This window comes from Nycticebus coucang, chromosome 11 (genome assembly GCF_027406575.1).
Source record: "Nycticebus coucang isolate mNycCou1 chromosome 11, mNycCou1.pri, whole genome shotgun sequence".
NCBI lineage: Eukaryota > Metazoa > Chordata > Mammalia > Primates > Lorisidae > Nycticebus > Nycticebus coucang.
The window spans coordinates 100,564,627-100,708,805 of record NC_069790.1 but is presented as its reverse complement, the minus strand read 5'-3'; the positions used below and the strand labels follow the sequence as shown (position 1 = coordinate 100,708,805).

Here is a 144,179-nt window from a genome sequence, read left to right as displayed (position 1 = left end):
CTCAGGTATAGGGTATATAGGGCCTGCACCCTACGCACTGAACCATAGGTGCCACCTGCTGTAAGGAATTTTCAAGCGTGAACTTAAAGACAACTTTTTTTTTGCAGTTTTTGGCCGGGACTGCGTTTGAACCTGCCACCTTCGGCATATGGGGCTGGTGCCCTACTCCTTTGAGCCACAGGCGCCGCCCAACATTTTTTTTTTTTTTTGAAACAGAGTCTCACTATGTCATCCTAGGTAGAGTGCTGTAGTGTCATAGCTCACAGCAACCTCAAGCTCCTGGGCTTAAGTCATTCTCTTGCCTCAGCCTCTCAAGTAGCTGGGACTACAGGCTACTTTTTGGAGACGGGTTCTTGCCCTGGCTCAGGCTGGTCTCAAACCTGTGAGCTCAGGCAATCCACCCAACTTGGCCTCCCTAGTGTTGGGATTATAGGCGTGAGCCACCACGCCTGGCTAAAGACAACATTTTATTTATTTATTTATTTATTTATTGTAGAGACAGAGTCTCACTTTGTCTCCACCCTCAGTAGAGCACTGTGGCATCACAGCTCACAGCAACCTCCAGCTTTTGGGCTTAGGCGATTCTCTTGCCTCAGCCTCCCAAGTAGCAGGGACTACAGGCACCCACCACAACGTCTGGCTATTTTTTTGTTGCAGTTTGGCCGGGGCTGGGTTTGAACCTGCCACCCTCAGTATATGGGGCTGGCGCCCTACCCACTGAGCCACAGGTACCACCCTATTAGTATATCTTAATTAAAAGAGATAGGCGGGGCACGGTGGCTCATGCCTGTAATCCTAGGGCTTTAGGAGACTGAAATGGGTGGATTGCCTGAGCTCACAAGTTCAAGACCAGCCTTAGCCAAAGTAAGACCCCTCCCCCATCTCTAAAACTATCTGGGTGTTGTGGCGGGCACCTGTAGTCCCAGCTGCTTGGGAGGATGAGGCAAGAGAATCTGCTTAAGCCGAAGAGTTTGAGATTGCTGTGAGCTGTGATGCAACAGCACCACACTGAGGGGGACAATGTGAGACTCTGTTAAAAAAAAAAAAAATAATAATAATAATAAATAAAAGAGAGAGAGTACTTTCACTTTGGTATTTAATATTTTTGTGATCAGGCCTACTGTGATGCAGGAGCTGGATAATAAAACATGCAATCAGGTTGGGTTCTGTGGCTCACACCTGTAATCCCAGCACTTTGGGATACCACGGTAGAAGGATCACTTGAAGCCAGGAGTTTGAGACCATCCTGAGCAAGAGTGAGACTTGGCTCTATAAAAACTGGGAAAAATTATAAGGCATCCCGGCACATGCCAGTAGACCCAGCCTTTGGAGAGGCTAAAGCAAGAGAATCACTTGAGCCCAGGAGTTGGAGTTTGCAGTGAGCTGTGACTAGAAGGCAGTGGCAACAGAGACTCTGTCTCCAGAAGAAAAAAAGAAAAAAAACGAAAATGAAAACTTGCAATCTATTTGTAGCCTCCTTATCAATCGACCTTGTGCCATGTTTTTCTTACCTACAGAGTAGAAAAGATAAAAGTGTCCTTTTTATATAAATAAGAGTATAAACTGGGGTGGCACCTATGGTTCAGTGGGTAGGGCACCAGCCCCATATATGGAGGGTGGCGGGTTCAAACCCAGCCCCGGCCAAACTGCAACAAAAAAATAGCCGGGTATTGTGGTGGGCACCTGTTGTCCCAGCTACTCAGGAGGCTGAGGCAGGAGAATCGCCTAAGCCCAGGAGTTGGAGGTTGCTGTGAGCAGTGTGATGCCATAGCACTCTACCGAGGGTGATAAAATGAGACTGTCTCCCCCACCCCCGAAAAAGGAGTAAATCACTTGGAGGTACTTGGAATTTAAGATATATTATTATGCTATTTTTTTGAAAAGCTAAGTAAAGTATATTTTGTATTCGTATTAGACATATATTCACAGTGGCTAAGTATTTTAGAGATTGCCTTAAGTGCTGGGTAAATATTAAATTTAAATGTATTTATTTTTTATTTATTTTTTATTTTTTTTGTAGAGACAGAGTCTCACTTTATGGCCCTCGGTAGAGTGCCGTGGCCTCACACAGCTCACAGCAACCTCCAACTCCTGGGCTTAAGCGATTCTCTTGCCTCAGCCTCCCAAGCAGCTGGGACTACAGGCGCCCGCCACAACGCCCGGCTATTTTTTTTTTTGGTTGCATGTGTATTTTTAAATTATAGGGAAAGTGACTAAAACTCTGAATGAAAAAATTACTAAATTTAAGACCATTTAAATGTGAAGGAAGAAAAGAAACAATGTGAAGAAAGATTAGAAGAAAATGTATCAAAAAAAAGAAAATGTATCAAAATTATATAAAGCTATTTATTTAAAGGCAGAGTCTCTCTGTCACCCTGGGTAGAGTGATATGGCATCATCATAGCTCACAGCAACCTCAAACTCTGGGGCTTAAGCAATTCTCCTGCCTCATCCTCCAGAGAAGCTAAGATTACAGGCACCTGCCTTGACACCCAGCTAATTGTTCTATTTTTAGTAGAGATGGGGTCTCATTCTTGCTCAAGCTGGTCTCCAACTCCTGAGCTCAAGTGATCTACCCGCTTTAGCCTCTCAGAGTGCTAGGATTACAGGCATGAGCCACCCCACATGGCCATAATAGCAGATTTCATTAAAGAAAAACTACTCTAATATTCTGCTGTCCCCTTGTTTACATTTGAAATAATCTCTGTAGGAAAAGAAGACTTGAGAAACTACCATGCATAATTTTGTCAGCCACTGGATTATTAAACAGGGTCTCCTCGCTGATTTCAAAATATATATTTTTAATACATTTAAGTGACATTTAATATGTAAAGAAAAGTGCACGAATAAGCATAGAGCTCAGTGAAATTTGAGTCAACTCCCCTGTGTAACTACCACCCAGAAGGAGAACTACATCACCAGCACCCCAGAACCCCCACTCAGCCCCTCCCAGCCATCACCCAAAGGTAAGTGTCAGGCTCACTTCTAACATCATACATGATTGTTGTGAGCTATGATGATGCCACATCACTCTACTCAGTGTGACTGAGTGAGACTCTGCCTTTAAATAAATAAATGGCTCGGTGCCCGTAGCACTGTGCTTATGGTGCCAGCCACATACACAGAAGTTGGCGGGTTCAAACCCGACCTGGACCAGCTAATCAACAATGACAACTGCAACAACAGGCTCAGCACCTGTGGCTCAAGTGGCTAAGGCACCAGCCACATACACCTGAGCTGGCAGGTTGGAATCCAGCCTGGGCCCGCCAAACAACCATAGCTGCAACCAAAAATAGCCACGCGTTATGGCAGGCGCCTGTAGTCCCACCTACTTGGGAGGTTGAGGCAGGAGAATCGCTTGAGCCCAGGAGCTGGAGGTTGCTGTGAGCTGTGATGCCACAGCGCTCTACTCCGGGCGACAGCTTGAGGCTCTGTCTCAACGAAAAAAAAAAGACACTGCAACAACAACAAAAAATAGCCAGGTGTTGTGGCAGGCAAGAGAATTGCTTGAGCCTAAGAGTTTGAGGTTGCTGTGAGCTGTGATTGTACGGCACTCTACCGAGGGTGACATAGTGAGACTCTGTCACAAAAAAATAAATAAAATAAATAAATAAATATAAACACTAGCCAGGTGTTGTGGTGGGTGCCTGTAGTCTCAGCTACTTGGAAGGCTGAAGCAAGAAGATTCCTTGAGCCCAAGAGTTTGAGTTTTCTGTTACGGCGCCACGGTGACAGAGTGAGACTTTGTTTCAAAAAAAAAAAAAGAAAGAAAGAAAGAGAAAGAAATAAACCATAGAGGTGGTGCCTGTAGCTCAAGCAGCTAAAGCGCCAGCCACATACACCAGAGCTGGCGGGTTCGAATCCATCCAGGGCCTGCCAAACAACGACAATTACAACCAAAAAATAGCCAGGTATTGTGGTGGGTGCCTGTAGTCCCAGCTGCTTGGGAGGCTGGGGCAAGAGAATAGCTTAAACCCAGGAGTTTGAGGTTGCTGTGAGCTGTGATGCTGATGCAGACAAGGCAGCACCATGACCTGCTGCCTTAGCCCTGGAGGTGTTGATGTTCCTGCCAATGGAGGAACCAGCTTGTTGCAAGGACTGGACACCTGCGGGGGAGATGCTGGCTCCATGCTGTCTCCTCCACGTGGACTTCTGACTGGTCAGTTTCATGGATGGTGTCTTGCTGTCTCCTCCACTTGCCTGTCAGTTTCCAAGGCCTGAGAGTTCATTGGACAGCTGGCTGTAACTGACAGGACTCACACCCTAGCAGAACAACCCCCTGCCACTATATAAACCCCTGGGCAGAGAGCTCAAGGGCAGACCTGAAAGGGAGTTGGAGAGCTTGTTCTCCTCCTGGGTTCTCTCTGCCAGGAGGTTTGATTTTTTTTTTTTGCTTTTGCTTTTTTTTGGGGGGGAGGTTTGATTTTTGTACTTGTTGTAATTTTTGTTTCTGTAAATAAATCCTGACTTACCACTGATCCTGTGGTCTGTTGATTTATTCTTCAAATGGCCAATACCAAGAACCTGAAATTCCAGTATCAACGCCACAGCACTCTATCCAGGACAATAGCCTGAGGCTGTGTCTCAAAAAAAAAAAAGAAAGAAAAGAAAAAAAGAAATAAACAATACAAAACTGAGCAAAAGACTTAGCCATACAAACAATATATGCTGGGCATGGTGGCTCACACCTGTAATCTAGTTCTCTGGGAGGTTGAGGCGGGTGGATTGCCTGAGCTCACAGGTTCGAGACCAGCCTGAGCCAAAGCAAGACCAAATAGCTGGGGTGTGATGAAAATACGTCAAATGGTCTATAAAACCAGTGGATGGTGCCCCATGATCGCTTTAATGTACACAGCTATGATTTAATAATAAAATAAAAAGAAAAGAAAAATAGCCAGTGTTGCGTCGGGCGCCTATAGTCCCAGCTACTTGGGAGACTGAGATAAGAGAATCACTCGAGCCCAAGAGTTTGAGTTTGCTGTGAGCTATAATGCCATGGTATTCAACCCCAGGGCAACTGAGACTATGTCTCAAAAAAATTAAATTAAAAAATTAAATAAATAGATTTTTTTGAATATGTAATACATACTTGTGGTTTGGATATTAAAATGTATGTAAAGGTAAACAAAAAATCCCCCTCCACCTGTACTACATAGTTGTCTCACCTAACTAGTTTCCATACATCCAAGAGGTAACTATCACTATTATTTTCTTATTTTACTTCTAGTTTTTTTTTTTGTAGGGACAGAGTCTCACTCTATGGCCCTCGGGTAGAGTGCCGTGGCCTCACACAGCTCACAGCAACCTCCAACTCCTGGGCTTAAGCGATTCTCTTGCCTCAGCCTCCCGAGTAGCTGGGACTACAGGTGCCCGCCACAACGCCCGGCTATTTTTTGGTTGCAGTTTGGCCGGGGCTGGGTTTGAACCTGCCACCCTCGGTATATGGGGCTAGTGCCTTACTGACTGAGCCACAGGCGCCGCCCACTTCTAGTTTTTCTTTTCTTTCTTTTTTATTTTTTAAGAGACAGAGTCTTATTTTGTTGCCCTCGGTAGAGTGCCATGGCTTCACAGCTCACCTCCAACTCTTGGGCTTGGGGATTCTCTTGCCTCAGCCTCCCGAGTAGCTGAGACTACAGGTGCCTGCCACAACGCCCAGCTATTTTTTGGTTGCAGCCATCATTGTTTGGTGGGCCCAGGCTGGATTTGAACCCGCCAGCTCAGATGTATGTGGCTGGTGCCTTAGCTGCTTGAGCCACAGGCACTGAGCCTGCATCTTGCTTTTTAAGACTTAACATATTGGTGGCGCCTGTGGCTCAAGGAGTAGGGCACCAGCCCCATATACCAGAGATGGTAAGTTCAAACCCAGCCCTAGCCAAGAAACTGCAAAAAAAAAAAAAAAAAGACTTAATGTATCTTGGAAATTTTTCCTGTACTTAATACAAAGAGATTCCTCATTCTCCTATATGCTGCATCGTGTCCTATTATAGAAATTTTATTATTTAAAATATATCATAGTATAGTATAGTATTTTGTAAAAAAAAAAAAAAGTGTCATAATTTAATTACCCTTGTGAATGATATTTAGTTTGTTTTTAGTCACTTGCTGTTACAAATAATGCCATAAAGAAAATTCTTGGTGGGCGCAGTGGCTTACATCTATAGTTCTAGCACTCTGAGAGGCTGAGGCAGGAGGATCCTTGAGCTCAAAGAGTTCAAGATCAGCCTGAACAAGAGTGGAGACCCCCCCATCTCAACTAAAAATAGAAAAATTATCCAGGCATTGTTACCTAGATCCATGAAAGCTTTATAGAGCTTTGATTCTCAATAGTGTGTCTATTTGGTATGCAACCAGTATTTATTAAATTATGTCACTTCTAATTTCCATAATGCAAGAATGCTTTTTCTGTCTGATGTGTATACCTTCTTTTGAAGGTACCAGTGATCCCCCAATTTTGGTCTTTTGGTTCATGTGGGGCCAGCCCTAGCCCTCACCTCCTAGTTTTAGGATTGGGTGCATGACCCAAGCCTTTGCCAATCAGAGTCCTCCATCCCCTGACCACACTGATTAACTCAAGGAAGCTCTCATAAGCTGCATCAATGGAAAACTTTCTCCAGATTTTTGCTGAAGAGAGCAGAAAGTACTGTTATTCCTCTGGGATTGCAAGGTGTAAGACTAAAATAAGGCTAGAGTTGCAAGAGTCGCTGTCTCTGCTACCAGGAGAAATAGCTGCTTGGGCATGAGTCGATCCAGGGAAAGGAGAGAAGAAGCTATAGGGAGTTCCTGGAGACGACCTTGCCTAAATAAATGCTCTGTGTGTGTCAAGAATCACTTCATAGTTTTCTCCTTTTCCTTCTTTTCTTTTTCTTCCTTTCCCTCTCACTCCCCCTCTCTCCTCCTACCTCTTCCTTTGTTTTCTTCTGGTCCATTTATGCTCATTTTAATTTGGTTTCTACAACTTGCTACTCAAAGAGATTCAGTTGACACAATTTCCTTCTTCCAAGTTCTTTCAGTAATTTAACATTTTAGTTTACTGAATAAGATGCTCTGTGCCCTTCCCTCACCCTCAGCATCCTTTAACTCACCTTCAGTTCTGATATTCAAGCATCTAATTCTTGCTTTAATTAACAAGTCGCCCAACATTGAACAGAAATCTGCCAAGCCCCATGGAAGATCCTGTGAGGATACAGTCCTTTCCTTTAAGGCAGGCCTGGGAAGGGAGCCAGACATTTACACAGGGAAAGGTGACCAGCCACCACCAGTAGAACCTCTAAACATAGTAAACAGGAGGCCAGAGGCAAAAAGGTCTCATTCTTCCCTGGAGTGGTCAGTAAAGAATTCACAGAGAAGATAAACTATTATTTTAATGTTTTATTTTAGTAGATGGTACATAGATATGGTCCAACACTCAAATGGTATAAAAACATATAAGGTGAAAAGTCTCCCTTCCAGCCTATCCCCACCCCCAGCCTCTCATTTCAAGATTGAACTTCAGTGGATCTGCAGGATCTTCATAGGACAAAGGAAGAAACAAGGGTATATAAAAAGGGCACAGGAGAGGCCAGGAGAGATGGCTCGCACCTGTAATCCTAGCACTCTGGGAGGCTAAGGCAGGTGGATTGCTTAAGCTCATGAGTTTGAGACCAGCCTGAGCAAGAGTGAGTCCCGTCTCTACTAAAAATGAAAACTAAGGCAAGAGGATCACTTGAGCCCAAGAGTTTGAGGTTGCTGTAAGCTAGGATGCCACAACACTCTACCCAGGGAGACACAGTGAACTCTGTCTCAAAAAAAAAAAAAAAAGCACCAGAGGCTGGTCTTGGGGTGGTGGGGTAAGGGCTGGTGGCAAAGGTCTTTTAAGCCCAAGTTATGAGTGAGGATTTGGAAGGCCAGAATTAGGCCGATATGGTGCCAGAGAGGCCCAGACCAGGAGGATTTCCTGTGCAGCTGGGGGACCTGTTGGTTTCAGATACTCCCATTCTGGGTGGGCACAGGATCAGCGAACACCGCAAGGGGTCACCCTGTGTATGCACAGACCTCAGAGGAACAGTGCACTCTGGTCTAGTAAGAGTAGTATCTTTGGGGCTCAGCACCTGTGGCTCAAGCGGCTAAGGCGCCAGCCACATACATCTGAGCTGGGCCCGCCAAACAACAATGACGGCTGCAACCAAAAACTAGCCAGGCGTTGTGGTGGGCACCTATAGTCCTAGCTATTGGGGAGGTGGAGGCAAGAGAATCACTCGAGCCCAGGAATTGGAGGTTGCTGTGAGCTGTGATGCCAGGGCAATAGCTTGAGGCTCTGTCTCAAATAAATAAATAAATAAATAAATATTCTTAAAAAAAAAAAAAAAAAGAGTAATATCTTTGGACAGAGAACTTTGTTTTTAGATTACTTTTTTATTTAAATTTACTTATTTATTTATTTTTAATAAGTATTTTATTTTTAAAAAAATTATAAAATAAATATTGTATTTGTGAAGTTTTAGAGTTACAAAAAAATTACATAGATATGTAGGTCATTATGAAAGTTTTGAGATACATAAAAATTAAGAGACTAGAAGTGAATGCAGTTGGAAACAAATCAAGCCCTTGTAGCAACACTAATAAGCTGAGGAAGTTGAAACGCGCACGGGTGAATCAGAAAGGACGCTGTCGCCTGTGTTCTTGGATGTGAAATAATGGAGCTGCTCAAAACTTTCACAGTGACCCATTTAATACAGAGTTCCCAGATCTGCACCTAATTTCCCCTTTTATTTTATTTTATTTTATTTTTTTGAGACAGAGCCTCAAGCTGTCACCCTAGGTAGAGTGCTGTGGCATCACAGCTCACAGCAACCTCCAACTCCTGGCTTAAGCAATTCTCTTGCCTCAGCCTCCCCAGTAGCTGGGACTACAGGCGCCCGCCACAACGCCTGGCTATTTTTTGGGTGTTGTTGTCATTGTTGTTTGGCAGGCCCAGGCTGGATTCGAACCCACCAACTCTGGTGTATGTGCTGGCGCCTTAGCCACTTGAGCTACAGGCACCAAGCCCATTTAACATATGTCTTAACCAGTCCACATCAACATACAATTTTTTTGTGGTCTGAGAAACACCCCTTTGGGCTTCACATTCTACAAACTTTTTTTTTTTTTTTTTTTTGAGACAGAGTCTCACTTTGTTGCCCTTGGTAGAGCGCTGTGGCATCATGGCTCACAGCAACCTCAAACTCTTTGGGCTCAAGCAATCCTCTTGCAGACCCTGTAGCATCTGAACAGATGAAGCTGAGGGTGGTCACAGGGAGGGCTTGGGACCTTCAGCCTCCATTTTTTCTCTCTTCTCATTGCTCTTTCACTTTCTGGAAAAAACAAACAATTTACTGCCTGAAAGCACCCTTATTAGGAAATACACACTGAATATTTAGGGATAAAGAAGCACAATGTCTCCAGTTCACAAATGGTTCAGAAAAAGACACATCTATATAAATATATAATGGGAGGCCAGGTGCAGAGTCTCATGCCTGTAATCCCAGCATTCAGCACTCTGGGAGGCCAAAGTGGGTGGATTGTCTGACCTCACAGGTTCGAGACCAGCCTGAGCCAGAGTGAGACCTCATCTTTAAAAATAGCCAGGTGTTGGGTGGTGCCTGTAGCTCAGTGAGTAGGGTGCCGGCCCCATATACCAAGGGTGGCGGGTTCAAACTCAGCCCCAGCCAAACTGCACAAAAAAATAGCCAGGCGTTGTGGCAGGCGCCTGTAGTCCCAGCTACTTGGGAGGCTGAGGCAAGAGAATCGCCTAAGCCCAAGAGCTGGAGTTTGCTGTGAGCTATGACTCCACAGCACTCTACCGAGGGCGGCAAAATGAGACTCTGTCTCTTAAAAAAAAAAAAAAATAGCGAGGTATTGGGATGGGCAGCTATAGTCCCAGCTACTTGAGAGGCTGAGACAAGAGGATTGCTTTAGCCCAAGAGTTTGAGGTTGCTGTGAAGTATGATGCCCCAGCACTCTACCGAGGGTAATGGAGTGAGACTCTGTCCCTACCCCCCAAAAAAATGGGTATGAGAAAATGTAGTGATGGGACAGTGCCTGTGGCTCAGTGGGTAGGGCACCAGCCCCTTATACTGAGGGTGGCAGGTTCAAGCCCGGCCCTGGCCAAACTGCAACAAAGGAATGGCTGGGCATTGTGGCGGGCGCCTGTAGTCCCAGCTACTGAGAGGCTGAGGCAAGAGAATCGCCTAAGCCCAGGAGTTGGAGGTTGCTGTGAGCTGTGTGACGCCACCACACTCTATCGAGGGCGCTAAAGTGAGACTCTGTCTCTACAAAAAAAAAAGAAAGAAAATGTAGTGAGCCCAGTGAGAACCAGTCCTCCCCACACAGTTAGCCTACAGGGGCAGGAGTAGGGATAGCCTGGGAAATCTGCTTCTCTAGAACGAAATACACATAGGGCTTTTAGAATAGCACCTGGCACATAGTAAGTGCTATAGTAAATGCTCACTATCATGTTATAGCCCGCTCGGTACCTGTGGCTCAGCGGCTAGGGCGCCAGCCACATACACCAGAGCTGGTGGGTTCAAATCCAGCCCAGGGCCTGCCAAACAACAATGACAACTACAACCAAAAAGTAGCCGGGCATTGTGGCGGGTGCCTGTAGTCCCAGCTACTTGCAAGGCTGAGACAAGAGAATCGCTTAAGGCCAAGAGGTTGAGATTGCTGTGAGCTGTGCATAAGCTGTGCATAACCACTTAAGTTACCCAGGGCAACATAAGGGATTCTGTCTCAAAAAAAAAAAATTATAGTGTCATAGCCATCATTGCTCATGTTATCATTATCTGGGCAGCAAAAACAACTGCCCCATGGACCAGCAACTGTGAAACATTTCCTAGATTAGAAACTGGCTCTTGTCCCCAGATCTGGCCTTTGAGGCGCTCTGTGCTCAGAGGTGGGTCCTACCTTCTGAACTCCACCCAGTGAAATGATGGCCTCAAAAAGGGACACTAAATCTTATCAAGCTACATTTGAGGATAAATGTACAACTGTCCTTCTCACAAATGTCTAATGCTGGAGAAAGGCAGGCCTACATATACATGAGGGCCATCCAAGGTGTAGGAAGCCTCCCCCGGGTACAAGGTAGGGGTAATTGTTTCTGCAGCATAAATTAGACTGAGAAAGCCTAAATAACCTACCTAAGCTCACAGGGTAAGCTGTTCACCTGGCTTCCAAACCAAGAAGCCAGAGAATCGCTCAAGCCCAAGAGTTTGAGGTTGCTGTGAGCTATGGTGCCACGGCACTCTATCAAGGGTGACAAAGTGAGACTCTGTCTCACTTGAAGCTCTGTCAGCTTCAAGTTCTGCCTCTTTCTGACATCCAGCATCTCTGCATCCCCAATCCCTGCCATATTCTCTCACTTGGGTAACTTCTTCTGTTTCCCTCTTACCCTCCTCCTATCTATTTCCTAAACTCCAACCACAACCACAGTAGTCCTCTTTTTTTTTGACTGCTGCTCATCCTACCAGATCACACTGTCTTCCTCTGCACCAACCACACCTTCAGCTACTGAAAAAACTCACAATAAGGCTTAGGGCCTGTGGCTCAAGTGGCTAAGGCACCAGCCACATACACCTGAGCTGGCAGGTTCGAATCCAGCCTGGGTCCGCCAAACAACAATGTCGGCTGCAACCAAAAACTAGCCGGGCATTGTGGTGGGTGCCTGTAGTCCCAGCTACTTGAGAGGCAGAGGCAGAAGAATCACTTGAGCCCAGGAGTTGGAGGTTGTGAGCTGTGATGCCACAGCACTCTACCCAGGGAGACAGCTTGAGGCTGTGTCTCAAAAAAAATAAAATAAAATAACTCAGAATAATGACAAAGCCCCACAAAACCCAGCTAGGTCTCTGTAGGCAAATTCTCAGTCAACATGTAAGATTTCTTAGAATTACTTTAGAAGGGTTTTGATGCCAATTCACAGCTATTTGTATCAATCAAGTGCATTTTCTCATTCTCCTAGCAAAATGGGAGCATGATTAAATGCAATTTTCATTGCAGTGGCCAAGTAGGAGGCCACAACAGTATACTCACATCTCTCCTGGAAATTTCCCCGTGAGTACAGCTACCACAGACACCTGGACTTTTCCAGGACAGTCTCATTTTCAAATTCTGTCAGTTGCGTTACTTATCTTCCACATTAATTTTTAAAATACTTTCCTCATGAAGAAATGGAATTCAGGAAATATTTGTAGAGCAACTAGTAGGTAGCAGGTATTTTCCTAACTGCTATGGATGCCAAATTGAATAAGACAGTTCAATTTGGGGGAGACGAAAATGAAAAGTCACTGGGTGTCAGCTTCAAGTTCTGCCTCTTTCTGACATCCAGCATCTCTGCATCCCCAATCCCTGCCATATTCTCTCACTTGGGTAACTTCTGTTTCCCTCTTATCCCCCTCCAATCTATTTCCCAAACTCCAACCACAACCATAGCAGTCCTCTTTTTTTTTTTTCTTGAGATAGAGTCTCACTTTGTCACCCTTGGTAGAGAGCCATGGCACCATAGCTCACAGCAACCTCAAACTCTTGCCTCTCCCTTCCAAGTAGCTGAAACTACAGGTGCCGGCTGCAATGCCCTGTTATGTTTAGAGATGAGGTCTCACACTGGCTCAGGTTGGTCTCGAACCTGTGCACTCAGGCGATCCACCCGCTTCAGCCTCCCAGAGTGCTAGGATTACAGGCATGAGCCACCACCCCTGGCCCACAGTAGTCCTCTTTTAATGCCTCCAAAGTTCTCCTTTGCCCTGCAAGATCAACTCCCAACTCCCTAGCACGACCCAGTTTGCTCAGGCTTCTGCGAACCTCTCCAGTTTCACAACTAACCCTTTTAAATTCTAGAGGGATTTTGAAGTCCCACGAAGCACCTTCCTCTCTCCATTCTCAAGGTCTGCATAGAGTGTGCTTCCTGGAATGCCACCTCTTATACTCCTTCCCATCCCCAGCCTTCCTGGACTTGTAATGCACTACATTATAATTGCCAAATTATTTGTTTCCTTACTCCAGAGTGATGGGAAAGACAAGACCTTCAATCCCTGAGCCTAGTGTGATGTCTGGGGTCCCATGATCAACACTTGTTGGGTGAACATACTCAGCGATAAATACAGTGATGCTGGGGTATACAGAAGAGCAACCCAGGGTGAAATTAAGGAAAGAGGGAAAGTTCCCCAAAGTTGTGGCTTCTTGAAATGAGTCTGAAAAGACATTAGCCTTGGGGCAGCACCTGTGGCTCAGTGAGTAGGGCGCTGGCCTCTTATACCAAGGGTGGCAGCTTCCAACCCGGCCCCGGCCAAACTGCAACAAAAAATAGCCGGGTGTTGTGGCGGGCGCCTGTGTTCCCAGCTACTTGGGAGGCTGAGGCAAGAGAATCACCTAAGCCCAGGAACTGGAGGTTGCCGTGAGCTGTGACGCCACAGCACTCCACTGAAGGCAACAAAGTGAGACTCTGCCTCTAAAAAAAAAAAAGAAGGAAAAGAAAGACAATAGCCTTTAGGTAGGAGGAAGAATGGAGAGAACATTCCAACTGGAGGGAGTGACATCTGCCAAGGAATGCTGGCTTTTCTCAGAGAGGAACTGAGCATGGCTGATGCCCAGGGTGCTGAGTGAGGCAGGAGGGGAATGCAGAAGCTAGAGGTGCAGGGTAGGAAAGTGGTAGATGGTAAAAGGATGAATTTTCTTTTTTTTTTTTTTTTTGTAGAGACAGAGTCTCACTTTATGGCCCTCGGTAGAGTGCCGTGGCCTCACACAGCTCACAGCAAGCTCTAACTCTTGGGCTTAGGCGATTCTCTTGCCTCAGCCTCCCGAGTAGCTGGGACTACAGGCGCCCGCCACAACGCCCGGCTATTTTTTGGTTGCAGTTTGGCCGGGGCTGGGTTTGAACCCGCCACCCTTGGTATATGGGGCCGGCGCCCTACCGACTGAGCCACAGGCGCCGCCCCAAAAGGATGAATTTTCAATGTCTGGTGGAACATCCACACAAAAAAGTCCTGAAAGCAGATGATTAAATGGGTCCCAGGCTCAAGAAAAAGGTCTGGACTGGAGATATAATTTGGCTATAAGTAGAGATAGATCTCAAAGGATTGGATTATTCAAAAAGGGTGTGCAAAAAACTAAACAAAACAAAAATAAATAAATAAATAAATAAAAGGGTGTGCTTACTGATAAGAGAAGAATATAGGACAGAATCCTGAATAGAACTTATATTCAAGAGTGGGAAGGAGTTGACTAAAGACCCAGAAGTACCAAGAGAAAGAAGGAAAACAAATATATAGGCCACAATAGCCAAAAAAAAGAGACCAGAAATGGTATCAGATATAGCAGGTTGAAAAGCATAGCTGGGCACAGTGGCTCATACCTGTAATCCTGGCACTCTGGGAATCTGAGGCAGGTGGATTGCTTGAGCTCAGGAGTTTGAGACCAGCTCGAGCAAGATCAAGACCCCATCTCTACTAAAAATACAAAAACTAGCTGAATATTGTGATAGGCACCTGTAGTCCCAGCTACTTGGAAGGCTGAGGCAAAAGTTTGAGGTTGCTGTGAGCTGAGACCCCCACAGCACTCTACCTAGGGCAACAGAGTGAGACTCTGCCTCAAAAAAAAAAAGAAAAGAAAAGAAAAGGGCGGCGCCTGTGGCTCAAAAGAGTAGGGCGCCAGCCCCATATGCTGGAGGTGACAGGTTCAAACCCAAGCCTGGGCAAAAACTGCAAAAGAAAAAATAAATAAATAAATAAGAAAAAAAGAAAAGAAAAGAAAAAAAGCATCTATTGATATTCAGTGGCACGCGTTATTTCTGAGGCAACAAATCATCATAAAATTAATTGATCCTCTGGCCCCCATAGATTCATATACCTCATATATGCAAAACATATTTACCCATTCCAAAGGTCCCCAAAAGTCTCACCCCTTAATAGCATCAATTCAAATTCAAAATGTTGGGCAGCGCCTGTGGCTCAAAGGAGGAGGGCGCTGGCTCCATATACGGGAGGTCAGGTTCAAACCCAGTCCCAGGCAGGAAAAAAAAAAAAAGAAAGAAAAAAAAACAAATTCAAAATGTCATCTAGGTCTCATAAGCTCAAAAATCCTGAATCTCATCATCTATCATTTAAATCGAATATGGGTAAGGTCGTGGGTATAGTCCATCCTGGAGCAAAATTTCTCTCTATCTGTGGATGATATAGATACACAAGGTGTGACAGACATAAGGTAATAGTTTAGACATTTACAATCAAAAAGGGAGAAAATAGAAGGAAAAAAGGAAGCACCCAGGCCCTTGTAATTTCAGAACCTACGCAGTCAAACAACATTAGGTTGTAAGACCTGGTAATAATCCTCCATGGTTAAAGGCTCCACCCTCTGGTCTCAACCCTTGAACCTCTGAGTCACCCTTCCTTTCTCATGAAATGTAGCCAGTATTTGTAACTGTGTAGTTTTATCAGCCTTTTTCTTCCCAGGAGAATTTTGGGAATCCATTAGCCTTCTTACTTTTCATCCTTTCTCTCTCTCCCTTTTAGTTCAAGCTGGAAGTATTTCTGCTGGAATAAAATTCTCAAGAACCTAGTGGGTCTCCTGTGTATGTCATGGGGATTAATTCCATTACACAAGAGCTTGTCCACAGATCCTTGCAAGATAACTTTTTCTGTATGTTTTTTGTTGAAATGCAGGGGAATTAGGCGGCGCCTGTGGCTCAGCGAGTAGGGCGCCGGCCCCATATGCCAAGGGTGGCGGGTTCAAACCCAGCCCCGGCCAAACTGCAACAAAAAAATAGCTGGGCGTTGTGGCGGGCACCTGTAGTCCCAGCTGCTTGGGAGGCTGAGGCAAGAGAATCGCGTAGGCCCAGGAGTTAGAGGTTGCTGTGAGCCGTGTGACGCCACGGCACTCTACCCGAGGGTGGTACAGTGAGACTCTGTCTCTACAAAAAAAAGAAAAAAAATGAAATGCAGGGGAATTTATGAATCACACACTCTTTAAAGAGCATTTTGTATGACTACCTATGCTGACTTTTTTTTTAAAAAAAGCAAAATGTTGTCCAGCCACACCTTTGGGCATTATTTTGCAGCACATTTTTCCTTTTTTTTTTGAGACAGAGTCTCAAGCTGTCGCCCTGGGTAGAGTACTGTGGCATTATAGCTCACAGCAACCTCAAACTCTTGGGCTTAAGCGAATTCTCTTGCCTCAGCCTCCCAAGTAGCTGGGATTACAGGCACCTGCCACAATGACCAGCTAGTTTTTGGTTGTAGTTGTCGTTTGGCAGGCCTGGGCCAAAACCCACCAGCTCCGGTGTTATGTGGCTAGTGCCCTAGCAGCTTGAGCTGTAGGCGCTGAGCCACAGCACACTTTTCCTGACCATGAAACTCCTAATTTTAACATCTTTTGCAATCTGGATAGGCTGAGAAATTCCCAAATCCTCATTCCTCTCTCTCTCTCTTTTTTTTTTTTTTTGTAGAGACAGAGTTTCACTTTATTGCCCACAGTAGAGTGCTGTGGCATCACACAGCTCACAGCAACCTCCAATTCCTGGGCTTAGGCGATTCTCTTACCTCAGCCTCCCAAGTAGTTGGGACTACAGGCGCTTGCCACAACACCCAGCTATTTTTTTGTTGCAGTTTGGCGGGGCTGGGTTTAAACCTGCCACCCTCGGTATATGGGGCCAGTGCCCTACCCACTGAGCCACAGGCACTGCCCTGCATTTTACTATAAACAGAAAGAAACAAGACCATATCTTCAGAGGTTTGACTGGAATTCTCAGCTAAATGTCCAATCTCATACTTTACAAATTCTGCTCCCTATGTTACTATAGTACAGAATTCTGCTCAGCTTTTTGCCTACATAGCAAGAATTTCCTTATTTCCAGTTTGGAATAATATGTTCCTCATTTTCTTTTGAGCCCTGTTATGGTATGAATGTTCCTTCCTGCCATTGTGACAGTATTAAGAGGTGGGGGCTGGGTGTGGTGGCTCACTCCTATAATCCTAGCGCCTCTGGCCAAGGTGGGAAGATTGCTTAAGGTCAGGAGTTTGAGACCAGACTGAGCAAAAGTGAGACTCTGTCTCTACTAAAAATAGAAAAACTTAACTGGGTATTGGGGTGGATGCCTGTAGTCGCAGTTACTGGGGAGACTAAGGCAGGAGGATCACTTGAGTCTAGGAGTTTGAGATTGCTGTGAGCGAGGCTGCCACTGCAGCATTTTAGCCTCTGCAACAGAGTGGGACTTTATCTCAAAAAAAAAAAAAAAAAAGTAGGACTTTTAAGAGATGGTTAAGTCATAAGGTCATAAAGGGTCTTCCCTCATAAATGGATTGATGCTGTTATCTGGGAGTTGGTTAGTTATAATAGGAGTGAGCTCCTGATAACATGATGAAGTTTGGCCTCTAGCTGCTCTCTACCTCACATGCTCATTTACCATGTGATATGTCCCAGCCTCCAGAACTGTGAGCCAAATAAATGTCTATTCTTTATATAAATTACTCAAGTCTGTGGTATTCTGTTATACCAGCAGAAAATGGACCAAGACAAGCCCTTATAAGCAAGGTCTGTATTTATTTTGTTTTTGTGTTTGTTTTTTTTTTTGAGACAGAGTCTCTCACTTGGTCACCCTTGGTAGAGTGCCATGGTGCCTTAGCTCACAGCAACCTCAAACTCTTGGGTTCAAGTGATCCTCTTGCCTCAGCCTCCCAAGTAGCTGGGACTACAGGTGCCTGCCACAACGCCCAGCTATTTTTTGGTTGCAGCCATCATTTTTGTTTGGCAGGCTCAGGCTAGATTCGAACCCACCAGATCAGGTGTATGTGGCTGGCACCTTGGCCACTTGAGCCACAGGTGCCGAGCCACTAATTAAGTTTTATATAAATAAAATCATACAGTATATACACTTTTTTGTTTCTTCCCTTTTTTGTATTCTTTTTTTTTTTTTTTTTTTTTTTGTAGAGACAGAGTCTCACTGTACCGCCCTCCGGTAGAGTGCCGTGGCGTTACATGGCTCACAGCAACCTCTAACTCTCGGGCTTACGGGATTCTCTTGCCTCAGCCTCCCGAGTAGCTGGGACTACAGGCGCACGCCACAACGCCCGGCTATTTTTTTGTTGCAGTTTGGCCGGGGCCGGGTTTGAACCCGCCACCCTCGGCATATGGGGCCGGCGCCCTACTCACTGAGCCACAGGCGCCGCCCCCCTTTTTTGTATTATTTAAATATTTTTTAGAGTCCCATTTTAGTGTTTACATTGGTTTTTAGTGACATCTCTTTGATTGTATTTTCACTGGTCAGTCTAGGGATTAAAACATATATTCTTAAGATTTCTCAGGCTACTTAAGCATTATTGTAGAATTTAACAAAAAAAATATAGAAACTTTATAACCATTCAGGTCCATTCACCAACTAAATTTATGTCATGTACTATTGTTCTTTGCTATCCACAGGGTTTTGGTTTCAGAGCCTCCTATGGATACCAAAATCCATGGATGCTTAAGTTCCTTGCACGCTCAAGCATAGTATTTACACACATAACCTATGCACATCCTTTCAAATACTTTAAATTTCTCTAGATTACTTATAATACCTAATACAATGTAAATACTATGTAAAAAGTTGTTATACTATTGTTAAATTTGTATCATTTTTGTTATTGTATCTTTTTTTTTTTATTTAGACAGAGCCTCAAGCTGTTGCCCTGGGTAGAGTGCTGTAGTATCACAACTCACAGCAACCTCCAACTCCTGGGCTCAAGCGATTCTCCTGCCTCCACCTTCCAAGTAGCTGGGATTACAGGCACCTGCCACAATGCCTGGCTATTTTTTGGTTGCAGCCATCATTGTTGTTTGGCAGGCCCAGGCTAGATTAGAACCCTCTGGCTCAATTGTATGTGGCTGGCGCGTTAGTCACTTGAGCACAGGCTCTGAGGCTGTATCATTATTTTTTATTGTTAGTTTGCTCTGAACATTTTCCATCTGAGATTAGTTGAATCTGCTGATGTGGAACCCATGAATTTTTTTTTTTTTGTAGAAAAAGAGTCTCACTTTATTGCCCTTGGTAGAGTGTCGTGGCATCACAGCTCACAGCAACCTCCAGCTCCTGGGCTTAGCTGATTCTCTTGCCTCAGCCTCCCTAGTAGCTGGGACTATAGATGCCCGCCACAACACTTGGCTGTTTTTGTTGCAGTTTGGCCGGGGCCGGGTTTGAACCTGCCACCCTCGGTATATGGGGTCGGCACCCTACTCACTGAGCCACAGGTGCTGCCTGGAACCCATGAATTTTTTAAAATTAAAAGAAAAACAGTATTTGTGCTATGGCATCACAGCTCACAGCAACCTCCAACTCTTGGACTTAAGCAATTCTCTTGCCTCAGCCTCCCAAGTAGCTGGGACTACAGGTGCCTGCCACAGTGCCCGGCCATTTTTTGTTGTCGTTGTTCAGCTGGCCTGGGCTGGGTTCAAACCCGCCACCCTCTGTGTATGTGGTTGGAGCCTTAACCACTGTGCTATGGGTGCCAAGCTGATTTTGCCCTATTTCTTTTTTTTTTTGCGGTATATGATGTTTTTAAGAATCAGCAAAAGGGGGCAGCACCTGTGGCTCAAGGAGTAGGGTGCCGGTCCCATATGCCGGAGGTGGCGGGTTCAAACCCAGCCCCAGCCAAAAACCACAAAAAAAAGAAAAAAAAAAAAGAATCAGCAAAAGGGCTTAAGCACATGCTTCTGGGGCCTATTTACAGTTCACAGGTTTGTTAGTTCACATATTAGATTTTGCCCTATTTCTAAGACTTGTCCTCTGGGAACTTTTTATAGAATGTCCCTTGCAGCCATTGAGTTCTCACCACTCTGGAGGAACTTGAACAATTCTGAGCTCTAGGAACTTTTAATCTTATACATTCCTGGTAATTGCTCTCTCTTCATAAACTGTTCCAGTCTGGCTTTATCAAGTTTCACCCTATGCATATACAGATTGCTAATTAGCCCAAACTCAACCAAATCAATATGAGGTATCTAAACATAACCCACCCCCTTTGTGTAGCTCTTGTCTTTCAGGTAAGAATTAGAATATGCCCTGCACATTCTAATTGCCTCAGCCTCCCCAAACACCAATCTCTGTCTTCTCAACGCAGGGAGATTGCCAGACTTTTCTTGGAATCACTCTGTGTATGGTACAGTCTGGGAACTATCTCCATGCAAATAACTGGACTATGGTGGGGCCTATCTCATCTTTTCCCTTTTCCTCAGGGACTATATTCCTGCACTGCCTTTGTCTGACTGTGCTGTATTTGGTTCAGTTTTCTAGTTCTTTAGGGCAGGACAGGAATTCTGAACTGTCTTACTCTTTCACAGAGCAATACCCTCTCTCTTAAAAAAAAATTGTGGAAATCTTCCATTAAAGATACAATAAAAAGATTAAGAAATAGGTGGTGGGCGGTGCCTCTGGCTCAGTGAGTAGGGCGCCGGCTCCATATACCGAGGCTGGCAGTTTCAAACCCGGCCCCGGCCAAACTGCAACAAAAAATAGCCAGGCATTGTGGCAGGTGCCTGTGGTCCCAGCTACTTGGGAGGCTAAGGCAAGAGAATTGCCTAAGCCCAAGAGCTGGAGGTTCCTGTTAGCTGTGATGCCACAGCACTCTACCGAGGGCGATGAAGGGAGACTCTGTCTCAAAAAATAAATAAATAAAAAGAAATAGATGGTATGGAATAAAATAAAAAATTAGTGATAGAGACCAGGAGGTTCAACTTGTGACTAATAAGACTTGGGGGGTGGGTAGGAATAGAAGGAGGAAACTTTTATTTTTTAGCTTTTATTATTTATTTATTTATGTATTTAGAGATAGAGTCTCACTCTGTCACTCTATGTAGAGTGCTATGGCATCATCGTAGCTCACAGAAACCTTAAACTCCTGGGCTGAATCAATCCTCTTGCCTCAGCTTCCCAAGTAGCAGGGACTATAGGCAGATGCCACCACACCTGGCTTGTTTTTCTATTTTTAGTAGAGAGAGGAGTCTCATTCTTGCTTAGGCTGGGTTAAACTCCTGAGCTTAAGCAATCCACCCTCTTCAGCCTCCCAGAGTGCTAGGATTACAGGTGTGAGCCATTTCACCATGCCAGGAGGTGGGTTATTTGATGAAATAATGTAAGAAAACCTCCCAGTACTAAGGAACATGAGTTTCTAGAATAAAAACTCACCAATTGCCAGTACAATGAATGAATGAAAAATCAAAACAACCCCCCCAAAACAAAAAACCTCCCATTCAGACATATTTTCATGAAATTTTAGAACATTGGAAATAAATAAAAGATCCTGTGGTAAGCAGAATAAATGCACCCAACTCCCCCAAAATGTTTATGTTCTAATCCCTAGAACCTGTGAATATATCAGATTATGGCAAAGGGGAATTAAAGTTGCTGATGGAATTAAGGTTGCTAATCATTTGACTTTAAGAGAGATTATCCTGGGTAACCACAAGAGTCCTTAGAAGTAGAAGAGGGAGACAGAAAAGAAAACTCCAGGGAGGGGAGGACACCTGTGGCTCAAAGGTAGGGCGCTGGCCCCATATGCAGGAGGTGGTGGGTTCAAACCTAACCTCAGCCAAAAACTGCAAAAAAAAAAAAGAAAAATGAGGTCTTTGGAGGAGATGCTTTGGGCGGCGCCTGTGGCTCAAGGAAGTAGGGTGCGGGTCCCATATGCCGGAGGTGGAGGGTTCAAACCCAGCCCCGGCCAAAAAAAAAAAAAAAAAGAAAACTCCAGAAAAATGGCAGTTTCAGAAGGATTTGGCCTGAGGATGCTGGCTTTGAAGATGAAAGAAGGGGACCATGAGCCATGGAAAGTGGGCAGCTTCCAGAAGCTGGGAAAGGTAAGAAGACAGTCGCTTCCCTAGAGTTTCCAGGTAGGAATGCTTCCTGTCAATACTTAGATAGCCCCATAAGATCTGTGTGAAAATTTCTAATCTACTGTTAAACAATAAATTTGTGTTAAGTTACTAAATTCACTGGGCATGATGGCACATACCTGCAATCCCAGCTATTTGGAAGGCTGAGGGGAGAGGATCACTTGAGTGCAGAAGTTCCAGACCAGTGTGGCAACATAATGAAACCCCATCTCAAAAAAAAAACAAGTTTATAAATTTGCAGCAATCTGTTACCACAGAAATAAAAAACTAATGTAGTGCCTAAAATATTTCACAAAGAAAAGGCTGATCACACAAAAAGATCAAGGAATGAGAATGATACCAAACCCCTATGAGTAGAATGAAAGCTAAAACACAATGGAACAAAGCTTTCAAAATTATGAGGAGTGATAATTGCCAACACAGATTATATACCCAGACAAGCTGTTACTATGAGTGTGGATAAAGACATTTGCAGTCTACCAGGTATTGAAAACTTCAATGCCATGTACCCTTCCTTGGCAAGCTACTGGAGGCTGTACTCCACTAAATCGCGCCTTAGGAACTGAGGGATCAACATAGGAGGCAGGAAAGGAAATTCATAGGGTGACAACGAGGGAAAATCCCAGAACAATAGACAAGAGATGGCTTGGCGTGGTGGCTCATGCTTGTAATCCTAGCACTCTGGGAATCAGAGGCAGGTGGATCGTTTAAGCGCACGAGTTTGAGATCAGCCTGAGCAAAAAGTGAGACTCCCATCTCTACTAAAAATAGAAAAATTGATGCAAGAGGATCGCTTGAGCCCAAGAGCTGGAAGTTGCTGTGAGCTATGATGCCATAGCACTCTACCCAAGGCAACAGCAAAAAAAAAAAAAAAAAACAAAAAAAACCAATAGATTAGTTGGGTGTGGTGGCTCACGTCTGTAATCCCAGCACTTGGGAGGCTGAGATGGGTGGATTGCCTGAGCTCACAGGTTCAAGACCAGCCTGAGCCGGAGTGAGATCTCATCTCTAAAAATAGCTGGGCATTGTGGCGACAGCCTGTAGTCCCAGCTACTTGGGAGGCAGAGGCAAGAGAATCACTTGAGCCTAAGAGTTTGAGGTTGCTGTGAGCTCTGATACCATGCACTCTACTGAGGCTGACAAAGTGAGATGTGAGACTCTGTCTCCAAAAAAAAAAAAAAATAGACTAGAAAGTCACCCTTCCAAACTGTAGCAGGCAGATAGCTCCAACAGGTAGACATGAGGGAATAAAATGGAACCAGTAGAGGAGGAGAAAGCTTCCTCTCCCCCTTCCCTTTCTCTGATCTAGGCTACTAAATAGGCATTTCCAAAGATGAACTCAGGCCCTGCTTTCAGCCCATGTATCCACTCCCTCCCTCTTCCCTGAGGAAGAAGGTGACACTGATTGGTGATGCTGGAAAAGGACATCAGGGGCAGTGCCATAGCTCAGTGGGGAGGGCTCTGGCCACATACACCAAGGCTGGCAGGTTCGAACCAGCCGGGCCTGCTAAAACAATGACAACTGCAACAAAAACTAGCTGGGAGTTGTGGCAGGCACCTGTAGTCCCAGCTACTTGGCTATGACACCATGGCACTTTACTCAGGGTGACAGCTTGAGATTCTGTCTCAAAAAAAAAAAAGGACCTCAGTGTATCAGATGCATCCTTTGGCTCCATGTGGTCAGCTACCAGAGTGCACTCTGCACATGCGAAGGAGTGGCGTGCAAGTCTAACGTGGGGGGTGGGCTGTGGTCAAAGATATTTGGTTACAAATCTATAAATCTACGTTCTGTCCTCCAATCCCTATCATCTAATAATGCGGATATTGTATCTTTATTTCTCTGATTCCTGCATTGCTTTCACAGTCAGAGGAAAATTCTAAACACAAGGCAGTGCCGACAGCTCAGTGGGTAGGGTGCCAGCCACATACACCAAGGTTGGTGGGTTCAAACCCAGCCCAGGCCTGGTAAACAACAATGACAACTGCAACAAGAACAAAAATAGCCGGGCATTGTGGCAGGCGCCTCTAGTCCCAGCTACTTGGGAGGCTGAGGCAAGAGAATTGCTAAGAGTTTGAGGTTGCTGTGAGCTGTGATGCCACGACACTCTACCGAGAGCAACATATTAAGACTATGTCTCAAAATGTAAAATTCTAAACACAAAAGATTATCTGATATGTTTGTATGAAAAAATTGGATTGAAAGGCTGTTGGAAAGTATGCTACAAACAAATTAAATAAATGAAAAATTAAGATAAACATTAACTTTGGGGAGAGTGAAGTTCAGGAATTATACAAAGAATATAATTAAAGCACAGTAAATCGGGTGGCGCCTGTGGCTCAAGGAGTAGGGTGCGGGTCCCATATGCCGGAGGTGGTGGGTTCAAACCCAGCCCTGGCCAAAAACCACAAAAAAAAAAAAAAAGCACAGTAAATCAATAGACTCAAGACTACTTCACCACATGATGTTTGTTGACAGCTTTCCATGGGCCAGGCATGTTCCTAGGCCCTGAAAGACATGGCAGTAAACCAAGTCCCTGTTCTCAATAAATATATAATCAAGATTTAACTCAATACGTATATAAGATAATGCCAGGGGTGTGTGTGTGTGAGATAAATTTGTGAAGAAAAGTATAGCTAAGTCAATGGATGGAGAGGAGGGGATTATTTTAGACGAGATGGCCAGGAAAGACTTCTCTAAGCAGGTGACATTGAGCAAATTTGTGACTGAAATAAGGAAGCAGGCCAGACAAACATCAGGGAGGGGAGCATCCTGGGAAGGAAGAGCAAGTGCAAAGGCCCAGAGGTAGGAATATGTATATGTTTGAGGAGCAGGAGAAGGGAGCCTGGCCCAGGTCCCAAAGGGTTTTTTTTTTTGAGACAGAGTCTCACTTTGTCACCCTCAGTAGAGTGCTGTTGTGTCACAGCTCACAGCAACCTCCAGCTCTTGGGCTTAGGCGATTCTCTTGCCTCAGCCTCCCGAGTAGCTGGGACTATAGGCGCCCGCCATAATGCCTGGCTATTTTTTTGTTGCAGTTTGGCCGGGGCCGGGTTTGAACCCGCCACCCTCAGTATATGAGGCCGGCACCCTACTCACTGAGCCATGGTGCCGCTCCCAAAGGGTTTTTTAGGATAAGACAAAGACTCACTCAAATGATTCACGATAAAGTATACACTGAATACTTAATTGCACTAAACTTGTGATCAAAGGATGGATGTTATGGAAAAAATTCAAACCTTTATTTATATAATAGAAAGTCAGCAGACAGTTCCTAAAATTGATAAATCAAGAAGAATGTGGAGTTAAGCACCAAAAGAAATAGCTGAAAGAGTTAGTTGAAAGTAGTTGCTTCCAGAGAGGAGCCTGGCTGGGTAAAAAGCGGAGGAAGGAGACTAGTGTTTATTGATAAAAGCCTTTTAGTGTATTGAATTTTTAAACTACATGCCATGTTCCTTTGACTAAACCAAAACCTACACGGGAGACAAAAACCACCCAAAAATCCACTGAGTGACTTTCTTTTTTTTTTTTTTTTTTTGTAGAGACAGAGTCTCACTGTACCGCCCTCGGTAGAGTGCCGTGGCCTTACACGGCTCACAGCAACCTCCAACTCCTGGGCTTAGGCGATTCTCTTGCCTCAGCCTCCGGAGTAGCTGGGACTACAGGCGCCCACCACAACGCCCAGCTATTTTTTGGTTGCAGTTTGGCCGGGGCTGAGGTTTGAACCTGCCACCCTCGGCATAGGGGGCCGGCGCCCTACTCACTGAGCCACAGGCGCCGCCCCACTGAGTGACTTTCCACGCCTTAGGTTCATAGGCAATGACCAACATGACCTCTTTCTATTAAGTGAAAATCTGGCTGGAATTTTTACCCCTTGCCCTACTTCACCTGTTTGGAAAGACCCAGCGAGGCTGCTTCCTCCTCTAGGCGCCGCCATTGGGTGGCTGAAGGCAGATCTCTCAGGAAACAGATCTGAGACTGCCAGCTCCTTTGTTGCCTTGGCTGGAGACAAGGTTTCTACACAGAACTAACCCAGTGATAAGCAGCAACTGCAGACAGGGCAGGCTGGACCAAGATAAGGGACGGGACAAGGCTTTGAACTTAAACCCCAAGTTTAAGGCCTCTTTGCCCACCTTCACAGCACTGCTGGCCATGCTTAGCGGGAGAAATCATGAGAGAAGAGAATCTGTGTGCTCTAATTTATGTGCTGGAGACTTTATGTGTATTATTTCATTTAATCCTCAAAAACAACCAGGTGTGTTTAATGCCATGGAACTGTAATTAAGGAGGTACATATGTTATATGTATTTCGCCACAATTTAAAACAAAAACACAATCACGCATGGAAGTTGTTGTCCGCATTTTTCACAACAGGAAACAAAGGCTCAGAGAAGTTAAATAACTTGCCCAAACTACCCAGTTAGGAAGTAGGTGTCTGAACCAGGCGTAAACTTGGGTTTGTCTGGCTTCCAAGCTGTCTGCCCTGTCTTGACACCTCGGTGATAACGTACATGCCAAATGAAAGTGAAGGAATTGTGGTCTTTTTTTAGAGTCTCACATGCTGTCCCTGCCGGCGTGGCACTCCTCCCTGGAGTAGCACAACTTCTCCCAGCAAGGGGCCCACCAGCCTGTTTGTCACCCAGGAAGGCCACATCAATGAGGGCTGTAAATGTTGGAGGAGAAATCAAGCACAGGTGAACAAGTGCCTCTGAGACTTCTTAAATACTCCAAAGAAGGTTCCTGTCATCTGATTCAGGTTCTGAATTAGCTGAATTTTTAAATGATGCACATCCAATTCTTCCCCTGCAGGAGTTAGGGGAAATGACACTTGACAGAGGGCTGAGGGGTCATTAAAACCCAGCTGGGAGTGCAGGGTGGGGGTAGGGAGGCTGAGGAGGACAGGTGGAGGTGTGAGGAATAATTACAATAATAACAGCATCAAACACTTTTATAAAGTAGGCCAGGTGGCAGGCACTGTTGTAAGCACTTGAATATGTATTAATTCACTTAATTCTCATAACCACACTATGAGGTACATGACATTATCAGTTAGCTAAAGGGTACAAAGTTTAAAAAGATAATTTGTAGTACTAAATTATCCTATATACCAATTTCCATCTCAGAAAGTGGAAGAATGTTTATAATAAACCTAGAAACCACCTAAATGTCCCAACACTGGGGAATATTAGAGCCCTAGAACTTACGTAAGCAAACAGGATAAATAATTGTACCCATGAGTTATGGGGTGCTTACCGGGTCCAGGCATGCTTTACCCACATTAATTCCTTTCATCTTTACAATGACCCTATAAGGCAGGTCCTTGTCAGAGCTCATTTTATAGGTCTGGAGACAGAGACTCAGAAGCTTTACAGGGGTCCTCAAACTTTTTAAACAGGGGGCCAGTTCACTGTCCCTCAGACCATTGGAGGGGCGGGTGGACTATAGTTTAAAAAAAAAAAAACTATGAACAAATTCCTACGCACACTGCACATATCTTATTTTGAAGTAAAAAAACAAAACGGGAACAAATACAATCACACCGCCTCATGTGGCCCACGGGCCGTAGTTTGAAGACCTCTGCAGGTCAACTAGAGTAGATTTGAAGCCCAACCCCAACTAACTTCAGGGCCTAAGCTCTTCCTGCCTCTGAAGACTGGAGGACAAAAAAGTATTGCACAAAGCTGCTACTGACCAGGATTGCTGTCACATAAAACTTGAGGCTATGGGAAAATCCCAGTTGTGACTCTGATACGAGAACAAGGTAAGGGGGTGATTTGAGTACAAAGAATGGAAGTTGCTCTAAATACAATTGCTAAAGGAGGCCCAGAACAACGTTCTTTTCCTCAGGTGCACAAGTACATCATCCCCCCTTAGTTGTCATCACACTCTGTGCCACTTGGAGCATCTGGTCCTTTATATCCTGAATTCCAAAAGAGACAGGCAGTGGAAGGTAGGTAGTATTTGTCCTTTTCCAGGTTCCCCTGGGACCTGCAGGCCCGCACTGACACTTGCTGGGGGCAGACTACCATGGCCAGGCGGTCTCTGCCACCTGCATTTTGGTTGAGTTCCACACCTCCTGGGACCCCACTCACACGGCCGCCTCCATCTCCCGGGCTACTGTGTCTTTATATGCATTCCCTGGCAGCTCAGAGAGGAAACATGGCTTTTTATGTGACTTTTGCTCCTCAGAGCTTCTGTCAGAAAATAGAGTTTACTGGTCACTTCATAGTCCTAATAACTTTTAAAAAGTAACTAATAACCTACATGTCTAGCTATTTGGGATTTGATAAGTAAATAGCGGTATATCCATGCCAAAGAACACTGCATAGTTGCTAAAAACAAGGTTTGCTGAAGTGAAGTGGTAATCAGTATATATTCTTTTTTTGTTGTTTGATATAGAGCCTCAAGCTGTCTCCCTGGGTAGAGTGCTGTGGCATCACAGCTCACAGCAACCTCCAACTCCTGGGCTCAAGCGATTCTCCTGCCTCGGGATCCCAAGTAGCCAGGACTACAGGCGCCTGCCACAACTCCTGGCTATTTTTTGTTGTAGCCGTCATTGTTGTTTGGTGGACCTGGGCTGGATTTGAACCCACCAGATCAGGTGTATGTGGTTGGCACCTTAGCTGCTTGAGCCATAGGTGCCGAGCCAATATGTATTTTTTTTTTTTCCTGAGATAGAGTCTCACTCTATTGCCCCAGGCTAGAGTACCATGGCCTCAGCGTCACTCACAGCAACCTCCTGCGTCAGCCTCCCCAATAGCTGGGATTATAGGCACCTGACAGGGCACTCAACTAATTTTTTTATTTTTAGTAGAGTCTCACTCTTGCTCAGGCTGGTCTCAAACTCCTGAGCTTAGGCTATCCACCTGCCTCAGCTTCCCAGCGTGTTAGGATTACAGGTGTGAGCCACTCACTGCCCCTGGCCTATACATATTCTTTTTTTTTTTTTTTTGTAGAGACAGAGTCTCACTGTACCGCCCTCTGGTAGAGTGCCGTGGCGTCACACGGCTCACAGCAACCTCTAACTCTTGGGCTTACGTGATTCTCTTGCCTCAGCCTCCTGAGCAGCTGGGACTACAGGCGCCCGCCACAACGCCCGGCTATTTTTTTTTGTTGTTGCACTTTGGCCGGGGCTGGGTTTGAACCCGCCACCCTCGGCATATGGGGCCGGCGCCCTACTCACTGAGCCACAGGCGCCGCCCGGCCTATACATATTCTTGGGTGAAAAAAAAAAAAAAAAACGAAAAGTTGCAAAACAGTATTATTCTCATATTATCCCACTTTTATATTTTAAAAAAATATATATACAGGATAGACTAAAAATATTTAGTCTAAACTTTTAATACTGACTACCTCTGGGGAGAGAATTATGCAAAAAACAAACAATAAACGTTGCTTTTCCTTTTTTTTTTATTTTTGCAGTTTCTGGCCTGGGCTGGGCTTGAACCCACTATACCCAATATATGGGACTGGCGCCCTACTCCTTGAGCCACAGGTGCTACCCCAACGTTGCTTTTCTTATAATAATCTTTTTTTTGTAGAGACAGAGTCTCACTGGGTGCCCTACCCCCTGAGCCACAGGTGTCGCCCCTTTTTATAATAATCTTGAGAGTAAAACTTTTTTTTACATTAATTTCTGTTATTTGTTTTCCATAGTCAATGGCTTGAGTAAAATAAATTTAGAAATTACAATGAAAAACAAAGGTTTTTTTAAGAGACAGAGTCTCAGTTTGTCGCCCTCGGTAGAGTTCAGTGGCGTCACAGCTTACAGCAACCTTCAACTCCTGGGCTTAGGCGATTCTCTTGCCTCAGCCTCCCGAGTAGCTGGGACTACAGGCACCTACCACAACACCCAGCTATTTTTTTTGTGGTTGCAGTTTAGTGGGGCCGGGTTCAAACCCGCCACTCTCGGTATATAGGGCTGGCGCCCTACCCACAGACGCCACCCGACATTAGGTAATTTTCAATGCCTCCTCTCCCAAATGGATGAATTTCATGTCACTGATAAAGCTGTTGAGAGAGAGAGAGAGAGAATCAAAGTCCATAAAGATCCCAAGAGTTGCCCAAAGTCACAGTTAGAAAGTGGCAGGATAGGGCAGTGCCTGTGGCTCAAAGGGATAGGGCGCTGGCCTCATATGCCGGAGGTGGTGGGTTCAAACCTAGCCCCGGCAAAAAACTGCAAAAATAAATAAAATAAAATAAAATAATTAAAAAAAAGGAAGTGGCAGGATTTTGTTAGCAAGACAGAAGCAGGGGATGGATGCTGGATAATGTCTGTGGGCAGAACTTCCTGACAGCCTGCCACAGACCCTGGGCATGCTCAGGGTCACTGACAAGCTCAGCCCTTGGGGACAATGGAGGCTATGAGGTGGGGAAGCCCTTCGGGCTGTCACTTCCAGTGGGCTCCTTGGAGAGTGGCTCAATCAGTGCGGGGACAGAGATAAGGGGATGGTATGACAGGGAAGGAGGAAAATGGGAACACTCAGAACTGGAACACTTCCACCCCCCCCCACCCCGCCCTATTATGTCAATAGCTGCTGCCGATCAGCTTTGTTCCATGGCCCTGGGAGCCTGAGTCCAGCCAAGGGAGTGGATAATGGGGCCTGGGCAGGATGTGCTGGAGGGGCTGCGGCACGAATCTTCACTGGAATCTGTCTATGTGCCCCTTGTGCCTGTTGAGTGGTGTCCATACTGGCATTGTGGCATGGCTCCGTTGTTACATGCATGGGCCACCACCCAGAGGGCCAGCATTATCTTAAAATAAGAGATATGAAAAGGGTAATGGCTTTGAAATCCTTTGCCTTATCATAAGAAATTTCAATAAGAGCTCTTCAACTCAAAAGATAATTTCAAATGAAGTGAAATTTTGAAGGGTGGGAAAATGCTTTTAAATTTTTTAACTCTGTCTTGGGCCAAATTTCTCATTGATGGCAGTTACCAAGGACTCACATAGATTATCATTCAAAAATCTTCACTGGCAATTATTTATAGCCATTTCAAGCGTATAAAAAAAGAACTTTTAAGGAAGTGATGGCATCCTCAGTATAGAATCCGGCATCCAGGAGAGCATGGACATTTGGAATTCTATGCTGTAAGCTCCTACCAGTGAATAAACCCATTCTACTTATAAACATGATGTTGGGTTCTTTTTCTCTCCATTAGGCCTCATTTTTGGTTCCCTGACTGGGAAGGGAGACCACCCGAGGATAGAGCAAGCTCAGACGCACCTGGTAGTTGTTGCCAATCCTCTGGACACCCCCATGGGGGCCCCTGATCAGCCTGGGCGACATGAACCACTGAGCATGCCAGGGAGGCAGTTTGGACTTCCTGAGTGGATGCCTCGACTGGGCAGAGAAAGGACCCCCTCCATGGGTCTTCAAGGAGTCAAACACCAGGAAGAACTGGCATGCAGGACCAGGTACCTACACAGGGAGACATTTAAGGCAAGGATATGATGAAGGCACTGGTTATCTTACCAAGGCTTTGCCTGGAATAGCATTTCCAGAGGAGCCCAGGCTGCATTATGGAATTAAGGCTGACTTCATAAGGACAATAAAAAAAAGCCCTGTGGGGCTTGGCACCTGTGGCTCAAGTGGCTAAGGCACCAGCCACATACATCTGAGCTGGCTGGTTCGAATCCAGCCCTGGGCCTGCCAACCAACAATGACGGCTGCAACCAAAAAATAGCTGGGCGTTGATGGCAGGTGCCTGTAGTCCCAGCTACGTGGGAGGCTGCGGCAAAATAATCGCTTAGGCCCAGGAGTTGGAGGTGCTGTGAGCTGTGAGGCCACTGCACTCTACTCAGGGGGAATTGAGGCTCTGTCTCAAAAAAAAAAAAAAAGCCCTTTGGAAAAACTGAGAAATAACCATCAATAACATTTCCTGATCTGTGGTCACACAGCAGCACCATGTTTTTAGAATGCTCCGTCCTCTACATACCCTGAGATCATACGAAGGATCCCTTAACTGGTACCTGGCAGGGGCCTGATCCTGTGTAAATATGGGGAAGAGAACACGTTTGTGTCTTTCCTAGAACAGCTGACAGTCCTCATTAGCTTCCTGAATGGGAATTTACAGATTATGAAGTGGCATCACCTTCACCCACTGAAATACCTCCTGTGCTATACCTTCTGTCCACCATAAATCAGATCCTTGGATAAAATGTTACTAAAGCTCTACAGTTTACATCTCTATCAAAGGAGATGGTTCATCATAGACTATGGGACGGATCTAGAAGACTACCTGCCTCTTGTAACATTAATGATTGTGTCACTGCTGGAGAATGGATTCTAAATACTTGAACAACAGAATCAGGAGTTATTCAGAAAGATCTCTGACACCGTGCAGCAGCCCTTCAACCAGTGGAAGTCCTGGAGCCTCTCGAACTTTACCTTACATTATGTCTTGTGTTCCACCTCCCAGACGTTTTTTATTTGGTAATATTTCTATAACCAAAATTGAACATGGGTTCTCTTTAAATTGTTTAAATTGGGGCGGTGCCTGTGGCTCAGTGAGCAGGGCGCTGGCCCCATATACCGAGGGTGGCGGTTCAAACCCAGCCCCAGCCGGACTGCAACAACAAAAAATAAATAGCCAGGCGTTGTGGCGGGCACCTGTAGTCCCAGCTACTTGGGAGGCTGAGGCAAAAGAATCATGTAAGCCCGGGTGGCGTCTGTGGCTCAGTGAGTAGGGCGCCGGCCCCATATACCGAGGGTGGCGGGTTCGGACCCAGCCCCGGCCAAACTGAAACAGAAAAATAGCTGGGCGTTGTGGCGGGCACCTGTAGTCCCAGCTACTTGGGAGGCTGAGGCAAGAGAATCACCTAAGCCCAGGAACTGGAGGTTGCAGTGAGCTGTGTGATGCCACGGCACTCTACTGAGGGCGATAAAGTGAGATGCTATCTCTGCAAAAAAAAAAAAGGGCAGCGCCTGTGGCTCAAAGGGTTGAGCACTGACCCCATATGCCGGAGGTAGTGGGTTCAAGCCCAGCCCCGGCCAAAAACTGAAAAAAAAAAAAAAAAAAAAAAAAATTGTTTAAATTGTAATTTCTCTAATTGTGTTAATCATGTTAATCTTTTTGATGCCATTGCTACAATTGAATAACCTGCTTTTGTTATGCTACCTGTAAATTTAACTCAGCCATGGTATGATGAATCACGTATACAGACTTTAATTGAAATTAAGAAGTATTTAAACCTTGGTCTAACTCATAAGAAAAATGTCATAGGTATGATCATAGCAGGCATTACAACATTAGTTGCCACAGTAGCCAGTGCTGTTACTTCAGTAATGGCACTAATTCATTTACAAAAAATATGGTCCCATAATGAAAATAGCCTTAAAATTGTAAAACTTCATAAAAAAATTCAAACTATGCATAAAGCTCATCTAAATGTTTATGGTCCTGTTCAACTTGCTAAAGACATTTTTGCTGAAATACAGTCTTTACAGTCTTAATCATTTAGAAAAAAAAAAAGAACCCGGCGTCTAATCCAGCAGTGACAGGCCACATGCACCCTGGAGCACTTGAACTATGGCTGGCCTGAGCTGAGATGTACCATACATGTGAAGTACACACAAGATCCGAAAGACTTAGTAAGAAAACAAGCATGTAAAATATGTCATGAATAATTTTTATGTTGATGATATGTTGAAATCATAATAGTGCAGATATATTGGGTTAAATAAAATACATCATATGGGCAACGCCTGTGGTTCAGTGGGTAGGGCTTCAGCCCCACATAGCAAGGGTGGCGGGTTTGAACCTGGCCCCAGCCAGCTAAAACAGCAATGACAACCGCAACAAAAAAAAAAGAGCCGGGTTTTTGCAGTGGGAGCCTGTAGCCCCAGCTACTCAGGAAGCTGAGGTAAGAGAATGACTTAAGCCCAAGAGTTGGAGGTTGCTGTGAGCAACAGTAGAGTGTCACAGCATTCTACTGAGGGTGACAGAGTGAGACTCTGTCTCAAAAGTAAATAAATAAAAAAATAAAATATATCAGAAAACATTTTTTTTCATAAAACATTTTTTAAAAGCTATGTTCATGGACGCCTACTCAGGTTTCTCACTAAAAACTTGAAAATATTTTATTTGGAAAATTTCATACAAATTCAGTAGTTAGTATGTTCCCTACTTGTTTTCATTTTATAATTCTTCACTATAAAGAAGGTATAATTACTTTGTCCGTCAAACTCCATATAGATGTCCCCAAGTCCCCTCCAGTTTACTTGAGCATGCCATACAAGTATGGATGTTTCCTACTTCCGCAATGACATGAAATAGTTTCAAGGGAGAGCATCTTCAAGGTTTGGTAAAAGGGTTTTTGAGCATGTGTGCCAGATGACCTGCTGGAGTCTGAGGATGCAGAGTCAGGCATATTGTGTATCATATTGTGTATGTATCAATCATTATATAAGGAAACCTTTGTTATAGCAGTAAGGCACTCTCAGCAACCTGCTCAGTTGGGTGCAGAATTCTTGGGCATCTTAGAAAGTTCTGGCCCAGCCACAGAGGAGCAGTTTCAGCATGGTGACTTGAAGGAGAGGTGGGGTCCTTTGCTTTTTTGAGTTTATGTTTAAGTAGAGCCCTGGCATGGCTGCTTATTGAATGTTTCCACTACCCAAGACTTTTCTCTCTGTCCTGTAAACTCCTGAGCTTAGCTGCTAAGCATCTGTGTTAGGTTTCCTATAATCCATATGCCCGAGGTGAGGCATGTCCAGAAGGCATAGGCCAGGCTACCCGGGTGCTTGTAAAATCAGTTATTTTTTACATGTGTAGCTTGGCAACCTATTCAGTCCTCATTATGGGCTAGCCCAAGGCCAAGTCTGACTCCGTTTCCAGACTCACACCTCTGGGCTGAATCCTGCACACTCCTTAAATAGCCTCTGCCACCTGCATGCTACTACCTCACATAATTTAAGAGTTGCTGGCATTTTTTCAGCTCCTCTGAGGTCAGGAACATGGTCTTGTGGAGCCCAGGAGACTGTCCATTTGGAAGTCATCAGGGAGATCTGAAGAAGCAGGAAGTCAGGTCCCAGACTATCCAGCCTCCCTCTGAAAATGCAAAGAAACAATACGGGGTCTGTTCAGAGGAATATTGCCTTTTCAAATTCTGTGTGGCCTTGGGCCTGCTCTGTGATGTAATTTTCTCATAACTTTCTCCATCTTTGCCCCCAAATACTTGCAAATACTCTCCATCCTTCCCCCAAATCACTATAACACCATGTCTGTACACAGCCTGTAGTTCCACTGACTTGGGAGTCTGAGGCCAGAGGATCCTTTGAAACTGGGAGTTTGAGACCAGCTTGGGCAATATAGTAAGATCTCATCAAAAACAAAATAACACGGAGTGGCGCCTATGGCTCAGTGAGCAGGGCGCCGGCCCCATATACCAATGGTGGTGGGTTCAAACCCAGCCCTAGCCAAAACCACAAAAAAAAAAATAGCCGGGCGTTATGGCAGGCACTTGTAGTCCCAGCTAGTGGGGAGGCTGAGGCAAGAGAATCGCCTAAACCCAGGAGTTGGAGGTTGCTGTGAGCTGTGATTTCATAGCACTCTACCAAGGGTGATAAAGTGAGACTCTGTCTCTAAAAAAAGAAAAAAAAGAACAACACAACTGGCCGGGTGCATTGGCTCCCACCTATAATGTTAACACTCTGGGAGGCTGAGGTGGGTGGATTGCCTGAACTCACGGGTTTAAGACCACTCTGAGCCAGAGCGAGGCTCTAAAAATAGCCAGGCGTGTGGCAGGTGCCTGTAGTCCCAGCTACTTGGGAGGTTGAGGCAAGAGAATCACTTGAGCCCAAGAGTTTGAGGTTGTTGTGAGCTATGACGGTATAGCACTCTAGTGAGGCTGACAAAGTGAGAATCTGTCTCAAAAACAAAAACAGGGGAGAAGGAGAAAGGAAGGGTCCGAGGCTGCCTTTGGACGCCCTATGAATACACCTTTCTGAAATCTTTCTCCAGCCAACTGCTGCAGACAAAAAGATGACATTCTGGGAAGATGAGAACTTGTTTCCAGACCAGTTCCCCCAGTGGCCATTAGGTCCTGTGGCCCAAGGGCTGTGCTTGCCTCCAGCCAAGTGCCTGGCTGGGTCCTTTCTCTGTCTTCCCAAGGCTTGGGTGCAGGGCCTGCCTTCCTTACCACCTAGCTATAGTCTTGAACCTGTGAGGAAGGAGGTCTTCTCCCTGCCCTGGAAGAGGACAGATGCCTGGTTTCTGTTCTTTTGACTCTGTTTTAAAATTCTCTTTCTAAACATGAAACAAACAAACAAACACATAGACAATTATGTCTATGTTTGATAGTGAAAGGGGTGTAATAACTATAAAAACTATTATATTGAGATGACGGGATCATGGGTATTATTTACTATTAATTTGCTTAAATATCAAATAAATATTCAAACATTAAATACTATTCAGTTATTTTCAATATATGCTTAAAATGTTTAGAAGGATAAACTGATATAGCTCTTTGAAGAAAGTCTATTAAAAGAATTTTTGCCACTTAAATGTCCAACAGTAGGGAAATGATTGAGTAAATTACAATAATAATGAGTCAGCATTTACTGTACACTTACTTTGTATCAGGTACTAGGCTAAGTGCTTTAGATGAATTGTTCAAAAAAAATTTTTTTTTTGAGACAGTGTCTCACTATATCACCCTCAGTAGAGTGCTGTGGCATCACAGCTCACAAAAACCTCAAACTCTTGGGCTTATGCAAGTCTCTTGCCTCAGCCTCCCAAGTAGCTGGAACTATAGGTGTTTGCCCCAATGCCTGGATATTTTTTTTTTTAAGACAGAGCCTCAAGCTGTCGCCCTGGGTAGAGTGCCTTGGCATCACAGCTCACAGCAACTTCCAACTACTAGGCGCAAGTGAATCTCTTGCCTCTGCCTCCCAAGTAGCTGGGACTACAGGCGCCCACCACAACACCCAGCTATTTTTTGGTTGCAGCCGTCATTGTTGTTTGGCGGGCCCAGGCTGGATTCAAACCCACCAGCTCAGGTGTATGTGGCTGGCATCTTAGCCACTTGAGCCACAGGTGCCAAGCCGCCTGGCTATTTTTTGGTTGTAGTTGTCATTGTTGTTTGGCAGGCCCGGGCTGGGTTCAAACCCACCAGCCCCAATGTATGTGGCTGTACCCTAGCCGCTGAGCTACAGGCGCCGAGCCTATTTAATTTTTTTTAAATGCTCAACATAACCCAAAAGCATAGAGCTACTGTTATTGGGCCAGGTGAGGCAGCTCACACCTGTAATCCTAGCACTCTGGGAGGCTGAGGAGCTCACGAGTTAGAGACCAGCCTGAGCAAAAAGTGAGACCATTGTCTCTACTAAAAATAGAAAAACTGAGGCAAGAGAATTGCTTGCATCTAAGAATTGGAGGTTGCTGTGAGGTATGATGCCACAGCACTCTACCCAGGGCCAAAGCTTGAGACTCTGTCTCAAAAAAAAAAAAGAACTATTGTTATTATCTTCTTCATTTTTTTTTTTTTCTTGAGACAGAGTCTCAGTTTATAGCCCTCAGTAGAGTGCCATGGTGTCACACAGCTCACAGCACCCTCCAACTCCTGGGCTTAGGCGATTCTCTTGCCTCAGCCTCCCAAGTAGCTGGGACTACAGGCGCCTGCCACAACGCCCAGCTATTTTTTTGTTGCAGTTTGGCCAGGGCCGGGCTTGAACTTGCCACCCTCGGTACATGAGGATGGTGCCCTACCCACTGAGTCACAGGCGTAGATAAGAAAATCAGGGCATAGGCTCAGCACCTGTGGCTCAAGTGGCTAAGGCACCAGCCAAATACACCTGAACTGGCGGGTTCAAATTCAGCCCGGGCCGCCAAACAACAATGACTGCTGTAACCAAAAAATAGCCAGGCACTCTGGCAGGCGCCTGTAGTCCCAGCCTGTGGGAGGCAGAGGCGGGAGAATCGCTTGAGCCTAGGAGTTGGAGGTTGCTGTGAGCTGTGATGCCACGGCACTCTACCCAGGACGACAGTTTGAGGCTCTGTCTCAAAAAAAAAACAAAAGAAAGAAAATCAGGGCGTAGAGACGTTAAGTAACTCACCAAAGATCTCATAGCTGGCTACTGGCAGATTTGGGGATTTGAATTCAAGAGTGTCTGGGTCCTCACCCAGGTGTTAACCACTAGGTTACCAAGCCACACACTATCACACAACCATGGTAGGTTTTCATAGCCATGTACAATATTGATAAAGCTCTATTGGCTAGAACCTGTAAAGGAAGGACAGTTTTGCAACATCTATCACCATTTTAAGATGTACATGCTGGCCAGTTACGGTTGCCTACACCTGCAATCCTAACACTCTAGGAGGCAAGAGGATCATTTGAGCTCAGGAGTTCAAGACCAGCATAAGACTGGGGGGGGGGGGGGCGAGGTGGCTCACACCTATAACCTTAGCACTCTGGGAGGCCGGGGTGGGTGGATTGCCTGAGCTCATGGGTTTGAGACCAGACTGAGCCAGAGTGAGATCTGGTCTCTAAAATAAATAGCTGGCCTTGTGGTGGGCACCTGTAGTCCCAGCTACTTGGGTGGCTGAGGCAAGAGAATCTCTTAAGCCCAAGGTTTGAGGTTGCTGTGAGCTATGATGCCATGGCACTGAGGGCAACAAAGTGAGACTGTCTCAAAAAAAAAAAAAAAAAAAGAAGAAGAGTAAGACCGTATCTCCACTAAAAATAGAAAAGTTAGCCAGGTGTTGTGGCAGGCACTTGTAGTCCCAGCTATTCAGGAGGCTGAGGCAGGAGGATTGCTCGAGCCCAGGAATATGACATTGCTGTGAGGTAGACTGATGCCACAGCACTCTAACCCAGGCAACAGAGGGAGACTCTGTCTCAAACAAAATGAAGGAAGGAAGGAAGGAAGGAAGGAAGGAAGGAAGGAAGGAAGGAAGGAAGGAAGGAAGGAAGGAAGGAAGGAAGGAAGGAAGGAAGGAAGGAAGGAAAGAAAGAAAAAAGGAAAAAAGAAAGAAAGAGAAAAAGGCTCAGTGCCTGTGGCTCAAGCAGCTAAGGCACCAGCCACATACACCTGAGCTGGCGGGTTCAAATCCAGCCTGAGCCCACCAAACAACAATGACGGCTGCAACCAAAAAATAGCGGGGCATTGCGGCTGGCACCTGTAGTCCCAGGTACTTAGGAGGCAGAGGTAGAAGATTCCCTTGAGCCCAGGAGTTTGAGGTTGCTGTGAGCTGTGAAAGCACAGCACTCTACAGGGCGACAGCTTGAGGCTCTGTCTCAAAAAAAATGCACATACTATTTGTCACTCAATTCTACTTCTACGATACTATGATGGTTAATTTTATGTGTCAACTTGACTGGTTTAAGGGATGCCCAAAAAGCTGGTTAAACATTATTTCTGTGAGGATGAGGTGTTTCCACAAGAGATTAATATCTGAATCAGGAAAACAAGTAAAGAAAATCCACCCTCACCAATGTGGGTGGGCACCATCTAATCCATTGAGAGCTCAAATAGAAAAAGCAGGTGGAGCTTGGTGCCTGTTCTCAGTGGTTAGGGCACCAGCCACATACCCCTGGGGCTGGCAGGTTCAAACCCGGCCCAGGCCTGCTAAAAACAACTACAACAAAAAAATAGCAGGGTGTTGTGGCAGGCATCTGTAGTCCCAGCTACTTGGGGAGGCTGAGGCAAGAGAATCGCTTAAATCCATGAGGTTGAGGTTGCTATGAGCTGTGATGCCACTGCACTTTACCAAGGGTGACATAGTAAGACCCTGTCTCAAAAAAAAAAAAAAAGAAAGAAAGAAAGAAAGAAAAAAACAGGTGGAGGAAGGGTAAATGTACTCTTCTTTCTGAAGCTGAGACATCCATCTTCTCCTGCCCTTGGACATCTGAGTACCTGGTTCTTGGGCCATTGGGACTTACACCAGTGGGACCTCTCCCATTTCTTAGGCCTTTGGCCTTGGACTTTGAGTCCAAGCTGCCCTCGTTTTCATACTTTTGTACTTACATTGAATTTATACCACCTTCTTTCCTGGGTCTCTAGCCTGCAGACAGCAGATGGTGATACTGCCTGGCCTCCATAATCATGTGAGCCAATTCCCATAATAACTCTCCTCTTACATATCTGTATATCTGCCTGTATATCTGCATCTCCTATTGGCCCTGACTTAATCCAGACACCAAGAGAAATGCCCATAAATGGACATAAAGACAGATGTACAAGTAACTAGAAATATCTTAAATGTCCATTAACAGGAATGGTTAAATCTATAGATGGAATATTTGGCAGCTTTCTTAAAGTGCAGTGGATCCCTATGTACTGATAAGGAAATGTCTTCAAGACATATTGTGATATGCAAAAGCTAGTTGTAGAATTACTTAAAAAAATGGTTCTACAACTAGCTTTTGTATGTCACAATATGTCTTGGAGACTTTTGCAAAGATACTAGCTGTACACTGTTTTGGCAATAAAATTGGATGGGGGATTCTATAAAGGACCTTTAAAATGCCAATGGTTATTCAATGTACTGAAGTATCTTGTATATAGTACACTGTCCTAGCCCTTTGGTAGATGTTACAAAAGGAAAAACCCACATATATTGGCTTGAAAGAGCTTACTATTTAAAAAGAACATGGATTTTGCTGGGCGCAGTGGCTCATGCCTGTAATCCCAGCACTGTGGGAGGCTGAGGAGGCAGAATTGCTTGAGCTCTGGAGTTCGAGACTCACCTAAGCAAGAGTGAGACCCTGACTCATGAAAAAAAATGGAAAAACCCAGCCAGGTACTGCGGCAAGCGCCTGTAATCCTAGCAGCTTCCACAGGCTGAGGCAGCGGGATGCCCACAGCCAGAGTCTGAGGTTGCAGTGAGCTATGATGCCCCTGCAGTCTGCTCAGGGGCATAGGGTGGGACTCTGTCTCAACAAGAAAAGAAAAAAGAAAAGAACATGGTCTTAAAATACAAATAGCTATCATTTTATTTGTTGAACATATACTCTGTGTTAGGTAATGTGTCAAGTTATTTTTATATACTTTATATCAGGAGTTGGCAAACTACAGACAAAGGGCCAAGCCAGGCTGTATCTGTTTTACATATAAAGTTTTATTGAAACATTAAAAAAAATAAAAAGCCATTTTATACAAATATACAGAAAGGTCTGTAAGGATAAAAACTAAGCTGTTGGCTTGGTGCCTGTGGCTCAAGCGGCTAAGGCACTAGCCATATACACCTGAGCCGGTGGGTTCAAATCCAGCCCGGCCTGCTAAACAATGATGGCTACAACCAAAAAATAGCCGGGTGTTGTGGCAGATGCCTGTAATCCCAGCTTCTTGGGAGGCAGAGGCAGGAGAATAGCTTGAGCCCAGGAGTTGGACGTTGCTGTGAGCTGTAATGCCACAGCACTCTACCCAGGGCAACAGTTTGAGGCTCTGTCTAAAAAAAAAAAAAAAACTAAGCTGTTAAAAGGGGTTTCTCCTGAGCTGAGGCATGAGGGGGAAAAAGCAGAAGTAAAGGGAAACTTTTACTTTTTTCTAAGTTATTTGAATTCTTTACAGTGAGTGTGTATTATTTTTGTAATAAAAACTAATGTGGAAAAAAATTAATATTTTCAACCAATTTTAATGACATGGGAAAATACTTCATGTAACAAGTGAAAAAAATTAGGGCATGAAATTATGTATACGGTATGATCTCAGCTACAGAAAAATGCATTTAAAATCCAGGAAGGAACTATATCAAAATGTTAATAGGACTGCCTCTAGGTGGTAGAATTATAGGTGGGTATTTTCTTTTTACTTTTCCATATTTTCTAAATGTGCCTTATTATTTTTGTAATTATAAAAAACAATTAAACTGATCTGCCGAAGGTGATTGGTGGGTGGTAAAACACAAACAGCTGAGGCCAGCAAAGAGCTTCAACCCCAGGGCACTGCTACCTGCACTGGATGGTGTGATGGCCCAATATTGTTGACCACCAAAGGAAAATTCCCTAATTGCAAGAAGACAGGTGAGGAGAAAAGATGCTTTTTTTTTTTTTTTTTCATTTTGCTTTTCCGGCTAGATCGCAAGAAAAAGGAGAGAGAGGGATACCAAAGGAAAAGAATTCTGTCCGCAAAGAGGGGGGCCAAAATCAGGCTGTGAAGGTGAGAACACCACTCCACACGAAGGAGGGGTTCCCAGCTTGAAGGGTTTGGGATGAGCTTTCAGGGAAATTGGGGGGATCACTGTGACTGTAACAGGACCAGGAGGGCTGCAGCAGGGCCAAGGCAGCACTGCAGGGGTGGGAGGGAAGGCAGGTAGCACACAGCTCCAGGGGCAAGCTTCTGGCTGGAGGGCTCATGTGGTCCCCGGAGACTGGCTGTGATCCTGCTAGGACACAGTGCAGAGGTTGGAATCACAGCAGCTGTTACGTTGGGGTGTGGGGCTCATGTAATCCATTCTGGATAGCTCTTTCTTACCCTCTCCCTCCCTCCTCTTCCTCCTCCTCCTCTTTCTCTGCTGTTCTTTCTTTGCTTTCATTCTAGACAGGATCTCCCTCTGTTGCTCGGAGTAAGGGTAGGGCATCAGTCATCGCAGTTCACAGCAACCTCAAACTCCTGAGCTCAGGTGAGCCTCTGGCCTCAGTCTCCTGGGCACATGCCATCATGCCCAGCTAAGTTTTTTTCTATTCTTTATAGAGATGGGAGTCTCACTCTTGCTCAGCTTGGTCTCAAACTCCTGGCCTCAAGCAATCCTCCACCTCAAGCAACCCTTTTACCTTGGTTTATAGGTGAGTCTACTCCAGCCCTGCTTTTGCTTCAATTTTAATTTTTTATTAAATCATAACTTTATACATTGATGCATTTATGGGTTTCAGTGTACTGCTTTGATACACAATGTGAAATGCTTACATTGAACTAATTAACACATCCATCATGATTGTACTCTTTTTTTTTTGAGACAAGATCTCAAGCTATCACCCTCGGTAGAGTGCTATGGCATCACAGCTCACAGCAACCTCAAACTCTTGGGCTAAGCAATTCTCTTGCCTCAGCCTCCCAAGTAGCTGGGACTACAGGCGCCTGCCACAATCCCCAGATACTTTTTTGTTGCAGTTATCATTGTTTAGCTGGCCCAGGCCAGGTTCAAACCTGCCAGCTTGGGTGTATGTGGCTGGTGCTATAACCACTGTGCTACGGGTGTTGAGCCACCATTTTTTTTTTTTTTTTTTTTTGTAGAGACAGAGTGTCACTTTATCACCGTCAGTAGAGTGCTGTGGCATCACACAGCTCACAGCAACCTCCAACTCCTGGGCTTAGGTGATTCCCTGGCCTCAGCCTCCTGAGTAGCTGGGACTATCGGCACCCAACACAATGCCTGGCTATTTTTTTGTTGCAGTTTGGCCAGGGCTGGGCCTGAACCCACCACCCTCAGTATATGGGGCTGGCTCCCTACCCACTGAGCCGCAGGCACTGTCCAAGCCCCCATTTCTTAATAGTTTTGAAATGTACCATTGCATCATGCACATTAGGTAAGGTCCCCCCAAATACCCTTCCTCCTCCCATATCCCTCTCTTTTTCCCTTCTACTTTCTGGACTATAGTTATGTTTTGCCATTCATATGAATGTGTAGGTGATTATATATTGATTTCATAGTAGTGTTGAGTACATTGGATACTTTTTTTTCCATTCTTGAGATACTTATTATTTTGAAACAGAGCCTTAAGCTGTCACCCTGGATAGAGTGCAGTGGCATCACAGCAACCTCCAACTCCTGGCTTAAGTGATTCTCTTGCCTCCGTCTCCCAAGTAGCTGGGACTATAGGCACCTGCCAAAATGCCTGGCTATTTTTTGGTTGTAGTTGTCATTGTTGTTTGGCAGGCCCAGGCTGGATTTGAACCCACCAGCTCTGGTGTATGTGGCTGGTGCCTTAGCCACTTGAGCTATAGGCGTTGAACCCATTCTTGAGATACTTTGCTAAGAAGAATATATTCCAGCTCATCCAGGTAAACATAAAATTTTTTCTTGATGTAACAGTCAAGTAACAGTCTGGGTAACTGAGCATCCTCAAGCCCATTTTTCCAACATTTTTGGGAATTCTTGGAAATCATTCTTTACCTCTTCACTCACCTCTTTCATTTGGAGGCCTTTGCTGTCAACCTGCCCCTGAGCCTTCCTTACAGCTGAGCAGTCACTCTTCCCCTTTGGAGGGCATTCCTCCCTTGCTCAAAGACCAGGAATAACCTCTTTGAGAGTTATTTACTGCTATGGAGTGAATGGTTATATCCCCTCCCCCCAATTTATATATTGAAACCATAAACTAATTGTGATAGTAGTTGAATGTGGGCCTTTTGAGGGGATGACTAAATATCATGAGGGTGCAACCCTCATGAAAGGGATTAGTGCCCTTATGAGAAAGAGCCTTTGAAACTTCACACTACAGTAATCAAAACAGTGTACTACTGACATAAAGGCAGATATATAAAATGATGGAATAGAAGTGAGAGCTCAGGCGGCACCTGTGGCTCAGTGAGTAGGGCACCAGCCCCATATGCCGAGGGTGGCAGGTTCAAACCCAGCCCCGGCCAAACTGCAACAAAAAAATAGCCGGGCGTTGTGGCTGGCGCCTGTAGTCCCAGCTGCTTGGGAGGCTGAGGCAAGAGAATTGCTTAAGCCCAAGAGTTAGAGGTTGCTGTGAGCCGTGTGACGTCATGGCACTCTACCCAAGGGCAGTACAGTGAGACTCTGTCTCTACAAAAAAAAAAAAAAAAAAGAAGTGAGAGCTCAAAAATAAGCCATCACATATATGGTCAAATGGTTTTGAGAAGGGTACCAAGATCATTCAATGGGGAAAGGACAGTCTTTTTAACAAATGCTGCTGGGAAAACTGGATATCCACATGCAAAAGAATGGTTGGACCCTTACCTAACACCATATGCCAAAATTAGCTCAAAATAAATCAAAGACCTAAATGTAAGATCTAAAACTAAATAAAACTCTTAGAAGAAAACATAGGGGTAGGCGGCACCTGTGGCTCAAGGAGTAGGGTGCCGGCTCCATATGCTGGAGGTGGTGGGTTCAAACCCAGCCCTGGCCAAAAACTGCAACAACAACAAAAAAGGGGAGAAGCTTCACAGCATTGGATCTGGCAATGATTCCTTGGCTATGACACAGGGAGAAAAAAAGGCACGGGGGGAAAAAAAAGACAAATTGGTCTTTATGATATTAAATTTTTTTGTGTGCATCAAAAGACAATATCAATGGGGCGGTGCCTGTAGCTCAGTGGGTAGGGCGCTGGCCACATACACTGACGCTGGAGGGTTCAAACTTGGCCCGGACCAGCTAAAACAACATGACAATTGCAACCCAAAAAAAATAGCCGCCTGCGGAACCTGTTCGTGTTGACTGACCACAGTCTGCGAATTCTCTGCTCCGATCCCGTCCGAACTTCCCCCACCCCAGCTTTCTATTGTTTGAAAACTCTAAGAATAATGTCCCTGCACCAGTTTTTACTAGAGCCAATCACCTGTCATGCTTGGAACAGGGATCGTACCCAAATTGCCCTTAGCCCCAATCATCACGAAGTGCACATCTATAAGAAAAACGGGAGCCAGTGGATAAAAGCTCACGAACTCAAGGAGCACAACGGACACATCACATGTATTGACTGGGCTCCCAAAAGCGACCCCATCATCTCTTGTGGGTCAGACCGCAATGCCTATGTCTGGACTCAGAAAGATGGTATCTGGAAGCCAACCCTGGTGATCCTGAGAATTAATTGCGCAGCCCCTTTTGTGAAGCGGTCCCCCTTAGAGAACAAATTTGCTGTGGGAAGTGGAGCATGACTCATTTCTGTTTGTTACTTCGAGTCTGAAAATGACTGGTGGGTAAGCAAACACATTAAAAAGCTGATTCGCTCTATAGTCCTTAGCTTGGATTGGCATCCCAACAATGTTTTGCTGGCAGCAGGATCATGTGACTTCAAATGCAGAGTGTTTTCTGCCTATATTAAAGAAGTGGATGAAAAGCCAGCCAGTGCACCCTGGGGCAGCAAGATGCCTTTTGGTCAGCTGATGTCAGAGTTTGGGGGCAGTGGCACAGGTGGCTGGGTCCATGGGGTCAGCTTCTCCGCCAGTGGGAGCCGCCTGGCCTGGGTCAGTCATGACAGCACCGTGTCTGTTGCTGATGCTTCAAAAAGTGTACAGGTCTCAACTCTGAAAACAGAGTTCCTACCACTCCTGAGTGTGTCATTTGTCTTGGAGAATAGTGTTGTGGCTGCTGGTCATGACTGCTGCCCAATGCTCTTTAACTACGATGACCGCGGCTGCTTGACCTTTGTGTCCAAGTTAGACATTCCAAAACAGAGCATCCAGCCAGCATGTCTGCTATGGAACGTTTCCGCAACATGGACAAGAGGGCCACAACTGAGGACCGCAATACAGCTCTGGAGACGCTGCACCGGAATAGCATCACTCAAGTATCTATTTATGAGGTGGACAAGCAAGATTGTTGCAAATTTACACTATTGGCATTGATGGAGCCATGACAATTTGGGATTTCAAGACCTCCGAATCTTCTATCCAGGGCCTCCGGATAATGTGAAGCTGAGTGAGTCACTGACCACAGCTTTGCCGTTGGATGGAGAGGGAAGCCAGCCCCAAGGAAACACTGAAAACACATATCGTGCAAATATTGTGTGGTTTTGTTTGAGTATAAAATTGGTGAAAGATTAAAAAAAAAATACCAGGCATTGTGGCAGGCACCTGTAGTCCCAGCTACTTGGGAGGCTGAGGCAAGAGAATCGTTTGAGCCCAAGAGTTTGAGGTTGCTGTGAGTTGTGATGCCATGGGACTCTACCCATGGTGACAGCTTGAGACTCTGTCTCAAAAAATAAAATAAATAAATAAAAGACAATATCAATGGAGTAAAAAAAAGCAACCCACAGAATAGAAGAAAATATTTGCAAATCATTTATCTGATAAAGGGATTAATGTCCAGAAAATGCAGAGACCTCCTAAAACTCAACAACTAAAACGCAAACAAGGATAGAGGGAAGCGTGAGGGAGGAGGGGGAGCACGTTTGGCAGAAGGAGGGAGGGCAGGAGGCGGGATCTCACCTCATGTGCACATGGCAAGGGTGTATAACACGCCCCCGGGTGAGAGGCTGTTCTACAAATGGAACTTTACCCTGAAAGTGAGAACAACATAACCTAAAAATTATACCCTCATATTAATTGGAAAATAAAAAAAATACTCAAGGGCGGCACCTGTGGCTTAGTGGGTAGGGTGCTGGCCCCATATACCGAGGGGGGTGGGTTTGAACCTGGCCCCAGCCAAACTGCAACAAAAAAATAGCCGGGCATTGTGGCGGGCACTTGTAGTCCAAGCTACTCAGGAGGCTGAGGCAAGAGAATCGCCTAAGCCCAAGAGTTGAAGGTTGCTGTGAGCTGTGACACCACCGCACTCTACCAAGAGACATAAAGAGACATAAAGAGAGTTGTTTTGTCTCAAAAAAAAAACAACTCACAAATAAATAAATAAATAAATAAAACACAAACAAGTGGCTCACCCCTATAATCCCAGCACTCTGTGAGGCCGAGGTGGGTGGATTGTCTGAGCTCACAAGTTTGAGACCAGCCTGAGCAAAAGCGAGACCCCCTCTCTACTAAAAATAGAAAAACTGAGTTGAGAGTATCACTTGAGCCCAAGAGTTGGAGGTTGCTGTGAGCTTTGATGCCACTGGCATTCTATCCAGGGCAACAGCTTGAGACGCCATGTCATAAAAAAAAAAAAAAAAAAGGTCAGACACGGTGGCTCACGCCTGTAATCCCAGCACTGGGGCGGCTGAGGCAGGTAGATTGCCTGAGCTAACAAGTATGAGATCAGCCTGAGCAGGAGCAAGACCTGGTCTCTAAAAAATAGCCGGGCGTTGTTGGGAGGCTGAGGCAAGAGAATCGCTTAAGCCCAAGGGTTTGAGGTTGCTGTGAGCTGTGATGCCACAGCACTCTACTCAGAGCGACAAAGTAAGACTCTGTCTCAAAAAACACCACCACCACACAAACAACCCAATTCAAATATGGGCAAAGGACTTGAATAGACATGTCTCCAAGGAAGATATACAAATGGCTAAGAAGCACATGAAAAGAGGCTCAACCTCACTAAAGAATAGGAAAATGCAAATCAAATTACTGAAATCAATACCACCACTAGGATGGCTACTATCCAAAAAACAGAAAACAACAAGTGTTAGCGAGAATGTGGAAAAATTGAAAATTTGTGCACTGCTGTGCTGTGGGATTATAAAATGGTACAGCTTCTGTGGAAAACAGCATGGCAAGTCCTCAAAAAATTAAAAATAGGCTTACCGTATGATGTAACAAGTCCACTTCTTATACCCCAAGAACCGAGAGTAGGGTCTTAAAGAGGTGTTTGTATGTCCGTGTTCAAGCAGCATCATTCACAATAGCTCAAAGAGGAAAGCAACCCAGGTGTCCATCCACACATGGATGGATGAGTAAAATGTGCTGTGGAATATAAGAAAATATGCTTCAGCCATTCAAAGGGAGGAAATTCTGATGCATGTTACAACAGGGTTGAACCCTGGCAAAGCTTTGGAGAAGATATACAGAAATGCATTCTGAAAGTGGAATAGGGATGTAATTTTTTACCTTTTCTTTACTTTTTATTTTTAGAGACAGAATTTCACTTTGTCGCCTTCAGTAGAGTGCTGTGGCGTCACGGCTCACAGCAACCTCCAGCTCTTGGGCTTAGGCGATTCTCTTGCCTCAGCCTCCCGAGTAGCTGGGACTACAGGCACCCGCCACAACACCCGGCTATTTTATGTTGCAGTTTGGCCGGGGCTGGGTTTGAACCCATTACCGTCCATATGGGAGGCCGATGCCCTACTCACTGAGCCACAGGTGCCGTCCAGGATGTAATTTTAGACAAACCTATTTTACAGATCCTGGTGCCCTTCTCAGAGGTCTTGTACTTGGTATGCCAAGTGCGACACCTGCAGGTAGTGAATATCGCCTGCTCGCTGGTGGATTACAAGCAATGCTAAAGCAATGGTCTGTGCTAAATAAAGTTGAGAAACCGGGCGCCGGCCCCATATACTGAGGGTGGTAGGTTCAAGCCCAGCCCCGGCCAAACTGCAACAAAAAATAGCCGGGCGTTGTGGCGGGCGCCTGTAGTCCCAGCTGCTCGGGAGGCTGAGGCAAGAGAATCGCCTAAGCCCTTGAGTTGGAGGTTGCTGTGAGCCGTGTGATGCCATGGCACTCTACCGAGGGCCATAAAGTGAGACTCTGCCTCTACAAAAAAAAAAAAAAAAGTTGAGAAACCATCCCTTGTGCTCCTTGTGCTGATGTAGAGGGCATCAGAAGACTTACGGAGGCGGCACCCGTAACACAGTGGTTATGGCAAAGGCCACATACACTGAGGCTGGCAGGTTGGAACCCAGCCTGGGCCAGCTAAACAACAATGACAACTGCAACATAAAAAATAATCCGGCGTGTGGCAGGCACCTGTAGTCCCAGCTACTTGGGAGGCTGAGGCAAGAGAATCTCTTAAGCACAAGAGTTTGAAGTTGCTGCGAGCTGTGACATCACAGAACTCTACTGAGGGCGACATAATGAAACTTTGTCTAAAAAAAAAAAAAGAAGACATATGGAGACAGGAAAGTTGGAGAGGTTTTTTGTTTTTTTTTTAAGACAGAGTCTTACTTTATCGCCCTCGATAGAGTTCCGTGACCTCACAGCTCACAGCAACCTCCAACTCCGGGGCTCAGGTGATTCTCCTGCCTCAGCCTCCCGAGTAGCTGGGACTACAGGCGCCCACCACAACGCCCAGCTATCTTCTTGTTGCAATTTGGCCGGGCCGGGCTCAAATCCACCACCCTCGGTACATGGGGCCAGCGCTCTACCCACCGAGCCAGGGGCGCTGCCCTGGAGAGGATTTTTTTTTTTTTTTTTTGTAGAGACAGAGGCTCACCTTATTGCCCTCGGTAGAGTACTATGGCATCACACAGCTCACAGCAACCTCCAACTCCTGGGCTTTGGTGATTCTCCTGCCTCAGCCTCCCATCTAGCTGGGATTACAGGTGCCCGCCACAATGTCCAGCCATTTTTTTTGTTGTTGTTGTTGCAGTATGGCCGGGGCCGGGTTTGAACCCGCCATCCTCGGTATATGGGTCCGGCGCCCTACCCACTGAGCCACAGGCGCCACCCCTGGAGAGGATTTTTTTATAGGCAACACACTTCTAGAATCCAGCATCTAATCATGGCCCTCCAGCAGACAAACTCCCCTTCCCAAGACACTGCTGCATCCGTTGAAACAAGCTCCTTGACTTAATCGGCACACTGGGTTCCAAGGGTGTTGGGGCCGGGACTGGCCAGGTCTCCAACCCCCGGCTTAGGGCTTAACCATCCACCGCTGTGCTATCTCACTGGGGAACAATTACCCTTAGGTGCCTGAGGGCTATTCGCCTTAGCACAAGGGAGAGAAGCAGTCTTAGTAGAAGGGTAAATCTTAGCCACCTTTTTAGAAGGGCCTCGGGCAGAGGCCCTCCGAGCAGGAGGAAAAATCGAGTTAGAGTAAGTGAGTCCGTGAAAGAAGAGGGCCTTTTGACTGACTTCTCCTGCAGCTACTTATAGATGTGATCCTGGGGCTACTTACACCACAGGTGTAGAGACTGCCAATCACTGATGTTCTCCTCTCCCTCGGTCTTGTGTTGTGGAGAGCTGAATCCCTTCCCCTTGCCCTTATCACCAAGGTGTTTTATTACAGGTGTTTCTTCTAATTATAGAGTGTTTCCAGCTTAGCTCTTGCTTCTCCTTTCCATGAGCTATGTGGTCTGCTACACCAGGATGCAGAGACCAAATAGTGGCGCTTTACTACATTTAATACCTGGCAAGGTAAAAGTAGTTACCATCTGGGCAGCAGGAAATTGCAGGACCCACTCAGGTTCCTTCCATCTTTCTTTTTTCTTTTTTTTAGACAGAGTCTCACTTTGTCACCCTCAGTAGAGAGCTTGGGCATCACAGCTCACAGCAACCTCCAACTCCTGGGCTTAAGGGATTCTCTTGCCTCAGCCTCCTGAGTAGCTGGGACTACAGGCGCCCACCACAACGCCCAGCTATTTTTTGGTTGCAGTTCAGCCGGGGCCGGGTTTGAACCCACCACCCTCAGTATATGGGGCCGGCGCCTTACCAACTGAGCCGCAGGCGCTGCCCGTCCAGCTATTTTTTTTGTTGCAGTTTGGTCGGGGCCAGGTTCGAACCTGCCACGCTCGGTATATGGCGCTGGTGCACTACTCACTGAGCCACAGGCACCACCCTTTTTTTCTTTCTTTCTTTTTTCTTTTTTTTTTTTGAGACAGAGTGTCACTCTAGCTCCCTGCGAAGAGTGCCAGTGGCATCATAGCTCACAGCAACTTCAACTGAGGCAAGAGGATCACTTGTAAGAGGATCACCTCTTTCCTCAGTTTTTCTATTTTCAGCAAAGACAGGGTCTCACCATTGGTTAGTCTGGTCTCAGACTCCTGAGCTCAAGCAATCCATCTACCTCGGCCTCCCAGAGTGCTAGGATTACAGGCATGAGCCCCGTGCCCAGCCCAGGTTCTTTCTGTCTTTTCTTAGATCTTATATTTCAGTTTGGTCAGAGCAGAAGGCAAAAAGATGTGTCTTATTGACTAAAAATGGATTATCATAATGTAATCAGCAACAGTCACTCCCTCTTTCTTTTAATAAGGCCTACCTGTGTGCTTGCTTAAGAATTTCTGGAAGCTGGGCGCTGGCCCGAAGCTGGGCATTGGCCCCATATACCGTGGGTGGTGCGTTCAAACCCGGCCCCAGCCAAACTGCAACAAAAAAATAGCCGGGCGTTGTGGCGGGCGCCTGTAGTCTGAGCTACTCTGGAGGCTGAGGCAAGAGAATTGCCTGAGCCCAGAAGTTGGAAGTTGCTGTGAGCTGTGTGACACCATGGCACTCTACCGAGGGTGATAAAATAGGACTCTGTCTCTACGAAGAAAAAAGAATTTTGGGAAGTTAGCTATAGAACCAATATTGTGAGACTGCCCACCAACCCTGGAAGAAAATGCTGAGCAGTGAGCAGTTAACCTTGACTTCTGTTGTGATCTAGCCCATTCATTACTCAAGATAACCACTGGAACAAGACTGGTGACGTGCAGGTAGTCGGCCCTTCCCATGCTCACTTTCCCTTTAAAAACCCTTGGGTCAGCCTGAGGAACTTGAGATGGCCTTTCTGACATTAGTCGGCCCTTCTGCCCTCTTCTCAGAGTGCCAGATATTGAATTTGGATTTTGGGCAGTGAGTAGAAAATCCTGAGTTCGGTAACAATAATCAGAAAGTGGCGATTTCATTTAAGTTGCCATGTTAGGATCTGGTCTCTTTGCTGGACAAATAAACACCATCTTTGGCACTTATTTTGCAACTATCTATTTAGCCATTTTTTTCTCTAATCAGGTAAGCAGAGAACACTGAGAATTGTTTTCTTTTACACAGTATGAAAAGCCGTACATCTTCATGATCTAGATTAGGGTTATGTCAGCCTCCTGGCTCTGTGCTATGATGTCACTCTCAGGGCTTATTGTCTCATTAACTCAAAAAATGTTCTTCCCTTCTTCATTCATGACACAATGCTTAGCAGACCTAAAGGATAGGAAGTAGCAACTGCCCTAGCTATTCTGGTGAGACACCTCCATGCCAGAGAACAGAGATAAATTCCACAAAAATACAGGGGACTATAAACTCAATAAAATTTGGGGCATGTGAGCCAGTAGTCTGACACTATTCAGATAACTTTTCCAAAGCAAAAGACGAGTCGTGGTACTTTGCATTCCCTTTCACTAAGAAAGAAGCATGATGTGGGCAGTATGGTGGCTCACACTGGTAATCCTAGCACTCTGGGAGGCGAGACGGGACGATCACTTGAGCTCAGGAGTTCAAGACCAGCCTGAGCAAGACTAAGATCACATCTCTACAAAGAATAGAAAAATTAGCCTGGTGTAGTGGAGCAAGCCTATAGTCCCAGCTATTTGGAAGACTGAGGCAGTAGATCACTTGAGCCCAGGAGTTTGAGGTTGCAGAGAGGTATGATGAAACACAGAGCTCCTGTGGCAAAAGAGCAAGAGCCTGTCTCAAAAAACAAAACAAAACAAACAAACAAAAAGTCAAATGCAATGCTTGTTGAGCCTTTAAAATTTTTATTTTTATTTATTTATTTTTTTTAGACAGAGTCTCACTATGTTGCCCTTGGTAGAGTGCTACTATGGCATCACAGCTCATAGCAACCTCAAACTCTCGGGCTTAAGTGATTCTCTTGCCTCAGCCTCCCAAGTAGCTGGGACTACAGGCACCCACCACAACGCCCAGCTATTTTTTGTTGTTGTTGTTGTTGTTGCAGTTGTCATTGTTGCTTAGCTGGCCTGAGCTGGGTTTGAACCTGCCAGTCTCAGGGCACGTGGCTGGCACCCTAACCCCTGAGCTACGGGCACCAAGCCAGAGCCTTTTGAATTTTTAAAGAAATATATAGCAAATGTGAAAAAAAAAAAAAAAAGAAAGAAAGAAATATATAGCAAATGTGGGTGTTACCCTTATTTACTGATTGACCCAAATTTGCTAACTTAAGTGGGGCCCAGAGCATGAGAAACGTGCTAGCTCATCCAGGATGCAGGTAAGCAGCTCTGTCACTTGGCCCAGTTGACCTAGTGGTTCCGATACATGTCTGGGACTGCATGGGATACTCCGTGGAATCTGGCAATCACAGTGGTAGGCCCTAGGTTTCTGGAGAAAGTAAACCTCTTTCTTTCTTTCTTTCTTTTGCTGTTTTTGGCCCGGGCTGGGCTTGAACCTGCCACCTCTGGCATATGGGGCCAGCGCACTACTCCTTTGAGCCACAGGCACCGCCCAGTACACCTCTTTCAACCAGTAATTATTCTTCTTTTGAGAAATAGCTTTTGGCTTATATGTCAATTCTGGGCCTGCTTTTCTCAGATGCTTTTCTCATCCTTCTCTCTGCTCTAAAATACGGAAGGACTGATCCCCAAAGCTGTGTTTCCAAGGTTTCCTAGGCTGCGTCAGCTGAATTCTGTTTAGATTTAGCCAGTGCTGTTGAGAGGTTGGAAGACAGGAGTCAGGGAGAAATGGAGGCTTTCTCCTCCTTCCTCTCTGCCTCCAGCTGCAAAGGAGTCAAAGTCCCCTGGGTAATCTTGGGTTTCAGTAACCCCATCCTCTTCCTTTGTTCCTCCAGGCTAGTGGCTTCCTGTTACTACTTACAGATGGCTTGTTTGACTTCCCAACTCTTCCCTCACCTAAGTGATCAAGTCCCTGCATTGAATTCTCTCTAAAGAAAGTACCTTAAGTGGTTTCTGTTTTCCTGGTTAGATCTTGAACTGATATCTTCTTGGTCTTGGATAGTCTCAGGAAACCTCAAGATGGGAATAATGAAGATTTATTTTGTGCATTTTGCTGACATTCTTTCCTACTATGTCCCCCAGGAGTACCTTGTGCTTTTCTAAATATTAATTGACATATAGATAACCTGGGGATCTTATTAAAATGCAGGTTCAAATTTAGTAGGCTATGAGGTAGGGCCTGACAGTCTGCATTTCTTTTTTTCTTAAGATTATTTTAAATTGGCAAATCATAATTGAGTACAAGTTGATGTTTTGACATATATACACAAAATGAATGATTAAATCAAGCCAATTTATATATCTATGGCCTCACTTATTTTTTTGCGGTGAGACATTTGAAATTTACTTACTTAGCTATTTTGAAAAATATAATACGTAATTATTGACAATAGTCACTCTGCTGCACAAAAGGTCTCAAAAATTCATTCCTCTGTCAAACTGAAACCTATAATCACACTGAAATCAATACTGAAATCATGCAGTATTTGTCTCTCTATGCCCAGTTTATTTCACTTGCCATGATGTCCTTGGTCACAAATGAGAGGATTTCTTTCTTAAGGCTGAACAGTATTCCACATGTATATAGACACACTGGTGTCCTTTAATAGCTTAATGGCAGTTGTCCTCAGTAGCAACACTGGTAAGAAAGAAGCTGAACACTAGAACACTAAGTGAACCCCTGTGGCTCTTATAGGCGACATAATCTTACATTTTTTTTTTTGCAATTTTTGGCCGGGGCTGGGTTTGAACCACCACCTCCGGTATATGGGGCCGGCGCCCTACTCCTTTGAACCACAGGTGCCACCCCAACATAATCCTACGTTTGAGCACATTATTCTCATATGTTTATTGAGTGGGGATGAAGGGGAAAGTCAGCTACCTGGTGACAGGTTAATAGCATTCATGAGGTTCCAATCATCTGATACTTTTATTATAATGTTTAGAGTTGTTATACCTGAGAATTTTCTTATATAAATACATTTTATCTTTTTTTTTCCATTGAGGCATTTTATTTTTAAGTATGTATTACATCCCTAGAAAAAGAATCCCAGGATTTTCCCTCCTATGTGTTTTCTTTTTGTTTCTTCGTAGTCCATGATGCCAGCCAAAGTTGTCAGTACAATAAAACCAAACTGGTGGGATGGGAGCAGATTATTCTGCCATTTTTCTAAATCTTTGAGTTGCTTATCAAATCTGGGACTGATCACTGCACACTTGTTTAACCTTCCTGTGAGGTACACAACAATTTCCCCACTCTGTGATCATCGATGATTTTAAATTTGTCAATGTAACCATGGTTCATCATCACACGGCCTTATGGGAACCTGGGGTGGGCCTCTCTCTTTGGCATTGTTGATGCTCTTTAGAGTATCAGCCAGGACATTCATGCACGCCATTATGGTGCAATGAAAAGATATCTCTTTATTTTTTATAAATTTTTTCCCCTTTATTATTTCCCCTTTATTATACAGGAAGATACAGAAATGGATAGAAGCTAGATCTTGAAAACCATATATAAAGTTAGGATATTTTACCTCCAAAATGCATTGCTAGGGTAGCAAAGGAGATGTTACAAAATATTTGTTTTAGGCAGAGCCTTTGGAGGGAGGGGGTTGCAACCCACTGTGTTAGAGGATCTAAGCTGAGATCTAGAGGAAGGTGGGCACCAGCTGTCAGTCTCTGCAGACAGGAGCTGCGAGGCCCACGTGCCCAGAGCTGCTTCTCAACACTGCACAGGCAAATCCCATCACATGGACGCTCCTCAGAACCCTCAGGGTCAACACGTCCAAACAGAGTTCCTTACTTTTCTTGGCTGACCTTCCTCCTTCTCTTTTATCCTTCTGTCTAGGCCTCCACCTTCCTAGTTACCTGGGTTCAAAGTCAGAGATCAGGTATGACACCATCTTCCCATTTGCGTCTCAAAGCATTGCTAAATCCTGACAACACAGAAGGCCTTTGGGCACTCCCACGTTATTACATAGTCAAAGTTATGACTATTTTGAAAGTCCGTGACCTCCAGCCATTTGGAATGGGGTCACCACCTACCATGTCCTGTTGTTTTCAGGAGTGTGAGAGAAGGTGCTGACGAGCCCTGGTGGGAACCTGAGTGCAGCCACCCAGATTGCTGAATCATTTAGCACCAGGGAGCAGCAGCACTCAGCCCAATGAGGGATGCCACCCTTTTTGAGGATATTTTATAAAATTAATAATGAATGTCTTGTAAATAAAGGTGCATTTAGTTACATTTTCCCATTTTCTCTTTGTGTTGCTTATTTATGGGCAACATTTGGAGCATCCTATAGTTTATTACTCATGGTTCCCAAGAGAAAAGGGCACACCACACCATGCAGGGCCATGCTGGGAAGCACCAGGTTGGCAGAGGCAGGAGCAAGGGGAAACCAGGCCTTTCCTTTTTTTTTTTTGAGACAGAGTCTCCCTGGGTTGCCCTTGGTTGAGTGCTGTGATGTCTCAGCTCACAACAACCTCAAACACTTGGGCTTAAGTGATTCTCTTGCCTCAGCCTCCCAAGTAGCTGGGACTACAGGCACCCGCCACAACGCCCAGCTATCTTTTGGTTGTAGTTGTCATTGTTGTTTGGCAGGCCTGGGCTGGATTCGACCCCCCCAACTCCAGTGCACGTGGCCAGCACACTAGCCACTGAGCTACAGGCGCCAAGCCCAGCCTGATCCTTTATTGTAGTTTTTGTTGGGAGGAGAGATAAAGGCAGGGTGGGCAAGCTGAGCAGCACTGGCTTGGACGGTGTGAATAATTTTAGTGGGCTCTGGCTGTAGGGATGGTCTCTAGCTGTCTAGAACTGGGCCTGGGGTGACTTAGGGCAGGGGGGAGGCCTGGACTGCAGGAGCTTGATCAAAGGGGGCAGATGGGGAGTGTACACTCAGAATTGGCTGGTCTGCGTATGAATGGCTGCTCACAGGCAAATTGTTTCCTATCTCTCGGAATTAGCTAACCCTGGTGTAGGGCAGTCTCTCCTTGGGCCCACAAGGCCCCAACATGTCAAAGTATCATAAAATACAGAAAATAAAAAATATGCCAGAGCATCAGCAAATCTCTGTAGGGGCAGAACCTCTCTACAAGCCCCACCCAATGAGGTGGGCACAGGAGCCAAAGGGACAGGTCAGAGTAGGATGCTCTCGGGTTCTCCCACCAACCCTATTCTTTCTTTCTTTCTTTTTTTTTGAGACAGAGTTTCAAGCTGTTGCCCTCGGTAGAGTGCTGTGGCATCACAGCTCACAGCAACCTCAAACTCTTGGGGTTAAGCGATTCTCTTGCCTTAGCCTCCCAAGTAGCTGGGACTATAGGCACCCACCACAATGCCTGGCTATTTTTTTTTGTTACAGTTGTCATTGTTGTTTCAGCTTGCCCTGGGCTGGGTTTGGACCTCCCAGTGTCAGTGTATGTGGCCAGCACCCACTGAGCCCTACAGGTGCTTCCCCCCACCAACCCCAGTCTGATGTCAGCTGGTGGAAACTCACACTATCACTCTCTCCCAGGCTTGAGTTCACTCATCAGTTAGTGCTGTGTGACCTTAGGCAAGTTACCTCTCCCCTCTGAGCCTGGGAGGAGGGTTGGGAGAATTAAACAGATGGTGTAGGGAAGCTTCTCTACTCCCCCTTCCCACTCTGAGCTGCACAGCTCCTGCCTCTGAGAACCTCCTGGAGATGGCTGGAAAGCTCTACCCTATTCCTTCGTGTCACCTATGTCCTGGCCACACTCAGTAAATTGTAGATAGAGAAACCAAGAGAAGCGACTGCCATACGGAGACATATTAGATGACAGTAGGGAGACACTGGGGTGATGGCGAATCACTCCAGGCAGGTGGAAACCAATACCATGAACAAAGAGGACTGACCAGACAGTGGTGGCCCTCCTGGCTGGTGCACAGGCCTGCCATATCCCTAATACTGAGGTTAGGGGTATTCTGCAAACGTGCAACAAAAATAGTATCTGCAGCTCTATTGGGCTCAGAATTCACAGCCTCAGAGGAAAATGGACACATCATGTCCTTTCCAAGTACCGGTACATTCTATCTGGAAAACAGACTATTTATTTACTTAGGAATGGGCGATTTTTAAAGCAAGCTTGTTTTTCCTGGTCATCTTGTATTTACAAATTCCATGAAGGCTAAACACCTACAGTTCATCTTTCCTCCAATACTTACCTCTCAATCCCGCCTGCTCCTAATACAAAGAGGTCTTTGAATAACTTCTGATAAAAGAGCAACATTTCACTGAAGTGATTTCACAGAATTCTCTTGGCACAACACTCTCTTGTCACCCATCTCCCAGCCAGCACTGTGATTCATGAGCCCAGACCTCAGGCCCCACAGATAGCCCTGTTTTCTAAAACGCCTGACTCATTCTACCCAGGCTTTCTTGAAGAAAGTGAAATCAAACCCTCCCACAGTCCTTTAAAAATGTATACTTTAAATTCCAGTTGTCGTAGTAACATCTTCATGCTGTCTTGGTGACTTTTATATATTTTGGTGCTGATGGACCATCAGTTTCCATGAGAACAGAAGTGGATTTAAACAAAGAGAATTTTGTGGTGTTTTTCTTAATGTCTTGTGAAAAACAAAACCCACTTCCACAGGGACAGCCTCAGAAGAGCTCAGATAGTTTAACAATAGAATGACGAAAAATCGTGGGTTAGTAGGACCCAGAAACCAATGGGGTTTTATTTGTCCTTTGAATTTTATTTTAAGGAAAAGGAATGTGTTTGTTTGCTTGTTTGTTTTGGAAAGACTCAGTTACGTTATTAACTGTCACTCTTAAGTGCATATTCTTACCTTCAACTTTGAGGAAAAACTTATCACTCCTACCACAGAATTGTAATTTTTCCCAATCCATGCTTCACCACACCCTCCCCCTGAACCCTACCACCCACTTGTGACAGGGCGGTGCCAACCAACCTGACGTTCCCTGCTATTTCAGACTCAAGGTCTGTGAGTCCATTCTTTCTTTCAAAGCTGAATGAAAAGTGTAAGCTCTTGGAGTTCAAGGACATAGCACATGCTTCTTCAGAACTCTCTGCATAGTCCTGTTTGTTAGTTGGTTTCACTTGAAGCTTTCCGTTCTTCTTCTTCTTTTTTTTTTTTTTTTTTTTTTATTGTTGGGGATTCATTGAGGGTACAATAAGCCAGGTTACACTGATTGCAATTGTTAGGTAAAGTCCCTCTTGCAATCATGTCTTGCCCCCATAAAGTGTGACACACACCATTCTTCTTCTTTTTTTCCTATGCCTAGTTGATGTTCTAGGCAAAGCTTTCCATTGTGTTATACAGAATTAAGTTTGAGCTGAGAATTTTTTTTTATTGTTAAATCATAGCTGTGTACATTAGTGCAATCAAGAGGTACAATGTGCTGGTTTCATATACAATCTGAAATATTCTCATCAAACTGTTCAATGTAGCCTTCATGGCATTTTCTTAGTTATTGTATGTAGACATTCGTATTCTGCCTTTAGAAAGTTTCGCCTCTACCCATTCTAAGATGCACCATAGGTGTGGCCCCACCCATTACCCTACCTCCACCCTAACCTCCCCCCTCCCTTCCCCTTCCTTGGCCCTTTCCTCATAATCTTGTGCTAAAGTTGGGTTATAGCCTTCATGTGAAAGCTATAATTTAGCTTCATAGTAGGGCTGAGTACATTGGATACTTTTTCTTCCATTCCTGAGATACTTTGCTAAGAAGAATATGTTCCAGATCCATCCATGTAAACATGAAAGAGGTAAAGTCTCCATCTTTCTTTAAGGCTGCATAATATTCCATGGTATACATGTACCACAATTTGCTAGTCCATTCATGGGTCGATGGACACTTGGGCTTCTTCCATGACTTAGCAATTATGAATTGGGCTGCAATAAACATTCTGGTACAGATGTCTTTGTTATATTGTGATTTTTGGTCTTCTTGGTATAAACCCAATAAAGGAATTATAGGATCGAATGGCAGGTCTATTTTTAGGTCTCTAAGTAGTCTCCAAACATCATTCCAGAAGGAACGTATTAGTGTGCATGCCCACCAGCAGTGTAGAAGTGTGCCCTTTTCTCCACATCCACGCCAACATCTCTGGTTTTGGGATTTCGTTATGTGGGCTACTCTTACTGGGGTCAGGTGATATCTCAAAGTAGTTTTGATTTGCATTTCTCTGATGATTAAGGACAATGAGCTTTTTTTCATGTGTTTGTAGATCGTGCGTCTGTCTTCTTTAGAGAAGTTTCTCTTCAAGTCCCTTACCCACCCTGAAATGGGATCATGTGTTCTTTTCTTGCTAATATGTTTGAGTTCTCTGTGGATTCTGGTTATTAGACCTTTATTGGAGGTATAACCTGCAAAAATTTTCTCCCATTCTGAGGGCTGTCTGCTTGCTTTACTTACTATGTTCTTGGTTGTGCAGAAGCTTTTTAGTTTGATCAGGTCCCAGTAGTGTATTTTTGATACTGCTTCAATTGCCTGGGGAGACCTCCTCATAAAATATTCACCCAGGCCGATTCCTTCAAGAGTTTTCCCTGCACTTTCTTCAAGTATTTTTACAGTTTCATGTCTTAAGTTTAAATCTTTTATCCAGTGAGAGTCTATCTTAGTTAATGGTGAAAGGTGTGGGTCCAGTTTCAATCTTTTACAGGTTGCCAGCCAGTTCACCCAGCACCATTTGTTAAATAGGGAATCTTTTCCCCACTGAATGTTTTTAATTGGTTTGTCAAAGATCAAATAACGGTAAGTAGCTGGATTCATCTCTTGGTTCTCTATTCTGTTCCAGACATCTACTTCTGTGTTTTTGTGCCAGTATCATGCTGTTTGATCACTATTGATTTATAGTACAGGTCTGGTACCGTGATTCCTCCTGCTGTGTTTTTATTGCTGAGTAATGTTTTGGCTATTTGAGGTTTTTTCTGATTCCATATAAAATGAAGTATTATTTTTTCAAGATCTTTAAAATATGACAATGGAGCTTTAATAGAAATTGCATTAAAATTATATATTGCTTTGGATAGTATAGACATTTTAACAATGTTGATTCTTTCCAGCCATGAGCATGGTATGTTTTTCCATTTGTTAACATCTTCAGCTATTTCTTTTCTTAAAGTTTCATAGTTCTCTTTGTAGAGATCTTTCACGTCCTTTGTTAGGTATACTCTCAAATATTTCATCTTCTTTGGCACTACTGTGAAAGGAATAGAGTCCTTGACTGTTTTTTCGGCTTGGTTATTGTTGGTGTATATAAAGGGTACAGATTTATGGGTGTTGATTTTGTAGCCTGAGACATTGCTGTATTCCTTGATCACTTCTAAAAGTTTTGTAGTAGAATCCCTAGTGTTTTTCAGATATACAATCATATCATCTGCGAAGAGTGAAAGTTTGATCTCTTCTGACGCTATGTGGATACCCTGGATCGCCTTTTCTTCCCTAATGGCAATGGCTAAAACTTCCATTACAATGTTAAAGAGCAATGGAGACAATGGGCAACCTTGCCTGGTTCCTGATCTAAGTGGAATGATTTCATTTAACTCCATTCAATACGATATTGGCTGTGGGTTTGCTGTAGATGGCCTCTGTTAGTTTAAGAAATGTCCCTTCTATATCAATTTTCTTAAGTGTTCTGATCATGAAGAGATGCTGGACATTATCAAAAGCTTTTTCTGCATTAATTGAGGGAATCATACGGTCCTTATTTTTTAGTTTGTTTATGTGCTGAATTACATTTATAGATTTACGTATATTGAACCAGCCTTGAGACCCTGGGATAAATCCCACTTGGTCGTGGTGTATGATTTTTTTGATGTGTTGTTGGAGTCTGTTTGTTAGGATCTTATTGAGTATTTGAGCTGAGAATTTTAATAGTTAACTCCACAGGATTTTTGTGTGAGAACAAACTTGAAGGTAGGAAGAAGGCAACCCCAGTCTGCATAGCAGGCTGTGTCAGTGACATATGCTTTAATTAGTCCTTTTGATAGAACGAACCTGTCTCCTGCATTTGCCACATGCTAGGCACTGGGCTAAACTAAACTAAGCGTATTGTCTTAGTTTGTTTTCTGTTGCTATAACAGAACACCATACATTGGATAATTTATAAGGAAAAGAAATTTATTTCTTACAGGTCTGGAGCCTGGGAAGTCCAAGCACATAGCAAGCACCAGTTATCTAGTGAGGGCTTTCTTGCTGCTTCGTAACATGGCAGAGGCTATCACGTGGTAAGAGGGAAGAGGAGGTATGTGTGTCAGCTCAGGACTTGCTTTTCATAGTTACCAGTTCCATCCCTAATGATTTTTTTTCTTTCTTTTTTTTTTTTTGAGACAGAGTTTCATTCTGTTGGCCCAGGGTAGAATCATGAGATCATAGCTCACAGGAACCTCAAATTCCTGGGCTCAAGTGATCCTCTTGCCTCAGTTTCCCCAGTAGCTAGAACTATAGTTTCCTGCCACCACCCCTGGCTAATTTTTCTATTTTTAGTAGAGATGGCATCATACTTTTGCTCAGGCTGGTCTTAAACTCCTGAGGTCAAGCAATCCACCTAGCTTGGCCTCCCAGAGTGCTAGAATTACAGGTGTGAGCTACCATGCCTGGTCCATCCCTAATGACTTTATCCTATCCTAATTTCCTCCCAAAGGCCCCATTTTCAATCAATGTATGAATTTGGAGATTGAGTGTCCAACACATGAAATTTAGGGAACACGTTCAAACCATGTATGATCTTATCTAACCCTTACAATACTTTATAAGGTAAGTTCTATTTTTAATCTTCCATTTTATGAATGAGAAAACAGAGCTACAGAGAAATTGGCAACTTGCTCCAAGGGTTACACATCCATTTACCAAGTAGAACCTGGATTTGATTAAAAATATCTTGCTGTACAACCCATGGCTTAACCAATAAGCTAAGAAAACCTACATTTTATAAGAATATCCTAAACCCGAGGCCAGTGGGATGGGTTTTGTACATCTGCACAAACTTGACCACATGGTCATACAGGGACCCTGTGTACCTGGTCATTCCCCAAGTTCTGTCTTTCTGCATTACCACTTTGCCACACCTGCCTGGGCAGAAGTAAATGCCTACACTCAACCACAGGTATGAGACTAAGTCATTGCCAATGGTCCTGTAAATCAATTTCTGGTCCTTTGGAAAATAACATGCCCCATAAAAAAAAAAAACAAGAGGCTCCATAAAGGATTTTACTTTCTTTCTTCTTCTTTTTTTTGCAGTTTTTGTCTGGGGCCAGGTTTGAACCTGCCACCTCCAGTATATGGGGCCAGTGCCCTACTCCTTTGAGCCACAGATGCCACCCAGGATTTTACTTTCTGACCTGCTAATCCCATTCATGAGAATTTGTTCCAAGAAAATAATTTTGAAAAAAAAAAATATACACAAGAAGGCTTGAGTCCAGCATTATATGTAATAACAAAAATTGGAAGCAATATAATGTCTCACTATAATAGGTCTTCAGGTAAATTCCATCACATCAACTGAATGGAACTCCATATGGCTAGCTATGAAGAGGACACAGCCTCAAGTAAAAATGTTAATAATTTCATGAACATGTTCAGTTCACCATCTGAAAAATTACCCTTTACTTAAGCCCACAATAATGCTTTCTTTAAAAAAAAAAAAAGTTTAGGGCGGCGCCTGTAGCTCAAGGAGTAGGGCGCCAGTCCCATATGCCGGAGGTGCCGGGTTCAAACCCAGCCCCGGCCAAAAACCACAAAAAAAAAAAAAAAAAAGTTTATAATGCTAAGTGAAAAACAGAACATAATTTTTTGTGCTGTTACAATAATAAATATATATATATATTTTTGTAGTTTTTGGCCAAGTCTGGGTTTGAACCTGCCACCTCCGATATATGTGGCCGGCGCCCTACTCCTTTGAGCCACAGGCACTGCCCAATAATAAATATTTATAATTAATACTATATAATTTATATAGTAAATTGACTTTGCTTGAAAGTGGGTTGGAAGACTGGAAAAAATATGCAAAAGAACAGGGGTCAACTCTGATTCATCTCCGTCTCCCCAATACCTACTCACACAAAGCAAAGCTGGGCAAGGGATTCTTCTCTCTACCACTGCTCACTGGAAACTGCTTCTTCCTCCATGCCCTGTGGGCCCTCCCTTCATTGTTTCTCAAGGTCAATGTTACCCACTCCTTCAAACTCCTCTGTCCTGCGCAGTGCCCAGTTGGTGGCATTGTGTGTGTGCAACACACATAGACTGGCTCTCCAGCAGCAACAGGCTGCCGTGAGGGCCATGCTGAGTAGGGGTTCTTGGAGGCCTCAGCAGCCTGGATGGAGTTCAGTCATCTGGCAAAAGAACAGAAGCCCCCAGGCTGCATGCTCCTCACGCCACACTGCCAAAGAGGTCAAGGGTGAAGAACACACAGAGAAGGAGTCAGGTGGCACTGACCAACTCCCAAAGCCCAGGAGTGCACTCAGTTGGTTGGATGCTCTGTTTATTGCTGTCCTCGTGATGTACTTGTGGCAAATATGCCGGTGGTCAGTATGCCACTAACTGGTGTCCCAGAAGCTGGAGGCCCAAGAAGACAGTCTGGAGGATGCCTGAGCTCAGCCTGGAGCAGAGAAAAAACAAAAGGTCGGTGCCCTCTGTTGTTTTGTTCTGTTTTTTTTTTTTTTTTTCACCAGCTGACACATTTACTCTCAGCTATTTTATAGTGGAGGCTGAGACAAGCCTTGTCCCTGTCCCCATTTCCGCATCCTCCCTGACATCTCTGCAACAGGTGGCTCCACAGACCTCCCTTCCTTCCAGAAACTCCTGTTCTCAGTCCCGCACCCTTCTCAGCCCCTCCTGCATCTTGTCAGTTCCTTTGCTTCCTTCTGCCCTAAAGGAAACGCTGTTATTCCCAAGGTCCCAACTCCTTTCTCATCACACGGGTGTCCCACCTTTCCTTTTGTTTTTTCTCTGCTGCACCTTGGAAGAATAAGAGTTGTCTTGGGCACACATCAAATACTCAAACGCTAATGAAATCCGATTAGCAAAAACAAGCTCTGTGAATACTTTTCATACTATCCAACACCACAGATAAGCAAAAAGTCTTCACAAAATCAGTATGTGGCCCGTGGGCCACAAGTTGGACACCCCTGCTCTACACTGCAAGTTCCTGGTTCCAACCACGACCTATGATTAAATATCCCTGCATCTCTGCCCCTCAGAGACCCCTCTCTTCTGAACCCTAGTCCCAACTTCCTTTGTGCCTGTGAGGACATCTCCTGGAATTTCCCACAGCCATCTCATGTCTCCCAGGGAGAAAGTCTAGATTCATCCAGCTCCTGTTTCACAGCTAGCTCCCAATCTGGTCTGGGAGAAGAAAGAGGTACAGAGGCTGGCCAAGGTGGGGGTGCTGCAGAGAGACCAACACGGGGGGGGGGGCGGGGACCAAGGGACAAGGAGAAGCAGAAAGAACAGTCAGAGATGGGGGGAAAGCCAAAGAGAAGGTGTCAAAGAAACCAAGGGAGGGATTAGTTGCAACTCCTCCTGGGTGTCCTCACCATGGGCATCACTCAGACTCAGCTAGGAGGGCCGGCCAGAGGTGGAAGACCTTGGCAGCTCATCCACAGCTGCTCAGACACCCTGGCCCTGGAAGATCACAGGGCCCGTCAGAGTCTTTCCTGTGAAATCAGAGAACGAGGCACCAGGGAGAGGACTCTCAAGGCAGGCACAGGGAGAGCCCCCAGAGTGGAGGGGGTGTCACGGGCATCTGCTGCTACGGAAAAGCAGAAACCCGGAGCACAGAGGAAAGCCGCGCACAGCACATAGAGGGACTTCCTATCAGCAGCTAGAACCTGCCAACTCCTCCAGGGGCACAAGAGTGAAGGACAGCCACGCTGCAGCTAAGTTCCCTGGCCCCATTTTAGATCCTGGAGCCATGAGGCCTCAGCCCCAAGATGTTGGCTTGGAGTCCACAAGGTCCCCCCTGGCCTCTGCTCTCACCCAGGTCCCCCACTGCCGTGCTTCCTTCCGCCTTCCCACAGCTCAGACCTGCCTGACTTAGTCCAGGGAGAGCCCTGCTTTGTAGAGCCTAGAGCTCTGGGACCCTTCGTAAGGAAAAGAATGCAACGGCACAAATTCAGAATCACTAGGGCCCCACTAGCTCCACGGTAAATCCCTCCCTGACACCTCCTCTTCAGGTCTCAAGGCGATTCTCTTGCCTCAGCCTCCTAAGTAGCTAGGACTGCAGGCACCTACCACAATGCCCACCTGGCTACTTCTTTGTTATTGTTGTCCTTGTTGTTTAGCAGGCCAGGCCGGGTTCAAACCCAAAGCCCTGGTGCATATGGTCGGATATGAACAGAACCTTCTCTGACAAAGACAGATGAATGGCTAAGAAATATTTGAAAAAATGTTCATCGTCCCTAATCATCAGAGAAATGCAAATCACCTGAGATATCACCTAACCCCCGTGAGAATAGCCCACATCACAAAGTCTCAAAACACTTTTACACTGCTGGTGGGACTGCAAACTAATACAACCTTTTTGGAAGGAAGTATGGAGAATCCTCAAAGAACTCAAATTAGACCTCCCATTTGATCCTGCAATCCCATTACTAGGCATCTACCCATAAGAAAAAGATATCATTTTATCATAAGGACATTTGCACTAAGCCGTTTATCACAGCCAAATTTATAATCGGCAAACTGTGTGAACAACCTAAATGCCCACCAACCGAGGAATGGATTAACAAGCTGTGGCATATGTATACCATGGAATACTATTCAGCCATTTAAAAATGGAGACTTTACATCTTTTGTATTAACCTGGATTGAGTTGGAACACATTCACCTTAGTAAAGGATTATAAGAGTGGAGAAGCAAGAATCTGATGTACTTAATTCTAATGTGAAGGCAGATTATCTAATACATACCCTCATAAGAGAAAAACTCAAATCAATTCAAGGTTGGGGGCAGGGAAATGAGGGAGTGGGGGAGGGGGAGGGGGCTTACAGTGTATGGCACGCTTCTTGAGGGTGGGATAATTATAAGAGGCACTTCCCCTAACAAATGCAATAAGTGTAACCTAATTCTTTGTACCCTCAGTGAATCCTAAACAATAAAAACAAAAAACAAAAAACATCCTGAGTGTCAAAAGCTTTTAAAACATGAATTGGTTGACATCAAGAATCTTTAAAGGCAAAAATAAAAAAGAAGAAAAAACTAAAAAAAAAAGAATGTTTATAAGGCAAACAGAAAATTCCAATTTCTTTCCAATACTGTCATGAAATTAATAGCATCTGTGAAAAATTAAGGAAGCTTTTAGAGGATCCTTAGTTTAAAGAATTGAAAATATACATAACTATGTGCAACGAGTGGTAAGTTGATGATAAAGTTATACCCACCATCCCCGACAGCTCTCATATTTGTAATATTCCCCCACTGAAAGGTCTGAAATGAATCAAACAGTGAACAATGAAATCTGACTAGTGTCAGGCATACTAAAGCCAACTAACAAACAAAAAAACCAAAGTTGGTCCAGAAACGTAAGTGCTCTCTGTCATGATAGCATCTGGGCAGCAGCTTCCTCTACCAGATTGGAAGCTCCTTGATGATAAGGACTTTTTCTTGCTCTCCTCATGCCAAGCATAGTAGATGCTTAATGAATGTGTTGCAATGAAATAATTTTTGTTGAAAAAAAAGTTTTAAATATGGCATTTCACCAAAATAAAACAAATTCTCAAAAAGTACAATGTCCCCTGTTATATTGCTTGTGTGTGACTGTTTGTGTCATATATGGTATGACCACAGCATAGTTATTTGAACCCAAAATTCCTAACGGCTTTTTTTTTTTTTTTTTTTGAGACAGAGCCTCAAGCTGTCACCCTGGGTACAGTGCTGTGGCATCACAGCTCACAGCAACTTCCAACTCCTGGACTTAAGCGATTCTCTTGCCTCAACCTCCCAAGTAGCTGTGACTACAGGTGCCTGCCACAATGCCCGGCTATTTTTTGGTTGTAGTTGTTGTTGTTTGGCAGGCCCAGGCTGGATTTGACTTGCCAGCTCTGGTGTATGTGGCTGGTGCCTTAGCCGCTTAAGCTACAGGCACCGAGCCTACTTTTTGGCTATTATGAAGAGTACTATTAAAAACAGTAGCACACAAGTTTGTTTTGTATTGTTTTTTTTTTTTTGAAACAGAGTCCTGCTATTTGCCCCTGGCTTCAAGTGATCCTCCTGCCTCAGTAAGGGCAACTCTAATAAAACAGCCTTCAGCCAGTCTGCTAAACACTTGGTGTGAGCCCTGAGTACTTGGAGCCTATCCTATCACATTGGTGCTTCTTCTATCACAACACTCACAATCCTTTTGAATCGTCATTTCACCATCTCAAAAGAAAAAAGCATGCCCACTTCCAGGTGATCTTAGCCTGTAAATATCTGCTGACTGTATCTTGCTGCTGACAAGGTCAAAAGGAAGCTTTGCAAGTACCCTCTTCCCCAGGGTCTAATAACCATAACTGCTTGTAGATGAGCTCCTGCTCTCAAGCTAGGTAGGGAAGGAAATTATCCATCCTACAAGTTCAAAGACTCAGCAAGGCTTGTAGCATCTGGGTAGGCAGCATAACTGGAGCAGCGGTTCTCTAAGTGTGTGGCCCCACAATGACAGCATAACCTGGGAGCCTCCTGGAAATGCAAATTCTCCAACCCCACCTTCTTCCTGGAGAGGGTCAGGCCATCTGCACTTGGATAAGTCTCCTAGGTGACTGAGAGGCACGCTCAAGTTTGAGAACCACTGAACTAGAGTTAATGAATTCAAACAGACTTGTTAGGTCCATCCTAGCAGCCTCTACGCCGGTGGAAAGGTTCTCCCTGTTTCTGAAGCCAACGGAGAAGGCTTGCCCTCAGGTTCACCCACGTGAAGGCTCCTCTAGCAACTGCCCAACAGCTGACACTGAATCTGTACAGATGGTTCAGGCAAGTATCATTCCCAACAAACACGTGGGTTATGAGCACCCCATTTCCCAGTATAAAGATTCATGTAATTTCCATTTTTTCTCTGATATTTGTGAAATCCTGAGTCCTGGGTTGCAGCCTTACCAAACTTCATGAATCTTTGAGATCGTCACAGGGCAACAAGCAGCATAATCATGGTTCAGACAAACTAGAACATCCCTGAAAACGAGCTGCCTAGAATCATCTTTGAGCCCAGAGCTGCAAATGGAGACCTCGTGCAGGTGTCAGTGAAGGGCAGGAAGGGCCAGGAAGGCAGGGCTGGAGGCGGGAATAGTGTCTACACTTAAAAAACCTTTGTATTTGGGCAGCGCCTGTGGCTCAAAGGAGTAGGGCGGTGGCCCCATATGTCAGAGGTGGCGGATTCAAACCCAGCCCTGGCCAAAAACTGCAAAAAAAAAACAAAAAACAAAACCTTTGTATTTATGTTTCACATTTAGGGGATTAAGGCTTTTGAAACCAAGAAGAAAAAAGTAGTTTTCTCTTTTGTCTCCCCACAGGGCAAGGAGATCCCCAGATAGCAGCTCATGGCACGCTCATGGCACTACTTATAACACAGGGTCACCCAAGTTTAAGAGTCAGGAGAGGGTGGAAAGAAAAGTAAGTGTGGAGAAAAGGAGGAAGAAGAGTCAGGTGCAATAGAACAGAGGGGTGAGCACAGACTTCCTGTCCCCTTCTCTCTGTCCCCTGACTACTGTATGACTAAACACTCTCAGAATTCTTTTTTTTTTTTTCAGACAGAGTCTCCCTTTGTTGCCCTTGGTAGAATGCCATGGTGTCACAGCTCACAGCAACCTCAAACTTGGGCTGAAGTGATCCTTTTGCCTCAGTTTTTCATTTTTAGTAGAGATGGGGTCTCACTCTAGCTCAGGCTGGTCTCAAACTTGTGATCTCAAGCAATCTACCTGCTTCAGCCTCCTAGAATGCTCAGATAACAGGCATGAGCCACTGCACTCAGCCCGGTCTTCTCTTTTCTGACCTGGCAAAGTCAGAACAGTTAGTGACAAATTAGTCTCCCCTGGAGTCTGTGGTGAATTCAAATCAGACAGAGTCAGACTGCTGAGAAGAAAATTACAGAAACAAAATGTTTATTATTTTCCATGAAAAATAAAAAAACTAAAAAGGAAACAGTGCCTAAGAGAGGAATGTTCATAAGTATAAGCTATGCTTTTTGCCATGTCTTCTGTAAATAACAAACCCCTTTTGGCAACAGAAAATAGCTCATGCAAACTAGAACTGCCTTTTGAGAGCGAAGTTTAATTCTGACCCAGAATTACGATTATAATAATTTTTAACATACAATCAATTCCATCACACTTGGTAGGAACTACTCAGACTATTTCCCCCCCCCTTAACTTCTGAAAAATCAAAGTGTCTAACCATGCCTGGTCTACCTGAAGAAGTAAATTGCATTTCTTTATTATTAACTGCCACAGAAAAGCACCCTTGGCTTACATTTCAAGTTGTCTTCAGTAAAGTCTATTTTGATATAGTTGTATTATCCTGATTTCTCTTTCCCACATTCTGATCTCTGTAACAGAGATGTGTCATGAAATGCCATCACTTAAATCTTGCTTTTCCCTTTCTTCCCTTTGGGAGCACCTGGCCACCGGAAGCCACGCAGGTGCAGGCAGTCAGCGACATTGTGGGCAACGTAGTAGAGGTTCAGCATTGCAGCTGGGCTGAGGATGTCCACTTCTGGTTTCTTCTGCTTCTTCCCATGAGCCTTGCCCCGGCTTTTTCCTTTCTTCCCTTTACCTGGCTTTCAAAGAAAAGTATAAATACAGGGGTGAACGGGATTAGATTTTATACATGAGACATAATTTTGAACATTTCTATGTTGAACTTAAGGGGGAAAAAATCCTAGAAGGAAATCAATCAAAACAGTACAACAAAGAAAGTGTGTATGAAGTGTGTATGAAATGGCAGAAATCAGGGCGGCGCCTGTGGCTCAGTGAGCAGGGCACCAGCCCTATATACTGAGGGTGGCGGGTTCAAACCCAGCCCCAGCCAAACTGCAAGAAAAAAATAGCCGGGCGTTGTGGCCGGCGCCTGTAGCCCCAGCTACTCGGGAGGCTGAGGCAGGAGAATCGCCTAAGCCCAGGAGTTGGAGGTTGCTGTGAGCTGTGTGAGGCCACGGCACTCTACCGAGGGCCATAAAGTGAAACTCTGTCTCTACAAAAAAAAAAAAAAAGAAATGGCAGAAATCGCTTAAAATCTAATTTGACAAACATTTATTATATGCCCCAGATTAAAACAGACCCAACCCAATGCAAGGTATGGACCTTGTTTGCAGTCTGATTTGAACAAGCTGCAAAAAGACATTTTGGTGGTAATCAAGAAAACTGGATAATATCAAGGAATTATTATTTTTTTTGCTGACTTTAAAATGTTTATTCTTTAAAAAATGAGTTGCTTTTTAGACAGCTATACAAAGTTCTTAATGTTTCTTTGGCAATGGAATATAATGGAATTTTACAACTATATAAAAAAGTCGCCTTTGCCTAAGAAACAGTATTTACTGTGGGTACGTAATTGACTGACAAAATTCTCTACCATCTAGCAATATATCAAGGAATTATTATTTTTTTTTTTTTTGTAGAGACAGAGTTTCACTTTATGGCCCTCGGTAGAGTGCCGTGGCCTCACACAGCTCACAGCAGCCTCCAACTCCTGGGCTTAAGCAATTCTCTTGCCTCAGCCTCCCGAGCAGCTGGGACTACAGGCGCCCGCCACAACACCCAGCTATTTTTTGGTTGCAGTTTGGCCGGGGCCGGGTTTGAACCCGCCACCCTTGGTATATGGGGCCGGCACCTTACCGACTGAGCCACAGGCGCCGCCCTATATCAAGGAATTATTAATTGTTAGGTCTGATAATAGCATCGGTCCACAGTAAAAAAGGTTCACACGTTTCAGAGATGCACACTGACATCTGTAGGGATGACATGAAAGAAAGCCTGAGATGTGCTTTAAAACGCGGCTGTCCTCCCCAAAAGAAAGAAAAAGCAAATAATGCAAAATCCTGATAATTTCTGAATCTGAGAAGTGGGCATATGGAGACTCATTTTATAATTCAATTTTTGTGTATGTTTAGAAATGTTCCCCTATAACAAGGGCAGTGCCTGTGGCTCAGTGAGTAGGGCGCCGGCCCCATATACAGAGGGTGGCGGGTTTGAACTTGGCCCTGGCCAAACTGTAATAAAAAAATAGCCGGTGTTGTGGTGGGTGCCTGTAGTCCCAGCTACTCGGGAGGCTGAGGCAAGAGAATCACCTAAGCCCAAGAGCTGGAGGTTGCTGTGAGCTATGATGCTATGGCACTCTACCTAGGGCGATAAAGTGAGACTCTGTCTCAAAAAAAAAAAAAAAGAAAGAAAGAAATTTTCACAACAAAAGTTAAAAACAAACTAGATAATCAGGATTCAAATATATATTTTGGGACTTCTTTTGCAAGTAGTCGCTAGCTTATTAAGCAGTCATGAGGCTTAAGTGAGATACAAATGTAAGATGCTCAGCCCAGGATCTCACATGCAGCAAGCATTCAGTGACAGCAGGGACAGCAAGCACTACCATCTTTGTTACCACTAATCCTCAGAGCTGTATTCAAGTTAGGTCGGTATTATTCCTCTCTCTGCAACGTTACTCAGCAAGTGCAAACTGACATCCACCAGGCTCCACACCTGTGCTCTTTCTGTGACTACCCGATAAAGTCAACGTCCTCTGGGAACAATGAATAGATACTACCCTAATCTGGAAAAAAGCCTATTTCCAACGTTTTGCTAGAACTGCACAAAACTGAGTGGAACTTCTCTTTGTCCTCTGATTCACACATACAAAAATAACAGATGGAAGGGTATTATTAATAAGTGTCTCTTTGGGCTCCACGCCTATGACTCAAGCGGCTAAGGCACTAGCCACATACACCTGAGCTGGCAGGTTCGAATCCAGCCCAGGCCCACCAAACAATGACGGCTGCAACCAGAAAAAACAAAACAAACAAAAAAAAAAACAGCTGGGTGTTGTGGACAGCGCCTGTAGTCCCAGCTAGTTGGGAGGCGGAGGCAGGAGAATCGCTTGAGCTCAGGAGTTGGAGGTTGCTGTGAGCTGTGATGTCACAGTGCTCTACCCAGGGCGACAGCTTGAGGCTCTGTCTCTGAAAAAAAAAGTGTCTCTTTGGCCAGGCATGGTGGCTCACGCCTGGAATCCTAGTATTCTGGGGGGCTGAGGTGGGTGGATTGCCTGAGCTCAGGAGTTCAAGACCAGGAACAATGACACCTACAACAAAAAAGTAGCCAGGCGTTGGGGCTGGCGCCTATAGTCCCAGCTACTTGGAAGGCTGAGGCAAGAGGCTTAACCCCAGAGTTGGAGGTTGCTGTGAGCTGTGACACCTACCCACCTATCCTCAGCACTCTACCAAGGGCGACAAAATGAGACTCTGCCTCAAAAATAAATAAATAAAACCCTCTAAACTCCTTAAGGAAGACCACTTGGCCCCAGCCACATAGGATTCTATTCTGGTTCCCAGCTCTCCAAGCTCCTCTCTGTGTAGCTCTTGCTCTTCCTGCAATCCATTAAAAACAAGTTGATAGGGTGGTGCCTGTGGCTCAGTGGGTAGGGCACCGGCCCCATATACCGAGAGTGGCAGGTTTGAACTAGCCCCAGACAAACTGCAAAAAAGAAAAAAAATAGTCGGGCGTTGTGGTAGGCACCTGTAGACCCAGCTACTTGGGAGGCTGAGGCAAGAGAATTGCCTAAGCCTAGGAATTGAGGTTGCTGTGAGCTGTGACACCACAGCACTCTATAGAGGATGATAAAGTGAGACTGTCTCTAAAAAAAAAACAAAACAAGTTGATAAACTCAGCGTGAAAATTTAAAACTTCTGCTCTTCAAAAGTAACAGTTAAAAGAATGAAAAGCCAAACCACAGACTGGGAGAAAATATTTGGAAATCATATATCTGATAAAGGCTCATATTAAGAATAAAGAACCAGCCAGGTAGGGTGGCTCATGTTTGTAATCATAGCACTCGTGGAGTCCGAGACGGGTGGATTACTCGAGCTCAGGAATTCAAGACTGGCCTGAGCAAGCGTAAGACACTATCTCTACTAAAAATAGAAAAACTAGCCTGATGTTGTGATGAGCACCTGTAGTACCAGCTACCTGGGAGGCTGAAGTAAGAGGATGTCTTGAGCCCAGGTGTTTGAAGTTGCTGTGAGCTATGATGCCATAGCATTCTAACCATAGACTCTGTCTCAAAAAAAAAAAAAAGAATTAAGAACTCTCAAAATGCTGGGTGTGGTGGCTCAACCTGTAATCCCAGCGCTGTGGGAGGCTGAGGGAGAATTGCTTGAGCTCAGGAGTTCGAGACTTGCCTGAGAGTGAGACCCTGACTCATAAAAAAATAAGCACCTGTAATCCCAGTGGCTTCCAGAGGCTGAGGCATCAGGATGCCCATAGCCTGAGTCTGAGATTGCAGTGAGCTAGGACACCATTGCACTGTGCTCAGGGGCATAGGGTGGGACTCTGTCACAACAAAAACAAAACAAAATAAAAAAAGCAAAGAAATAAAAATAGAAAATAAGCAAGGAAATAAAAGAAAAAGAACTCTCAAAACCCAAGAGTAAGAAAGCCACCCAATAAACAATGGTCAAAAGATATGAAAAGATATCTCACTGAAGGGGCACAATTTGTTTCTTTTTATGCTGGCCTCTGCTAAAATATCACCTGTTTAGAGAAACCTCACTGACACTGTGTCTATACTCAGCCTATAACTAGGTGACCATATAATTTATTGCCCAAACTAAGACAATTCAAGAAACATAAAGGAACATAAACTGGGACTGTCTCAAGCAAGGGGAGTACAGATAACCTTATTTGTAAGACTCAACAACACCCAGCAGTGTCATCTTCTATCTCCTTCCATCAGCACTTTTCACTATTTAATAGTAATTGTTTATGTGTTTATTGCTAGTTTCCCTAAGTAGCAGCTCTAGGAGTTCATAACTGAATTCCCTGGCATAGACAAATATCTAGTACATTGTTGGGAAGAATACAATTTCTGCTGAGTGAATGGATAAATAGCAATGGAGATGCAATGCAGAACAGAATTCAGAAGGCAAGTGAATTCTGCTTTTCTGAATTTTAAGGTATTTCCTTCCTTCACTCATTCAACAAATACTTTAAAAATCCCAACTGTGCACCTGGTCCTCCTTATTAGACAACAAGCAAAGCAGACAGGGTTACTGCCCTCATGATGCAGACCAATGGGGAAGAAAGACATCAGTCACCAAATCACAAACACATTTACTCACAGGCTATGCTGTGAAGAAAGGGCCCTGTAATGCCCACAATACATGGCATTATGACAGCACAGGAGGGCCAGAGGCTGACCTCCTCTGGGACAAGAAGGAAGGGTTCTTGAAGAGCAGCCTGTGGGCTGAGGGTAGGGAATTCAGGCAGAGCAAAAACCCTGTATAAAGGTTCTCAGGCTGGAAAGAACATGCAGGGGAAGGATCCTCGAACTAAAAAGGTCAATGAGGCTAAGCACAGGTGGCCAAGGGCGCCAGAGAGAGGAGCTGAGGCAGGAAAGGCCGGCAGGGTGCAACTCTGGCCTGCAGACCTTTATCCCAGGAGCAGGGGGAAGCCAATTAGCTTAAAAACTTTGTCCACCACTCTGCTCCAGATCCCCGAAAGAAAATGGCAATGTCAACCATGTGAAGTAACCTAAGAAAGACTCTGAATTTAAATCAAGGGATATTTACTTAGTATGTTTACCCGAAATAAACTGAAAGGAACACAAAAACTCACCAATCACATTTTTACACTACAGTGTCAAGGGAGTAAGCTGTAAGGCTCCCCAGGGCCAACGGGCAAAGCCCACAGCCCGGGAACGAGGTGGGCTTTAGAATAACAAGGCGGGAGGCACAACTGGGTCACAAAACAGATCAAAAGCTCCAGATAGGTCAAGTGCAAGGAGGCTTCCAGAAAAACGTGGGTCTAGTGTGGGAGGGAGCCTCTAGTGGAGGCTGTTTTCTCTCAGCAGAGAAGGTAACATGGTAGACAAAGTTCAAGAGACTGAGACCCCTTTCTCAAGGGCTCTGCGCGCCACGCTCTAGCGGCGGAGCGCTCCGTTTAGTTCAGTCCTCCCTGAGGACTTAGAGTAGGGCGACACCGTGGCAGTTCTTCTGGAGAGAACAGTGGGAGTGGGAATGAGGCTGCAAGCGACTGGATGAAAACTGAAGAACAACCTCACCTTCTTCTTCCTGAGCCTGCAGCGAGTCCCTCGCTGGGTGCCAGGGCAGTCGGGACCAGTCGCTGTGGGTAGGTACTGGCGCCTTGGGGGACACACCGCGCTACGGTCCTCCCTTTATTTCCCACACATAAACCACCTCTAAGTCAAAGTTTCTCGGCAGAGCCAAGGAATTCAACCCAACCAACTCACAGAAAAAGGGCTCAGCCTGCCTCTGCGGCTGCTGTCCCCCTGGACAGGCGCAGACCGCTGGGGACCCCCTGTATCTCTAATCTCTCCGCCAGCGTCCAGATGGCTGGGTTGGACACCAGCCGCGGAGAGGGGAGATGCGCTCGCCGAGGGCGCGCCTCCAGGAGGCGGCCTGGGACCACACAGAGCGAGCGCCTGGGCACCCCTAGTACTCGGGAAAGACGGGTATTACCATGGCAATTCCTCTCTCAGCCGAGCAGGCGCGTGCGACATGAGTTTGGGTCCTGAAGCGCAGGAGGTGGCCCGAGCTCTGCGCATCCCCCGGGGACAGTGCCCTAGCGCTCTTGCCTGCTGAGCACCCGGCCCGCCTCTCGGCCCTCGCCGGCGAACAGCCGCCCGCTCGGAGCCAGGCCTCGCCTCGCAGGAGCCCGCACTCGCTGCGCTGCACGACTGGACCGAAGCGCTCAACGGAGCGCGGCAAGCTCAGGGCCCCGCGGGCCACCGCGCTGCCGGGACGCTCAGCTCCGCTCGCCCTCGCCGGGCACCCGCACGGCGCTCCAAGGCCGCGCGCACAAACGCCGGGAGCGCGCCGCGGGGGCGGGGCTCGCAGTGTTTACCGGTTGCCCGGGCGCCCGGGCCGCGCGCTCGCTCGCCTGCCCTCCGGCGCCACGGGGCCCAACCTTCGCGAGACCGCGACGACGGCCGCGCGCTCCTGGACCCGGGTTCGGAGCTGGGGCGTCCCGGAGAGGGGCGGGCGGCGCTCGGGAGGGTGTGGAGTCGCCGGCTGGGCTGAGAGAGAGTGCGGGGTCCGCCACTCACTCAGCCGGACGTGGAAAAGTCATCAGAGACCCTTGACCTCTTTTGGAAAACAAGAGTAAGGACTTTGAGGGTGAAGTGAGAATAACATGGAAGTATTTGCAGAAGAGCCGGGTACAGGCCCCAAGAGTAACGAAGGAGGAAGGAGAGGGGGAGAGCCTATACCCAGGTATCCCGAAATAGTCTTCTCTACGTAGTGGCCACCTCTTGTTTGGTAAAATTTTGTAATGAGTATTTTGTAAATAAAGGTACATTTAGCTACAACTTCCCATTTTCCCTATGTATGGCGACTTTGGGGATACCCTGTACTTGTTCTTAAGGGCTTTCTGGAGGAAGCAGCCGCTGGCGACATGTAGGGCGTGGCAGACATTAAAAGTGTTGGGGACAGAACGGTGTAGCATTGCGTGTATTCCATTGGTGTGACCACTGGTGCCCTTTTAGATTGGTGATTGGGGATGGCCGCTCTGAGGACGTGACTTTGTGTCTGAGATCTGGATGACAAGGAGCACTCAACTATGCCAAAATTAGGGACTGGAGAAGACTACAACAGGAAGCAGGGGTAGGTCCTAAAAGGCTCTGCAAACAAGGATAAGGCGTGTGGTTTGGTTTCTCTTAAAAGACCAACTAGCTTCCGAAGGGGAATATTTATATTCTAGGTTCTTATGCTTTTCCCAATCCACTGACAAAGCAAACCTAAGTTCCGATTACTTTTATCTGGCTGTTTTTCATGCGTCCATATGCTCTTGATATGGTAAATTCCTCTCCTCCCTGCCTGTGCTGCTCCTCTTCCTGTCCTACTATCTTAATCCCTGGACGGGGCGGTCCATACTCCTTGCTTACACTTCTCTGGGTCATCTCAACTCCCCCAGTTAACCTCAATTGGGATCACTCCTAAATGCTTTTACTGAGTTCTAGATCCCCAGAGCCCTGCTGCAGGGTTTAAAATTCAGTTGTTTTAAAAGTAAACCAGTAGTCGGGCAGTGCCATGGAGGGATTGACCCTGCAAAGGGTTAAGAGGAAAATTTAGGGGTCATGGAAATATCTTCCATCCTGATTGTGGCTGTCCTTACACAGGTCCAGGGCTGGTTGTATAATTTGTATGGCTCAGTACAAAATGAAAATAGGGAGAACCCAGAAAAAAATGCTACTAAAGGTTCCAAGTTATACAACTTTCCTTTTTTCTGTGGTCTCTGTCAATCTGTCATGCTGGTTTTTTAATTTTAATTTTAATTTTTTTGAGACAGAGCCTTGAGCTGTCCCCCTGGGAAGAGTGCTGTGGCATCACAGCTCACAGCAACCTCCAACTCCTGGGCTCAAGCGGCTCTCCTGCCTCTGCCTCCCCAGTAGCTAGGACTACAGGCACCTACCACAATGCCCGCTATTTTCTGGTTGCAGCCCTCATTGTTGTTTGGCGGGCCCGGGCTGGATTTGAACCCACCAGCTCAGGTGTATGTGGCTGGCGCCTCAGCTGCTTAAGCCACAGGTGCTGAGCCTGCGTGCTTTTTTCATTGGCCATTTCATATTGTATTTCCTTGTATTTTCTTCCTGGGTCTCTTCCTGTGGCAGCTGGGTGAAAACCCCTTTGTTCTGCCAAGCCCAGAAACCTTGTTCTCACTGGCCTCTGAACCTGAGTTAATGCTGCTTCCCCCCTCCCTCCCTCTTTAGGTCCCCCTCACTTGTTTGGGGGACATGCAGGATGCTCCTGACACATCCTGACCTCACTTACTCCTCAAGTGCCCATCTGTCTCCTGCTGAACACTAAGTGGCAGCTGATCTTGAAGTCTAGTCCTCAGCCCTGTGCCCTGCTCAGTGTCTTCTCATGCTGACTCATTTAGTAACATCAGTGACTACTGCTGTTGGGATGACACAGTCTCTATGGTGAAGAATGGCCTCTCTCAGAGCTCTCACCCTCAGCCTGCATTAAACAGTCCCGGCACTGAAGACTTCTCTGCTGCAGTAGAGGCTCCACTGCTCCAGATTCCCACACTTCATCTGCTCTAGCTCACCTCTGTCCATTGAATGAGTCCACCACTCAGGCCTGGATATCCTTTAGAAATTCTCTTGTATCAGTCTCTTTCTGGACACCACATCGTTTTATTTAGTCCTTTGTTTGCCTATCTACCATATTTACTGGAATAGATTTTATTTATTTATTTATTTATTTTTTGTAGAGACAGAGTCTCACTTTATGGCCCTCGGTAGAGTGCCATGGCATCACACAGCTCACAGCAACCTCCAACTCCTGGGCTTAAGTGATTCTCTTGCCTCAGTCTCCCAAGTAGCTGGGACTACAGGCGCCCGCCACAACGCCCGGCTATTTTTTTGGTTGCAATTCAGCCGGGGCTGGGTTTGAACCTGCCACCCTCGGTATATGGGGCTGGCGCCTTACCGACCGAGTCACAGGCGCCGCCCAGATTTTATTTTTATTTTTAGAGGCAGAGTCTCATTTTGTCACCCTCAGTAGAGTGCCATGACATCACAGCTCACAGCAACCTCCAGCTCCTGTGCTTAGGCGATTCTCTTGCCTCAGCCTCCCGACTAGCTGGGACTACAGGCGCCCGCCACAACGCCCGGCTATTTTTTTGTTGCAGTTTGGCTGGGGCCGGGTTTGAACCCGCCACCCTCGGTATATGGGGCCGGTGCCCTACCCACTGAACCACAGTCACCACCCTGGAATAGATTTTTTTTTTTTTGGCCAGGGCTAGGTTTGAACCCGCCACCTCTGGCATATGGGACCGGCGACCTACTCCTTGAGCCACAGGTGCTGCCCTGGAATAGATTTTTTTATACAAATTTTTTATAATTTTTATTTAATTTTTTTTATAGAAACAGGGCCACATTATATTGCCCAGTCTGGTCTTGAACTCCTGGCCTCAAATGATCTCCTTGCTCAGACTGGTCTTGAGCATTGTGCACATCCAGCAATTTTCCCTCCTCAGCCTCCCAAAGTGCTGGGATTACAGGCATGCGTCACCAAGCCCAGCCCCCCACATCATTTTAGACCAGACTCTTATCCTGACAGTAGAGCAAATACTAGCTGATGTTGAAGGGACCCTGATGTCAGGCAGCTGGCTGAACACTTTGCTCACATCATGGCATTGTGACTTCAGTTAGCTAGTGTGATAGTTTTATTATGTGCTGCACTCCGCACATGAGGTCACAGAGAATAACTCACCCTGGTTCACACAGAGTCAGAGCCCACTCTGTCTGTCCAGCCTGTGCTGTTATGCACTAAAATTACTCAGGAAGGTGCGCTGCAGTTGAGGCCAGAAGGTGGGGGTTCAAGTCTTGGCTTAACTACTTAGTTGTGCAATTTTGGGCAATTCTCTGAGCTTCACTTTTCCCCCTGGGATTGCTGGGAAGGTGACACGACAGAATGAACAGAATGAAAGGTGCTTTGTGAATTAAAGTGTTTCCAGGAAGCCATACTTTAAAAGGTATAAAGCACAAGAAAGCATGCTTCGCCAGTGGACAGGCAGGACACAGAAGGTCTAGTGATGATCAGAATGACTTCACTGGCAGGACTATTTTCTTTCTTTTTTTTTGTAGAGACAGAGTCTCACTTTATGGCCCTTGGTAGAGTGCCGTGGCATCACACAGCTCACAGCAACCTCCAATGGGCTTAAGCGATTCTCTTGCCTCAGCCTCCCGAGAAGCTGGGACTACAGGCGCCCACCACAACGCCCAACTATTTTTTGGTTGCAGTTCAGCCGGGGCCGGGTTTGAACCCGCCACCCTCGGTATATGGGGCCGGCGCCTTACTGACTGAGCCACAGGCGCCGCCCGGCAGGACTATTTTCCATTGGCCAAAGGAATCTTCAGCCTTTACCCTGGAGAAAGCCTTAGCACTGACCTGCAGGGAGGTGAAGAGGGCTGCTGGGGTGTGAGGGTGGAAGGCAGACTTTTTTTTTTTTTTGTAGAGACAGAGTTTCACTTTATGGCCCTAGGTAGAGTGCCATGGCATCACATAGCTCACAGCAACCTCCAACTCCTGGGCTTAAGGGATTCTCTTGCCTCAGCCTCCCAAGTAGCTGGGACTACAGGCGCCCGCCACAACGCCCGGCTATTTTTTTGTTGCAGTTCAGCCGGGCCAGGTTTGAACCTGCCACCCTCGGTATATGGGGCCGGCACCTTACTGACTGAGCCACAGGTGCCGCCCGGAAGGCAGACTTTTTATAACACACAGGCTACTGCTGGAATCAGAAGATACCATCATTGACCAAATACGCACTTTTTCTAAATGTCAGCTCACTCGTGAATCACTTAATGTTTAGGACTTCAAGAGAAATGGTTATTTCACAAGAACTGAACAAATGTTCCTATGTAAATTAGAAGATGTTAAATTTAGATAACTATTCAACCTTTCATCAGAATAGCATTAATTTCATTTATGATACACATCCTTGTGTCTTATTTATAAATAGTAAAAGTAACCGTGCTGTTCTTTTTAAAAAGTACCAGAATTAAAGCATGCATTCTTAGAATATCCAAACTTAGAATATTCTATCACTATCTTTCTGAGAAGATACACTTTATTTCCTCTTTCTACCCTGGCAGTGTCTTCCTTCCTTTATTTTTCTTTCTTGTTGTATTTTATTAAATGCAACACTATAGCATGGCATTTGCTTCACACATAACCCCTTACCCATTATGACCCTAATATTGAAGAAGTTACAGAAAAAATGAAAGGTGCTGTGTAGGTACTTTACTCTGGTAGGTTGCTAGAGTCTCAGCAGTGAGAACTTGGCGATGGTCAGACCAACTGCAGCAGACTTAGGAGAGGATTATTTACAGCAAACTCTGTAAAGAGCCAGATAGTCAGTGGGTCTTATGTCCTCTTTATACAACTACTGAACTCTGCTGGTGTAGCACAGAAGCAGTCACAGCTGTGTGCTGCATAACATTTTGGTCACTGATGGACTTCACGTATGACAGTGGTCCCATAAGATTCTAATAGAACTGGGAATTCCTATCACCCAGTGATGTCTTCATGATTCTGACCCTGTGTAGGCCTGGGTTAATATGTGTGTTTATGTCTTTGAGTTAACAAAAAAGTTTAAAAGGTAAAAAAATTTAAGTTTTATTTATGTATTTATTTAAAGAGATGGGGTATTATACATAATTTTATTTATGTATAGTATTTATTTTTATTATTTTTTGAAACAGTCTCACTATGTCGCCCTCGGTAGAGTGCCTTGGTGTCACAGCTCACAGCAACCTCAAACTCTTGGGCTTAAATGATTCTCTTGCCTAAGCCTCCCAAGTATCTGGGACTATAGGTGTCTGCCACAACGCCCGGCTATTTTTGTTGTTGTAGTTGTCACTGTTGTTAAGCAGACCCAGGCTGGGTTCAAACTTGCCAGCCCCAGTGTATGTGACCATGCCCTAACTACTGAGCTATGGGCAGTGAGTCAATATACTATTAATTTATTTATGAAGGTGGGTCTTTATGAAAAAATATTTTTTTGAGACAGAGTCTCACTTCGTCCCCCTTGGTAGAGTGCTGTAGCATCACAGCTCACAGCAACCTTAAACTCCGGGGCTTAAGCAATTCTCTTGCTTCAGTCTCCCAAGTAGCTGGGACTACAGGCACTTGCCACAATGCCTGGCTATTTTCCTTTTATTTATGTTTATTTATTTTTTTGAGACAGAGCCTCAAGCTGTCACCCTCAGTAGAGTGCTGTGGCATCACAGCTCACAGCAACCTCCAACTCCTGGGCTCAAGCGATTCTCCTGCCTCTGCCTCCCAAATAGCTGGGACTACAGCATCCGCCACAACGCCTGGCTATTTTTTTGTTGCAACCATTGTTTGGCGGGCCTGGGCTGGATTCGAACCCACCAGCTCACTTGTATGTGGCTGGTGTCTTAGCTGCTTGAGCCACAGGTGCCAAGCCTTTTTTTTTTTTTTTTTTTAAAGACGAGGTCTCACTCTTGGTCAGGCTGGTCTTGAACTCCTGAGCTCAGGCAATCTACCCACCTCAGCCTCTCAGAGTGCTAGGATTACAGGTGTGAGCTACCATGCCTGGCCCAGAAAAACTTTGTTTTTATTTATCTGGGCATGGTGGCACCCGTCTGTAGTCCCAGCTATTCAGGAGGCTAAAGTGGGAGAATCACTTGACTGGGATTTGAGGTTGCAACCCAGGGGACAGAATGAGACTCTGCCTTTAAAAAATAAATAAAATAAGAAATTTAGCATAGTAGGTGGTGCCTGTGGCTCAGTCAGTAAGGCACCGGCCCCATATACCGAGGGTGGTGGGTTCAAACCCGGCCCCGGTCAAACTGCAACCAAAAAATAGCCGGGTGTTGTGGCGGGTGCCTGTAGTCCCAGCTACTCGGGAGGCTGAGGCAAGAGAATCGCTTAAGCCCAGGAGTTGGAGGTTGCTGTGAGCTGTGTGAGGCCATGGCACTCTACCGAGGGCCACAAAGTGAGACTCTGTCTCTACAAAAAAAAGGAAATTTAGCATAGCCTAAGTAAGTAGTGTTTATAAAGTGTAAAATAATGTACAGTAACGTCCCAGGGCTTCACATTCACACGCCCTCACCTGGAGCACCTTCTACTCCCGTAAGATGCCTTCACTGTAAGTGCCCTATTCAGGTGTAGCACTTTTTATCTTTTATGCCACATTTTTACTGTACCTTTTATGGGTTTAGATATGTTTAGATACACAAACACCATTGTGCTACAGTTGCCTGCAACATTCAGTACGGTAACCTACTGTACAGGTTTGTAGTGCAGGAGCAATAGGACCTACCACACAGCCTCCCTAGCTTTGTGTAGGTAGGCTCGATGGTGTTTTCACAACAAAACTACCTAATGCCACATTTCCCATGAAGTATTTCCATCGTTGAGTGATGCATGCCTGCCCAGACAACATGTGAACAACTGATCATGGGTTGGGTACTGTGGCTCATGCTTGTAATCCCAGCACTTTGGGAGGCTGAGGCAGGAGGATCACTTAAAGTCAGGAGTTTGAGACCAACTGGGAAATACAGCAAGGCCTTATCGCTAAATAAAAAAATAAAAATTAGCTAGTTGTGATGTCATGTGCCTGTAGCATGGGACTCTAGCTTCTTGGGAGGATGAGGTAGGAGGATCACTCGAGTCCAGGAGTTTGAGATTACAGTGACCTATGATTATGCCACTGCACTCTAGGTTGGGCAACAGAACAAGACCCTGTCTCTAAAGAAAGAAAAAAAAAAAGAACATGGCTATGTTCCAGGAAAGCTATTACAGATAATGAAATTTGGATTTCATAGAACTTTAATGTGTCAGAAAATATTTTTCTTCTTTGGATTCTTTTCCAACCGTTTAAAAACATAAAAGACATTTTTAGCTCATGGGCTGTATAAGAACTGATAGTACGCCAGTTGGTCCATGGCTGTAATTTGCCAGTCCCTGATCTAAAGAATTAAAATGCTATTATTTTTGCTGGGGGATTTTTTGAGGGGGAACAGAATGAAGTGGGAAATTGTGGCCACTAATTGAAGACTCGTATTTAGCAAGCACTATTCTTATTTTTATTTTTTTGAGACAGAGTCTTACTCTGTTGCCCTGGGTAGAGTGCCGTGGCATCGCAGCTCACAACAACCTCAAACTCGTGGCCTCAAGTAATCCTCTTGCCTCAGCCTCCCAAGTAGCTGAGACTACATGGCAGCTACAACACGGTCAACCGTGGAGTTTCTACTGTATTGTATTTTGAGAATTCTATTCACAATATAGGCCTTTTGTTATTGTTGTTAAGTTTTTTTTAATATAGGCCTTTGTAAGATACATAATTTAAAAATATTTTGTCCCGATCTGTGGCTTGGCTTTTCATTCTTTTTTTTTTTTTTTTTTTTTGTAGAGACAGAGTCTCACTCTACTGCCCTCAGTAGAGTGCCGTGGCGTCACACGGCTCACAGCAACCTCTAACTCTTGGGCTTACGCGATTCTCCTGCCTCAGCCTCCCGAGAAGCTGGGAGTACAGGCACCCGCCACAACGCCCGGCTATTTTTTTGTTGCAGTTTGGCCGGGGCTGGGTTTGAACCCACTACCCTCGGCATATGGGGCTGGCGCCCTACTCACTGAGCCACAGGCGCCACCCGGCTTTTCACTTTTTTTTTTTTTTTTTTTTGGTAGAGACAGAGTCTCACTGTACCGCCCTCAGATAGAGTGCCATGGCATCACACGGCTCACAGCAACCTCTAACTCTTGGGCTTAGGCGATTCTCCTGCCTCAGCCTCCCGAGCAGCCGGGACTACAGGCGCCCGCCACAACGCCCAGCTATTTTTTTGTTGCAGTTTGGCGGGGACTGGGTTTGAACCCGCCACCCTCGGCATATGGGGCCGGCGCCCTACTCATTGAGCCACAGGCGCCACCCGGCTTTTCATTCTTTTAACTGTATCTTTTTTTTTTTTTTTTTGTAGAGACAGAGTCTCACATTATTGCCCTCGGTAGAGTGCTGTGGCCTCACACAGCTCACAGCAACCTCCAACTCCTGGGCTTAGGCGATTCTCCTGCCTCAGCCTCCCAAGTAGCTGGGACTACAGGTGCCCACCACAACGCCCAGCTATTTTTTTGTTGCAGTTTGGCAGGGGCCGGGTTTGAACCCACCACCCTCGGTATATGGGCTGGCGCCCTACTCACTGAGCCACAGGTGCTGCCCTAACTGTATCTTTTGAAGAGCAGAAATTTTTTTTTTTTTGTGGTTTTTGGCCGGGGCTGGGTTTGAACCGACCACCTCCAGCATATGGGACCGGCGCCCTACTCCTTGAGCCACAGGCACCGCCCAAGAAATTTTTTTTTTTTTTATTGTTAAATCATAGCTGTGTACATTAGTGCAATCAAGGGGTACAATGTGCTGGTTTCATATACAATCTGAAATATTCTCAAACTGTTCAACGTAGCCTTCATGGCATTTTCTTAGTTATTGTATGTAGGCATTTGTATTGTGCATTTTAATTTTAATTTTTTTTTTTTCTTGAGACAGAGTCTCGAGCTGTTGCCCTGGGTAGAGTGCTGTAGCATCACACTCACAGCAACCCCCAACTCCTGGGTTTAAGCGATTCTCTTGCCTCAGCCTCCCAAGTATCTGAGACTACAGGCGCCCACCACTATGCCCAGCTATTTGTTGTTGTTGTTGTTGTTGTTGTTGTTGTTGTTGCAGTTGTCATTGTTGCTTTAGCTGGCCCGGGCCGGGTTTGAACCCTCCAGCCTGGGTGTATATGGCCAGTGCCCTATCCACTGAGCAATGGGCACTGCCAGAAGTTTTAAATTTGGATGGTGAGTTTATCAACTTGTTTTTCTTTTCTTTTTTTTTAGAGACAGAGTCTCACTTTATCGCCCTCAGTAGAGTATAGTGGTGTCACAGCTCACAGCAACCTCCAGCTCCTGGGCTTAGGCACCCGCCACAGCGCCCAGCCATTTTTTGGTTGCCGTTGTCATTATTGTTTGGCAGGCGCAGGCTAGGTGCAAACCCACCAGCTCTGGTGTATGCGGCTGGCACCCTAGCTGCTGAGCTACAAGCGCCTGGCCCAGTTTTTCTATTTTTGGTAGAGCTCTTGATGTCAAGCTCAACTTTTGAGCTCAAGCAATCTACCTTCCTTGGCCTCCCAGAGTGCTAGGATTATAGATATGAGCCACCACACCTGACCTCGCTAGCAAGCATTATTCTAAGCCAGTGTTTTTCTTTTTTTTTTTTGTAGAGACAGAGTCTCACTGTACCGCCCTTGGGTAGAGTGCTGTGATGTCACACGGCTCACAGCAACCTCTAACTCTTGGGCTTACGCGATTCTCTTGCCTCAGCCTCCCAAGCAGCTGGGACTATAGGTGCCCGCCACAACACCCGGCTATTTTTTGGTTGCAGTGTGGCCGGGGCTGGGTTTGAACCCGCCACCCTCGGCATATGGGGCTGGTGCCCTACTCACTGAGCCACAGGCGCCACCTAAGCCAGTGTTTTTCAACTTTTTTTAATCTCATGGCACACTCTAAGCACTATCTATACATATTAATTATATATACTCAATCCTCACAACTGTGGAAAGTAAGCAGAAATGTTATCCCCATTTTGCAGATGGGGAATCTGAGGCATAGACAGAGTCAATTATTTGTCTCATGTTACACCCAATCTCTGCAAGTTGGGTCTGGCACCCTGTCTATCTGGGCTTATGCCGTCCTGTCTTTTCTGGGTAAAATAACATCTTCTGGTGAAGACGTATTTTCACAGGCATCCATGGGGAGAATTTTTGTCCTGCCAGCTCCATTAAGCATTTGAACAGAAAGTTACAGAACGTTCAAAGTAATGCTTTTATTTGGAGGCAAGGGTTGACAGATGGCGCCTTCTTATTTAGTAAAGAAGTCATTGTCACTGAAGGTGTGTGAACAGAGGGCGGATGACATTTGTACTCTTATAGTTCCTTAGAAACACTTTGGTTATTTTCTTTTCTATAAATTAAAAGAAAAAATTGAAATCTTTGCTTTTGAAATTTAATCTAGTTACTAATGGAGCAAACAGCCTGTACACCTCCCTGTCACACACACAAGTTTAATCTCATTAAATGTACAGGATTTGGAAACCTGAATAATCAGAAGAACTGCTGGGAGGAAATTATATTTCAGCCTGTTTTGATCTATTGCCATGGGAATTGAGTGGCTGTCCCTTAACCCCTTTCCTACCACAGCGCACACAGGCACACCCTCCCCCCCAATTCTTCCCATCTTTACTCTTCTTGGCTGAAAAATATATTCAGGCAATGTTGGGGAAGAATAATTTAATTATTAGTAACTGTAATCATGTTTTATAATCATATTTTATATTATTAAATGATAATCATAATCAATAGTCACAAAAGAATATTAATATGGAAAGATGAGTGATAAAAAGAAAGTATAAAACAGTGTACTGTGTTCCCTATTGTCGGGAGAAGATGGGTGAGTATTATGGGCATTTTCTGAAAGGATTAGAAAAAGAACAAGGATAGTATAATTATTTGTGGGGAATAAGATAGGGATCTGGATGGGAGAAGATAACATTTTTCTTTGTGTGCTCTTATGTTCTCTGCATTTTTTACATGTATATTCTTAATAAAAATACCAATAAATACATAAAATGTATTCTTCAATTGGAAACCTGCTTCCTCATATCACATCCCTTACGCAAGCCTGAAAATCTTTCTTTACTTGATTTCCTTTGACAACATCAATTTTTTTTTTTTTTTTTAGAGACAGAGTTTCACTTTGTCACCCTTGGTAGAGTGCTGTGGCGTCATAGCTCACAGCAACCTCCAGGTCTTGGGCTTAGGCGATTGTCTTGCCTCAGCCTCCTGAGTAGCTGGGACTACAGGCGTCCACCACAACATTCGGCTATTTTTGTTGCAGTTAGGCTGGGGCTGGGTTCGAACCTGCCACCCTTGTTCAAAGCTGCCACAAAAACAGCTTCACCTGGGACTTACCTCACACCATTACAGAAAGGAAGACATGAATTAATTTGCTGTTTGTTCGGGTTTTTTTGTTTGTTTGTTCTTGGGACAGAGTCTCACTATGTTGTCCTGGGTACAGTGCCGTGGTGTCACATCTCACAGCCTCAAACTCTTGGGCTCAAGTGATCCTCTTGCCTCGGCCTCCTGAGTAGCTGGGATTACAGGCGCCTGCCACAACGCCCGGCTATTTTTTGTTTGTAATTGTCATTGTTGTTTGGCAGGCCCAGGTTGGATTCAAACCTGCCAACTCCTTTGTATGTGGCTGGAGCCCTAGCCGCTGAGCTACAGGTGCTGAGCCTGTTTGTTAGGTTTTTTTTTTTTTTTTTTTTTTGGTAGAGACGAAGTCCCACTTTATTGCCCTGGTAGAGTGCCATGGCGTCACATGGCTCACAGCAACCTCCAACTCCTGGGCTTAGGTGATTCTCTTGCCTCAGCTTCCCGAGTAGCTGGGACTACAGGTGCTCACCACAATGCCCGGCTATTTTTTTGTTGCGGTTTGGCTGGGGCTGGGTTCGAACCCATCACCCTTGGCATATGGGGCCGGCGCCTTACCTACTGAGCCATAGGCACCGCCCTGTTTGTTAGGTTTTTGATGAATGTTAGTGGAGGTAGTGGATTGAATGGTGACTCAACAAAAAGATAATGTCCACATTCTAATTCTTTGGCAACTGTGGTTATTACCTTCTATGGATGTGATTAAGTTCAGGGGCATTAGAAGAGGAGTTTATCCTAGAGTATCCACGTGGGCCCTAAATGTAATTGCACGTATCTTTATGACAGAAAATGGAGAAAGTTTTGAGAGAGAAGCTGGAAGAGGTAAGTAATGGCTTTCCCCCTAGAGCCTTTGTCGCAGTCCTAGTGACACCTGATTGCACACTTCTGGCTTCCAGGACTCTGGGAAATAAATTTCTGTGGTTTTAAGCCACCCAGTTTCTTGTAACTTGTCACAGCAGCCTTAGGAAATGAATAGAGTGGGGAAGAAGGTGAAACTAATAGCTAAGGTTTGATTTGGGGATTTCATAAATGTATTCATGACTTTTCTGCCCCAAATAATACCAGAGTTGATAGTATTTTGTCAATTTACTCAATGTGGCGAAGCAGTGAGGCTCTTTCTTAGAAAGAACATTAGAGGCTCGATGACTACTTAGGGGCCGGTAGTAAAGGAACTCTTGCATTGGGTGGAGACTGGCCTGCATAACCTCTGATCCCTTTCACCTCAAGAATGTATGTCTTGGGCGGTACATGTGGCTTAGTGGGGAGGGCGCCGGCCCCATGTACTGAGAGGGTGGTGGGTTCAAACTCAGCCCCGGCTAAACTGCAACAAAAAATACCTGGGCGTTCTGGCAGGCGCCTGTAATCCCAGCTACTCGTGAGGCTTGGGGAAGAGAATCGCCTAAGCCCAGGAGTTGGAGGTTGCTGTGAGCTGTGACACCATAGCACTCTACTGAGAGCAATAAAGTGAGACTCTGTCTCTAAAAAAAAAAAAGAATGTATGTCTTAGTCTGTTTGGGTTGCTATAACAAAATACCATAAACTGTATAGCTTATCAACAATGGAAATTAATTTTTCTCAGTTCTTAGGTCTGGGAAGTTCAAGGTCGAGGTAGATCTGGAATGTGGTGACAGCCAGCTTTCTGACACATAGACAGACAGTGCTTTTTTGTTGTCTTTTCATGGTTGAAGAGAGTGAGTCTCTCTCAGACTTCTTGTATAAGGGTGATAATCACATTCCCAAGGGCTCCATCCCCATGACCTAATCACCTCTCAAAGGCCCCATCATTTTGGGGGGAGTAGGATTTTACCATATGAATTTGAGGGGAACATAAACATTCAGTCCATTGCAACATATTTCCATAGAATAATCTGTTTCCAAATATTGAGGTTTAACATTTATTTTAAGGAGATTATTAGAATAGCCAAACATTTAGAAAATTCATTCTCAGGCGCCTGTAGTCCCGGCTACTTGGAAGGCTGAGGCAAGAGAATCGCCTGGGCCTAGGAGTTGGAAGTTGCTGTGAGCTGTGTGTCACCATGGCACTGTACTGTGGGCAATACAGTGAAACTCTGTCTCAAAAAAAAACAAACAAAAAAGAAGGACTAGAGGAGAGAATTCAAACTCACCACAACTACTTGGAGGAGAAACAGACTATAGCACTGTCTTTATGTAACAATGATTATTGTAGGTGGAAGAGCTGGGGACCCTGTGGGCAAGGAGAATCAAAAAAGCCACAACTGGCTCAGCTCCTGTGGCTCAAGCGGCTAAGGCACCAGCCACATACACCTGAGCTGGCGGGTTTGAATCCAGCCTGGGCCCTCCAAACAACGACGGCTGCAACCAAAAAAGCCACAACTGACAATGTCAGCATAAAGCACTGGAATGATGGTTCTCATTGCTCACTGCATTTGAAATGCTCCTGAAATTCCCAAGGATCCCTAACAAAGTCGCATCACCAATCTCAAGAGCTCACTGGGGAGCTTCTAGGATTCATGTCTACCTAAACTTCTGGTTGTAACTGCTGCAGAGGATAATGGCTTCTCTTTCCCCTTCTAAATCTTGTGAGTTCCCTCTGCTGGTAAACTTTAACCTGCAATCATGCAGGGTAAAAAAATGGTCACCAACTTTTTTGGCACCAGGGACAGGTTTTGTGGAAGACAATTTTTCCATGGACCTTGGTAGGGAGTGATTTCAGAATCATTCAACTGCATTACATTTATTTATTTATTTATTTATTTATTTATTTATTTTGAGACAGAGCCTCAAGTTGTCACCCTGGGTAGAGTGCCATGGTATCACAACTCACAGCAACCTCTAACTCCTGGCTTAAGCGATTCTCTTGCCCCAGCCTCCCAAGTAGTTAGTTGGGACTATAGGTGCCCGCCACAACGCCCAGCTATTTTTTTTGGGTTGTAGTTGTCATTGTTGTTTGGCAGGCCCGGGCTGGATTCGAACCCACCAGCTCTGGTGTATGTGGCTGGCGCCTTAGCCACTTGAGCTACAGGCACCAAACCAGGTGCATTACATTTATCATGCACTTTATTTCTATTATTATTACACTCCATTATATGTATAATGAAATAATTATATAACTCACCATAATGCAGAATCAGTGAGAGCCCTGGGCTTGATTTCGTGCAACTAGATGGTCCTGGCCTGGGGGTGATGGAAGACAGTCACGTCCGAAGTGTGTTGCTTCTGTCCTCAGCTCCACCCCTGATCATCAGGCATTAGATTCTCATAAAGAGAGCACAACCTAGATCCCTTGCATCTACAGATTACAATAGGGTTCTCACTCCTATGAGAATCTTATGCCACCACTGATCTAACAGGGGGCGGGGCTCAGGCAGGGATGTAAGCAACAGAGAGCGGCTGTAAATATAGATGAATCTCCGTCACTGACCTCTGCTCACCTCCTGCTCTGCCACCCAGTTCCTAACAGGACAAGGACCCTGTCCGCAGCCAGGGTGGGGGACTATAGGGACAAACCATTCCAGGAAATGTAGTTCTAGGCTTTTTTTCTGCAAAGCAGAGAACCCGGAAAGGAGCAGTAGTGATTCAGAATTGCTAATCTAGCCTCTATATTTAGCCTTTTAGGCCATATTTAGCTTCTGAATAAAAACAGTATAATGTAACGGTGGTAGATGTTAAATGCTTGTTTCTGATTATACACTTCCTCCTCTGTAAGGGTGTAATGTAGGTTGCCCTTCTGCAGGTGGAGTAAACGTCACTGCACCAATACTAGGTTTGTCCCTGTGAACTGCTTTGGCCAGTTAAATGTGACTTGTGAATTACATCACATCTGTGCAGGAGGGGTAAATTCATTTCGTTTCTTGCTCTTGCTCTTCACTGTGAGAATAAACGGAGTCTATTCCATCAGCCAGCCTGGAGTGTAGAACCCAGAATGAGCAGGAATGGAGAGCTGGGCTGGGCTCAGTACCCAGTGCACAGATCCACAACTGGGAAATAAATGCTTGTTACAAGCCCCTGAAATTTTGGGATTGTTGCCAAAGCACAAGTATTTAATATTGAGTTAGTACCAAACAGTGGGGTGTTGCTGTAACAAAGCCCTAAAATATGTGATGTTGGCTTAAGCGCCAAGTGCCCTGGTAAAAACCTGGGAAAATGGGCAAGGCGTGTTATACAATGGCAAAACAGTTTGTAAAATCAATGTCTGTGAGAACATGAAAGGCAGAAAATGCACCTAAAGTGTGGTGGGTGAAGATTTCTTTTTTTTTTGAGACAGAGTCCCACTTTAACACCCCCTGTAGATGGCTATGGCATCATAGCTCACAGCAACCTCAAATTTTTGGGCTCCAGCGATCCTCTTGCCTTAGCCCCCCACCGCACTTCCCCCTCTGAATAGCTGTGACTATAGGAACCTGCCACAACACCTGATTAGTTTTTCTTTTCTTTTTTTTTTTTTGTAGAGACAGAGTCTCACTTTTATGGCCCTCGGTAGAGTGCCATGGCATCACACAGCTCACAGCAATCTCCAACTCCTGGGCTTAAGCGATTCTCTTGCCTCAGCCTCCCAAGTAGCTGGGACTACAGGTGCCCGCCACAACACCCAACTATTTTTTGGTTGCAGGTCAGCCGGGGCCGGGTTTGAACCCGCCACCCTCGGTATATGGGGCCGGCGCCTTACTGACTGAGCCACAGGCGCCACCCTAGTTTTTCTATTTTTAATGGAGACTGGGTCTTGTTCTTGTTCAGGCCAGTCTCAAGCAATCCACCGGCCTCAGCCTCCCAAAGTGCTAGGATTACAGGCATGAGCCACCATACCCCACCAGGTGAAGAGGTTTAATGCAGAACGTTGGTAGCTTGAGTTGGTTACTATTAGCTACATTTGTTAAACTACCACCAGGCAGAGATCTCTCAAAAAAAGAATTGGCTTATTTTCAAGCAAGGGAAAAGAGAATCTAGAACTTTCAGGATTTACAATGTTGAAAGTTGCAACTGTCAGCTCCACACCTGTAGCTCAAGCAGCTGGGGCACCAGGCACATACACCAGAGCTGGTGGGTTCGAATCCAGCCGGGGCCTGCCAAACAACAATGACAACTACAACCAAAATATAGCTGGGCATTGTGGAGAGCGCCTGTAATCCCAGCTACTTGGGAGGCTGAGGTAAGAGACTCGCTTAAACCCAAAAGTTGGAGGTTGCTGTGAGCTGTGATATTACTTCACTCTACTGAGGGCTACAGCTTGAGACTCTGTCTCAAAAAAAAGAAAGAAAGAAAGTTGCAACTGTTTTTATCCAATTTATGAAAGATAAAATTTTAAAATGCTTTGAAGCCAAAAGGCTGTTTAAGACATTGTCTTGTGGGAGACCGAGGCAGGTGGATTGCTTGAGCTCACAGGTTTGAGACCAGCCTGAGCCAGAGAGAGACCTCGTCTCTAAAAATAGCACAGCATTGTGGCAGGCACCTATAGTCCCAGCTACTCAAGTGGCTGGGGTAAGAGATTTGTTTGAGCCCAAGAGTTTGAGGTTGCTGTGAGTTATGACACCATGGTACTCTACCAAGGGCGACAAAGTGAGACTCCGTCTCAAAGAAACAACAACAACAAAAAAGACATTATCTTGGGGTGAAGACTAAATTGAGGGTGTGGTATTCAGGCCTGTTGTCTCTGGATTGGATTATGTGCGCCTTGGTAAATTCTTTCAGTTTAACAAAAGGTTCAAGGAAAAGAGAGACAAAGGAATGGTTCTACAGAAGCCTAATAAACTCAAAGTACCTGCAACCAAGTCTAGAGAGGCATCAAAAGAGGTTGAGATTGTGGCTGCTGGCGAATGAGCTGACTTGAATACATTCTTAAAAGCTTTTGAGAGTTGTGTTGCTAAGTTGCCAATCTAACTGGCAATGGATGACTGTTCAAAATATGAAATGACTCTTGGGCTGCAATATGCCTTAAGCAGGAACTAAGAAAGCTGTTCAGGCACTAAGAACGTGATGAAAGCATTCCCTAATGTCCTCTTTAGACGTGACCAAGGATAAGAGAAAAGGACGCCTTTCCTTGCTCCCAGAGAGCTGCTTTTCAGGAGCAGGCTGAATACCTTTCCTATTCCAAGAGTAACAGGACCTCACGTTTGCTCAGTGGGATTACAGAATGCTATGGAGCAGCAAATACCATGTGCCTTTCACCCTGCTTTCAGGAAAGGAAAGCTTACCGAGACTGTCTCTTCCTGTTCTTTCATTGTATTTTGGGTGTATATATGTGTGTGAGTGTGGTGGGGGATAAAGGTAGGTAACTTGCTTTCTTATTCACATTTCTTATTTTTTAAACAGCCTTATCACTGATATAAAAATAAAAAGTGTATATATTTAGAGTGCAACTTGATGTTTTGATATATGTATATATTTTGAAGTGATCACAATTCAGTTAATTAACTGTGAAATTATCAAAATGGAGACATAATGTCAGATCCTAATAAAATGAAGCCAAAGGCCATGAAGGAGAGGCCCTCACGTGAGTATGCCTGTGACGGGCCCTATACAAGGAATTCCTCAAAACCAGTGTTCCAGATAAGCCACTTGCACCAGGGCACTTGGCTAACAATGGCCCTCTCTACCAATGAGCTAATGCCAACTCCTGCAACAAGTCCTGTAACCAATGGTCTTTGTTTCCAAACAGCTTAGCTTAACTTCTTTTGTCTTTTTTTTTTTTTTTGTGGTTTTTGGCCAGGGCTGGGTTTGAACCCGCCACTGGTTTTTGGACCAGTGCCCTACTCCTTGAGCCACAGGCGCTGCCCAACTTCTTTTGTCTTTAAAAGCTTGAAGTGGGTAGCAGTTGAGAAATCAACAGCTTTTCCTCTGCTTCAATCCCTTTGGATGCACGGATGATCCACCATAGCTCGCACCATATTGCAATGCCCTCCTCCTCCCAAATAAATTCTTTGGTTTGGAGCTGGTCTTTGCTGCTCATTTTAGGTTCACATCACATACTTTGTTGCTGTTTAAATTTGCACGTCTCAGGATCAAGGGACACTTTATCTAGACTTTAATCCAGATGAGATCCTGGATTTTAGATCTCACATGACTGGGTAAGACTTTTGGACTCTTCCTTGAGGAGCTGGTGTGTATCTTGTGTATAGAAGCAAATATTATCACTTTATCTACTGTAAGAGTATTATAACACTGCACACTTGCCACCCTGGGTCAGCGGTTCTCAACCTGTGGGTTGCGACCCATAGGAACTGTTTTAGGCCACCACATTAGGAAGGTTGAGAGCCGCTGCTGTAGGTAGAGTGTGCAGCTCTGGTCCAATGTTAGGTTTTTCCATGCAAGTTGGTTTTGGCCAATGGAATATGAACAACTTGACTTATGACGTATCTAAGCAGGAGCTTTAAACATGCTTGCATGGTATAGCTTGTCTTTCGCTCCTGCCCTTCACTGTGAAAACTGTTATGTCCTAGGTAGGGGCTATCCCATCAGCCTACTGCCAGAAGATGATGGCTTATGGAGCAGAGCCAATCAAGTGAGCCAAGCTTGTGGAGAACTGTGGCTAACCCCCAAGCCCATGAAAAATGAAACATTTGTTGTAAGTCATTAAGATTTGGAGTTATTTGCATATTCCCTGGGTGCAGACTAATGCAAGCTTTTGTATATTCACCCCCTTTATTATATCCTTTTTTTCTGTAACTAATATGATTAAGTTTCCCTGTGTTGAAGAATTTAAAGACCAAATTTCTAATTCCAGATTATTTTTATTAAAGTGCTTCAGTACAGAGTGTTTATCAACAATCCACACAAACGTTGTTGAAACATTGACAAATGAAAATCTTCTATTTTATAAATCACTCGAATAATGTTTTTCTATGCAGTAACAGTAATCAGTATTGGAGATTGGTCAATCTGAGTTTATTCCTAACTACACTCATGAATTCTCAAACTGGGAGGGTCAACTTGGTTATCTTAGCATAAGGGGCTGGCTGGCAATACATGAAAGCTAGGTGCAGCGAGTCCATGGGAAAAAACAACTACTTAGTTTTTCCATCTGCAGTGAGAATTAATCTTCCCTTAGAGAACAGCTGTAAATAATAAAGCATGAAATTTTAAAGTTTAGCATTCTTCCATACCTCAAAAGGCACTCCCATGGGTACTTTAAAAAGGGTAACTTATTTGTTCTTGACACAATTTGAATATCTATATGGCTTTAAAGGAAATAGATTGATGATTGCTCTTTCCTTGAAAATTGTCTTTTCATTAAAATCACACTGAAATCTAGCCTGACCCTAGATTAATAACATTCATAGAAGACATTCTTAGTAAATTTTTATTGCACTAGGACTATTTACTTAGATAAAATTTACAAATCATCTGAAGAAGTTTCATCCATTACATATTTAATTCTCCATGACCCTGCCATAAACATAAATCCTGCTCTCCTGAAGCACAAAGACATAAATTCCAAAGTTTACCTACTAGATTTTGGTATTGTTCCTTTTGATATTGTCTCTATCATGACCTGCAAGTGAGACTGTGGTTGACAAAAGACAAAATAAGCAAATTTTGACTAGGTGTCCTAGCACAGAGTGACCTGGTGTCATCATGTGAAAGATTCAGTAGTGTCTATGTTGGGGAGGGGATTTGCACCACTGAAGGTAAAAAGGCCTGAAGATACAGATGTCATAATTGTGGGGATAGAAATAAAATAATCCTGAATAAATCAGAAATTTTTCTAAAACCAGTTTCTTTTGGGTACTCTGTAATTCTGCTGTAAATGAAAGAAGTGTAAAGAGGTTCGTATATCAAGCCTAATGTTTTCAATGAAATGTGCAATACTTTTAGGTAGAAACAGTATTGCTAAATCTCCACATGACACTTTGAAACCGCTAGCAGTAAATAAAAAAAAAAAATCAATCAACATTGGAGAAAAAGAAAAATGGTAAGCTGCGATGCTCTTACTGTGCTTTTCAATTAAAAAAATAAATAAATCTTGTGCACAAATGAACATGCCATCTCAATAAATAAATCCTCCTATAGCTAACTTGTCATTTAAGAAATTAACTGCATGAAAAGGATAATTTTCTGCAGTGTACTCAGCCATCTTAAGACTAAAGTAGTTTCAGAAAAAACAATCAGGCCTTAAAGATGGCCTGATTGTTTCATATTGGTATTGGATGTGACTCTTTAAAAATAGCAGAGCACTCCATGCCCTATATAGAGTACACAAGGAAATAATATTCACATTGAACACAGACCTTTTAGGGAATAAAGAAAAAAAACTCTACACAACATACTTTTCTATAACATGCACTATTTAGGGAATAGTAAATCATCATCTTCCATAAAGGTGAAGGTGCTCTAAAATCATTGTAGGGCTAATGATTTTAGAAAGAGTGACTGTCAAAATTTAAAACTTAAAATATAGACTTAATTTCTAAGTTGGTTTTGCCAAACCTCTTAGAAGTCCTAAGAATCCACAGTGAATAAGAAGAAAACTTTCTCCCTAATTCACAAACTGCACCTCCCACTGTCTGTGATGAAAGTTAGGGTTCAAATGCCACAATAAACTTCCTCTCTCTCTTGTGGCCAGCTAAGGCTAGCCTGGTTCTAGCCAAGACTAAAGCAGGGAGGATGATGTCGCACCAAAGAGGTTGTCCAGGACATATCCACTAAAAGATTTCCAAGGCCAACTGGGCACCCAACTGATCCCTGGGCATACTGCAGTCAAAAATAATTCATCATTTTGTTGTGACTTAGCCTTGCAGCATCTCTAGGCCCAATAGCCCCCAGACAAACCCTGAACTATACTGGATGTCCTAGGGCTTAGCCAGATCTCCTTTTGACAACCACTCTTAGAAATGGAAACGAAGGCTGGATGGGCAAGGTAGACAGAGCACCATTTATTGGAGCCAACCTCCATCTATAGATGCTTTGTTGACAAGAGCTCAGTTAGTGATTCTGGAGCAACTCCTCCCAACAGATGGGCTGTGAAAACACCTCACGCTCCAGCCAGAGCTCATATGAATAGTGGAAATCTTCAGGCAGATCCAACTTCTGCCCCAGTACACTCTGCAAGCAGTTATCCACAGGTGAAAATTCAGAGTCTTGGGGTCGGTCATACCGGCGGCTGTTAAAAGCCTCAATGTTGGCTCTCAAAGTACATTCTTCGGCTTGGAAGTCCCATGGCCTGGCATCAATGTCTTTGTTAGAAAGAGAGGAAGAAAAAGTTGTATATAACTTAGGATACTATTCTTCTTACCATAGCATGGTCCTGTCTTTAAAGACTAGCCAGGTGTTGTGGCAGGCACCTATAGTCCCAGCTACTTGGGAGGCTGAGGTAAAAGGATCGCTTGAGCCCAGGAGTTTGAGGTTGCTGTGAGCTGTGATGCCACAGCACTCTACCCAGGGGGACAAAGTGAGACTCTGTCTCAAAAAAAAAAAAAAAAAAGACAAGGTCTTGCTCTGTCACCCAGGCTAGAGTGTAGTGGCCCAAATATAGTTCACTGCAACCTCAAACTCCTGGGCTCAAGCAATCCTCCCATCTCAGCCTCCTAAGTAACTGGGACTACAGGGCATGAACCATGCCTGGCTAATCTTTTTACTTTTTAAATTTTTTTTTAGAGATGGGATCTTGCTATGTTGCCCAGGCTGGGCTTCACCTCCCAGCCTCAAGTGATCCTCCTGCCTTAGCTTTTCAAAGTGTTGGGACTACCGGTGTGAGTCACGGTACCCAGCTGGATTCCCTTTTTTTTTGCATATGGGGCCGGAGCCCTACTCCTTTGAGCCACAGGCTGCGGCCTGAATTCCCTTTTTTTGTAAAGAGCAATTTACAAAGTAAGTGTACAGCAAGCTGACACTTAGGTTTAAAAAATAGACACGTGCCCATATATAAGCTTATACGTGAAGAAATTATCTTTGGAAGGGTGGACTAGCCACTGGTAACTACCTCTGAGAATGGAAATGAAGGTCCTGAAGGAGGTAGACTTCGTTTACTGTATTTCATTTTACTTTCTTACTAGTTATATTCATTACTAGTTGTAAGTATTATGTCTTTCAAAAGGGTAGTCAAATTCCTTTTGTGGAGCTTTCCCTAAGGAATTACAGTTTCTCTCTCTCTCTTTTTTTGTTTGAAACAGAGTCTTACTCTGTCACTCTGGGTAGAGTGCTGTGATGTCATAGTTCACAGCAACCTCAAAGTCTTGGGCTTAAGTGATCCTTTTGCCTCAGTGTCCCAAGTAGCTGGGACTAAGGTGCCCGCCACAATGCCTAGTTAAAGTTCTTCTATTTTTAGTAGAGACAGGGTCTTGCTTTTCTTGCTCAGGCTGGTCTTGAACTCCTGAGCTCAGGCAATCCCCCCATTTTAGCCTCCCAGACTGCTAGGATTATAGGCATGAGCCACCGCATTCTGGGAGGAGCTCCAGAGGGGTACAACTAGAGAATCAGGATGGGCCAATTACTGAAGACTTTCCTGATTCTCTGGAATTGTCCCCCCAGTACATGATAAATCTACGTGTGAGCTTATTTTAAGATTATGAAGTGAATGCTTGTTTTATAAAATAGATTTTTTAGTTTACACAGGACAGGGTACATACTAGAATCTGGGGCATTTAAACATGTTAATGTTTAGTGTATTAGCACCTGATCTATAATTACATACTTTCTCATCCAAAATATGTAACAACTAATGTCAAAATTAGAGATGAATAAAATGTTTGTTTAGTTTTGTTTAAAGCCCCAGAATCTCCTAGAAGTCAAGAGCTCTGAGAATACTCACCATTTCCGTAAGCCCAGTCATCATTCATGCGGTGGCGTACTTTCTGGTAAATGGCTGACATGGTTTTCATGTTGCTTTTCCTCCACTGGCGCCCCAGGTACTTGGTCTGTATCTTTAGCAGCTTTAGGACATAAAGTTGTAGCATGGCCTGTTTGACCTTGAGGGCCCGCTTTAGGATTGGAGCTGATTTAAACACCACTAGCATCTGCCCATTGAAAGAGGGGTGGGGTGGAGAAAGGCAAATAAAGATCTCAAGTTTCTTGGAATTTCCAACTCAAAGACAAATTAAACCAAACCTGGCTAGCCTCAGAAACCCCCAAGGAGCTTTTGGGAATCTTCAGACCAGATTAGCTATAGTCTTCAAAAATACAGAGGAAACGATTTCATTCATATCTCAAAGTACATGGTATAAAATACCAAGAAAATTTTGTTAGTTACATATCCCATTTTTCACTGTTCCAGTTTCTTTCTTTCTTTCTTTTTTTTATTAAATCATAGCTGTGTACATTAATGCGATCATGGGGCACCATGCACTGGTTTCATAGACCGTTTGACACATTTTCACCACACTGGTTAACATAGCCTTCCTGGCACTTTCTTAGTTATTTGTTACCAATTTCTTGTGTATCGCCTGGAGATAATTCTACATAAGCATATATTACTTTTTTTTTTTAAACACAAATGATAGCCAACTACACATTCTGCCATACTGTTCCATACCTTATGTTTTTGTTGACAATATATCTTGAAAATTATTTAGGCTCAGAGCCCATAGCACCAGCTACGTACTCTGAGGGTGGTGGGTTCGATTCCCGCCCATACCAGCTAACCAACAATGACTAGCAACTGAAACAAAAAATAGCCAGGCGTGGCTCGGCGCCTGTAGCTCAGCGGCTAGGGTGCCAGCCACATACACCAGAGATGGCGGGTTCGAATCCAGCCCAGGATTCTGCAAACAACAATGACAACTACAACCAAAAAATAGCTTGGCACTGTGACGGGCACCTGTAGTCCCAGTTAGTTGGGAGGCTGAGGCAAGAGAATCACTTAAGCCCAAGAGTTTGAGGTTGCTATGAGCTGTGATGCCACAGCACTCTACTGAGGGCAACATAGTGAGACAATGTCTCAAAAAAAAAAAAAAATAACTGGGCTCGGCGCCTGTGGCTCAAGCAGCTAAGATGCCAGCCACATACACCTGAGCTGGCGGGTTCGAATCCAGCCTGGGCCCGCCAAACAACAATGACCAATGCAACAATGCAACCAAAAAATAGCCGGGCGTCGGGCGGTGCCTGTGGCTCAGTGAGTAGGGCGCTGGCCCCATATGCCGAGGGTGGCGGGTTCAAACCCAGCCCCGGCCAAACTGCAACAACAACAAAAAAAGCCGTGTGATGCCATGGCACTCTACCGAGGGCAGTAAAGTGAGACTCTGTCTCTACAAAAAAAAAAAAAATAGCCGAGCATTGTGGCAGGCACCTGTAATCCCAACTACTTGGGAGGCAGAGGCAGGAGAATCACTTGAGCCCAGGAGTTGGAGGTTGCTGTGAGCTGTGATGCCATAGTACTCCACCCAGGCTCTGTCTCAAAAATAAATAAATAAATAAATAAAATAAATAGCTGGACGTTGTGGTGGGTGCCCGTAGTCCCAGCTACTTGGAAGGCAGAGGCAAGAGAATTGCTTGAGCCAAAGAGTTTGACGTTGCTGTGAGCTGTGATGCCATGGCACTCTACTGAGGGCGACACAGTGAGACTGTCTCAAAAAAGAACATTACTTAGGCGGTGCCTGTGGCTCAAAGGAGTAGCCCCATATGCTACTGTGGCCCCATATGCGGGAGGTGGCAGGTTCAAACCCAGCCCTGGCCACTCCCCCCAAAAAAACCCCAATTACTTAATGTCAATATAGAACTGCCTCATTTTTTATTTTATTTATTTTTTTATTTTATTGAGACAGAGCTCAAGCTATCACCCTGGGTAGAATGCTATGGCATCACAGCTCACAGCAACCTCCAACTCCTGGGTTCAAGCGATTCTCCTGCCTCCGCCTCCCAAGTAGCTGGGACTACAGGCACCCGCCACAATGCCTGTTTTTTGGTTGCAGCCATCATTGCTGTTTGGCGGTCCCAGGCTGGATTCGAACCCACCAGCTCAGGAGTATGTGGCTGGCGCCTTAGCCGTTTGAGCCACAGGTGCCAAGCCATCATTTTTAATTTTTATTTTATTTTATTTTTTTGTCTCACTTTGTCTCACTGTCTCACTTTGTCACCCTGGGTAGACAGGTGCTATGGTGTCACAGCTCAAACTCTTGGGCTCAAGCAAGTCTCTTGCCTCAGCCTCCTTAGTAGGTGGGACTACAGGTGTCCGCCACAGTGCCTGGCTATTTTTAGAGATGGGGGTCTTGCACTTGCTCAGGCTGGTATCCAATTCCTGAGCTCAGGCATCCGCCTGCCTTAACCTTCCAGCATGCTAGGATTACAGGTGTGAGCCACCATGCCCTTCCAATTTTTTATTATTATAAACAATGCTGCAGTGAATACTCTTGGACTTGCATCATTTGAGATGTGGGACTGTAATCCAAACAGTGCTAACCTTCCCTGAAGGAAGGTCCATATTCAGCTCCTTGAAACGAAATGGAGTGGTGAGTAATACTATAGTAGAAGCGCCCAGAATTAGGAGGTGCTAAGTCTTATGTAGTATTCAGTGTCTAACTACAGAGCTCACAAGGCAGGCAGTCCACAGATATTTACTAATGATTTTTAAAAATTCAGTCCGTTGAGGGGTCCACCTCAATGATCTGAAGCCCCACTCACCATGGTCCTGGAATGTTTCCATTTGGTCAGTTTATTGAGCAACCTTAGGAGGTTGATGCAGGAAAAGAGGTTCCTCCAACAGAACTGGTTGTTGTCTCCAGCTTCCTATAATAGGACCATCCATCAGTATCTCAACACCTACAAGACTTTCATTCCCACAGAGGCTGGAAGTCACTGTTGGTCAGTTTACGTGAGGTCTGCCAGTATGAAGTACTAACTCCTCACCCCTGCTCTTCACATTGAGGTCTCAAAACCCAGGATGGCAGCTCAGTGCCTGTAGCTCAGCGGCTAGGGTGCCAGCCACATATACTGGAGCTGATGGTTCAAACCCAGCCCAGGCCTGCCAAACAACAATGACAACTACAACCAAAAAATAGCCAGGTGTTGTGGTGGGCGCCTGTAGTCCCAGCTACTTGGGAAGCTGTGGCAAGAGAATCGCTTAAGCCCAAGAGTTTGAGGTTGCTGTGAGCTGTGATGCCTACCAAGGGCGACATAGTGAGACTTTGTCTCAAAACAACAACAAACAAACAAAAAACACACATGATGGCCTTCATACGAAAACCCTCTCACCTGCTAATCCTGGAAGACTACTTTTACCTAGATCAAGTACTGGTTAGAAAGATAATACATGAACACAGGAACTTGATTTGTAAGCTTTCTTAGGTAGCTTATAATAATTTAGGATCAGAAAAAGATGATAAGAGTTTTATCCACATTTACAGGCAATTTGCACTTATATAAGCTTTGTCTGCAATTGCTAGAAATTAGGTCTCATTCTGGTAGATTCTAAACTACGTTGAATGTATCTGATATTTATTATGGTTGACTTTTTAAATCAACCCTCATCATCCTTTATCAAATTTTACTATAGTCAGATACTTAATTCTACAGCATGGAAGGAAAAATGGCAGATGGTTTATTCTAACCAGGTGTTTATTTTTTGTATGTTTCTTGATAGCTTATAAGCACCTAACCAGAGATAACAGATGGATGTCAGATTAGAAACAGGTATCTGCTCACAGAAGCATTTTTCAGGGATAAAAATAAAAGTCCTTATGTGATTCTGAGGTCTGCAAGTACACACTGGTGTCAGAAGCTGTATAAATCAATGAGCGTGCACGACAGCCAAAGCAACATCTTGGAAATTCCTCATGTCTGCAATGTGAACGGAGCATGGACGAGTGGAAGACATGTAGCAGGGAGCTGCTGTCAGGAGAAGGGAAAATTACCATCACCCCCTCCAAATTAACTTGACGCAAGCAAGACAGGCATACATCTAATGTGGAATAAACATCCAGGATTTTTGAGGGTATTAGGCTATAATACCAAGGGCCAAAAAATTTCAGGGAAACTTTTTGGAAATATTATTTAGAAATAGTACATACACTCCTTCCTAGGGTAATGTTCAATACTGTGCTTAGAATTAGTCCCAGCAGAACGATCTGCCTGCCTCTGAGGGAAACTTCCAGGAAAGTTTCCACCCTAGTGATCAGCTAGTCTGGCTTGTCCAAAACAGGTCAGGTTCTACAGATACTGCATCTCATGTGGTTAACAGAAAGATAGACTTTAGAATTTTTAAGCAGCAGGGGAAACATAAAACATGGATAGGTAAGTATATTTCTTCTATTAGCTTCCTTCATCCTGATTTCCAGTATGGTAGAGGCATAAAAAACCTGGCATTCCCTAACACTTCAAAGAATAATATGGGAGTAGAGGCATGCACTTGTAGAAATATTAGAGTAGGTACCAGGACTGCTGGATTACACCTTTGATTGTATGATCTTAGGCAAATCATTTCCCCTCTGCATCCTGTAGATGGTTGAATGACTTAATCTCATTTTTTTTTTTTTTTGAGACAGTGTCTCACTTTATCACTCTCAGTAGAGTGCCATAGTGTCATAGCTCACAGCAACTTCAAACTCTTGGGCTTAAGCCATCCTCTTGCCTCAGCCTCCCAAGTAGCTGCAACTACACGCACCTGCCACAACACCCAGCTATTTTTAGAGATGAGGTCTCACTTTGGCTCAGGCTGGTTTGTACTTGTGAGCTCAGGCAATCCACCCACCTCAGCCTCCCAGAGTGCTAGGATTACAGGCACTTCCACTGTGCCGGGCCTTGAATGAGTTAATCTTCAAAATTGTTTCAGCTCTGACCATTCTATAAGTCTGTGATTTACTTGAACTTTCTCCAGTTGAAAAGAATTGCCTCATTCTTTTCAATGGAAGCATAATATTCTATTGTAAGGATGCACCATCATTTGTTTAACCAGTTGGGCCTGTAATAATGGGCAGTTAGTTTGTTTTAAATCTTTCATTTTTACAAACCATGCCACAGTGAATAATCTTGGACTTGCATCATTTGGGATGTGTGATTGTAATCTAAACAACATTGCTAACTTCCCTGCCAGAGGTACCCCGAGGGAGGGTCCTTATTTATTGGATAGTTCTCTGAAAGAAAATGGACTAGTGAGTTAGCAAGTGAAATAAGTTTTAAAAGAGAAGTTTTGAGCGAGGGTAAGCTGATTGTGGCTGCCTTTTCCTCATAGCTCTCCCTCCCTGAAGACAGTCTCAGCTGCCTGGCTCTCCTTCCCTTCTGATTAGGCTTTCCCAAACAACCGTAACTGGACCCACTTCTAACAGCAGCTGCTGCCGGGAGCTGGCATGATGGCGTACACGCTGCTCAGCGACACACTTGTTCTGTCTCCTTTGCTTGTAGCAGCAGCTCTGCCTGCAGCGCTGCTCCAGCTTCTGCCATGTTCCAGCTCAGCAGATAATTGTTTTCCCAGCAGGCCTGCAGCTCCACAGGTACCTGTTCGGATTTGCCAGACTCAAGGGGTTTTTCTCTGTGTTTGTATTGATTTAAGGCAGGTCATCTCTTTTGAGGGGGAGGGGAAGACTCAGCATATTTAGCAGGACGTAACCCTCTGGGAGGAGACGTTTGTGAGAGCAGCGCAGTCACACTCTCTGGTTCTTGGTACTTCCTATTAGCTAAAGCAAGACCTGCACTGGCTTTCAATTAGCTAAAGGTGAACAAGAAAACATCTGTCCACGTTCCACTCTCACCAATAAATACTTGTTTGCAGTACATCGTGGGTCTACAGTCTCACTTCAGGGACCACATCCCACCGTCTCAGAGCTTCTCCAAAACACTACAAAGGTTCTGTTCTCAAAGAGCACCGCAGTTCAGCCGAGTGAACCAAGCCAAATTAAACTCCAGGCTATGCCAGTTACATAGGCAATTAACTCAGATGGCTGAGGAAGAATGGAGTGTTTCTTCCTTTTGGACTGAGGAAAGCAGACTGGGTTAGAATTTAGCACTAAAAGGCACTCAGTCCAATTTCGTCATCCACAGAAACAAACGCTGAGGCACAGACAGGGAAGGGGCTGAATTGTATTGAATTTGAAGACTCTGTTTTTGTTTACCATTCACTTTCTAGTTGAAATTCCAGAATCCTCAATGGTGATTTCTGAGAGAAAATTTGGTTTGATCCCCTGCTTTCCGAGCTTCTTGAAGACCTAACGGTAGAGAAACCCTTCTTTTATGTCCTACTAGAATTCCTACTTCAAACCAGAAGGAGACAAGTTTCCAGAACAATCAACAATAACACCCCCTCCAATAGTGAGGTTTCTAGCTTGAAAGTAGAGCATCTGAGTTTGTTAGCTATATGATCATTCTGAGCCCTTAAAAAAGGGCTGCTAAATGTGAGATCTGATACTGTTTCTCAAGCCTCCTTAACAGCTCACTGGAGTCTCTTTAAGCAACAAACTAGCTCTGCACTGAGAAATCAAAATTATTAATATTAACTTCGTTGTTTTATAATGAATCTAAACATTTTATAGCCCAAGGAAAGCTGAATGCTCATCTAATGACCCAACCTCTCTTCCTTTTATGGATGAAACCCCCTATAACCTACAGGAAATCTGCTCAAGATCTCTCATATAGGCAATCCCCAGGTTATGAACAAGATAGGCTCTGTAGATTTGTTCTTAAGTTGAATTTGTATGTCAGAACAGGTACATTTACCTGTTACCTGTAATAGCTTCCGTTTGTAAGGCTATTATGACTATTGTGAGTTGTACGTAAGTCAGCTGTTTGTAACCTGGGGATTGCCTGCAGTTACAAGTGGTAGAGCCACATTTGTCTGTCTTTTCTATACTACCAACTAGTCTATTTGCTTTGTGCTTCAGGTTTTCCATGCCATGTCAGCTCAGCATTTATTTAAAACTATTGCAAAAACGTTTGCTAGGTCTTCATACCTAATGATCGAGTCGGTGGCTGCTTCTACCCTGTTTCCCCGAAAATAAGACATCCTCCGAAAAGAAGACCTACTTACAGGAAAGATAAGACGGCCCCTGAAAATAAGACCTAGCGCCTCTTTGGGAGCACACCTTAAAATAAGACACTGTCTTATTTTCGGGGAAACAGGGTATCAGCCTGGTGCTTGGTCTCGTACACACAATAACAGCTATTTCTTGGTAAAAGATTCTTTTGACTCAAAATTTCTCTATTATGGTTCATCTAACTGAAAATGAAAATATTTTTATTTTACATTTTCTTTTCCCACATATTAAAGAATGATGTGAGAAAACCCTTATCATATGGGTTTCTGATTAGTTACTGCTAGATTAAGGACCTAGATCTAGATAGTGTGAGAGTGTGATAGTTCATAAGTGAAATGAGGAAGTAAGGAGGAAGAAGAAAAGAAAATTTCAAGATCCCTGAAGATTTTAGCAAATTACATGTGCTCCAGGGAAGCAACCTGGCCTGTGAATTTGAAAAATCACCCCAGAGATTCTAATTTACTCAGGAAGCCATTATAGAAATAGTGACCAACAGAAAAACTGATGAAATGCTGAAATTTCTTTTCTGATATTAATACCTAATGGAAAAGGAATATATATCTCATGGTATGTTTGAATTATTTCTGTGATAGAGAAACAATAATACTAAAGGCATCTTGGTTCTAGTGATGGTGAATATAGAACAAAGACTATTTTAACAAGTCATAAATCATTGGTTGAATAATGCCTGAATGGAATGCTACAGACCTGAATAATCGAACATGACAATTACATCCCGGAAAGAAAACTAAAACCACAACAAAAATCTTCCAGGATGTCTGGAAATATCTGGATTAGGAAATTATAAAGTAAGTAAGAACAGATGAGCTGGTACATAAGGAGCTGGTACATAAATTTAAGTGATATAAATATATTTTTATAAGTCTTTCTGAATATAAAAGCCAAATTTGGGAAATATTGCAGTGACTTTTAAAAATTAACTAATCTTTAAAAAAATTTTTTTTCTTTTTTTTTTTTTTATTGTTGGGGATTCATCGAACGTACAATAAGCCAGGTTACACTGATTGCATTTGTTAGGTAAACATGCAGTCACGTCTTGCCCCCAGAAGGTGTGGCACACGCCAAGGCCCCACCCCTGTCTCTGCTTCCCCCCACCCCCATGACCTTAATTGTCATTAATTGTCCTCATATCAAAATTTAGTACATAGGATTCATGCTTCTCCATTCTTGTGATGCTTTACTAAGAATAATGCCTTCCACTTCCATCCAGGTTAATACGAAGGATGTAAAGTCTCCGTTTTTTTTAATAGCTGAATAGTATTCCATGGTATACATATACCACAGCTTGTTAATCCATTCCTGGGTTGGTGGGCATTTAGGCTGTTTCCACATTTTGGTGATTGTAAATTGAGCTGCAATAAACAGTCTAGTACAAGTGTCCTTATGATAAAAGGATTTCTTTCCTTCTGGGTAGATGCCCAGTAATGGGATTGCAGGATCAAATGGGAGGTCTAGCTTGAGTGCTTTGAGGTTTCTCCATACTTCCTTCCAGAAAGGTTGTACTAGTTTGCAGTCCCACCAGCAGTGTAAAAGTGTTCCCTTCTCTCCACATCCACGCCAGCATCTGCAGTTTTGAGATTTTGTGATGTGGGCCATTCTCACTGGGGTTAGATGGTATCTCAGGGTGGTTTTGATTTGCATTTCTCTAATATATAGGGATGATGAACATTTTTTCATGTTTGTTAGCCATCTTTTAAAAATTACTTAATAATTTCACTTGCCTAGATCTAAAAGTAAATGCCAAATATTTCTTTGTAAATGCCAAGTTATGTGGAGGAAACTGCTAGTTACTGAAGCTCATGATGGGGTTCAGGGATGCACTTGTAAGTTCAAACAAAAAAGAAGGCCTGTGGCTACTAAATGAAACCACCAGGTGCCACTATTGCTTCACGGAGTAAAATAAAATAACTTCTTTTTTAAATTAAGAATAGATAAAGGCTTTCACTTTTGGATAGTAATAAGTCTTCTTAGATAACATAATAATCATTTTAATAATTTTATGTCCATATCTCAAAAAGTCAATTGGAAGAGATGTGAAAGAATAGTTCCCATCAATTTCTATATAAGAACAAATGGGGTTGAAGTAAGAAAACAGAACACATCATATCAAGAAATAGATTTCAGGGCGGCGCCTGTGGCTCAGTGAGCAGGGCGCCGGCCCCATATACTGAGGGTGGCGGGTTCAAACCCAGCCCCGGCCAAACTGCAACAACAAAAAAAATAGCCGGGCGTTGTGGCGGGCGCCTGTAGTCCCAGCTACTCGGGAGGCTGAGGCAGGAGAATCGCCTAAGCCCAGGAGTTGGAGGTTGCTGTGAGCTGTGTGACGCCACCGCACTCTACCCGAGGGCGATAAAGTGAGACTCTGTCTCTACAAAAAAAAAAAAGAAATAGATTTCAGGGCTTGGCACCCATAACTCAGTGGTTAGGGCGCCGGCCACATACACTAGGGCTGGCCTGGGCCAGCTAACACAACAATGACAACTGCAACAATAAAATAGCTGGGCACTGTGGCGGGCGCCTGTAGTCCCAGCAACTTGGGAGGCTGAGGCAAGAGAATCGCTTGAGCCCAGGAGTTTGAGGTTGCTATGAGCTGTGATGCCACAGCACTCTACCGAGGGTGACATAGTAAAACTCTGTCTCAAAAAAAAAAAAAAAAAATAGATTCAGGCCATAAAAACTGGCTCTATGTTCTGAAATACCCTTCTAACACTAAAATTTTAATGCTGCTGTGTGCCACTGTTTCTGTGAAAAATGTGTTCTTCATTCCAACTCTGAATTGTAGGGATGCATGTCTCTCCTGTGACTGCTACTTTCATCTGTCAGGTCTTGGCAGTTATTTAACCTTTCCAGCTATAAAACAGTACTGCCATTAAAAATTGAATAGCATCATGTACATAAACAGGGTTATACAATCAATTACTTCTCTGTGTGAGTACAAAGCTTCCAACTTCTTTGGCTGCTGAAACCATATTTAAATAAGACAGGGAATCTCTGTCCCAGTGGTAAAAAAGGGATGCTAGATTTAGTGTGTCAGGATGGTCTTTGGACCCATGGCTAATTCAGGGTCTGTCATCTACGAGCAGACCCTGGCAAGTCACTTTATCCACTGGGCACTTAGGTTTCTCATCTTTGAAAGAAGGAGGTTGGATCAAAAGGCTCTTAAACTCCTCCAACCAAGAACCCTATGATTCTGTAAAACCTTTACCACAGATAGTATCACTCTATTTTTGCATAATACACTACTCTGAAAACATTTTACAGAAATTAAAGTTGGGGGACAAGGGTTGTAGCACCCACCACTCAGTCATTTAGCACCTACTGAGCTCTTCAATGCACCAGACAGGGCGCTAGACTCTGTGAATACAAAATGGTGATACTAGTTCTTTTGTCAAAGAGTTTGCAGTCAAATTGAGAAACCAATACAAATAAATAATTACAATGCAACAGAGTGGAGGTATGGGCTGTGTTATGTTTAAGGAGCTGTGACAATAAATGCTGAAGTAGACAGCTCATCCTCCATATGCAGCTGAGAGGCCCATTTCATGGAATTCAGAATAACCCTGAGGGACTTTCCCGATTTGCACAGAGCTATCACATTCGTAAGATGAGAACATTTCTGGGCTATCCTTCTGTGGCTATCTCTACTTTTGCCTCAGAGAGACTCAGGCAAGATATTTTCTGAAGTACATACTTCTGGGTTTTATAACCTACATGAAAATAAGAAGTGAATTGCCTGTAGCACAGTAGAAAGGGGGCGGGTAATTGTGCAGAGCAGAAAAGATTCTTCTGCCAGTTAGCATAGATTTCAGTCCCATCATCTTTCTAAATTTCCTCTCCTCAGTGTTTTTCACTAGCCCTTTCCCCTTTTCTGCAAAATGCTATGCTCGGCTTTTCCAAATCTTTCTCGACTGGGTCAGCAACTCTAAACCCCTCCTGCCTCTGTGCTCCTGCCATACGCCTTCATTCATCTGAGACTTCCAAACCAGGGCATTAGCGGGCTGGAGAGGAAATGAAAGAGCAAATGCCAACCTCTGCCACCCAGCAATTTCAAAGGCCACCAAATCCCCATCTGCTTACCAGGCTCTCAGTAGTAAGCTCCGGCAAATCCTGGATGGTACAGCAAGGGTAATCAAGAACCGAGATGCTGCAAGATGTAGAGGTAAGGACAGGCTTTAGGTAAATGGCAACGGCAGGAAAATGGCTGTATCTGAACAGGGCAGGAATAATTTCTCTCCAGTAGGCCCCATCCATGTCCCAAATTGCTTAGTGACCTCAGCTGAAATTGACTCCAGTCTCCTCTCCTCACAGTCATGAGAGGAACCCACCCAGCAGATGCAAAAGAGAGCAGAAAGAGAGCCTCTTTTCTTAGCTCTCTTTGCTTCGTTAAAGGAATACATAAATTTGAATGCACATGTTTCTGCATTTAAGTGTACATGTGACTAGAGGTGCTCCCAGGGATGCTGCCCACACACATTCTACTTAATAACCATGTGAGGATGTGGGGACATAACAAAGACCGCCAGAGCTCTGAGGAATGGTCATGGAAGCCACTTTTGAAGGAAGGCTGAGATAGAGGCAGCTTCCTGCAGCAAAACCAACCTAGTAGCTTAAGAATGGTAATAGCGGGCGGCGCCTGTGGCTCAAAGGAGTAGGGCGCCGGCCCCATATGCCAGAGGTGGTGGGTTCAAACCCAGCCCCGGCCAAAAAAAAAAAAAAAAAAAAAAGAATGGTAATAGATGGTAATAGCATCTGCCCCCAAAGCCAACAGTGGAGGACTACAAGGTAGCTGCAGGCTCTGTGGAAAGCCCAGGGAAGGGGCATGACTGGGGTGTGGGGTGGAGAAGGCACTGCATGATGACAGGGACACAGTCATGCAACAAATGACACTTCTCTCTTTTCTCTTCTCCATCTTCATGGATACAATACAGAATTTGGACCAGTGAATCTCCAGAGCTCCTTCTGGTCCTGACATTCCATGAGGTTTTAAACACCAGTCTACCTGAACTAGTGCAATTGGAAATGTACAAAGGACGTTGGTATAGCAGGGGCCATGAAGACCAACGTAGGGTTCCACGGACCTATCACTACATTTTGAAAGTCAAAACTTCTATACAAGGAAAAAGGCAATGATTCATTTGGCTACAAATGTTTACCTTTGTCCAAGAAATGCAGACAAAGATAATCTAGGGGACCAGGGTGGGAGAGGCAAGGGGTCAGCTTGGCAGGGCCGTGGGTCCACCTGTAATATTGCTTATTACTTTGATTCACTCAATTGGAGTCTCCCAAGGTTGTCAGTTCTATACTGCCCTCCCCACCCCACGAATAAATATTCTTGTCTGGCTCATCCGCCTATCTACCCATCTCCCACTGACAAAGCCCCATGGCAAAGTAGGTGCTGGCAACCCGGAAATGGGGTAGGATATCGAAGATGGATTTGTTCCAATCTCTCAGTGAACTGAATTCTCTCTTGGTCGGGGGTGGGAGGGGCATAAAATAAATTTACAAGTATCTAGAATATCTATGTAGATTGTAAGAGCCATGAGGAAACCAGGCCAACCTTAGCAAAAGGTATAGTTCATCACTAGCACTCTTCCAACTCCAGCTTGAACCCAGTGGACACCTATTGGATTGTCTGCCCCTCCCCTTCCAGGCCCATGGGTGCCACATGAGCATTCAGTTTCTGTACTCTACTCCCCAGAGGTCCTCCCCCATGGGTGGACCTCTAACCAGGGAATCTGAAAAGGGGAGCCAATCTAACTTCTGCGGTAACACCACGGCAAGTTTAGCTCGTGTGGGCATACTTCACCAAGCAACCGGAGATGTAAATGAAGCAGACTGACAAATTTGTCAGGGAGAGAGGAAACCAGAGTGGAAGGACAGAGGCCTGGCATCTGTCATGCACACAGAGCTGGGAGACTTCCTGAGTTCCCCACACTACCAGCCAACCTGAGGTCCATGCATTGCTATCCTGGGTTCTTCAAGATAACACGTCTCATTTCCTTCTAACAAATTCTCATTTGTGTGGCTCTAGTCCAGCTGGTTTTGGTTACCTCTAACCAAGAGTGTTGACTGATACACACAGGTGCCTGTGTGCAGCTGTGGCTCTGACACAGTCCAACCCACACTTTCATTTTCACTGGTAACCCAACTAGCAGGTCTTAAGGGCTTTTTTTAAGGGGATCAGTGCACAGGTCCCCACATGGTTAGGAAAAAATCTATTCTCCAATGCTTCTCCCAAAAGCTAAATTATTTAAAGCACTCTCACATATACTAATCTTTTTTTTTTTTTTTTTTGTAGAGACAGAGTCTCACTTTATGGCCCTTGGTAGAGTGCCGTGGCCTCACACAGCTCACAGCAACCTCCAACTCCTGGGCCTAAGTGATTCTCCTGCCTCAGCCTCCCGAGTAGCTGGGACTACAGGCGCCCGCCACAACGCCCGGCTATTTTTTGGTTGCAGTTTGGCCGGGGCCGGGTTTGAACCCGCCACCCTCGGTATATGGGGCCAGCGCCTTACTGACTGAGCCACAGGCGCCGCCCTACTAATCTTAATTAACGTTTATAAAAGTTCTATGACACAGAGAAGATATTCTCATTTTAAAGATAAAAATACCATGGGTCAGAGAAACAAAATGTCTTGCTTGAGATTACACGGCTAACAAATGGAGATCCAGGCCAGGAATCCAGGTGTCCTAACTAGGTTCCATGAGGTGGGATGGGTGTTTTAAACTACAGATAGGTAGGCTTCCTCTCCATGGTGGAATTTCAGGCAGTACGGACAGACCAGTATAGCAACAGCTCCCAGCTCTGCCCTCTCCAGCCACCCCAGCTATGAGCTCAGCCCTCTTGTTCATACTTTATGAGCTCTGTCTCTTCTGAGCAACATGTTCCCAGTTCTCAGGAAAGTAGCAGACTAAGGAACAAGGATCTGCTCTTCAATCCCTTATATCCTGCTTGGTGAATGAGTAGAGAATAATCCAAGTTCACGGAGAAGCCCGTGTTCTGATCCTGCTTCTTACACTGACTTAAGGTCTCACTAGCATGCTATCTTTGAGCAAGTCTATTAGCTCTCTGAATTTGTGTCCTAATTTGTAAAATGAGAATAAAACTTGTAGTAATTCTTAGCATTGCTGAGGAGATTAAATGAAATTATGAGGCCAGGTTTGGTGGCTCACACTACCTCAGTGTTTTGGGAGGCCAAGGTGGGAGTGGAAGGATCACTTGAGGCCAGGAGTTCCAGACAAGGGTGGGCAATATAGGGAGACCCCGTCTCTACAAAATACAATTTTTTTTTTTTTTTTTTTTAGAGACAGAGTCTCACTTTATCACCCTCGGTAGAGTGCCATGGCATCACACAGCTCATAGCAACCTCCAACTCCTGGGCTTAAGCAATTCTCTTGCCTCAGCCTCCCGAGTAGCTGGGACTACAGGCGCCCGCCACAACGCCCAGCTATTTTTTGGTTGCAGTTCAGCCGGGGCTGGGTTTGAACCCGCCACCCTCGGTATATGGGGCCAGTGCCTTACCAACTGAGCCACAGGCGCCGCCCTACAATTTTTTTTTTTAAGAGATAGGGTCTCATTCTTGCTCAGGCTGGTTTCAAACTCCTGAGTTCCAGCGACCTTTCTGCCTCAGCCTCCCAAAACACTAGCATTACAGGCATGAGCCACTGCAAAAAAATTTAAAAGAAAAATTAACTGGGTGTGGTGACATGTATCTATAGTTCCAGCTAGTTGGGAGGCTCAGGTGACAGGGTCACTTGAGCCTATGTGTTTTAAGCTACAGTGACCTATAATTGCACCACTGCACCCCAGCCAGAGTGAAAGAGTGAGGCTGAGTCTAAAATGAATAAGAAAAAAAAATGAATGAATGAATGAGAAAATACCTTATATTTTTGAACTATAAATTGATCTACCAAGTAAGGGTTTATAATTTACCTCCAGTTAAAAGTTTTGTGTAACACATTACAATTTACCAAGCACTATAATCACTCCTAGTTATAATCTATACTAAGATCAGGGCTGGCCAGAAAAGCACGCTGTTTCACAAAAAGCATCTCCTGGATCCTCTGCCATAAGGCTAAAATTTCATCATTGCAGTTCTATTTCTTTAAATTATGACATTTTTCCATTTTTTAAACTATTAAAATATAAATAGGTCTGTGAAGAGGCCAAGCCATACACCCCATCAGCTAACACGTCAAGGAAATTGAATTTAAGAGTGACAGCTCTATGACACGAGGGACTTGGGATCCCAGGAGAACTGAAAGGCTCAGAGATGATGTAATCTTCTCACCACCCCTTCCCCACCCAAATAGCCCCCTTGAGATAAATCTGTCCAGAGTGCATACCTGTTTTTGGCAGTGATGTATGACAAGATATTTTGATTGAAGAACTTCAGGATCAAGGGGATGCAGTTGGCAAATACCAAATGTTGCGATACATATTCAAACTGAATTAAAAGATTAAAGCAGAAAGGAATACTTATTGGGGGAAGAATAGAAGGTAAGCATGAAAAAAAAGAGGGCAGTGTAAATCTAATATCCATCCATTCTTCAGAGTATCTGCTATCCACTGTGTTATCAGTCTTCCTGTCTGGGAAATGGGGAGATTCATCTTCAGCCCGCCCCTCCTATATGGAGGGGAATAGTCTGCAGTATGTGTTGTAAACTCCTGACTAAAAGCATAAAACAAATAAGCCAGGAAGAAAATCTCACTCCAATAGATAGAAAGAATTACTGTGAAATTTCTTTCTAAGCCCAACAGGAAAGGAAGGCTCCCTGAGGGAATGGTTTTCCATACCAAACCTCTGGCTCACACTGTTTCAGCTGTGATTGATATAACAGGGACAGGTGCAGCTGACTCCTGGCAACGTCACTCAGTCAGCAAGGGGAAGGCCTATAGTAACCACATGAACCACTAGAATGTGGGCTGCAGCTCAAGTCTGTCTGGTACACCATATTATCTCCAGTACTTAGAATATCAGTATGTATTTTAATGAATGAATGAATAAGAGTCTTTTAGCCAACAGACATTACACTGAGAAGTCTGAGATGTCTTTGGTGGGCTAAAAACCGGAACGTGGGAGCTCTAGTTTGCTCTCTGGAATCTGGAGGGGTTTGTACACAGGATGACCTAGGGAGGACAGGTGGCCACAAGAGCAGGGCCATAAGCTTAGGTTATCCACAATACACTGAGGAGCACCAAACATAAAACCTGGTATGCTGGGACAGTACAGAAAAGTGGTTGAAGAGCAGAGAATTGTGTTTTAAATCCCCAGCTCTTCTTGATCACCACAAAGTAGCCAAGGCAGCAAGTGAGGCTACCCCATGTCCCTAGGTATGTGGCTAGAGGAGGCAAGTCAGCTTTCACCAAGACAATGTCTCTCTTCTGCTCATTAATTTCTTCCTGGAAGTTGATCCAGGGTACTTTCCCAAGCCCCAGAGAGAAGTCAATACATACCTACTGTCAACTGATGGGATACCTTTTTGAGTTTGAGATGTGCCTGCAGCCCTATCAGGATTCACTGACACACTGGCAAGGTCCATCAAACCACCCATCTTTCTGGCTATCAACAGTACACTGCCCACCAAGAGAAGCAGCAGCAAACACGTTGACAGCTCTCTGTTCTCTTTCCACCAGAAACACTAGTCCCTACCCACCCCTCCTCCCAGCCCTGCGGCTCCTTAGCCAACACCGACAGAGGTGGGAGCACCCAGAACACCCTAACAGACCCAACGATGTCTCTGAATGTACTAACGTGTTCAGTGCTGTGTGTGGAAACTAAACAAACTAACAAACTGAATGCACCCAAGTGAAGAAACGCTTTGATTGTTAGTGCCACAAATACAGCCTTTGCAAGAGTCCTCCTACACTCTGAGGACCTTCTCTTCTACCAGCAAGCTTGATTTGACTTCTCAGGAAGAAGATGGGATGGAAGCTCTGGGCAGAAGTGAGAAGCCTTCCTCCCCGGGGTCTCACCATAGACCGGAAGCATCTTTCACTGGCCCCATCTTGGCAAAGCCCACAGAACCAATTCCAGACTCCTTAGTATGGCAAAAAATGCTTTTGTGGGAAAGCGGGTTTTTTGTTTCCTTTTTTTCGAGACAGAGTCTTACTATGTTGCCCTCGGCAGAGTGCCATGGCATGGTAGCTCACAGCAACTTCCAACTCTTGGGCTTAAGCAATTCTCTTGCCTCAACCTCCCGAGAAGCTGAGACTACAGGCACCCACCACAACATCTGGCTATTTATTGTAGTTGTCGTTGTTTGGCAGGCCTGGGCTGGGTTCGAACCTGCCAGCTCTGGTATATGTGGCTGGCGCCCTAGCCTCTGAGCTACAGATGCCGAGCCGGAAAGCAGGTTCTTAACTTTTCTTAGCTTCAGTTTTCTCCTCTATAAAACAGGCATTAGATTAGAGACTACCTCCTAGAGTTGGGAAAATTAAAGGAAGCTCCACCCAAGCTTAACAGGGTGCCAGGCACATTATGGACACTCAATAATCGTGTGCTAGTATACCTAAGTCTGCTCCCTGCCACCCACTCCAGGCCAAGCCCATCTTCCGTACCCCTGGTGGACTCCAGCAACCTTTAATTATTGTTTCCAAAGTACTTTCCTCTCTCCCCTCTAGACTTCTGCGTATCAGCTTTTCTGCTTTTCTGTCTTCTTTCTCTGACAACTCCCATATCCTGGCTAACATCTGTTCCTTTTTCCTTTTTCTTTTTTTTAATGTCACGTTAATGTGAGGGTACAAACAACCAGGTCACAATATTTGAATTTGTTAGGTCCCCCTAACATCTGCTTCTTTAGGATTCAGGTTAGAAGTTACAATGTACCTCTTCTCTACCCCAAGTTGGATTAGGGGTTTCCATAGCAGCCACTGCTTATCTGTATCACAGCACTTATCACTCTATAATTGGCTATTTATATATTTGTATCCTTTATAAGACTTCAAGGCTCTTAAGAGCCAGCATTGTGCCTTATTCAGAATGATATCTCAAATGTCAGAAAGTGCTTGATATTTAGAAAAGAATGGTCAACATGCCTTTCCTCCATATTGGTGAAACGTTTGAATTCTATTTTGCACTGTTTCAAAACAGGCTGGGCACAGTACCAAGAAGTTAGAGATGCCCAAGATTCCTACCCACCACCCTGGAATAACATACAAAGGACACAGACATCTGTACCTTTCTAGGACAGGTTCCCACCATCCACCCCAAAGCCCTACCTAAGCACAAGCAACAGGTAGCTGGATCCCATGAGTGAGGGCAAAGAAAAGGCTGAAAGTTGTTTACCAGCACTGCAAGGCCCTTTGCTTCCCTCTCTGGGAGACAGGGCCAAGAAAACACCCAAGACCTGTGCAGAAGCATTCCTGGATGCTCACCTGGTAAATATGGTTAAGTTTGAAGTGTTTGAGGAGTAGCAGGAGCAGGGCAGAGATACTTTTTACAATGATCTCCTTATGCCTGTTCACATCGATGCCCAGCTTCATGCTCTGGAGAACAGTGACACTACAATGGAAAGACGAGTCATCAGTGGAGAGGGTGGCCTTAGAGGATAGGCCTACAAGGACCCCTGTTACAATATATACAGAGAGCTGGGATGTGGGAAACTTGAACTTCTGTGCTAGGGAAACCTCTAAGAGTTCCCAATTATGAGCCTTCATGGAGTAAGCTCCACTGATAGGTTTCTGTCTCTCCTCTTTGGCAAGCTTGTCCCTTGGCATCGTCCACTCAGACACCTGGGCAGCCAGTCACTGGCACTGCCATTACCTTCTAGACCCTTAGTTCTGAGCACAGCAGAGAGCCCTGTGGGAGAAAGGGGGTGCTGGTGGGGGAGGGGAGGTCTCTCTGGAGACAATCCCTGTAAGTGTTAAGAAGGTGGGGAGGGGGGTACAGAGGCCTTGCAGACAAGACAGCTAGTATGGCAGCAGCCGCCCCAGCGGAAGCACTCACGGCATCTCCTCAGGCAGGACGTCTGCCAGGATATTGATGGAGTCTGTCTTAGTCTTGGAGGTGGGGGCTGCAGCCAGCAGAATCTTAAGCAGAGCGATCTGGGGAGTAGAAAAGGAGGAAATCCACCAGTGTCCATCCTACTCAGCAAGGGAGTGATTCCTCAGTCCCTCAACAGACCGATGAAAAGTGTTGTTACAGTCTTTCTCTAATTTCTTCCCTAAATGACCAAATCTTCCCAGCACACAGGGCAGACAGGTGCCCAGCCCTGAGAAGCCTGCCTATGAGGCTGAGGAGGGAGCTGTGTGGCGTTCACTCAGAGGCTGCTCTGCTTCCACACTGCTCTTTCTAAAGGGGAAGATGGAAGGAGCAGAGGAGAGACAGTGCGTAAAACTGAGGTAGGAAGTATAAGCCCAACTTCTTTCACTCTTTTTCTTCCTCTAAACCAAACTGTTGGCATCTTTCACAGCCCCATTCTGAGGCTGTCTAGGGCATGACAGATAGCAGCAGATCTCAGAAGAATTATGGTGCTTATCTAAGAGGATGGTCCCCAATGAACCTTTTCTATCCCTGCCAAAGAAGGACTATGGAGAACAGCATCCTCAGAGAAGCCCCGAGGAAAGCTCAGAATTCTCATGTGTTAGAGAACACCTTGCCAAAGGGGCAAAGGCTCAGGAAACAAGCACTAATGTTGGAAAGTGCAGCTCAAGGTTTCTTTCAACTGCCTGTTCCTTGCAGGAAAGGGTGGCTCTGGCCTGGCCACCTCCTTACCATATACTGCGGGAGGCTGTACAGCAGGCCCTGGTAGAGGACTTCACACGGCGTCTCTGGTACCACCTCTTCTCCCTGTGGCAGGAGACACACAGTTTGTCTGGGCCACGTTCCAGGCCACCAAAGGCTACATTTTCTTGGTTGTGAGGGGTGGCATGAAAAGAGCACTTAGCTGGATAGATCTAGGTTCCTGGCCTAGCTATGTTAATGACTCACTGTATGACCTTGGATAATCACCTTTCTTCTCTGAGACCTAGTTTCCTATTTAATTGGATCAGCGGGATGGTCTGGATGACATGGACAACCTCTTAGGGTCCAGGACACTAGAACAGACACTCCATACAGAGGCACTTCCCATGGTGTCAATCTGAGGCCAACTGAGAGCTCTAGAATGAATGCTCTGTCCTTTTGATGACCACAGCTAAACCTTTTATCAGAGTGGAAAGGCAGGGTCCTCGGGCCATTGTCATCTTTGACCAGTGCAGTCTCCCTCCTCCCCCAAAGTCCCTCTATTACAGGTACTTTGTATCACATGTCAGTGTCACAACACCCTGAGGCAGGGAAGAATAACCAAGCCCCCTCCATCCCACACAACTCAGTTTCTGTGTAAATGGACACAGGTCTTAAGTGGGCATTCAGCAGAGCCTGGCAATCCTGGCATGCTTGCCTTCCTGTTCTCCGAAAGGCCTATTTCATACCCTCCCTCTCCTCAAACAAACCCCCTTGCCCTATGACCCCTAAACAGCTACTGATCCTGCCTCATGATTCATGGAGAAAACAGAAGCAATCAGACAGCACACTCCCATCTGCCTGACGCCGATCTACCGAAGACTCTCTGCCTTCCTTGACATGAGGGATGAACCCTCCACCCTCTGTGCGTCCAACAACAGCCAGTCTTCCCCTTGTGCTCAGGATTCCACGCCCATTCACTCTGGGAAATGTGTCAGTCCTGCACTTATTCCCCTCTCCTGGATCATTTAAGACTAAAACATACTCTAGTATCTCTCAGCTATAAAACACCCTCCCTTGACCCTATATCCCATTTCTGCTATTCCTTTCAATATACCCTAACTAGGCTTTCAGCCCAATTACTTACTTCACTGGGGGTTGGTCTTCTCAAGGTCTCTTCATGTTGCCAAATCCTGTGGGCACCTCAGTTCTTATCGCATGCCAGCTCTCAGCAGAATTTGACCCAGCAGATCACTTCTTTCTTTTTGAAAGACTTCCTTTTCTTAGCATTTGTGGTACCACAATCTCCTGGCTTTCCTGCCACCTCACTGAGTACTTTTCTTACTCTTTTTTTTTTTTCCAGCTCCTCTCCTGACTCACCCCTCTTTCACTGGACCAGTGTGCCTAGGGCTTGGTCCTGGGTTCTGTCCTCTCCTCTGTCTCTACTCTCTCCCTGGGTTATCTCTGCCAGCTCTATGGCTTTTAAATACTGTCACGTTTATTTCTCAAAGAACTCTACATCCAGATATCTACTGATAATTGCCTGCAGCCCCACATGGGTCTTTAAAATGCGCATCTAAACTTAGTGGGACCAAAACGGAACTCTTGACACTCCTCCCCATCTTGGCAAATGGGAATTATTCTTTACTGTTTTGTCCCTCTCCATCCAACTGAACTGCCAGTCTTGTCAGCTATTCCTCTAAAATATAAAGCAAATTCATCTACTTTCCCCTATCTTCACAAATACTACCCCATTCCAGGTAAGCATAATTTTTACCTATTTCAAAGATGTTCTAATCTCCCTGCTTCCACTCTTTCCTGGTCCAATCTTTATGCAGCAGCCCATGTTTTAAAAACATAAACCTGTCATCACTTCCCTGCTTAAAATCTCCAAAGGCTTCCTTTTGTAGTGTGAATAAACTTCAAGCTCCCTACCTTTGCTTACAGGTCCTCTGTAAAGTGGCCCTGGGCCACCTCTCTGGGACCCCAGCCCTTTCCCCTGTGCACCAGCCATCCTGGCCTTCTTTTATTCCCTCTGACACTCTGGGAGTGAGGGGTGGTATGCTCTCTCCCCTTACTAAGGATCTACCCCTGAAGACTGAGAGTTCACTCTGGTCACTTTAGGCTCGTCAGAATCTCATGGACGGGCCTGGGTAACGCGGCAGAGAGAATGTGGCCTCTCCACTTGGAACACTCTTTCCCATGATATTCCTGTGGTGGGTCCTGGGACCTCAGAGCTTGGTTACCTTGACTGCCCGATTTCAAGTCGTCTATGGATGACCATATCATCCTATTTAAACTTCCTTTGTTGTATCTACCATGCTCTGATAGTCCTGTTTACTTATTTCTTTTTTCTATCAGGAAAGCAGGGGCCTTGTCTTGCTTGGGACAGAGTAAGAGCCCAGTAAGCTGAATGAGCACATGCACACGCGCTCTGTGACACACACAGACTTCCTGCTGCCCTCCTCCTGTGCAGGGCCCTCTTGGCTCACCAAAGACATGGGGCACTTCTCCATCTCCTCCTCATTCTTGATCTGCACATCTGCGATGGAGATATACTTGTGCTGGTGAAGATAAAAAAGGCATCACCAAGGGCTGAGGACCTCAATCACGTGTGTACCAGTCTCTTACTTAATTTCTCCAAAGACAAGGAAATGTTCTGCTTATGGTCTGTCACTCTAACTAGACAAGAACTTTTTTTTTTTTTTTTGAGACGAGTCTCACTTTGTAGCCCTTGGTAGAGTGCCGTGGCATCACAGCTCACAACCTCAAACTGTTGGGCTCAAGTGATTCTCTTGCTTCAGCCTCCCAAATAGGTGAGACTATAGATACCCACCACAAAAGCCAGCTATTTTTAGAGATGAAGTCTTGCTTTGGCTCAGGCTGGTCTCCAACCTGAGTTTAGGCAATCCGCTCACCTCGGTCTCCCAGAATTACAGGTGTGAGCCACTGTGCCCAGCCTTAGATATGAACTCTTTGAAGGTAGGAGTCTTAGTCACCTCTGCATCAGTGGCAGTGGTCAAAGTGCTTCACACACAGTGTTTCTATTTATTCTTTTTCCATATTTATCAACAAGCAGCAAATACATAAGCATTTACCTTTACCAAAGGGCAAGGGGAAGCCAGACCCAGCCCTGCCCCTGGGCCACTGCCTGGAGAGTTTTGATGCATGTGCGTGTATGCATGGAGTGATGACTCCATACTCTTTGTGCTCACACACACAATGGATGTAGAGCAGACTCCTACTCAATCCTGGGCCTTTGGAAGTTAGTGGCCTATGGGCAAAGGGCAGTGAAAGGAAAGGACACAAGGTGGGTGGGAGAGAAAGATGGGAGAAGGAATGAGAGGAAGAAAGGAGAATTGTTTCACTGATCTGAATGTAGGAAACTGGGTAAAATAAGGAGAGACCTCATTTTTAGGATTCAGCCAAAGACCTACAAGGGAGATTCAGGTCCCGAAAGTATCTGGTATAAGAGCCTCACTGTGTATTCAGGACCCTGGTAATCCCCCTTGCCTTGTTGGCTTCCTAGCCCTGAAGACTGATAGCACACTCTAGTTACCTGCTTCAGAGTCTTCACACTCTCATGGATGGGCCTGGGTAATCCAACTAAGGTATCTGTGTCCCTGTGAAAGTCCAGACACACCAGATTATCAGCTTCAAAAGTGCAGAGAACTACTGGTACCTCCTGGAGTCACATGGACTACTCTAGCACACTGGACCTTCCTCTGCAAGCTCCCAGGTCCCCCATCATTGGTTCAGGACGCAAAAAGAACTATGGTACATAGAAATGTTTCTGGAAATTAGGAGATTTATACAGTCTCTTGGGGACTCTCTTGGTGTGGAAGTGGTATATTCCTACTTACAAGGGCTGATAGCTCAACAACACTTTCGACATGAAAGCCCAATGAAAAAGCCTTCTCTCTTTTGGAGAGGCCAGTGGGAAGGATTCACGAGGGTGGGGAAGACTAGATCTGTTCTGATCATGTTTCTTCTTCACAGAATTTTGCATTAGAACAGAAAGGCCCCTAAGAACCATCTAATCCACAACTCTCGTGAGGAAATTAAGGACCAAAAAGGAAATGACTTAAGATCCTGTACCTAGTTAAGAACACAAAAGTTCTTTGAGGAAAGTGGAAGAAAACTAAGGGAAAAAATTCATAGAAAGAACCCAAAGAGAGTTGCCCACGGCCTGGAGACTCTAGGTTCATTATGATTACCAGGCAACAGCCCTCATTGCAAGCCGCCTGCTCCTCCGCCCCCAGGAACCACTCTATAGATGGTTCTGACCATCTAGACACTTACTGCCCCAGGGTGAATCCGATGAACTTGTTCCTGCTCATTTCCAAGAAGTGTTCGATGTCCTTCTGTCTGAGAGGATGGTGGACAGACCAATCCCAGAGAAGGGGGGGAAAAGAAAACCTTGAGAGAGAGAACTTTTCTGGGCTCCTCTCTCTAATTTGAAAACTGGAGCAGTGGGGGAAGACAGAAATAAACAAAGGAAACTTCAAACCCAGGTGTTCTGACTGCCAGACCAGACCACCTGGAGCCTTTGGTGACTGAAACCCCAAACTGCAGGGCCCCTGCTGCGTTCAAACCTACCTGACCTTTGGGGCCCAAGGCAGGCCCTTGGGAAAGGCCACCCGCTCAGCAGAGAGGTGTGCCTGTGAGGGTGGAGGTGGCACCAGAGGGTCCTGCTCCAGCAGATCTAACTCTCCATCCAAGGCCCGTTCCCCATCACCAGCAGACTCCTCTTCCTCCTCTGGGGCTGGCTCCTCAGTTTTAAAGAGATCCCTTTCATTGTAGATGTCCAGGCTGTCCTGCTTAGTGAGGAGTTGCTGCAGGGAGAGGAGGTGAACAGAGATTTCACTCCGGGCATCTAGCCTTGTCTGAGGCCGCCCCCTACCCCCGAGCTTCCAGACTTCAGGAACCAGAGAGTTGGAAGCCAGCCCTTGTGAGAACATCCCATTCCCTACTTCACCCTATGGCGCCCATCAGGCCCAATACCAGGACAAGAAGTTCTTGGGCAACCATGCCAACCAGGGAACAGAGCATAGATAATCCCAAAGTCGTAGTTACTTAGCTTTCAGACAGCACTGATGCCTTTTTTTTTCTTTTTTTGCCAGCACTTTCCTTCCTAATTATGTTCTGTTTAGGTGAACATTCAATTTGTTTGCCTTCTGTGAGCACACACCAGCTGGCTGACTGAGGAAGAGGAGGACAGAAGCTTGCTGCCAGGCAGAGGGAAGTGAGTTTGGAATTTTAAATCGTGTCACAGAAAGAAAAAAATATTGGATAGAAATAGGCCAAAAAGTTAACAGTGACTGCATCTGGTTGTTAAGATTGTGGGTGATTTTTCTTTTCTCTCTTCATCACATTTTTATATTTGGTCCAAATTTCTACAATGAGTAAGCATTACTTTATAAAATTAAAAAAAAAAAAGGTTAAAAAAATCACATTGCAGATAATGTAGACTGGATTACTGAGCACAACTATCTGGCCCTGTTGATGAACTGAAGTAGGTCACGCAGGCGAATTCTGGGGAGGGTGGAAAGGGCTCAGTGTAACTTGTAATTCTGACTTTTCAGGACCGCAGACTGTAGTCATGTGCAACATAACAATGCTTTGGCCAACAACAGACTGCATAAATGATGGTACAATCACGAGATTTTTTTTTTTTTTGCAGTTTTTGGCCAGGGCTGGGTTTGAACCTGCCACCCCCAGCATATGGGGCTGGTGCCCTACTCCTTTGAGCCACAGGCGCCACCCTTAATACTGTATTTTTTCCGTGCCTTTTCTAGAGTTAGATACACAAATACCCTTGGGTTACAGTTGCATATAGTATTTAGTACAGTTTCCTACTGCAGTTTGCAGCCTAGGAGCAGCAGGCTATATGCCTAGGTGTGCAGCAGGCTATATACCATCTGATCTATCTAGGTACACTCTATGATGTTCACACAGTAATGAAATCATATAATGACACAAATCTCAGAATGTATTCCTGTTATTAAGTGACATGTGACTATACACCCAAAACCCTAACCAGGCATCTCTCACATGTTAAGACTTTGGTTCCAGGGCCAGACAAGAGTGTGTCTGGCTCAGGGTAAATTTTCTTGCTGCCACAAAGTGCCTTCCCCCAGACACATGGATTTTCAGGTGCCCTGGGTCCTACCCCCTAACTATTGTTTAGAATGCTAAGGAACTCCAGGCACTGAGGTCTATGCCAATGACCTTGGAGCAAGACATGGCTATATGGTGTGATATCATCAGCATATCATACCTTGGGGCCTGGCAAGGCTGGAAACAGAGGCCAAAGCATAGACTTTCAGGTTGTTAACAGAGCCAACCTGGGGCACGTCATTTACTACCCTTTGCTACTACACCCAGAAGAGCTTAAAATCATGATTTTTGGCTAGTCAATGTCACACCACCAATGTCTACTTTAGATCATACCCTTCGAGAACCACGGCGGCCTCGCAGCTTGGAGGGTGGTGGTGCCAGCTGAGACTCCCCCAGGTCGAGAGTGTAAGAGGGTGGGGAGGCAGCACGCATGCTCTTCACCACCTGGATACTGTCTTCAGCCAGTGGAGGCAGGCCCAACTCTGCCCGCTTCTGTATTTTGAGAGCCTGCAAATGCTCAAATCCACCAAGGGTAAACTAAAGAAGAAATAGGAAAGGGGCAGAGAAGAGAGAGGAAGGAAAGAAAGTCAGAAAGAGCAAAGTCAGGGAAACACAGATGAAAGAAAGCACCACCACCGCCAGTCCCCTCAGACCTTGTCCTTAATAAAGAAATCGTAAATGTAGCTACCAGCCCCAGTATGAGGAACCCAGGGGTCAAGGTAAAGCATTATTTACTGACCCAGGCAGGGGAACATCACCAGAAGTTAGGGAAGGGATTCCTGAGGGCCTCTGCTGAAAAAAACAGGAAATTATCCCCCTTTTTAAGAAGCACATCCAGATGCTATAAATGCCAGAGTCACTCAATTGCCTCTGCAGTCAAGAGGCAGTTCCCCCTATGAAGTGTGCCTGGAGGGTATAGTGTTTAGCTAGCTCTGTGGGATGGGAACCAGAGATGAAGGATCACATTGAATAATTAGTATCAAAACGGTAACCACATACTTACAAGGACTTCATTTTTTTTTTTGAGACAGCCTCAAGCTGTTGCCCTAGGTAGGGTGCCACGGCATTACGGTTCACAGCAACCTGTAACTCCTGGGCTCAAGCGATTCTCCTGCCTCAGCCTCCTAAGTGGCTGGGACTACAGGTGTCCACCACAATGCCCGGCTACTTTTTGGTTATAGTTGTCACTGTTGTTTGACAGGCCCGGGCTGGATTCAAGCCCACCAGCTCTGGTGTATGTGGCTGGCGCCTTAGCTGCTTGAGTTACAGGTGCTGAGCCAATTTCTTTTTTTTTTTTTTTTAAAGCAAATCTTCTATTTATCTGGAAGAAGGCCAGACACTAACCTCAACATTTTATAGCTAGAGAAGCTGAAGCATAGAGAGTTGCCCAAAGTTTCTCAGATCAGAAGAGCCCAGATTTCCCAACTTCCAGCCAATTTTCTTTCAACTGAACACTGGCTCTATCTGTGGAATATGCCACTGGCACCCCAACCCATGGAGTGGTATCTCCCATCCATTCACTAGAAAGGGGAAACCTGCCCTGACACAGGACACTTGATGCCTCTAGGACAGACCTGTTTCCCTCCTTAGCTGTTGGCTAATGGCTGTCCTATTCTGAGGCCGAGCACCAGCCTCCTGGAATCAGACTAGGAGAAACCAAGATGGCACAGGGTATGGCTGCTACGATGAGATGGGAGTGGAGAGGACACACCACTCACCATGACCACCTTCCAGAGCAGAAGCAGGACCTTCTTTATGGGGAAGTGGGGAGCCAGGCCACTGCAGAACTTGGTAACCATGGAGAAGAGCAGAAGGGCAAAAGGCTCCTCATTATGCATGGAGAAGCCTGGGGGTATGGAGTAAGAAAGTGAGACTGAGGCAGCCCAAACCCTACCCCTGTAACCCTGATTCTGGGCACACTTGAGGCCCTCACCTCCCCTGAAGAATTCCAGAGTACTTGATCCTGACCAAGAGGCTTAGAGAGTCCCAGAGGGAAGCCACTTAAGGGTAGGGAGGGAGGCCATGGAGGCCAAATGGCTTAGAAGTAACAGCAATGAAGAAGTGTTGCTTTCTGACCAAAGGACCCAATGCATTTACTTTCCCACATCAATAATAGACAGGGTTTCCCAAAAGCTACCCTTAAAGTCACCATACCTGGGGAAAATGGGAAATTCTAGCTACATGGACCTTTATTTATAAAATATTCATTACAAAATATTCTGTATGTGTTGGCCACCTCTTTGTAAAATTTCAATATGAGTATTTTTTTTTTTTTTAGACAGAGCCTCAAGCTGTTGCCCTGGATAGAGTGCTGTGGCATCACAGCTCACAGCAACCTCCAACTCCTGGGCTGAAGTGATTCTCCTGCCTCCGCCTCCCAAGTAGCTGGGACCACAGGTGCCCGCCACAATGCCCGGCTATTTTTTGGTTGTAGCTGTCATCGTTGTTTGGTGGGCCCGGGCTGGATTCAAACCCACCAGTTCAGGTGTGTGTGGCTGGTGCCTTAGCTGCTTGAGCCCCTGGCGCCGAGCCCATAATGAGTATTTTGTAAATAAAGATACATTTAGCTACAATCCCCCATTTTCCCTATGTATGGCAAGTTTAGGGGAAGCTTTGAGATACCCTGTGTTTTTAAAATTCCATAGGGCTTCATATCTATCCCTGTCAGATGGCAACACCAGTTTACATTTGGACAGAACTCAGTTTTCAAGGTGATTTGACTCATTTTTTTCATGTGGGATTTCTGATGGAATGGGAGAGAGGTGGTTATCCCCATTTATAACCAAAGAAACCCAGGCTGATTCTGTCCTACATTGTTGGTCCCAGCTTGTAGATACAAGGATGGCAATCGAGCCTGGCCCTCACGCTTGCCATGTGCTATCTCTGTCCTAAAAGAATGTTAATTTTATTTATTTATTTATTTATTTTTTATTTGAGACAGAGTCTCATTTTCTTACCCTCAGTAGAGTGCTGTGGCATCATAGCTCACAGCAACCACAAAATCCTGGGCTCAAGTGATTCTCTTGCCTCAGCCTTCCAAGTAGCTGGGACTACAGGCATTCGCCACAACGCCTGGCTATTTTTAGAGACGAGGTCACACTCTGGCTCAGACTGTTCTTGAACCCGTGAGCTCAGGCTATCTATCTGCCTTGGCCTCTCAAATGAATTTTTTTTTTTTTTTAAAAGGACAGTCTGCCTCTCCTAGGCAGATGCTCTGTTTCCCCTCCACCATCAGCACCCCATCCCCACTTTCCTTAAGAGCCATTTCTTACTCAATTCAGTGCGGAAGGTCTCCCGGGCTGTCCTCCACCCACAGGGATCTGTCTCTCGCTCCAGGCGGATGTTTTCCACCATTAGGTACATGACACTCAGCAGCACTCTGGGGTTACAGAAGGGTCACAAGAGGTTCCCATGACAGTTGCCAGCCCATAGTCAAGAGACCTCAGGGATGCTGTGTGGGAGCCCAACCCAGAGAGACTAGCCAGAGGGAAACTTCCTAGTGTTCTGAGTCATCTGGGGTTTGGGAAAAGGGTAACCCAGTGCTGGTCATCCCCTTGTTCCAAGGCCCCAGTTAGCCCCACTCACCGGAGCTCTGTGCTGTCAGCAATGGAGACGGCTGGTTTCCGAAGGGCACTGCCACAGGCCTGGCTGCTGCTGTAGAGTGCAAGGCGGGGTGGGGAAAGGGCGAGAATGGGAACCTGGAAGGCTTTTTCCTCTCTGTGCTCTCACTTATCTACACATAAACCCGAGAGCCTGCCATTCCCTGGCCATACAGCCACTAACAAAACTGGTCTCAAATAAAGGAGCACAGCAAACCCATCTGTGGAGACAGGCAGGGGCAGGGTCTGTGGTATCTATTTCTCTTGCAATCCCTAATTGCTTAGTACTGTGCTGGATACAAAACAGATGCTAAGCAGCATCAGATGAATAATAATCAGATTTTACCCATCTAAAACTCCTAGGTCTTGGGCATGAGACAAAACAAGGAGTCATGCAATGGTATCAGTAGCTCAGGTCACCTGTAGGGTTATAACCCATGAGGGAAAGAATTAGGCACTAGGACAGGATTTGGTCCCGTCCTTCCTGTGTCATGCTCTTAAGTAGAACAGTTTCCCCTATGAATTCCAGACTTAGGCCGAGCTTAGAAGGTCTTTGAACGAAAAGGGAACCCACCAGGACAGGCCTCTGAAGCCCAGGATTGAGGCTATAAGTGAGGCAGACACTGCTGCTGAGCCCAACCTCAGGGACGGAGAATAGAATATGGGGGAACATGGTCAGATGGAGGGGCGCTGTCCATGGGCTTTGGGCTGAGGTGTGAGCAAACCCAGCTCCACACAGGGGTCTCTAGTGAAGAAACCAGCAAAGGACAAGAGGCCCCTCCAAGGAAGGGGGCTGTCTAGGCCAATTCTCCCCTAAGGCTCCTCACTCGATTTCCATGTGAAGTAGCTCCAGGAAGGCTGAGAAGGTCCCCATCTGATAGAGCAGGAAGCAGTTGTACCTGGACCAGTGGAGCACATCGACCTCTGAATCACATTCCCCAAAAGTGCCTAAAGGACCAGACAGTTGCCATAGGGGTTGAAGGGGAGCGGTATCTTAGTTCTTTCCACCCTGTTCCATGATCTTAAGACTTTTCTGTAACACCCTGCCCAATAATTAGGCTGACAGAGGTATGGCAGGGCCCCCAAGAACTTCCTGGAATACGTCGAGGGGAGAGGAGGCAGCCTTCAGGGTTATGTCCGATGTACTCAACGATCTGTCTTCAGTGTGGGATCCCCCAAAAGCAGATCCTGAGATAAGTAAGGATCCAAGTGCAAGTAGTTTATTTGGGGACTAAATGCAGGAATCATCAGTAGAGAAGAAGGAAAATGAGATAGGGAATAAAAAGCAGCCCAAAGAGTTCAATCTTAGGGGAAGCTCTGGCAACCGTATAAAACAAAAATCTCAGAGTTATCCCATCCAAAAGAGGGCAGACAGTTGGGCTATCCACTCACTAACTCTTGCTAGTCACTGGATGAGGGGTGCTAAATTAGGGAAGCACATTAATTCCCTATACGTCCTGGCTGCCCTGTGTGGGACAAAAGTACAGAACTGGCAGCTGGAAGCTGGCCAGAGCAGACCCAACAGAGATGGGTGGCTACTGACTTATTAGTCTGACCTTCACCCAGTGTCTGTCCACCCTCTTTCCTCTCCTTTTTTTTTTACTTTTATAATTTTTTTCTAGCTCCCAACTAATTGGTTCTGCCAACAATCATCATATTTGTGATCTTAGGGCTTATTTTCACCATGCCAACTAGGCTATCTCATTTCTCTTTCCACACCTGACTAACAGGTTTCTTCTGGGAAGCTTTCTCCCAATCAATCTCATTTAGTTGTGATCATCTTCAAATTATTTACAGCATCCACTCCGGGCTGCTATGTTGGCTTGAACCTTTGAAATACCAAGAAGAAACAACACAGAATGGCCATGTGTGAGTCTGTAACATTCCCCTCTCTCTTCTCAGTTTGGGGGCCAGACCATAGCTGATGAAAGTAGTCTCCATCTTCAGCTGGTGGTACATGGTCAGTTCTGGCCATACTGACTCCCTTACTCATCTTCAGATACGATTACGGCTCAGGTTAGGGGGGAAAGGAACACTCTAAAAAATCCTGCCAGGCCTGGTAAGACAAAGGCTGATCCCAAGCAATCCAGAACAGCACTCAACACCATCTTCCTCATAAGTACAGGCTCCTCTGAGCACCTGATGAGCTCTGTCCTTGAGAGGCAAGGGACTTTGCTTTCCCAGCATGGCCCACCTCAACCCAGTCCTGATAATGCTATTTTTCTCCCCAGCCTCCAACCCTCAAAAGCTAGCCAAGGTGATCACTTACCTTGGGCCAGATAGAGAATAGCCCGGGCCACCTTCAGCCGCCGCTCTCTACTGACCACCTCCAACTGGTCTAGTAGTCCCATTAAATAGGCCTTTTGAGCATCTTCCTCCAATTCCAGCCATTCCTTGCCTTGTACTGGGGATAGAAGGCCATACAAATCCAGTGTCAGTCACTGCCTCCTGCCTGGGGAGGCTCCTGATAGCATTACCCACCTCTGATCTCAGCCCTCAACAAATTCTTCCCTCCAAAAGCTTTCCCTGTTTCACTAAGAAAGAACATGTGATGGGAAAAGTAAAGGACCCAACATTTTTTACCCTGAGCCCACTCTGTAGTCTCATCTCCAACATCCCTGTGTCTTCTATGTACAGTCTATACTGTCCTATCTCTCTGCTTATCCAATCCCTAGTCATCCTTAGGGGCCCAATACAAAATAAGCTCTTTCCCACTAATGCTCCAGCCAAAAGCTCTTCTCTGAAGACACTTTTAAAACATTTCTATGATTTTTGGCATTTTTCTCTTGGCCTCAGCTAGTTCAAGATGCACATATCTCCCCTCTGCTCCCAAACTACACCTTCTTTATAGAAGCTGCTTCTCACCCCACCTCCTGTATCTCTGACACAGAACAGAAATTCACCATACATTTGTTGAATTGAAAATTGAATTGTCACAGGACAAATAAGGAAATGAAGGTCTGAGAATGTCACAGCGTGAGCACATAAAATTACTTCTGAGAGTGGGGCAGAGCTGGAGGTGCACATTAAGGTCAAGGGTTTTATCAAGCAGCCTTGACTCACCACCCCTCTGCTCTCCTGCCCCTTTGCGCTAGGGAAAGGAACTTGGCTCAGACTTCTCCTGCTTCCACTCCATGGAACAGAGCACTCTGTATCCCATATGCAAGATGAGGAGGATACACGGTTATAGAGGGGACAAGGATCATGCTTTCTTTTAGCACTTTACAGGATCAGGCTGGGATATCACGGAAGGGAAAAAGAACTCTAGGAGTAAAGATCTGAAATCACCTTGAGTCTTGAAATCTTCTTCAAAGCATCTCCTGTTATTGGTGAATTCCAGGTTCTCAGTGTAGCTATACAATTCTGCAGCAGGAAAGACATAACAGTCACACTCAGGAGATCCTTGAAGAAGGGATCTGGGCCTGAGGTAGAGAGGGTGGTGTGAAAGAGCTGAAGGTTCCAACACATTCCTCTGTCCAATTCAATCCAAAGCCAGCTTCCTCCCTTTCAGAGTAGTTAAAAATAGCCACTCATATCCCTGGGTGATTAAACCATCAAACCTATCCTCCTCCTGCCAGCTGGTTTCTATAGCAGAGAAGGCAGCCTTCAACATTTAGTGAGGGCCAGGACGAGGGCTGGAGCACAGCCCTTACTGCCATCAACTCATGTTTTTCAGGGCTGCAAGTCCTGCTTTGTCAACCTAGACTGGGACTATCCTATCTCTGGGAAGACTTCTGAAATTCAGAGGCAAGATCTTGTGCTGTTCAGGAAGCCAGAGCCAAGGCTGAAGAGTAAGTGCTAAATGGCTCTTCAGGGTTGGAGTCAGTTCATTCTCTCCCTGTGTTGACTCAAAGGTGTAGAAGTTGAGGTCTCTGCCCACATAGAGACTGCATAAAAGCATGGAGAGAACAGCTGTGGTTGCCAAAGATTTCCCTGCCTGTGCCCAGGGAAAGTTAACTTTGCTGACAGCAGCTTCTCAATGCAAAACATAGAAAGCTTATGAGAAATAAAAATGCCCTTTCCTACACACATGCAACCCAGAACATTGCACCTGCACCTTCATGTTACAGAAGATGAAGAATTGAAACAGAGAAGTCAATAGGTGACAGAAAAGGCTGGGCGTGGTGGCTCAGTAATCCTAGCACTTTGGGAGGCTGAGGTGGGTGGATTGCCTGAGTTCACAGGTTCAAGACCAGCCTGACCCAGAGTGAGACCTCATCTCTAAAAATAGCCAGACGTTGTGGCAGGCACCTGTAGTCCCAGCTACTTGGGAGGCTGAAGCAAGAGAATGGCTTGAGCCCAAGAATTTACGGTTGCTATGGCTGTGATGTCACAGCACTCTACCGAGGGCAACAAAGTGAGACCTTGTCTCAAAAAAAAAAAAAATAGGTGACAGAAAAGATTTCCTCAAAATCTCTTTTCCACACCTGAGAACCTGATTGGAAATTTAACTAAGTCACAGATAATTCACAAACCAAGAGAAATTCACGTGTGTTCCACTCAGATGTCTTAATGGTTGAGAAACACGTTGTCTGGGAGCCAGGGCTTTTGAGTCCTGAGTGCCAGAATCTGGGAGTGACCAGAAGCAAATTCCATTTCTGAATCTTAAATTCTTCAGTCATTAGTGAAAAATGTGGGTACATATAATTTTAAGAGTAAGGTACCATAAGCCCAGTCAGAAAAATAAGCAAGGCTCTTAGGTACTAGACTTTGGTTTTGTTCTTTTTCTTTTTAAATTTTTTAGATTATGAATTTTCATATGCAGGTAAGGACAGAATGATACATGGAAGACACTTGTGTATCTTCAGCTCAGATTAAAAAAATGTTAGCATTTGTCATATTTGCTTCAGACTGTTCCACAGTCTATTTTATTCCCCTGTCTAGAGCTAGCCATTATAATGAAATTGGTATGGCTCCTTCACATTCCTATTTTTACGCTTTTACTACATATGTACCTGTAAACAATATATATTGTTTTGTTTTAAAATTTTGTATTAAAGCAGTACCATATCGTATTGGCCTCCCAGAGTGCTAGGATTATAGGCATGAGCCACTGCGCCTGGTCAACATTTATTGATATTAAAGCATGTTAATACAGATTATTTTAGAGCCAGGCATGGTGACTCATATCTATAATCCTAGCACTTTGAGAGGCTGATGGAAGTGGATTGCTTGAGCCCAGGAGTTTGAGATCAGCCTGAGCAAGAGCAAGACCTAATCTCTACTAAAAATAGAAAAACTAGCCCAGTGTCGTGATGGGTATTTATAGTCCTAGCTACATGGGAGGCTGAGGCAAGAAGATCTCTTGAGCCCAAGACTTTAAGGTTGCTGTGAGCTATGATGCCATGGCACTCTACCCAGGGTGACAGAGTAAGATTTTGTCTCAAAAAAAAAAAAAAAAAAAAGAATACAGATTATTTTAACGGCTATACAGTAGCCCACTGGACTAATACGCTATAGTTTATCCATTCCCCTACTGATAGGCATTTCAAGTTGTTTTTAATTTTTCACAATGATAAACAAGGCTGCAATAAACACCTTTGTACATTTTCTTGTGCCCAAGTATAAGTTTCTTTTGAGTGTACATCTAGGAATAGAACTGCTGGGTCAGGCCGGGTGTGGTGGCTCACGTCTGTAATCCTGGCACTCTAGGAGGCTGAGGCAGATCGATTGCCTGAGCTCACAGGCAAGAGTGAGACCCTGTCTCTAAAAATAGTCAGGTGTTGTGGCTGGCACCCACATTGCTAGCTACTGGGGAAGTTGAGGCAAGAGAATAGGTTGAGCCCAAGACTTTGCAGTTGTGTGGGCTATGGTGCCATGGCACTCTACTGAAAGCAACAAAATAAGACTCTGTCTCAAAAAAAAAAAAAGAATTGCTGGGTTACAATATGTATACATCTTCAACTTTACTAGATAGTACCAAACTGCTTTCCAATTTTATACCCATGCCTACAAGTATATAAAAGTATTCATTTCTCTGTACATCACCAACCCCAGGCTTTTAAGTTTTGTAATCTGATTACTGTTAAAAAGTATGTCATTAATTTTAATTTGCTTTTTGCCATTGACTAATGAAGTTCAGTATCTTTTCATACATTTAATGACTATTTGGTGTTCTCTTCTATGATTTCCTACTCATATTCTTTGCCCACTTTTCTATTGAGTTGTTTATCTCCCTTTTCTCTGTCTCTCTCTGTATATATATTCATATTCTGAAATCTCTAAGTCTTTGTTGGTTATTAAACTTAGCTCTCTATTTCTGTCACTCATCACATAATTTATTCTCTGTGCTTATTCACGAGAACTTCTTTTAAAATGTTTGTCTCTTTTCTCTGAAAAAGCATGTCTCAAAGTGTCACTTCCATGTGACAGAACAATTAACTTTCACACCATCTCCACCCAAAGCTCATTTATTAATAACTGGCATTCATCGCACATGTAACATGGGGGCCCTTAATGTGAGATCACGTTTACCCTACGCTAAAATTCCAGACAGACAGCAGCAGCCCAGCACCAAAAGAAGAACAGAATCACTTAAGCCCAACTCACGAACATCTAAGCAGAACCCCACACGTGTCCAGTCTTACTTGACTGGCCAGTTGTCTTTCCTCAGACATTGCTGAGATTTTCATAAGGGGCTGGTGTTAGGGGAAGGGCGAAAGATGGAGGTAGAGGACAAAAAGAAGAGAGAGATGGAATGAGATAGAAAGTGGGTGGCAGAAAGAAGGGGGCAGGCTAAGATATGGGTGACAATGAGAGAGAGAAGGAATAGGGAGAGAAATAGGGAGAGAAAAGTGACTTGAGAATACACTAAAATAGAATATAGAAGGGTGATCAGAAAAGAGTGATACAATGGAAGAAGAAGGGACACCACAGCCAAGGAGAGTCCACAAAAAGAAAGGTGAACACCAACAAAGAGATATTTACCATTGGCGGGGGGAGAAAGTAATGTGGAGAACGGTCTTTGTTCAATGACCCCTTGCTGAGAACAGATAACCTGCCAGGGAGACTACAGGGCCTTCCCTCTCCTCTGGCCACTCTTCCACTAGTTGCTGACCCATCTGGCTCATACCTGACAACTCTGCTGCATGTCCATCTGCATCTCCATACTCAAACTCCAGAGTGGGGCAGTCCACGGAGCCCTGGAATGGAGAAAATTTTCTGGTAACTGAGGTAAAGTAGGAAAAGGGGTTGCAGGAAAGATTATACCTTTATTTCATCTTCACCTCTTGGGGACCAATTTTAGATCAGGGAGACAGCTAGATTCTGTTTGGGCCTTTCATCCCAGAGGTACCCTCATCCAAGCCAAAACTTGAGGCTCATTATGGGAGGGGCTGAGGATTCTTAAATAGAATCAGAAAGTCTGGGGAAAGGGCAGGATCCCAAACAGATATGAAAGCTACAAACTGTGCCCACATCTAATCCACATAAACACAGACTAGAGGAACATCTAGCTGATCTCTACAAAAACGAGACAGACAGAAACAAAAGAAAACTGGATTCCAGCCTCAGTTCTGTCATCAACTATATGACATGGGGTGAGTTTCATGCTGTGGATCATAGTTCCTCGTCTATAAAAGGTTCTTCAGCTCTAACATTCCACAACTTTAGAATTGTCATATAAGGTACCACTTCCACTCTAAGTTGTAGTAAAGGATGGATTGCCAATGTTTAAATTTATAGTCCTATTAAAAATACTGGGTTTTTTTGAGACAATCTCACTCTGTGTCCTGGTTAGAATGTCATGGCATCCTCATAGCTCACAGCAACCTCAAATTTTTGGGCTCAGGCGATCCCCTTGCTCAGCCTCCCAAGTAGCTGGGACTATAGGTGTTTGCCAAAACACCCAGCTAGTTTTTTTTTTTTTTTCTTTCTATTTTTAGTAGAGACGGGCCTTACTTTTGCTCAAGCTGGTCTCAAACTCCTAAGGTCAGGTGATCCACCTGCCTCAGCCTCCGAAAGTTCTAAGATTACAGGTGTAAGCCACCACACCTGGCCTAAAAATACTTTAAATATAATCCCATCTTGTAAATTCTTTAAGCATTTTGGGGTATTTCTTCCAGTATAAGTTAATACATATCAGTATTTTAAATTCTCAATCTCAGCTCTGTCACACATTATGTGATCTTAGACAAGTTAACCTCTCTGCTTCTGTGTGGTATAAAAAATACACTGGTCTTTGCCCTGGGATCCTGGCACAGAGCCCCTGAAACCCTTGGAATTTCCTGAGTGATAGGAGTGTCTATTATTATTAATAATGAGCCCTTGTCAACCATACAGAATTTATGCTAATGAGATGACTCATGGTGGGAAAGACCAAGCCCTTGATTTGAGGGTTTAACTGTCAGTAGCATCCCTATCACTAGGAAGGGGAGAAGAACTAGAGATTAAGTTTAGTTACATGGCCAGGGGTTTAATCATGCCTAAGTAGTGAAATCCCATATGAAAACGCAGAAACAACTAAGCTCAGGCAGCTTTTGAGTTGGTGAACAGATGTGCTAGAAGGGTGGTGCCCCAGAAAGGGTACGGAAGCTCCGCACCACTCCAGCCCTATACTTTGCCCTATGGATCTCCTCCATTGTCTGTTCCTGAGTTGTACCTTCCATAATAAAATTCTAATCATAAACACATGCTTTTGAGTTCTATGAGTCACTCTAGCAAATTATGGAACTTGAAGGGAGGGTCATGATAACCCTTAACTTGTAGTTGGCCAGGTGGAAGTGTGTTTGGACAGGGACCCTCTGCCTGTGGCTGGGGTCTAAAGTGGGAGCAGCCTTGTAGGACTGAGCTCTTAACTTGTGGGGTCAGCGTTCACTCTACGTAGTGTCAGAATTGAACTGTAGGGTATTCAGGGAGTTGATGGAAAATAACATGCTCAGTTTTCTCATCTGTAAAATGAGGATAATAATATACTTCATAGGGTCATTGTAAGGACTTTTTACAATGAGTTAATATAGAAAAGGCATTTAGCATACCACCTAGCACTTGTCAGCACTGTGTGGGTGGTTACTCCTCTTACAATTTTAATATTACATTATAAAGGCAATCTTCTCATATTATTATGACTATCACTTTATTTTTTTTATTTATTTATTTTTTGTAGAGACAGAGTCTCACTTTACTGCCCTTGGTAGAGTGCTGTGGCGTCACACGCGGCTCACAGCAACCTCCAGCTCTTGGGCTTACGTGATTCTCTTGCCTCAGCCTCCCGAGCAGCTGGGACTACAGGCGCCTGCCACAACACCCGGCTATTTTTTTGTTGCAGTTTGGCCGGGGCTGGGTTGGAACCCGCCACCCTCGGTATATGGGGCTGGCGCCCTACTCACTGAGCCACAGGCACTGCCCATGACTATCACTTTAAATGGCTGACCAAGTAGTTATTTACTGATTTACTTAAATTAAGTCGGTTTTAATTGTTATTATATTTTTGAAGCTAGAATAAATATACTTAAATTTTTTATATTCTTAAATTTTATTATATGCTTGAAACTAGAATATACTTAATTTTTTTATATCAAGGATCTTTTCTAAGGATAGATTTTTATAAAGGGAATTAATGAATTGAATCTTATGAATATTTTTATGGCTCTCTGTACATGACAAGTTGTTTCCCAAAAACATCATATCAATTTATATTGCCAGCAAGGCAAACCATGTTTAAATCTATTATAGCAAATAGTTTCAAACTTTTGGATTACAGGAACCTGTAGGGAAAAAAGGTGGAGAGTGGGGAATGACATAAGATTGTTACTGTTTTATTCAGGTAAGTGGGGACTTTAAAATACCTTTAAGAGTATGTATATTTCAGAAAAGAACAGTTTAATGCCCCCCATATGAGGGACAGAATCTTAGAATAAATGGCAGTCATTAAAAACAGTGTTTTTCAGGCCGAGCGCAGTGGCTCACGCCTATAATCCTAGCACTTGGGAGGCTGAAACGAGTGGATTGCCCGAGCTTACAGGTTCAAGACCAGCCTGAGCCAGAGCCGGACCTTGTCCCTAAAAATAGCCAGATGTTGTGGTGGGTGCCTATAGTCCCAGCTACTTGGGAGGCTGAGGCAAGAGAATCACTTGAGCCCAGTAGTTTGAGGTTGCTGTGAGCTATGATGCCACAGCATTCTACTAAGGGTGACACAGTGAGACCGACTCAAAAAAAATTTTTTTTCCTACAAAATATTTACCTGTACTGTGTGTGATGCATAGTTTCTTCAAGAAATGTTGGTCCCAATTCTCAAGTTGCCCCCAACAGTTTGAAAAACATTGTTTTAAATTGTATACATCCTTTAATGTAATGTATTGAACTAAATTCTAGAAGAATTCACTTCAATGACCTGAATTTTCCTCATTTTACCATGGACCAGTTAAAACTTTTTCCAAGACCTCGAAAATCAATAAACCAGGAGATTTGGGTAAAAGAGGCCTAGTTGAACCTTTTGCTAGGTTAAGAAACTTTTCATAGGTCAGGTGCAGTGGCTAATGCCTGTATTCCCAGCACTCTGGGAGGTTGAGGGGGGTGGATCGCCTGAGCTCATGAGTTGAAGACAAGCCTGACCTAGGCGAGACCCCATCTCATTGTAGTGGGCTCCTGTAGTCCCAGCTACTTGGGAGGCTGAGGCAAGAGAATCACTTGACCCCAAGAGTCTGAGGTTGCTGTGAGCTATGAATTGTGTTGGGGGCGACGAAGTGAGACACTGTCTCAAAAAAAAAAAAAAATCTTTTCATTAAGCAAACAATTCTTTTCTAGGTTCCTTTTTAGGTTGGGATGTTCATATGCTAAGCCACTGGGAGCAGGTAGGTCAACAGTGCTCCCATAAATGCAGTGATAAATGAGGAGGCTCTCCTGACTTGAACCAACACTAATTTTCCTCTTGCAATTTTCTAGAAACCCTAGAAAGGAAAAAAATCATCTCCTCTAAGGACTGTCCTCCATAGGAAAATAGAAAGAGGGATGGAAGGAAGGAAAAAACAGATCTGTCCTGGGTACTGTGATGAAGGGGGTGGGGGGTTGGGGCTGGTACTGACAGGTGAAAGCAGCTTTCCTGCTTCAGTAGAAGGTGGAAGAAAGCTAATCTCTCCAGTCAGCCTTTTGGCAGGCAATGAGCCCAGATAGAGCTGGTCGCTGCAGTTGCTCATTTCCAGGCATGAAGAGTGCAGCTGCAGACAATCAGCAGGTAAACGGCGGTGCAGGTGGAAGCTCTTGGGTCTCTGGACACTGAGCTCACTGGCAAAAATATCTTTTAGTGAAGGATGATTTCATAGGTGGGAAACAGACCGCAACTTCAGAAGGGAGATAGAGGCAGAGACTGCATTATTTTCCCCCATAGAATATTTCATTCTGAATTTAAAAAAAAATTTTTTTTTTAAGACTGCCCACTCCCTACCCAGGTCTCAGTGTCTTTTTTTTTTTTTTTTTTTTGAGACAGAGTCTCACTTCGTTGCCCTTGGTAGAGTGCTGTGGCATCATAGCTCACAGCAACCTCCAGCTCTTGGGCTTAGGTGATTCTCTTGCCTCAGTCTCCCAAGTAGCTGGGATTACAGGTGCCCGCCACAACACCCGGTTATTTTTGTTGTTGTTGTTGCAGTTTGCCTGGGGCCGGGTTTGAACCCGCCACCCTCACCATATGGGGCTGGCGCCCTACTCACTGAGCCATAGGCGCCACCCTGAATTTTTTTTTTTTTTTACTCAAAATTTGTCCCTTCACCCCTACAGGAATGGTAGCTCCACAAGGGCAAAGACTTTATCTCATAATGGAGATAGCCCTAGTACCTAAAACAGTGCCTGGCATATAGAATGGCCTCAATAAAGAATTGTTGAATTAATGAAATGACTCATCCTTGAAAAAAACATTTGAGGGGGCAGTGCCTGTGGCTCAAAGGAGTAGGGCGCTGGCCCCATATGCTGGAGGTGGTGGGTTCAAACCCAGCCCCGGCCAAAAAAAACTACAAAAAAAAAAAAAAGCACTTGAGGAATAACAATGTCTCTGTAGGGGAAGGAGGCATAGGGTGCCCTAAAAGACCAGATTCATATTGAGGTAGGGAGGGAGACAATGTGGTGGGTATGATCTAGCAAGGCAGGCCTCTGCAAGGTGGTGACTTTGGGCCAGTCTCTTCACCTCCTCCACTTTTATCTTTAAACAAATACATAGATGGATTTCTATTCTGCCTATATCAAACAGGAAAGCATATGTGATATAACTTTGGAGACTGAAATGCTATTCAAATGCCAAACTCATACGGGATGCCAAAGACTTGGCTTCTAGAAGAGGTAGCAGCACTGCTACTTGATGATGATGATGGTAATACAGTACTGAGAGCTATTAGGTACTGACCAATTACATGTGCCATGCCAGCACTGTGCTAAACACATTATATCCAATTATGTCATTTCAATTTCATCACAACCTTCTGAGGGAGGCTGTGTTAACCCCGTTTTTACAGATGAAGAAACTGGAGCTCAGAGAGGTTCAGTAATTTGCCTAAAGTCACACAGTATATGAAAGGGCTGGTATTCAAAACCTGGTGTGACTGACTCCAAAGCTTGGTGCTCTTGGCCACTCACTATGCCAGATGTCTGATCTTGGACAGGTTGCTTCTGCCTCTTTAACGTCTGTAAAATGAAAAGAGCTATACCAGGTTATCTCTTACAGACCTTCCCCATCTGACATTTGGCGGCCTGTTCTGATTCCTGCTCAGATGCAGCTGATGGAAACGACCTGAATGAAGGTGCGGAGAAGTGGTAATAATTCACTCCCTTCATCTTCTTAGTTAGGATTTCTTTTTTCAGAAGAGGAAGAAGTGGAAATATTCGTACCCTATCTGTATCCTGGGACAGTTCCTTCCAAAGAGTCAGTCCTATCTTGGGCCTGCAGGAATCCTGTTTCATTTAACCCTTTCGGATGGGGGACCTGATGTTCGCGGAAGGCACTCCCTAAACCGCCTAACACTTACCGGGGAAGGGCATAGGAAGGGGGTAGGACAGAAGTCGCTCGGCCAATCTGGACCGGGCCAGGGGTGTGCCGGTAGGCCGGGACTGGGAGGGCAGCGGCCCCACGCCCCACCGTTCTCTCCCGCAGCTGAGCTCTGGCCTCCCAGCCCTCAGGCCAGACACTTAACCTCCCCGCTCCCGTTCTCTCCTCTGTAAAGTGGGATCCGAATTCCTGGTTGAAGGGACTGCAGCGATTAAGTAAGATAAATATTTGGAATGTAACTGGTACGCTCCATACCGCGCTCTATCTTCGTACCCACGGGGAAAGGCCAGGGGGCTGGAAAGCCCCCGACCCCATGGCAGGTGGCGGGCAGAGAAGGGTCGGGGCTACAGAGCTCTGAGTCCTGTCGCCGGGGAACACTAAGGCGCCCACTCCAGGGGGCGGCCTGGGGCGCGCCGAGGTCTCCCCACCCAGGCCGAATCTTAGCTGCCGCTACCAGCCCGCGGGTGTCTCCGGCCACAACCGAAGCTCCCCGGAGTCCTCACCTCCGACTCCCGCCGCTGGCTTCGGAACGCGTCGCGGCCCTTGGGGGCCGCCTGCTTCCCTTTGCCGCCGCCGTTGCCGCCGCCGTTGCCGTTGCCGTTGGCTGGCGGGCCCCCGGCCCCGGGCACCGCCAGGTCTTCCATGCAGCGGGCAGCAGCTCCGCTGTTCAGGGCTCAGCACGCTCTGCCCGGGGCGACCCCACAGCCGCGCGCCCTGAGCCCGGCCCCGCCCCTCCACCGCTATTGGCTCGGACCGTTCACCGCAGAACCGCCCCGCGACGCGATTGGCTGCTTGACCGGCTGGAGCGGGACTCGAAGAGGTGGGGGCTTGATCCAGGGATTTTTTAATTTTTTTTTATTTTTTAAGTCTTTCCCTTTAGACCTGCAGCCTTGCTGGTAGCCCGCGACTTCTACACTGGCTCCCGGCTCCACGTGCTAAATGCTGGGCCTGGAGCTCAGGCGAGTTACCTCTGCCTGTCTCTCGGTGTCTTAGCACTCACCCCTGCCTCAGGAGAGACCTTTCCGGGAGCTCCAGTCTACG

The 144,179-nt window shown here is 45.1% G+C and overlaps 2 protein-coding genes and 1 pseudogene across 3 annotated transcripts; 1 reads left to right on the top strand and 2 right to left on the bottom strand.

The window, feature by feature from the left end:
- Nucleotides 1–45,276: 45,276 nt before the first annotated feature.
- On the top strand, nt 45,277–46,402 carry LOC128560014 (actin-related protein 2/3 complex subunit 1A-like; annotated as a pseudogene).
- Nucleotides 46,403–70,332: 23,930 nt separating this feature from the next.
- On the bottom strand, nt 70,333–92,101 carry SMKR1 (small lysine rich protein 1). Its single transcript, XM_053553388.1, has 2 exons — nt 91,998–92,101; nt 70,333–70,961 (listed from the first exon to the last, which is right to left on the bottom strand). The coding sequence occupies exons 1-2, from the start codon at nt 91,998–92,000 to the stop codon at nt 70,764–70,766; spliced, it is 201 nt and encodes a 66-aa protein (XP_053409363.1). The 5' UTR covers nt 92,001–92,101; the 3' UTR covers nt 70,333–70,763.
- Nucleotides 92,102–96,593: 4,492 nt separating this feature from the next.
- On the bottom strand, nt 96,594–143,825 carry STRIP2 (striatin interacting protein 2). Of its 2 annotated transcripts, none has more exons than XM_053553607.1 (21): nt 143,642–143,825; nt 137,244–137,313; nt 133,460–133,534; nt 132,441–132,575; nt 130,999–131,119; nt 130,158–130,226; nt 129,845–129,951; nt 128,291–128,418; nt 126,906–127,109; nt 125,052–125,287; nt 124,755–124,820; nt 124,012–124,075; nt 122,945–123,016; nt 120,504–120,578; nt 119,736–119,833; nt 119,165–119,291; nt 116,134–116,234; nt 111,865–111,931; nt 103,427–103,531; nt 100,623–100,827; nt 96,594–99,048 (listed from the first exon to the last, which is right to left on the bottom strand). In XM_053553607.1, the coding sequence occupies exons 1-21, from the start codon at nt 143,780–143,782 to the stop codon at nt 98,798–98,800; spliced, it is 2,517 nt and encodes an 838-aa protein (XP_053409582.1). In that variant the 5' UTR covers nt 143,783–143,825; the 3' UTR covers nt 96,594–98,797. The 2 variants fall into 2 exon arrangements, with proteins under 2 accessions (XP_053409582.1, XP_053409583.1); XM_053553608.1 differs by having other exon boundaries at nt 130,158–130,223; nt 143,642–143,815.
- Between the last annotated feature and the right edge of the window lie 354 nt (nt 143,826–144,179).

Coding starts and splice junctions, on each gene's coding strand:
- STRIP2 (XM_053553607.1), bottom strand. CDS start 143,782: ATGGAAGACCTGGCGGTGCCCGGGGCCGGGGGCCCGCCAGCCAACGGC. Junction 133,535..137,243: donor ACATGCAGCAGAGTTGTCAG/GTATGAGCCAGA, acceptor TTCCTGCTGCAG/AATTGTATAGCTACACTGAG. Junction 111,932..116,133: donor TACATCACTGCCAAAAACAG/GTATGCACTCTG, acceptor TACATCTTGCAG/CATCTCGGTTCTTGATTACC.